This window comes from Oncorhynchus masou, chromosome 30, assembly GCF_036934945.1.
Source record: "Oncorhynchus masou masou isolate Uvic2021 chromosome 30, UVic_Omas_1.1, whole genome shotgun sequence".
NCBI classification, from domain to species: domain Eukaryota; kingdom Metazoa; phylum Chordata; class Actinopteri; order Salmoniformes; family Salmonidae; genus Oncorhynchus; species Oncorhynchus masou.
Window position 1 is genome coordinate 20,177,294 of NC_088241.1, and position 115,030 is coordinate 20,292,323.

General features: G+C 42.6%; 2 protein-coding genes across 3 annotated transcripts; one reads left to right on the forward strand and one right to left on the reverse strand.

Moving 5' to 3' along the window:
- Positions 1 to 2,956: 2,956 nt before the first annotated feature.
- LOC135522300 (raftlin-like) lies at positions 2,957 to 74,835 on the reverse strand. 2 transcript variants are annotated; one of them, XM_064948414.1, is made up of 10 exons: positions 74,300 to 74,835; positions 63,576 to 63,742; positions 42,566 to 42,743; positions 36,607 to 36,715; positions 34,481 to 34,949; positions 31,592 to 31,795; positions 25,123 to 25,241; positions 11,013 to 11,116; positions 7,723 to 7,798; positions 2,957 to 7,003 (listed from the first exon to the last, which is right to left on the reverse strand). In XM_064948414.1, exons 2-10 carry the CDS (start codon positions 63,718 to 63,720, stop codon positions 6,251 to 6,253), a joined length of 2,157 nt encoding a protein of 718 aa, XP_064804486.1. In that variant the 5' UTR covers positions 63,721 to 63,742; positions 74,300 to 74,835; the 3' UTR covers positions 2,957 to 6,250. The 2 variants fall into 2 exon arrangements, with proteins under 2 accessions (XP_064804486.1, XP_064804485.1); XM_064948413.1 differs by having other exon boundaries at positions 34,481 to 34,952.
- Positions 74,836 to 105,380: 30,545 nt separating this feature from the next.
- LOC135522301 (cysteine-rich venom protein ophanin-like) lies at positions 105,381 to 109,525 on the forward strand. Its single transcript, XM_064948415.1, has 6 exons — positions 105,381 to 105,514; positions 105,725 to 105,815; positions 106,143 to 106,285; positions 108,254 to 108,342; positions 108,466 to 108,548; positions 108,733 to 109,525. The coding sequence occupies exons 1-6, from the start codon at positions 105,416 to 105,418 to the stop codon at positions 108,858 to 108,860; spliced, it is 633 nt and encodes a 210-aa protein (XP_064804487.1). The 5' UTR covers positions 105,381 to 105,415; the 3' UTR covers positions 108,861 to 109,525.
- Positions 109,526 to 115,030: the final 5,505 nt, after the last annotated feature.

The following is a 115,030-nucleotide window of genomic DNA, read 5'->3' on the forward strand; positions in this document are numbered from 1 at the left end:
TACTTTGAAAGGAACCTTATAAGACCATGAAGTGTTTAAATGCAGACAAAATACGCATTTGTTTGCTGAGTCATAAGCAGCATCAGAGGTAGGTACATCCAACCAGATGAGCAGGTGACTGGCATGACCACTAGATGGCAGTGTTATCTTAGAGGTGAGTTGACATGGTTCAGTGGATGGATGGTATGACACAGGGGCATTCAACTCTTACCCTACGAGGTCCGGTGCCTGCTGGCTTTCTGTTCTGCAGGATAATTAATTGCATCCACCTGGTGTCCCAGGTATAAATCAGTTCCTGGTAAGAGGGGAACAATAGGGGGAAAAGCAATGGGGCTGGCCTCAAGGTCCAGAGTTCAGTTTAAGGGGTATGACAGAACCAACTAGATGAAAACCAGTAAAAATAACAGTATACACAATGTAGATGAATAGAAATGATTAAGTGATCCGTTTGAATGTCCTCTTACAGTTTGCAGTAAATCAATTAACCTTTATGGCCCTCTGGGCACAGAATGGTTTTCCTTGAATTAACCTTGGCGTATCATTATACAAATATAAATATTTAGTCTGATAAAATCAGATCTTAAAACAAGATTACCAAAATTCTCCAGACATTCAGTATGCCACATTCAGCAGTTTTATCCCAAACCAAACATCAGTTCAGGTCTTAGTGGTAAACCCCATGGGCCACAGCGCTTTAGGCCATAAGTACAGTTGTTCAATACTACAACTGCAGGGTGGAAATGAGGATTTTTGACACGCTCTAGTGGTCCACCTCGTCCCCTTGGTCATTTAAGATCTAATAATGCTTCCTGTAGTGGACAACATGGATATGATGTGGTTGTGGTTTCATAGCCCTTGTTATAATGACCCTGTCCTCCCCAGGGCTCCTAGCTCTCATGATGTATAGATCACCCCTGACCGCGAAACTCTAAGTAAATAGGTTTGTTTTCACAAGCACCATTACCATGAGTTATGAACACATGGGGCCCACGTAATGTATTTTAATACAGCAGCTTAATGCCTATACATCTGATCAACTGTGACCCCTTCATGGTACTGAAAATGTCATAAGTAGATACGACAGATTTTAAACAATTGTTATGTTAGTTTTTTTTACCCCCTTGTGCCCCCTATGAAAATGACATTGTCTGTAAGCGCATAGCTACACAGCACTCAGGTCCAGCCTGATCCAACAATGGAGAGTCCTTGTACTGTAGACTGTGAGGGACTGACGTTTTCTGCATGTACCTCTTTACATTCTTTCAGCACTCCAAGGCCAACCTACAAGAGCCCTTCATTCGGGGGCCGATTCCAACCCGAGTTAAGCGTGTGTAAATGGAACGTAATTCCCTTTTTATGCACCTTTCTCTCTACGGGTATTCTGACCTTGAACTTGAGAATAGCATGCTATTCAACCGCTATTCGTTTTGGGTGGGGATCAAATAAATGAAGGTGTGGTGGAGGTGTGTCTACAGATATGCTGTATTCTGACCTCGACTTAATTCCCTCATAATTACACCATCTTTACACATGATGAAACAATGAATAAGTTGAAATTGATAAGAGCTAGGTAAATGAGTAAGACGTTTGGATAAGGGGATTGTAAATATAAATGACAATCGTTTCCTAACCCTAAATAATACACAAGATCAGAGTATTTTAAAATCTACTAACTGGTGGTGGAAAGGAGATAAATGTGTGTATTAAGATGGCTTTTTCATAAATCCCCATTCTGAACCAATTCTCTCAATTACACTGAGTGTACAAAACATTAGGAACACCTTTTTCCATGACAGACTGACCAGGTGATTCCAGGTGAAAGCTATGATCTTTTATTGGGGATTTTTTTTAAATCCACTAAAATCAGTGTAGATGAAGGGGAGGAGACAGGTTAAATAAGTATTTTTAAGCCTTGAGACAATCGAGACATGGATTGTGTATGTGTGCCATGTAGAGGGTGAATGGGCAAGGCCAATATATTTAAGTGCCTTTGAATGTGATATGGTAGTAGGTGCCAGGTGCACCGGTTTGAGTGTGACAAGAACTGCAACGCTGCTGGGGTTTTCACGCTCAAATGTTTCTCATGTGTATCAAGAATGGTCCATCACCTAAAGGCCATCCAGCTAACTTGACACAACTGTGGGAAGCATTGGAATCAACATGGTCCAGCATCCCTGTGGAACACTTGACACCTTGTAGAGTCCATGTCCTGATGAATTGAAGCTGTTCTGAGGGTCAAAGGAGGTGCAACTCAATATTAGGAAGGGGTTCCCAATTTTTTTGTACACTCACTGTCTTTGTCAAGAAAATTTGAATTAAAAGGTACACCATATTTAATGGGATGGCTTTAGAAATATGTACTGAAAACCCTTCCGAATGAAAACTCCACAAGAAAATCTGTTGGCCAGCAAGTTGGAGTGTTTTCAGCAGTTGAATTATATTTAGTCAGTACATGCAAGGTAGCCACACCTGCAAAGCTTGTTACACACCTGCAAAGCGTGTTACACACCTGCAAAGCTTGTTACACACCTGCAAAGCTTGTTACACACCTGCAAAGCTTGTTACACACCTGCAAAGCTTGTTACACACCTGCATACGGTAAGTATGGATACCAACTACCGAGAAGTGCTTAATAAATTTAAAAAAGAATAGATTTTCTGAGAGTGAATCGGGCCCTTAGAGCTGAACCTGAACAAAACATGTCTCAGCTTGTTTTTCTCACTGGCCAATGTCATGTTTAACCACCCGTGTGATTCTAATGGTGCATTTTAGTGTTTACGGAATCTAAGACATTGAAGGTTGCACATAAAGCTTTACAAGAGACTTGAAAATTGAAAGACCACTGATGAGCGAAATGTGTAGTGCTGGGTAATGATTTGAGTTTAGGAATGACCCCAAACATGGCAAAATACATTGGTTTTCAGAATTCCCCTAGAAACATAAAACACCACAGGTGCACATTAAATATAAATACTTTTATAATATACAAATTGTACAGTCATGAACAGTAGGGATGTGGACATTTCCATGAAAAGCGAATACAAAGAATAACTTCATTTTTACAAAGACTGCAGTGCATGACGGTAGCCGATGACCAAAGACACTCAACATTCAAAATGGCAGCGCAGGTGATGAAAACAGTAACATCGGAGATGAAACCTAACAATACAATTCCAGAGGCCACGAGCAAGCTAAAGTGACAACATAAAGAGATTGCCCTCCTACTGTATCATGTTTCTGTCATTTCTAATCTGTCCATTTCACATCATAACACACAGGAAATGAACCCTGGAACACACATTTTGCACAGCATTATCAAGAACAATTGCACTGCCACTGACTGCTGAGCTTTAAACAATTATGGTTACATAAAGACAGGAAATAGTAGATGACCTTTTTTCCATGAGTGGGTTGGAGGCGCTTGTTCTAGACAAGGCTGAGGTTCGTTAGTCACAGGATGAGGGATCGTCAAGGAAGAGTAAGTAAACAACATTCAGCATCATTTAACTGATGAAGTGCCAGATCCTGCTTCACCTTCTCTCCATATCCTTGTTTTTCAGTATCAGGGAAAATGTAGCCTACCCACTCTCCCCAGAGTCTACTTATGTCAAAGCTGAGCAAATGTACAATCACAAATCATCTCTTATCACGAGAGATGAGGCCATGGAGTTCACGACCCCCCAGGTAATACAAACGGATACAGGACCTGGTGTCATTTGACCCAACTCTGTGGAGGTTACAGTTGTCCATGTTAACGGTGTCCTACCGGAATGCTGTAGGTGTTAAAATACAATGATGTAAAGGATGAGATCACCTGATAGTTCCTGGCTGTATTTTTCCACACTTTCCTACAATAATTTGATGTACATTGTACTTGAACAGGCAGTATTGTCTTCCTGTAAAATAATATACAAAGGAACAAGGATCACAGATATATAAAAAAAGACTCAAATTGATATGAACAACAGGACTGATGAACACATAATAAACAATGTATGAATAAGCAAATATGACAGTCCTACGTGATCTTATATCTGGGCAAAAAGCGATTTGTTTAAATCTAAAGAGAAAAAATGACTTGATAAGAAGCCAATGGGGAAATCTGTCTCAGGTCCAGATAATCTCTACTGTTATCACAGAGGGGTGTTTTAGATTTACATTTCTAGATGATGTGAAATTCGTCCTAGCCACACAAATATTAAAACTGACAAGTCATTTATATTCTCTCTCTCGCTGTGACCCACAAAGCTAAATAAAATATGTTGAATACAACAAGTGCTTATTAAAGCTCGTAATCGCCTAAAGCGAAGTGTCGCTGGAGAAAAACAATACCACAGATAATATCACAGATAATATCACAAAATAAAAAAAAGATGCTGACTTCATATCAAATCTGCTATTTGACATGTGGGCAAACTCCTTTCTACTTGAACAAGTAGCAGCTGTGGAAAATCCATCAAATATGGTTCAAACATGACCTCTGACCACTTGGCCATTTGTAATGACCTCACGCCTACAGCATGGACCATATGGTGGAAAAAGTTGCCAATGACGACTCCATAGCTACAAATCCCCAATATGCCTAAGGAGGTAGCTAGCTCCAGTATGAGCGTTAGAAAGCACACTTCAGCTAGCGTTAGCACGACAGAATACACCGAGCCGAACTTCAAATCAAAAACAGAAACTCACCCTTTAAATCAACAACACCTGTTAAAGCCAAATTCCTTACCTCCCGTTCAAATCTAAAACAGAGAACACTGATTGTAGCAACCCTCTCAGGCTATAACACTGAAACCACCTTGAAACTTCTGACATTTGTACTTCACGATTTAGGCCCAGTATCACAATAAGGCTATCCTGGTCACAGTTTGGAATTCTATTCTATAAAATACATCTGCCATTGAGATGAACATTTCAGAACAGTCGGTTATTCAGAAAAATACCACATCTACAAAACGGCGACAAGCCTATATTCATCTGTAAACATACAGGTTTCTACAGACTTTGCTTAGCAACTGCAGCACAAGAAAAATCAATCCCTATGAAAATCACAATCCAAATGAAGTGCTATTTGTTATTTTTCGAGGTGAGGTTTTCCACTGTCAATAGCCACATAAGTGACCCCCATTATAAATGTATGACTTGACTGACACCCCACTGACAACGTCCATTAGCCGGTTAATGATTTCTCCACACAGCATCGATGCAGCACCACTTTAAAATGAAAAGCAACATGATACCTTGAAAGACTACATTATGATTTTGGTATGGTCAGAAATGACACCGTCAAAAAGGGCTTTTAAAAGCTTGAGGTGAAATACTAAAGCAAAGTCAATGGAAAATAGCAATTCGAACACAGCTATTCCAAATTGCTCAATCATTCTTTTTTTTTTTTTATACTTCTCCTGCGCTCCGTTACTATCTTGAACACCCAGCCGTGGCACAGCCCATAACCTTTCCCTCATACTTGCCAAGTACTTTTTAATGACCATTGATTGGAAAAGCTATTAAAATCAAACGTGTGTAAACTCTCAAAGTTGACTCAACATTTTCATGTTTGGTTCTCATCACACTTCACTTCCACTCACCCACACACATTCAATGGAGATATACTCCATTATCAAACCCTTGACTTGGCTTGGATATTGACACATTCGGAATGCAAGGCGAATGCATCATACCTACTATAAGAATCAAAGCGATTATCAGCATCATCTGTAGTACTTTACATTATGTGCTAAAAGTAAATCAAGTTCCATTCACCTTGCAATGGATTGCCTGTCGCAACCACAGCCACTCCATTTCCCACAGTTCTCCTCATCTAAACCCATGTGACATACAGTAACTGTACCACTATGGTACTGTACAAATAAGGACAAGCGAGTTTGCCTGGTTAAAGTCTGTGTTTCTTCAGACCCAAGCCCCACTGGTTCCATCAATTTGTCCATTATATCCAGTGACTCTCGTACATTAGTATCCTGTGCATCATTCTCAGTTATGTACGTTCACTATGTGTAGGCATAGGATCAGTCTGAGGCTGTGAGAGAGACTGGTGTGTGTCCATCTGTGGTAGAGATGCTGCAGAGGATAGAGTGATTACATGGCAGGAGGATGTTGCAGCAATTTAGGCTGTTCCAGGGGGTAATGGTGACTTTGTGGACCCCCTATCTCAGGTTATGATGTTTTGTAGGTAAATGATTGATGGGTAGTAAAACCCTTAGGTGTGATGTCTGCTGTGGTCTGAAGAGGTTTACACATCCGACCTTTGACTTTCTTCGGGGCATTGATTGGTCAATTTGATCTGTCCATCATCCTTTACTGCCTTTTGCACCTCCTGCACTAAATGTTCATCCTGGTCAGCTGGGTCTTGTTGCAAGTTATCATTATCAGTTTCTCCATTCTCTTCCCCTCCATTTGTCTCTTCCTTAGTCTCAACCCCATTTTCCTTCACTTCCATTTCAGCTCCTCCCCCTTTCTCCTCTTTCTGCCCTTGCTCTTTGGTCTCCACCTCCACCTCTGAACCCTTGGTAGTTTCGGTTTCATCATCAACTGCCACCCCATTTTCTTTCTCTTCCACGATCTCCCTCTCTCCATCTCTTTCCTCCTCAGTCTCTGCCCCTGCTTCTTCTCCCTCCTGCACTCTCCCTTCTTTGTCGCTCTTGTCATCTGTTCCTGCAGCTCCAACTCTCTCCTCCCCAGTTTCTACCTCGCTTTCTACCCCTTCCTCAGTTTCTGCCTCAACTTTTTTCTCTTCCTCCACCTCACAGGGAGCCTCACCCTCTTTACACACAGTCTCTTCCTCTACCTCTTTCACTTTCTCCTTTTTGTTCCCCCTGTTTCCCTTCACGTTCCTCTCCTCTTTGAGCACCTTTTCCCCATCGTCAAGAATCTTGGAATCTTCCAGATCTTTCTCTGCTGCCGATTGCTTGTTTTTTTTCTTCTTCTTGTTTTTTGACGTGTCTTTAACAGAGTTCTTGTTGGACTTGCTTTTGAATATCAGTTTCTGAAAGACAGGATGTTTGTGTAAGAACGTTTCTCTAAACTGCTGTTCCATTGGCCATGTTAAGGATGGACAGACAGACTGTTGGAAATTGACATAATAGCAAACTTGGAAAGAACAAATTAAAATGATTCTCATTGTGGGGAATGAAATGGTAATTTCAAGGGAATTGATTGGTGCCTTCAGGGGTACAGACCAAACAAGAAAATATGGCTGGTAATATTTTTTTAGATTGCCTCCATTGACCCTCTTTTAGCTGAGACTTACAGTATACTGAGGCAAACAGCATGTTTCCTGCACACCAACATTCACATTATCATTCTCTGCCCCACTCTGCCAGGGTTATTGCCCATCAGTTTGGTTGCCAATGGTGACCAGAGTTTAAATTCAGGTCACAGACAATATCAACACAGATTCATTCCACAAAGGACAAAGGTCAAATCTAGAGGTTATATCAGTACAATCTAGGGTCAAATGGAAAGTTCTTTCTCAACATGCATTGCCGTGGTTACCACAGAATGGCTCATATCTCAGGAAGAAAGGGGTTCATTCACATTTGACCGGCAGTGTGCATATTTATCTCTGTGAAAACAAAAAGAAGTGTGGTATGGTGAGGGGTGATGTTGGCCTTGGAGTGCTGCTCTGGCTAGTGAACAAGCTGCGAGTCAACCCACATGTGCCAAGACAAACACTAGGAGGGGTCACAATGAGAGGTCACACACCTTGGAGTCCCCCCTCTTGCGGGGAAGGACAGGTCTCTGAAGAAAAACGACCTGCTTGGTGGCCAAACTTCCATCACTAGTGTGGAGGGAGAGATAGGGAGATGGAGAGATAACAGGTAGAGGTGAAATTAGAGAGAGGGAGGGAGAGAGAATATAATTAGAACTGAAATACAAATAACTTTGGAAACCATAGCCATTTTCTTGATTGTTACTTTATTTGTAGAGAACAACATCTGTACCATCGATAAAGAAATCCATGTCACACAAATCAGATTGCCACAAGCTCTTTTAGAAATACTTGGGGTCATTTCAAAGCAAGGAAGAGAGGAATGGAAAATGCAGTTTGTATTATGATGCTCCAGTTCCACATGGGGGAGGAATCCACACTCCAGGGTAGACCTTATAATGGTTTGTGTGACTAGTATGGTCAGCGCTGATGCTATATTAATAGCTGACATCTACCACAGATGTGAGTTACATGGCAGTGGTCAACCTCGATAATTATGCTTTCTTCCCTTTCTGTCCTTTCTTGTTAACACGAGAAACCAAAAAGGAATTTGGAGAAATGATGTATGTAAATGTGAATATGTTCTATGCTTAGGAGAGAGTTCAGACACCAAGAGAAAGAGACCATGTTTACTGGTTTCCCCAAAACATGGCTGTCCTCATAAACTTCTCCAAAATAATCCCTGTCCATGCACATGTCACACTGTGTTCATTTATGGATAATCCATACAGCACAGATGACAGACAGACTAATCCACCGAGGAGATTCTGTCATCAGAGGGCTTCCGGTCTCTCGTGCTTGCTCTCTCTCCTGTTCAACTCTCTTCGTTCCATCTCACACGCATAACCTTCTCTCTGCTTCTCTCCTTCATCTTTCCATCCGACATGCACGTATCGACTCTTATTTCTTACTTTCGCCTGCTGTTTCTAACGATCTGTCTCCTTCACTTTACTCCTCTGCTTCTTCCTCTTCTGTGAGCTTCATGTAGACTTTCTCTGGCCTTTCCCTTTTCCCTTCACTCTTTTGTATTTCCCCTGATCTCTCTCTCTGTCACTTCCTCTCTCGGACTCCCTCATCCGTTAAAATAGATGTACTCTTATACACATGGGGAAGAAGCAGCTTTGAGTTAAGCTGGATCCTTAACTTGGCATATGAAGAACAACGGAAGTGTATGATAGGGTGACAACGGTATAGCGCTGGCTGCAAATCTTCCCCACAACATCAAATGGGCTTCCAAATCTCCTGTAGAGGCTTACTATCTAAACCACCCCCATTTCCTACCCCCCTCCTTACCCTGCGTTACCAACAACCTATTTTCCAGGCTGTCATATTGCCCGACAGCTTCCTGCTGACTGAAAGCGGAAAAGCCAACCGGAGTCCTAAGAAAAAGCCCAAACCCATTAAAGTAGAACGGAGCGGATGAATTACAGGCCCCTTGTTACTACAGTCCTCTCATAGCTGTCTATGACTTGTTGCTATAGTCCTCTCATAGCTGTCTATGCCTTGTTGCTACAGTCCTCTCATAGCTGTCAGTGTCTTGTTGCTACAGTCCTCTCATAGCTGCCAGTGTCTGCAGTACTGGAACAGAAACTTCATATACCAGCAACAAGACTTTCTTTGGTACAGTGGTAGGGGAACCTGGTGCATCATGTTTAGTGGTTACCTGTGGTTGTTCAATTCAGCTTTATTCATGTTTTCTGTAGTGTAATGTTAAGCATTTGTAACGGTATAATGAAGCACTTACTTATTTACTTAAAACAGTTACGATGTCCAAACATCAGATTTACACCAAACGTAACATGTTTCATGTTGCAGAAATATGTTGCACATTACCACGTGCACCTTCACATTCATGTTACGTTGATTAAAGAAGCCTTGTCCCGGTGGATGTTCACTTTAGTTGCTAACTAGTGTGTACGTAGGTCTATGTAGATCAGAGTCCATGTAGACCCCATTGGAAGAAGTGCACTTTGCTCATCCTCAGATAGTATCCCAACGTGCATGAGCTTTAATACAGTTGTGAAAATGGAAGAGTCAACATAATACAAGTGTAATGAACAAGCTAATCTGAAATGGGTCATCAGCTAGCGTTGCTGTGCACAAAGAGGCGAGTGTTTCAGAGATGGAGAGAAATGAGCGTTGCTGTGTTGTATCTAGGCCGGCTCTCTGATTAATTAGCCATGTTGCGCTGTTGTGTTGTTGCAATTTGAGAGAGAGAGATACAAATAAAGAGTGATGAAAAAACAAGGGACGAAAATAGAGCGGTAATTAATCAGCCATGCTCCGGAACGGTCACAAACACGACCACCAGAGACAAGGTCACGCAAGGGAAACATATAACTGCAACCGTGTTGAACTCTAAGCATATACTTGGAGTCTCCATAAGCGTGACACAACACATAACTCTGACTACTAGCGGCAATCAGTCGTTGAAACAATAACAAAGTGTTCTCCCCACCACTGTTTCAGTCGAAAACGGGGGCATGGGGTTGGAGAAATGCTACCACTCAAATTCTATGGATGCAAGGACCATCCATGATATTAAAATGATAGTTTAACCATGTGTTCAGGCTATACAGTGTTTGTTTGCCTTTACTTTGTTTACAAACATTGGAGTGAAACAAGCTTCTATTTTGGGTTCGACAGTTGAACTAAGTTCACAAGATATTTATTTACAAGTTCTATTCTTCAAGGATCAAAGCAAGGGGTACATATCATTGGATTGGACGTGTTCTGACTTGTGATAATGATGAGTGATTGTGACTGTGTAAAGTGGGGTTTCAGGTGAGAGACTTGGAAGACATGTTGTGGCTGCTGATAGATGACTGAGTTGTTGACTGCTAGCGAATGTGTGCGTGCATAGTCCTCATATAAGATGAATGAGTCAGCAGAGACTGAGAAAAAGAACCGTTACATTTCTCTGAAGGGATTTTCCAGTTACACACATTTGTGGGTTTAAACTGTCTCGCACCACACGCTGTTACGAATGAACCTGCCAATTGGGGCCAGTTCGTATTTTCGTTGAACAACCTGTTGAGTTCTTTTGACTGACTTCACAATCCATTGAAGTTGAGCTGTTAATTGACCAGTGATATGGGCTGACCATGGCTTTGTCTAAATGAGATGGCTGCTCTTTGAAATCAAAGAGAAGTCAGTGCAATCTCCAGAGGTTTAATCAGGTTGACCAATCGATACCAGAGTTAGGTAACCAGGAGATATGGTGGTCATTCCGGCCCTAACTCAACATTAGTGAGAGTGTGTATTGGAAGGTGAAAGTAGTTACCTGTTGGTCTTGATGATGGGTGTAGGCAGCACACACGTGAGTCTCCAGCCGTACATGGCAAGAGACTGGAGCAGGGGAACATAGTCTGTCTTCACCTGCAAGCCCTAAAGAGAGAATACAAACACATGAATATTACATACTCCAGTTATACACAAACACTATACACACGCATGCATACACGTACGCACAAGCACAAGTACGAGTAGGGCTGGCACAATTATCGTTTAATCCTATTACTGACAATTATAGACAATAACTGTGAACTTCAAAAATAATTATCATAATAGTCATAATGCATATTCATTTTAAGAGAAGGGGGGATTCAACTTCATATTCAAGTAGATATAAATGACTCAGTAGCAGGTTTTCATTTTTACGTGAAGTGGGTAAAGTTAGTAGTCATTTTACGAGCAGAATGGCACCGTTGGGAGTAGCTTCATTTCCAAAAGTTCCAAGAGGTTTTTGAGACGGGGGTGTTACCAAAGCTGGGTTGTACTCATTAGGTTTGTCGTAGCTATTTTTCAGAGATGCATTACGATGCTCAAAACATTTTAACAAAAATGACAATTATGACAATAACTGTGCCCATTTGCATGACAAGTAATCTTTACCCAAAATTCCAACGTATGAAAGCACACACACAGGCAGACAGGCACACACACGCACAAATGTATGCATGCATAAACACATAGACCATTAAAACCCCATCAAAAGATCCACGATTACCCAAGATCTTGACAACAGATGATGAACTATGTATGATGCATAGCAAAATACATACATTTCTGTCAGATTGTTCGCTGGTATGACAGTGTAGTGCACATGAGATTTGGGTTAAAGACACACGCTCGTCACACGCACACATGCGCTAACGCCTCTGCTCACACAGGAAGTGTGTTTGTGGTGTTCCATCTCCTCTGCATCTGCCCTCACTGACAAACCACAGCATTCAGATATGAAAAGAAATACACTGCTCAAAAAATAAAGGGAACACTAAAATAGCACATCCTAGATCTGAATGAATGAAATATTCTTATTAAATACTTTTTCTTTTAGTTGAATGTGCTGACAACAAAATCACACAAAAATTATCAATGGAAATCAAATTTATCAACACATGGAGGTCTGGATTTGGAGTCGCACTCAAAATTAAGGTGGAAAACCACACTACAGGCTGATCCAACATTGATGTAATGTCCTTAAAACAAGTCAAAATGAGGCTCAGTAGTGTGTGTGGCCTCCACGTGCCTGTATGACCTCCCTACAACGCCTGGGCCTGCTCCTGATGAGGTGGTGGATGGTCTCCTGAGGGATCTCCTCCCAGACCTGGACTAAAGCATCCACCAACTCCTGGACAGTCTGTGGTGCAACATGGCGTTGGTGGATGGAGCGAGACATGATGTCCCAGATGTGCTCAATTGGATTCAGGTCTGGGGAACGGGCGGGCCAGTCCATAGCATCAATGCCTTCCTCTTGCGGGAACTGCTGACACACTCCAGCCACATGAGGTCTAGCATGGTCTTGCATTAGGAGGAACCCAGGGCCAACCTCACCAGCATATGGTCTCACATGGTCTGAGGATCTCATCTCGGTACCTAATGGCTACCTCTGGTGAGCACATGGAGGGTTGTGCAGCCCCCCAAAGAAATGCCACCCCACACCATGACTGACCCACCGCCAAACTGGTCATGCTGGAGGATGTTGCAGGCAGCAGAACGTTCTCCACGGCGTCTCCAGACTCTGTCACGTCTGTCACATGTGCTCAGTGTGAACCTGCTTTCATCTGTGAAAAGCACAGGGCGCCAGTGGTGAATTTGCCAATCTTGGTGTTCTCTGGCAAATGCCAAACGTCCTGCATGGTGTTGGGCTGTAAGCACAACCCCCACCTGTGGACGTCGGGCCCTCATACCACCCTCATGGAGTCTGTTTCTGACCGTTTGAACAGACACATGCACATTTGTGGCCTGCTGGAGGTCATTTTGCAGGGCTCTGGCAGTGCTCCTCCTGCTCCTCCTTCGTTTGAACAGACACATGCACATTTGTGGCCTGCTGGAGGTCATTTTGCAGGGCTCTGGCAGTGCTCCTCCTGCTCCTCCTTGAACAAAGGCGGAGTAGCGGTCCTGCTGCTGTGTTTTTGCCCTCCTACGGCCTCCTCCACGTCTCCTGATGTATTGGCCTGTCTCCTGGTAGCGCCTCCATGCTCTGGACACTACGCTGACAGACACAGCAAACCTTCTTGCCACAGCTCACATTGATGTGCCATCCTGGATGAGCTGCACTATCTGAGCCACTTGTGTGGGTTGTAGACTCAGTCTCATGCTACCACTAGAGTGAAAGCACCGCCAGCATTCAAAAGTGACCAAAACATCAGCCAAGAAGCATAGGAACTGCTAATTGAAGTCTATTCCGCACCAATGTGTCGGAGGAAAGACCATGGACCTGGCAACCTTGGTCAGTGGGTCCCAAACCAACAGATAATGTATTATTTATTATTATTTATTTTTACCCTGCACTGCGCCCGGCCCACCACAGGAGTGGCTGGTGCGCGATGAGACCTCCCGGTCGCGGCCGATTACGACAGAGCCTGCGCGTGAACTCAGACTCTCTGGTGGCACAGCTGGCGCTGCAGTACAGCACCCTTAACCACTGCGCCACCCGGGAGGTGCTGTGAGTGCTGTGTTTTAGGGTTTGTGTTGGAACCTCTGCCAGAAATGGACACATTTTCAAAGCCATAAAAGCAAAGTAAATTGGGAAATAAGTTTTGTTTAATGGCCCTCTTCATTCCTGAGCGTAACTGAGACTCGACTGAGTGAATCATGTTCTGGAAGTTTCCCTCCCCCTGATCTCACCGTGGTCATCTTGCTGCATCAGCACATGAGAAATGGAACCTGGGGTCTTAGCAGTAACTCTGTGTTCTGATTTGTGTGTTAAATATAATCTATATATAAAAACAAGGTAGGAAGCAAGCTAGGGTGGTAAAGGGCTACATTATCAAGAGTGGAGAACAGTGAGGTAGGGGCTAAGATTTGAAAACAGAACCGTGTTATAGAGTAAAACTAGCAGGATGGTGTTGAGTTCACAAAGAGTTGGAGGAAAGGAAACAGAGCTCTATTGTTTTGAGATAATTCTCAACCGTTTCTATTTGAGAAGAATTGACAAGACTTCGCTCCCTTTTTGCAATAAGTCTAATTGTACCTTCATGTTTTTACAGGCCGTAGTCTGGTCTATCAGCCCAGGGAAATGATCTAGGCTACTCCTCTAACCTTCTAGCTATCACTTTGTCTTTGGACCGGGCTGCACTTCTTCCACCACAATCTCATTGTATTTTTATGGGCAGCGTATCCTGAAACGAGGCTTAAAAGTCAATCATTGAGAGACTGAGAACATTTTTTGAAAACCAACAGCTGTAATGAAGACTAATCACACCATATACAGTATAATAATAAGAGTAATAATAATCAACATAGTTTCAATAGAATATGTCAACATTTTGACATTTAACCATTGCAGTTCACCTAGATGTCAACCAATTATTAGTCACATATTTCGGTGAGCAGAATTCTCTGTGAACTTCCTCATCCACAAGCCATGATCATAATTTCCACATCCCTCATCAAACTAGTCTGACCATAGGAGTGGACTCATGCAGGGAAAGTGAAAATTGGTCTCTGTATATAGGTCAGCTCATCTCACCTCGGCTTCAGAGGAAAAATAAATCATTGGCAAAGGATACACTTTAATGATCCCTTCAGTGGTCTCCCTGCCACACCTGCTGCGACATGACTATTGACATGCCTTGGTTTACTTTTGACCAGTATGTGTTAAAATAAATATTTCAGTAAAAAGCCAAATAACAAGCAATATCTATGCTTAGATAATCTTTAAAAAGTCATGCAAGTTATTACTAATTTCCCCAAGACCCATTGGTGCTGTTGAATGAAAAACTCATCTCCAAAACATAAACTTTTCAGGAAATGGAAAAAACAGCCACATTTTCTCATTAATGAACATAAAATTATGAAACTTCAGAAGCTATTTTTAATCCATGTTCTTGGTCCTGAAATGTCATGAATTGTTCAGAATTAATTGAGGGAAGTTACTGCTTTCAATACATGCAGAATTGTAGGTACGAGGTATTCATCTGACAGAGATTATAATTGAGTCTATTCTGGCTATTCAACATTTTGCAACACCCACTGCATGTTAATTGGCTACTTAAATCAGGCAGCACCAATAGGATTGATGGCATATTTCAGCTCATTACATCATATAAATCAAGCATAGCACCATGACAGACAAATGTTGAGAGAACTAGAGTCTAGACTACAAGTTAACATGAGAGGCCCTCTGACTGATGATACCTGTTAAAATGGCCAGCTTCAGTCAGCTGATTCTAGCCATCCTTTATGGTTAGCTCTAGTTGGGCAGTTGAGCCTCCTATTCAGAGGCCCCCCACTTTTGTTAGTATCTTATTAGCCAAGGTCACGCCAAGTACTTATCATCACATCTTGTTCAGCCTATCAGCAGCCTTAATTTCCGGGACTTCAGTTTCAGTTGGTCTATGTCAGAAACATGCTATCTCCATCCTGATGAGCACTTCCACAGTTTTCCCTCCTACTGAAGTTTTCCACTGTGGAATGAATCCCTGTATGACTGATGTTTAATTGTGCGTGCATCTAAACGTAAGTGCCTTGAGATCTGTGTCATGTTATGTGGAGCTAAGTTTTGTGGTTTATTGTGTACAATTACCATGTGTTGAGCTTGTTTGCTAGCACTACAGTTAGCATTTTGCATCGGAATGCATGAGCATTTTAGCATGACTGTTAGCGATTAGCGGTTTGTTAGCCTTGTTCATTTATGAACAAGGCTATCTTGTATTCTATATATATATACAGTGGGGGAAAAAAGTATTTAGTCAGCCACCAATTGTGCAAGTTCTCCCACTTAAAAAGATGAGAGAGGCCTGTAATTTTCATCATAGGTACACTTCAACTATGACAGACAAAATGAGGAAAGAAAATCCAGAAAATCACAGTGTAGGATTTTTAATGAATTTATTTGCAAATTATGGTGGAAAATAAGTATTTGGTCAATAACAAAAGTTTATCTCAATACTTTGGTGTAGCTATTATACCAGCTTATACGAACAGGAGTTCGCATTAACTTCTTGTGACTCCCCATCCCGGTTCCGGGAGCGTAATCATCGCCTGACACTAATTAGCATAACGCAATGGACATAAATATCCCTAGAAAATATTCCTATTCATGAAAATCACAAATGAAATATATTGAGACACAGCTTAGCCTTTTGTTAACCTCTTGATGCTATGGGGGCGCTATTTCATTTTTGGATGAAAAACGTTCCCGTTTTAAACAAGATATTTTGTCACAAAAAGATGCTCGACTATGCATACAATTGATAGCTTTGGAAAGCTTTCAAAAACACTCGGATTGATTTTTCTCGTGTCCAGAACTACCAAGATATTTTCAGTTTTGGAAACGTGTTTTCTCCAAAGCTGTCGTGAGCTTCAGGCAAAACCAAGATGAGACGGCATCCAGGAAATGAGCAGGATTTTTGAGGCTCTGTTTTCCATTGTCTCCTTATATGGCTGTGAATGCGAGAGATTTATTGAGATTTATTGAATGTGCACCAATCCAGTCAATCCCTTTCTGTCGTTTCATCATCCTATATGAAGAATGGTGTCTGCAGCATTGTGACGTATTTGTAGGCAGATCATTGGAAGATTGACCATAAAAAGAGACCACATTTACCAGGTGTCCGGGTTACGGGTGCACCTCGGTGTCCTGCGCCAGCCATCTTCAAATTGGCCAAGGTGCTGTCAATCACCAAAAGTCAGCTGCTAATGACAGTATTTTTCCATGGGATTCAGAGCATGTTGTCCGGTCCTCTGGAAAGTGCAAGGGCTTCGGGCCAACTCTTTTCTCTGTATATATCAATGATGTTGGTCTTGCTGCGGGCGATATATCAATGAAGAGATATGTGAAAAAACACCATTTTTGAGGATTGATTCCAAACAACGTTAATTTGCCATGTTTAAAACGGTCGAGCAGAATTATGTAGTTAATCCGGAAAAAGTTTTACGTAAAATGCCTATTTACTCTGGTGACTGATTTATAAACTTGATATCCACTTAAAACGGCATCTAGACATTATCTAACATTTAGTTTTCAACAGCGGAGATTTGTACAAACCTTCCCATTTGTAACATTGTTTCCAGACGCATAGTAATGTGGGAGTCAGGATAAAACAGACAGGCAGATTTTCTCAGCCACGAAACAGACGCATTTTTTTCAGGAAAAACTGCAGTCTTTCCATTTGGTATGTAACTGAGAGTCTCCTCATTGAAAACATCAGAAGCTCTTCAAAAGGTAAATGATTTTATTTATTTGGTTATCTGGCATCAAGTCTCTTGGGGTATGTCTCTAGTTTTTTTAGGAGATTTTTGCCCATAATGTTGCGTGCTAAATGCTACTCAAAATGCTATGCTAGCTTTGCATACTCTTACACAAATTAGTCAATTTCTATGGTTCAAAAGCATATTTTGAAAATCTGAGATGACAGTGTTGTTAAGAAAAGGCTAAGCTTATTTAGGGCCATCCATCATTCCTTTAACTGACCAGTTTCCCAGTCCCTGACAATGAAAAACATCCCCACAATACCACCACCATGCTTATTTTCATTTTAGTTTGTTTGCTTGAATGCCAAAAAACAAAATTTTCAGAAATCGTTTAATTTTTTTCCTGGACACTCTTTGCAAAGTCCAGCTCTTATGCTAATGAGCCTGAGGCTTTAGTCACGGTTAAACCCGGATCCGGGATGGGGAGTTCATATTCTTAAAACATTTTAATAATGTATTTAATGGTGATCCGTGGGCTGTTCAAAGTTTTGGATATTTTTTATAACCCAACCCTGATCTGTACTTCTCCACAACTTTGTCCCTGACCTGTTTGGAGACCTCCTTGGTCTGCTTGGTGCCGCTTGCTTGGTGGCGCCCCTTGCTTAGTGGTGTTGCAGACTCTGGGGCCTTTCAGAAGAGGTGTATACAGTGGGGAGAATAAGTATTTGATTCACTGCCGATTTTGCAGGTTTTCCTACTTACAAAGCATGTAGAGGTCTGTAATTTGTATCATAGGTACACTTCAACTGTGAGAGACAGAATCTAAAATCCAGAAAATCACATTGGATGATTTTTAAGTAATTAATTTGCATTTTGTTGCATGACATAAGTATTTGATACATCAGAAAAGCAGAACTTAATATTTGGTACAGAAACCTTTGTTTGCAATTACAGAGATCATACGTTTCCTGTACTTCTTGACCCGGATTGCACACACTACAGCAGAGATTTTGGCCCACTCCTCCATACAGACCTTCTCCAGATCCTTCAGGTTTCGAGGCTGTCGCTGGGCAATACGGACATTTTTTATTGGGTTCAGGTCTGGAGACAGGCTAGGCCACTCCAGGACCTTGAGATGCTTCTTACGGAGCCACTCCTTAGTTGCCCTGGCTGTGTGTTTCGGGTCGTTGTCATGCTGGAAGACCCAGCCACGACCCATCTTCAATGCTCTTACTGAGGGAAGAAGGTTGTTGGCCAAGATCTCGCGATAAATGGCCCCATCCATCCTCCCCTCAATACGATGCAGTCGTCCTGTCCCCTTTGCAGAAAAGCATCCCCAAAGAATGATGTTTCCACCTCCATGCTTCATGGATGGTGTTCTTGGGGTGGTACTCATTCTTCTTCTTCCTCCAGACATGGTGATTGGAGTTTAGACCAAAAAGCTCTATTTTTGTCTCATCACACCACATGACCTTTTCCCATTCCTCCTCTGGATCATCCAGATGGTCATTGGCAAACTTCAGATGGGCCTGGACATGCACTGGCTTGAGCAGGGGGACCTTGCGTGCGCTGCAGGATTTTGATCCATGACGGCGTAGTGTGTTACTAATGGTTTTCTTTGAGACTGTGGTCCCAGCTCCCAGACCAAGTCCTGCCGTGTAGTTCTGGGCTGATCCCTCACCTTCCTCCTTAGTCTGTCTGGGTGCAAGACATCCTGGTCCGCGACGGGGCTGGTTTTCTTTTCGTAATCCGTCACATACCTCGTGTCTGAGCCGTTGAATTGCGACACTACTTTGTCTCTATACTGACGCTTAGCTTGTTTGATTGCCTTGCAAAGGGAATAGCTACACTGTGTGTATTCGGTCATGTTCCCAATCCACGTGATCGAAGCAATCTTAATGGTGGAATCAGATATGTCGGACCAGCGTTGAACAGACCTGAGCGCGAGAGCTTCCTGTTTTAGTCTCTGGGAGAAATAAAATGGAGTCGTGGTCAGTTTTCCAAAAGGAGGGTGGGGGAGGGCCTTATATGCATTGCGGAAGTTAGAATAACAATGATCCAGGGTTTTACCAGCCCTGGTAGCGCAATCGATATGCTGATAGAATTTAGGGAGTCTTGTTTTCAGATTAGCCTTGTTAAAATCCCCAGCTACAATGAATGCAGCCTCAGGATATGTGGTTTCCAGTTTACATAGAGTCAAATAAAGTTTGTTCAGGGCCGTCAATGTGTCTGCCTGGGGGGGGGGGAATATATGCGGCTGTGATTATAATCGAAGAGAATTCTCTTGGTACATAATGCGGCCGACATTTGATTGGAGGAATTCTAAGTCAGGTGAACAGAAGTACTTGAGTTCCTGTATGTTGTTATGATCACACCACGTCTCGTTAATAATAAAGCATACCCCCCCGCCCCTCTTCTCACCAGAAAGATGCTTGTTTCTGTCGGCGCGATGCGTGAAGAAACCAGCTGGCTGTGCCGACTCCGATAGTGTGTCTCAAGTGAGCCATGTTTCCGTGAAACAAAGAACGTTACAGTCTCTTATGTCTCTCTGGAATGTTACCCGTGCTCAGATTTCATCAACCTTGTTGTCAAGAGACTGGACATTGGCGAGTAGTATGCTCGGGAGCGGTGCGCAATTTGCTTGTCTCCGGAGCCTGACCAGAAGACCGCTTTGTCTGCCCCTTTTACAGCGACGTTGTTTTGGTTCGCCGGCTGGGATCCAATCCATTGTCCTGGGTGGTGGGCAAAATACAGGATCCGCTTCGGGAAAGTCGTATTCCTGGTCATAATGATGGTGAGTTGACGTTGCTCTTATATTCAGTAGTGCCTCCCGACTTTATGTAATAAAACCTAAGATTACCAATGTAAGAAATAACACGTAAAAAAAACAAATACGGGACTCCCGGATGACGCAGTGGTCTAGGAAACTGCATTGCAGTGCCACCAGAGACTCTGGGTTCGAGCCCAGGCTCTGTCGCAGCCGGCCGCGACCGGGAGGTCCATGGGCGACGCACAATTGGCCTAGCGTCGTCCAGGTTAGGGAGGGTTTGGCCGGTAGGTAAATCCTTGTCTCATCGCGCACTAGCGACTCCTGTGGCGGGCCGGGCGCAGTGCAGGCTAACCAGGTGCACGGTGTTTCCTCCGACACATTGGTGCGGCTGGCTTCCGGGTTGGAGGCGCGTTGTGTTAAGAAGCAGTGTGGCTTGGTTAGGTTGTGTTTCGGGGGACGCATGGCTTTCGACCTTAGTCTCTCCTGAGCCCGTACGGGAGTTGTAGCGATGAGACAAGATAGTAACTACTAACAATTGGATACTACAAAAAGGGGGTAACAAAAAAGATACTGCATAGTTTCCTAGGAACACGAAGTGAGGCGGCCATCTCTGTCGGCGCCGGAAGAGTATTAGATCACATGACACTGAAATTGCACAAAGGTGGACTTTATTTAACTAATTATGTCACTTATGAAGGTAATTGGTTGCACCAGATCTTATTTAGGGTCTTCATAGCAAAGGGGGTGAATACATATGCACGCACCACTTTTCTGTTTTTTATTTATTATATATATATTTTTAAACGTGTTATTTTTTTTTCATTTCACTTCACCAATTTGGACTATTTTGTGTATGTCCATGACATGAAATCCATATAAAAATCCATAAATTACAGGTTGTAATGCAACAAAATAAGAAAAACGCCACGGGGTTGAATACTTTTACAAGGACCTATACACCTATAAATGTATCTAGAAATCAGCTTAAACAAGTGCAAATTCAGCTACTTTGTTGTTGTTCTGACTGCACTGTTTGACGTTACTATAAGTTAGCTGTAGTTGGCTAGCAAGCAAGCAAGGGAGGAGAATGTTGCCAGCCAGTGTGGCAATAGAACATTTAGAACGAACGACTGGGTCACGTCCATAGATACAAAACAAAAAGACTGAACAACTGGGTCGCATCTAATGACCAGCCTGCTTGGGTAGCAACTCTAGATTTGTGTCGGGACTATACCTTGTGGAAGGATGAAATAGTATTAAAAAAATCATGGAAATAATGTTTTTAATACAAATATGTAAATCATTATTTGAACGTGTTGGTAACGCCCTCGAAGTGATAATGCCCTCGAAGTCGGTGTTTGGAGGATATATTGTGGTCTCCTGAGTGGCGCAGCGGTCTAGGGCACAGCATCTCAGTGCAAAAGGCGTTACTACAGTCCCTGGTTCAAATCCAGGCTAAATCACATCTGGCTGTGATTGTGATTGGGAGTCCCATAGGGCGGCGCACAATTGGCCCAGTGTCGTCTGGGTTTGGCTGGGGAAGGCCGTCATTGTAGAATAAGAATTTGTTCTAACCTGACTTGCCTAAAAGGTTACCGTAATTGCTGGACTATTAAGCGCACCTGAATATAAACCGCATCCACTGAATTATTAAAAAATACGTAGTTTTTACATAAATAAGCCGCACATGTCTATACAGCCTTTAAACGAAACACGGCTTGTAACAAAAATAAATAGGCTTTAACGAAACACGGCTTGTAACAAAAATTAAAACAGTAGCCTACCAAGAAAGTCATTGGTCACCATCTTCCTCCTCCTGTGCACTGAAACCACTGAAGTCATCTCCTTCGGTGTCGGAGTTGAATAGCCTCAGAATTGCTTCTTCCGATGTTGGATCGTTTTCATTGTCGCTCTCGTCACTTTCATCCGGAGGCAAATACCCCGCTGAGCTCATGCTGCCCCTTCAACACGCAGCAGTCCAGCCTTTCGAAACCCGTTGATGAAAGTGGATTTTTTGACAATGCTCCACGCTGTCAGGACCCACTGGCAGACTTGACCATAAGATGCTCTTCGCCTGCGGCCAGTTTTAGTGAAGGATTTCTCCCCACTTGTCATCCAAGCCTCCCACTGTACAAGGAGCGCCACCTTAAATGCACGATTTACACTGATGTCGAGTGGCTGCAAATACTTTGGGCCATCTGCTTTTCTTCCCTCTGAAAAGCTTTTGTTGTCTTTCTGCACTGAGTCAGTTCCTCACGCTGCTGTTTCCAACGTCTTATCATCGACTCATTAAGGCCAAGCTCCCATGCAGCAGCTCTATTTCCTTTTCCAACAGCCAGATTTATCGCCTTCAACTTGAAAGCTGCATCATATGCATTTCTCCGTGTCTTTGCCATGATGAGGGTGACAAAATTACTACCGTAATTAGAATGATAGGAAGTTTGAGCGCGCTCAATTTACGTCACATCATGTGACGGTGCTCAGTTTTTTGGCGCCATGAATCTTGTGAAAGCGGGAAAAATCCATAAATTAGCCGCGTCATTGTATAAACCGCGAGGTTCAACGTGTGGGAATAAAGTAGCGGTTTATAGTCCGGAAATTACGTTACTTTTTTTAACAACACCGTGCCAATATATCCTCCAAATATTGGCTTTTTGGGCATTATCACTTAAGTATAACACTTCATAAAATCTCAAGTAATGTACAGTATAACCCAAATGTTGACCATATTGCACCACATGCATTCCAAATCCCCAAAGGACACAGTTAGGCATTAAATATTAGCAGTAGTGCTATCATAAAATAATATTCACACACATCCACTTCCTGTTGTTTTCAGTTGTCATTCATGTTATTTGTTAAATAATTTATCTAGAAATTGAGAATGTTAGTAGTACACTAACATGCCGGTAAGTATTTCATTCCCTTCCATCAATATGAACTAATAACAAGGTTGCAAAATCTATAAAGAATATTTCTCAGAGGTCTCTAGGAGAGGAACTTTTTGTTGCAGTTTTAAGAGCTCAATGAAGGGGAGGCATTGCATTATATCCAAGGCTGAACTTTCATATTGATTTTCCTTTTGATACGAGAGACGGGAGCACAGTCCTAATTTGAATTTCATTGTGTAGGAAATTATGTCTAGTTATTCATTTTGTGGGCTCCATGAACATCTACTATATGTCCTATTCAGTTCATTTAGGAATTTATTGTAGAAATAGGAAAAGGTCTTCCAGTCAGATGCAAATGTCTTTCATTGTAGCCGAGCTTTGTCAGTCGGCCTTCATCAGAGCATAGTCATTTATTGAAGAAAATGGGAAGTATGTCTCTGATTGGCTAAAGTAGAATGTCCATCCATAGACCTATGCAGAATTCTGAGCATCTGTACAGTTATTATTTAGCCCTACTTTTCTTGATGAAATGGTCTAACGTATACATTCTTATATGGCGAATACATATGGACTAATATGAATTTAAAGTACCAAATAAATTGCTGTCGAAATGACCCCATCTCCCACAAAAATGTGAAATTAGTGACAATTGAGGAAGGTCTGACTTTCTAGATTACAGACCACAAACAGTTTGGCCACAAACAGCTGTACATATCTACACTGTACCAATCATACCACATTCTACCAACGTGATTGTGAATACTGAGCATAAAAAACTGTAACTCCTCATTTGGGTTTAAAGTCAGATTTGTTTTAAAAGTTTGCTATCAATTAAAACAGAAAGTTTGACATGTTCTATGCTATACGAAAACAAAATCGCTGAGAAAAGCTGCACTTCCTGCTTCAACACAACAATATTGATTGAATTCTCAGTGAACCAGCCTGTTTTCTTGTTTTCGCGGCTCATAAATCCAACCACCTGTCAGTCTTTCAGCAAGACGGGAACGAGAGCGCTGAAGAAAAATATCCCAATCAATATTCTGCATAATTTTTCAGTGTAATTATTCTGGCACCGAAATGACAATGAGCGGTGAGGATAATTTGCATATACATTTTAAGCAGTTATCATAATGAATGTGCCAGCAATGAAGTCTGATCATCCTTTGTAAAGTAGTGTTATCAAGCTAACTTCAGGAGCGATAAGTTGAGCAAAATTGCTTTTGATAAAGTCCTGGCCAGCATATTTTGATTGGATTCATTGCAACTATAATGTGAAACATCTAAAGTTGTTACACATTGTTGTCCTTCAATGAACTTCCAAAGGTGCTTAATTAAAAAAGTATATTAAATCCATGTTATTTCTCAGTGGTTGACAAAATAATTGCTAAATCTTTAATAAAGACATTATTGCAGTATCTTTACCACAGTATTCACATAAAGATACCTACATACTCCACGATTTTCAAAATGGCGCAGTGTATAACCTTCACAAGACACAAGCGCCTAGGTTTTTGTGTTGTGTCGGACACTGACAAACATGACGTTTTAAGGCGGCAAATATTGTGTAGTCTGAATTCTTCAGTCATTTTAAAGGGTTAAGAGCATTTTGATGTCGAGGGTTAAATTCTGTCTTTGTGAGCCGACTTCCTTTCTGAGCTGGACGATGCTCCAGTCACATTTAGGGGACATAAGTATATTTTCACACTTCGACAGCCTCAAACTACAAACTCTGACAGTGATACACACACACACACACACACACACACACACACACACACACACACACACACACACACACACACACACACACACACACACACACACACACACACACACACAGAAAAACAGCCTCAAACCCTTCAGAAGTAGACAGAAATCCATTTCCAACTTGGATTTGCGCAAACTGGGGACTTAATGGCTGGCCAGATAAGGGCTTGTTTGCTGCAGATAAGACAAGCCACCATGACACATGTGCCATAGCCACCATGGTTAGAGGGAATATTTCCATATGATGACTCTCACAGTAAAATGTAAGGACAAACCGCTCCAACCTTGGAAAACACTCCGAGCCATGTAAAAAGCCCACTCACATCAATGACAGTCCACTGCTCCACAACAATGGCGTCGTACGTGGTGGTCACGCTCTGGTCGCCGCCCTCCGTCCCCTCCTGGAAGATGAAGACGCTTTCCACTGATTTAGGCTGCAAATCTGTAGAAAATGGAGAGGGAGGCCATGAAGGAGTTAGTATTTACAGAATGGAGGGTGTCTGTCTGTCTGGCTCCCAGGCCTCTAGGCTGTGCAAGAGGAGAGGGAAGTTAATGACATTACGCAGCCAACCAGCAACCCACACACACACTGGGCCATTTATTACCAGGCAGGGCTGCAGCATGGACCATTTGTATAAGCAAGGGCTATGGATTATGGATTATGTAGCTATGACAGAACAAGAGAGAGGGGGAGAAGAATGTTTCCTTCAGGGAAGAAGCTTGGAGAGATTATAGATGAACAGACAGGTATTACAGACAGATTATTGAAGCATAACACGATTCATCTGAAAACAATGATATGCTTCACATATTGTAGATATTTACATGGAAGGACTACTAGACTATTAGGGCCATGGTACCATAAACATGCTTTTCTGTACTCCATTTCATTTGAACCCCATGGATAAGGGTAACATTCCCAGTTTGGGCATTATTGGTATAGGTGAGCTTCTTCTCCATCCCGCATTTCTTTTGATTCCATTGAGCAGTGTGCTAGTACCTATTGCCCTTCAGACCAGGGCTCTCAGTTGGCCTGAGTGCTTTCTCATTACTCCTGTACCATTTACACACTAATAGAGTTGGTGCGGCCCAGGCTCCTCCATGAGACACTCCACATTTCATTACTCTGCCCTAATAATGGGGGAACGAGGGCCGGCTGGAAAGGGAGGGATGACAGGGTCCTTTATTTCCCCCCAGAGAACCCATTTAAGGCTGCTGGACGAGCTCAATTGAAGATCTCTCAGACATCTATTGGCTCCTTTCAAATACAGACATTGTCGTTGTTCATTCCCCCTCTCTCCCGCCCTCCCTCCCTCCGTCCTTCCTCCACCCTACCCCTCCTTTACATCCCCCCATCCATTGTTCATCAGACGTCTCCCTGCTTGGCGTGTAATTGGAAAGCCCTCTTTGAGATTGTGTTGGCCTGCCGATGCACTTGGATCACTCAGGTGAGATGCACACAGGGATTGAGTCCCTTTGCTTTAGGAGGAACACACTGCCTCCTGGCATGATGCTGCCAGACACTGAGGCTCCGTGGGGTTGAGAGGTTTGGGGGACATGTAGTGCCAACACAAATAACAGCATAACATTTTGAGTTGAGTCTTGACTGACAATGTAGTGAGCAAAACAGAAGCTTGGAGGGAAACACATGTTCATTTGCAATGGGACAATGTAATCTCATCGACTAGCCTATCCTCTCCAGGCACCTGAGGTTGAACATACTGAGTGAGATGTGCTCATACTATCTCCGACACATAGAGAGTGAATTGAAAGACAAAGAGTGACAGACGTACTGATAGATAGTGACAATGGCGGCGTGAGTCGTGACACCGACTGACACGGAGCATCAACCTAACTAGGGCCCAGTGACAACCAGTGACAGGGGAGTGGACTGAAGACAGGCATTAAGTGAGAAAGACTGATGCTAGGTTGACATAGACTTTGAAGGAGAGACACAGAGGAGTAAAAAACAGGGAGAGGAATCTAAAGCCTTATTGACCGCAGAAGCAACCGAATGACCCTGCCCCAAGTCCTGTCTGTTACTGACATGACTTATACATGTGTGCTTAGCACTGCCGGGGAGAACAGGAGGGCTGTGACAGCTTATCTATATTTTAAAACGGGACAGGCAGGCATCCAGAGAGAGAAGGAGAGATATAGAAAGAGTGGGGTTACTAATGTGTGTTGATTGGCCAGGGCTTTCCTCCTATGAGCCAAAGGTTTGGAGGCTGGGAGCCATGTACCTGTGGTTACCGGGCAGACTTCTGGTTGTAGCTAGGGTTTTGAGGAATATGACATGAATAATGTACCCTGCCTTACACAAAGGCATATACTTCCAAAGTCACACTCACAGTCAGTGGTGTGAAGTACTTAAGTAAAAATACTTTAAAGTTCTACTTAAGTCGTTTTTTTTAGGGGTATCTGTACTCTATTTTTGACATCTTTTACTCCACTACATTCTATTTTACTCCACTACATTCTCCATAAATTTTTCCGGACATTCAAAAGCACTCGTTACATTTGGAATTCTTAGCAAGATTCCAATTCACACACTTATCAAGAGAACATCCCTGGTCATCCCTACAGCCAGTGTTCTGGCGGACTCACTATACACAAATGCTTTGTTTGTAAATTATGAGTGTTGGAGGGTGCTGCTGCATATTTGTAAAAAACATCAAGAAAATTGTGCCGTCTGGTTTGCTTTATATAAGGAACTTGAAATCATTTACACTTTTACTATTGATATGTAAGTATATTTTAGCAATTACATTTAGTTTTGTTACTTAAGTATATTTATAACCAAATACTATTAGACTTTTTCTCAAGTAGTATTTTACTGGGTGACTTTCACTTTTACTTGAGTCATTTTCAATTAAGGTATCTTTACATTTGGGTACTTTTTCCACCACTGCTCACAGTCACGCACACGCACACACACACACACACACACACACACACACACACACACACACACACACACACACACACACACACACACACACACATACATACATACACACACACACAGGCCTTCAAGCCCTATTGCACAACCAATCTTTGGCCATAAAAATTGCCAGCACAACTTTCCTCCAAATTCTTTTCACTCTGAAGTAATACCTTATTGGAATTTCATATTCTGGGGAACTCTCTCTCTCCACCGGCTTTGCCTGAATATAGAAAGCCAAGCGCCATGCTAGCTGTCATGCATATGAATAGCTCAAATGTTTCACAGTGCCGGCTACAAATCCTCATTGTTGCGGCGGAGATAGCGTGAGCTAAGTGTAACAAAGAAAACACCTCCCATCAACACCATTAATGTCATTTCACCAGTAAACAAACTGCTCCCCTTCAGAACTCCAGCTGTGGCGTAGCCGTGTAGGGCTGCAAGGGCGCTTTGACACGCTGGGCTGGGCATAAATCTTTAATGCCCCTCTCATGACACCGCAGGGTGGCGGGGCCGTTAACGTTACACAGGAGCCGCCTGCCAGTGCAACGATCTGCAAATTCAATAACAAACTAATATCCGACCCTCCGTGCCGGAGAGGTCTCTTCCTCTCTGAACCCACTCACACCAGTCTCCCGCCTCCATCCCACCTAGCCACGCTGGGATATTAAACAGGACTTATTCCCCCCCTCCCACCGCCCCGCCTCCTCAGTGAGCTTCACCATGGAAACCCATCTCTTCAGAGGGAGGGCAGAGGAACAGGAGGAGAGACTGTATGTGTGGTATTCCCCTGGTATGGTTGTCGACAGCCGGCCACAATCGGGAGGTAGCGCCGGGTTTAGCAAAAGGCCAGCCGAGCAGGGAGAATTCATGAATATGTATTCGAAGAGGCGTTGGACTGTAGGAGTAAACAACAGCGAAACAAGTTCAGAACAATGGAGGGAAACTGATGATTCCTCTGTAACTAGAAGGTACAGGGAGATAGTATAGTTATTAGCGTTGTTAATTCTGTTTTTAAAGAGAACCTAAAAGGGGTAACTGCCTACCGCTAACCAAATTTGCTTGGCTTGTTTTAGGGTTGTTACATATATAGGATATTCCACTGGCGGTTACTTTGGTAGGCCTGTGATGTTTTGGAAAGTGGGAGAACATCGGGAAAGTAGATGCACTACCAAACAGTTCAGAGGAAGAGCTTAACAACAGGAACAACAAGACCTCTTTCAGAAAACATCAAAAGGGAAATTGAAAAAAAAAACAGGCACAAGAAGATCATGCAGAGTACTGGTACACAGTTGTATTGCACAGGGGACATGATGACAATCAGAGACACTTATTTTGCACTTCTGATGCTCTGCTGTGACTGTCATTATAATCTCCAATCAAACCAAGTGTCATCGCCACTGACACGCTACATCTTTTATTGTGCTGCTTCACGTTCCAGAATACCCTTGAGGTTTATAGAGAGGAGATGGTCTCAAGCGCCAGGGAGAAGAGTTTCTTCTCATGCTCTAATGTATTCACAAATGGATCTCAAAGAGGTGCTAAATTTGGATTTGTCTGCACGGCCATGGGTTCTCAGGCTTGTTAAAACCAGACGCTCCTCCGTTTTGATGTAATTAGCAACAAACACATGATGTTGTCTTGGCTTTGATATCCTACCGTGCACAGTTCCCAAGAGGGTCACACGAACACAACGTTCACCGAGACAAACTTGTCTGTTTTGAAAAGGGTTTGGCAGGCATGCATTGACAGGCTGTTCCCGATACAGTATACTTGACAAGCTATTTCTGATAGGGAGCTGACGTTTTCCAGATCAATACAGAACACGACCTAGCCAATATTTATTTTTAGAATACAACTCATTCTGTAATAAAAGATGCATATCTTAACCACACATAAAAATGGTAAATATATTAGAATAACTTACTAGGAAAAAGGAATTATAATAACGCGGTTCATTACCCCATTCGAAAGAGATAAAATATGCAAGGAGGCACTCATTTGCCATCAGGTTAATTATCTGTGTTTCAGAGGCGCTGATGCGTTCACTTTAGGAGATTAATGAATTATGACTCTTATTTACTCAAGCTTAGGGTTTTCGTCACCATCAGAATTAAGTGGCATGCCCCAGGGTCTAGATGCAGAGTGCAATGTGCAGTAGAGGAGTAGCACAGCACACTACCAGAGCAACAGCAGAACAGACTGGACAGTTTGAAAGGGGACAGGATATGGAGACATTTTGGCAATAGCTAAGTCATCATTTCCTTTGTCTTATTATTAATAATTGTTTACATTGTTTACTAATGTGGAACAAAATAATTGGTTTGACAGAGGGGTGAAAAAATGACTGAGTACTTTCCATAACTTAACTCAGCATAACTAAACAAAGTCCTCTCACTGTCAACTGCGTTTATTATCAGCAAACTTAACATGTGTAAATATTTGTATGTACATAACAAGATTCAACAACTGAGACATAAACTGAACAAGTTCCACAGACATGTGACTAACAGAAATTGAATAATGTGTCCCAGAACAAAGGACTGCACCAGATTTGCCAGTTCTTGTTACCCCTCTCTTCCACCAAGGCACCTGCAAGTCCCCAGACATTTCTGGGGGGAATGACCCTAGCCCTCACCCTCCGAGCCAACAGGTCCCAGACATGCTCAATGGGATTGAGATCCTGGCTCTTTGCTGGCCATGGCAGAACACTGACATTCCTGTCTTGCAGGAAATCACTCACAGAACGAGCAGTATGGCTGGTGGCATTGTCATGCTGGAGGGTCATGTCAGGATGAGCCTGCAGGAAGGGGTACCACATTAGGGAGGAGGATGTCTTCCCTGTAACGCACAGAGTTGAGATTGCCTGCAACAACAAGCTCAGTCTGATATGCTGTGACACACCGCCCCAGACCATGACGGACCCTCCACCTCCAAATCGATCCCGCTCCAGAGTACAGGCCACAGTGTAGCGCTCATTCCTTTGACGTTAAACGTGAATCCGACCATCACCCCTGGTGAGACAAAACCGTGACTTCTCAGTGAAGAGGACTTTTTGCCAGTCCTGTCTGGTCCAGCAACGGTGGGTTTGTGCTTGTAGGCGACATTATTGCTGATGATGTCAGGTGAGGACCTGCCTTTCTACAAGCCTACAAGCCCTCAGTCCAGCCTCTCTCAGCCTATTGTGGACAGTCTGAGCACTGATGGAGGGATTGTGCGTTCCTGGTGTAACTCTGGCAGTTGTTGTTGCCATCCTGTACCTGTCCCGCAGGTGTGATGTTCGGATGTACCGATCCTGTGCAGGTGTTGTTACACGTGGTCTGCCACTGCGAGGATAATCAGCTGTCCGTCCTGTCTCCCTGTAGCGCTGTCTTAAATGCCTCATAGTACGGACATTTCAATTTATTTCCCTGACCACATCTGCAGTCCTCATGCCTCCTTGCAGCATGCCTAAGGCACATTCATGCAGATGAGCAGGGACCCGGGCATATTTTTTTGGTGTTTTTCAGAGTCAGTAGAAATGCCTCTTTAGTGTCCTAAAGTTTCATAACAGTAACCTTTAATTGTCTACCGTCTGTAAGCGGGTAGTGTCTTAAAACCGTTCCACAGGTGCATGTTCATTAATTGTTTATGGTTCATTGAACATGCATGGGAAACCGTGTTTAAACCCTTTACAATGAAGATCTGTGAAGTTATTTGGATTTTTTATATTTGAAAGATATGGTCCTGAAAAAGGGACGTTTCTTTTTTTGAGTTTACTTTGCTAGTACTATACCATAGCAGAACAGATGTTACATTGAAATGTAATGTGTGTAAAAACACAAGTGGACGTTGGATAGTTTGTTTACCGTTGTCGTTGCCCAGGTGGAAGTATCCATCAACGAGTGAGGCCCCATTGTTGAAGTGCTGGGTCATGTGATCCAGCCAGTTGGCCTCCACCCCTTTGACCCCCTCGTCACGGAGTTGAACCCTCAGCGGTACCTTCACAGTGTAGTACTTCAGTTGGCCCTCACGGTCAGTTGGGTGGTTGAACAGGGCTAGCAGCTCCACCCCTGAGAACACAGAACACTCAATCTCAATCTCTTTAGATTGTGCTGACATGAAACATGTCATGCAACAGAGATTCATAACGCGACAGAGTTGATACTTTGTAACAGAGGTGATTTATAACACTTAACAGAGTTGACTCATACCCCCATAACAGACGTGATTTATGACACATAACAGAGTCGACTCATACCCCCATAACAGAGGTGATTAATAACACATAACAGAGTTGACTCATCATCATTTTCTCACAATCCCGTACCAAAGGCTTGTGCCTCAAATGAAATGGTCCTTTAATATGCCAATGCTTACAAATTTGGATGGACTGTTGTTTTGGCAGCAGCCATTTAAATGAAGTGCGGCATAATCTTCTCTTTTTAATGCTAATATCTGCCATCCCCATGTGAACCAGACGGAGGGCCAGGATGTGTTAGACTCCCACACACACGAAGACTCACAGAAGATGCACGCACGCCTCACACACACAGAGTGCATCAGAGGGGACCATGGTTCAGTTGCTCTGGTTTTCTGTCAGTCATTCAGTCAGACACCCAGGAAGAATGAATCATTTATATCCATTTCCTTTCTGCCACATCTGACTGATGTGACAGCTGGCCACCAAATTTCCAAAATCCTGTCGTTTTTTCCACTCTTCAAATCTCCAGAATGACAACTGAATGACAATAACGCATCACAACTCTCCCTGCATACGTTGGAAAAACTACAAACTTATTGAAAACCAAGCCAAGTCAATACAACAAAGTCGCTCCACTAATCTTAATTGTTCTGTTGTTTTCCCCCAAAAGAGTGAATTTAAATGAGGCTTTCACATGATATTAAAGTTGATGTTTACTCGTTCAAGGCCAGCGGTTCTGAGGAACTGCTAGCTTCACCATCCCACTAAATGCTCTGCGTCTGCAATGTGTCACAGACCGTTTATCATTTATGCATAGCTGACAGAAACCTTGCACTAATGCATCTGACTAAACCAGACAGCTCAATGGGAATGCATTTAAAGATGAAATAATCGTGGTAAATTGTACAACATACATTTTATAACAACACTTAGAACAATTTCCGGCATAGGTTATTTCCATTTGCTAGGTTAATCTGAATGACGGTAATCTGGAGATAAAGGGTCCATACCTGTCAGATCAGTTCCCACATGATGACCACTTCAAAGCGCAACTGACTCGACAATTTCAGCATCAGGGGCATCAAAGTTAAACAAATATTTTAGGATCGCCCTCGACTTGCCCTGAGAGTTGGATGGCGATAACACAAACTGTAGGGCGATATGGCTATTGAGACCTGCCAGACCACAGTCGCATGGGAAATGACAGACCTGCTATGAGACGATACCTTGTCTGGTCCAATCATTTGAGAAGATTGACGACTAAAGAGTAAACGAGCGCATGATCGCAATTGCAACATTCCAAATGGGTCTCCTTTTAAAGTTTGGTTTGATGGATGCCTGTCCAAGTGACAAGGTCAGGCCCCATAATCCTAACTGGTAATGTGTATTGTACAGAACCACTGTTGAACATGACAGCATCTGTTCTGCTAATCCACCCTCCTCAACACTGATTTAATCAGGACTAACATTTCATAATAAATACATGCTCAAACCAACATGTAGACCTGCTTTCTCTGCAACGTGATTCTTAGTTGGAGAGTGGTTAGCTTCATACTGCTTAATTTCTAAGAGGTAACGGCAATAATGTGAGTGACCATTGTGATGTTTGTCCAACCTCTGTCTTCTTTTTATACCATCACTTCCTCCTCTCACAACTGTGATCCCAAAGGAATGTTCTCAGCACTAGTTTCAATAACCTCAACCATCTTTGATGCTATTTTAGAGCACGTCGGTTTCAAGTCCCAGTTTCACTTCTGACTGTTGGCTTGTGACCCTGTTCCCTGTTCCACATTCTGCTGTTCAGGAGGATTATGGGGGCAAAGCCACCCAGAACTGAGACTTTGAGTCAATTTCAGCAGAGAGCATTAGCGAAGAGGACAAGGGTACTTGGCACATGGTCACACACAATGCTGGCTATGCCGTGGTGGTGGTGTGGACTGTGGAGGTTTGGGGAGGAGGCTGAGTGAGGTAGGGGGGGGGATTATCTCACTGGTTTGGGGAGGAGGGAGGAGGCTGAGTGAGGTGGGGGGGGATTATCTCACTGGTTTGGGGAGGAGGGAGGAGGCTGAGTGAGGTGGGGGGGGATTATCTCACTGGTTTGGGAATGAGGGAGGAGGCTGAGTGAGGTAGGGGGGGGATTATCTCACTGGTTTGGGGATGAGGGAGGAGGCTGAGTGGGGTGGGGGGGTGGGTGTTATCTCACTGCAATACACACTTGAGGGACGTCCAGATGGACCAGGGTGCTATGTCTACAGGGAGCCAAGTATGTATGGGCGCACACATGCACACACACACAGAGGGGAGCATTCAACACACATGCACATTTATGAGCATGTTTTCCAACTGGGGTTGAAAGAGAATGTGTGAGAGAAGAGAAGAGCTGTCCATCTGGTATTCTAAGATGCTGAAATATGCTAATTTAATCCAACTTTATGCTGCACCACAGTCTGAGGAAATTGAAGAACCATTTATGCGGTTTCAAGTTGAATCTTGCCTGGCATACAGTATACAAATCCAATTACATAGTAACGAATAGAAATCTGACAATACTCACCATTGGCTCGCTGAGGGTGACGGCTTGGCTTCTCCTTCAGTTCTATGACGTTTGTCTTGTTATTGTTGTGTGTCAGTGTGTCTTCCACTATAACATCCTGATCATCATCTTGCTTGCTCTCTGTGGATGGTGTTATGGGAAGAGAGGACCTCCCATCATGGTTGCTTTCCCCGACAGTGGTCTCACTCCCCCCCGTGTCCCTAGTCTGGTCCTCCCCCTCCCCACCCTTACATAAGGAGCCTTGGCCCTCATCAGCCCCAGTGTCCATCGCCTGCTCCTGGGCTCCTGTTTCTCCATTGGTCCGGGGGCTAATGGGGCTTTGGCTGCTCAGGGAGCCTAGCATGGAGCTGGGGCTGGAGTGGAGGGAGAGGGAGGGCGTCTCTGGTTCTCTGGTCTGGGTACCTCGTAACCCACACGGCTCCTGGATGAAGCCCACAAACATGACCCCCTGGTCTGCAGCATCCTGGATCTGCTGGAGAGACATAGAAAACGACCGCCTTAGAGAGATCCGTGGACGACCTGACTTTTACAAATACAATTTAATAATACCAACCTTTCATACTGTATGCTCTGTTATGATGGACTGTTATTTAAGATCATGTTGGCTAATCATGAGTAAGATCAAAGTTGTAGCTAGTGCTCAATGGACTTTCTAAAAAATGTGTGATAATCATGAAACACAATCTAGAACATAAGCACACATTGCTAAGTCATACCATTATAGAACCATACCTATTTTTTCCCCCTGAATTTCCCCCATTTACTCCCTATTTTATCAACCAAATGGATTCCAGGGGAACTGTTTACATACCTGGTATTATCATATAATTATAGAGGCACTCCCCCTCCCTCCACCCCTCTTCCCAGCATCAGCCATTCAAATTGAACTAGAGTTGATTGGATTGCAATGGCTCCAGCCCTGGCAGGACTGCATCCCAAATCAAGCATTGCTTTTCCCATTTCATTGTCATCTGGCATTCTATGTCAATATTGGGATTTTCCATCAAATTGAAATTGAAATGTTAACTGTCAAGCAGTGTTAATGATGCCATTCTCCATTCACATTCTGTCATAAGATCCAGCCAGAGGCAGTACATTCTGCTATCTACAGCCGGGGACCAGGAGAATCCAAATCAAATCAGCATGGGTGCCATATCACAGGTTATCCTCTATGAAATGAAATTGTACAACAGTCACATCGTTTCCTAGCTCCATTGTTTAATATCTATCGAACGTTCGCTCAGCACTTGCACATTTTTATTCCCAGACAAATTGCAAAATGGAATTGCCAAGATGAAAATAAAAAATATTATATCTCATTTGAGGGTAACGTTGCCAGTCAATGAGGGAGAGGGATCATTTCTACTGCGTGTGTGTGTGTGTGTGTTAATGTGGGTCGACTCGGGTGTGAAGGTAATGGATAGCCTTTGAAATGGTCCGCATTGAATGGAAAATCACACTACTGTGTATTGCACATGCTCAGGTCAGAGAAACAGGTAAACGTCATATGTTTCTGTTACATTGCTATTTATAATGACAAGTCTCTTTTGCTTTTAATAGACGCCTGTGATATCTCCTAACATGATATGGTTATGGCCATCAGCTTGCTTGAGAGTGGTTAGTGTTACCATGTCCTCACTGCAGAATGAGAGCAGCCCTTTGTGAAGACTTTCATTTTCCAGTTCTACATAGGCTACATATTTCCTATTTTTCCAGATATTAGAGAGAGTGCTCCAGGAGCCGATAGTTAGAAGGTCAGAATGAAACTCAGGCCCTCGGGCGACTGGCCGGTTGAATTGATAACCCATTTCTACTCCCCAATGTTTTATTAAAACTAAGGACCGTCTCGTCTACTGGCTGTGGAAAGCGAGTCGAGATAAAGAGGAAACCCAACAGATAGTTTTTGCCCACAGTGCGGTCAGTTGTGTCTGTGAACTGAGTCCACTATACCCTTTTCACACTATCACGCCACCTGAACAAAACTGTGCAGGCTTAATAGTTTCGTTCACATCGATGTCCTTTTCAGCACAGTTGTGGATGCCTAACCACTAACCTGACCAGCTCAGTACAGCTTGAATTGACTCAGCTCGTCTCAGTAGTGTGACAGGGCCTTATCTGAGGCTCACCTTCTTGACATAGCCCTGGATGAGCTCAGGGGTGGGCACCTGGTCGGTAGACAGACACTGCTCCAGCTGCAGACGGTAGGGAGCACAGTTTGACTGGCTCTTCTCCAACCTGCGGTAGCAGCCCACACAGCGAGAGAGAGAGGAACAACACATTTCAGCCAGAGTCATTTCAGTCTTACAAGATACAGACATACACCACATTCTGTAATACATCTCTGAAATGGTTGCACAGAGAAATCCTTGGAAATGAAGTATTTATGGATTTATGAAAATAATGTATTAATAAATCACATATGAGCCATGTTAATGTAATTGTTGGCCTGTGTGACAAAAAAAGGAGCACTTAACGTAGACACAAATCAGGATTGAAAGGGGCACATTAGGGTGGGATAGGAAACTCAATGCAATACAAATCTTGTCTTGTTTTTCCACTTATCAGTATTGTGGGTGGATGGAATCTATGTATATGGGTCTGTATTTTTCTATCTTCTCTGGAGGAAATCCCACAGCTAGCCCTGGAGGAGGCCAATGCCCCAGCTTCAATCGCTCTGCTTTACCTCTCATCCTGTTGACAACAGGGATGGGACCCTTCCACCCTCGCCACAGCATGTGTGTGTATGTACAGTACGTACATGTGTGTGTGTACAGTGTGTGTGTAAGGAGACTTTAACCATTATCCCATGCAGCCTAGGCCTAGCTCTCTCTCTGTCATACGGACTTCACAACACAGCGGGAACCGGAGTCATCTCTCACAGTCAACAACAATCCCACAGAAGTCAGACGTCACTGTCACGCCAGTACCCCATCGTTATGCAACTTATCCCAGATCAAATGTCAGTAGCAAACTGTGTCAAGGAAAATCTGCACATTGGATGCAAATGTTTTTGCAAACTTACTGTGCAATTCACAGCACCGTGACGCGCCAATGTAAAAGAAAACCTCTGAATTCTTGCTATTTGTTTCCACGTTCTGTAATTTGAAGTCATGAAAAGCAGATTGGATCTGTAAACTTGAGGAGGGTGTCACGCCCTGACCTTAGAGAGCCTTTTTATGTCTCTATTTGGTTTGGTTAGGGTGTAATTTTGGGTGGGCATTCTATGTTTTGTTTTCTATGATTTTGTGTTTCTATGTTTTGGCCGGGTATGGTTCTCAACCAGGGACAGCTGTCTAACATTGTCTCTGATTGGGAACCATACTTAGGTAGCCTTTTTCCCCTCCTTTCGTTGTGGGTAGTTATCTTTGTTTGTGGCACTAATGCCCTGTAAGCTTCACGGTTGTTTCTTTCGTTTGTTGTTTTGTTGGCGACATTTTGAATAAAAAAGCTGCACCTTGGTCCACTTCTTTTGACGGCCGTGACAGAACTACCCACCACCAAAGGACCAAGCAGCGTGGTGAAAGGGACTCCTGGACATGGGAGGAGATCCTGGACGGTAAGGGACCCTGGAGGCAGGCTGGGGAGTATCGCCGTCCAAGGGAGGAACTGGGGGCAGCTAAAGCAGAGTGGTGGCGATATGAGGAGGCAAGTCAGCGAAGCAGGCACGAGAGGCAGTCCCCCCAACATGTTTGGGGATGGCACACTGGGAGATTGGCGGAGTCAGGTTATAGACCTGAGCCAACTCGCCGTGCTTACCGTAGGGAGAGAGTGACTCGTCAGGCACCAGGTTATGCGGCTCTGCGCCATATGTCTCCAATGCACTCTCATAGCCCGGTGCGCTCTCTGCAAGCTCCCCGCAGTTGCCGTGCTAGAGTTGGCATTCAGCCAGGAGGGATTGTGCTTGCTCAGCGCTCCTAGTATCCGGTGCGTCTCTTCGGCCCGGGTTATCCTGCGACAGCTCTACGCACGGTATCCCCTGTTCGCCAGGAGAACCCAGTGCGGCCTGTTCCAACTTCCCGCACTTGCCGGGCTAAAGTGGGCATGCAGCCAAAAGGAGAGGTGCACGTGGTAAGCACCAGATCTCCAGTGCTCCCCCACAGCCCGGTTCGACCTGTGCCTGCGCTCGGGAGGTGCCGGGCTAAAGTGGGCATTCAGCCTGGAGGAGTGGTGCCAAGGGCTACGCACCAGATCTCCAGTGCTCCCCCACAGCCCGGTTCATCCTGTGCCTCCTCTAAGGACCAGTCCTCCTGTATGTCTCCCCAGCCTGGTGGGCCCTGTGGCAGCCACACGCACCAGGCTGTCTATACGCCTCCTCCCATCAGGGAGGGTCCCCAGTCCGGAGCCTCCGGTGACGGTCTCCAGTCCGGAGCCCACGGCGACGGTCCCCAGTCCGGAGCCCGCGGCGAGGGTGCCCAGTCCGGCGCCCGCGGCAAGGATGCCCAGTCCGGCGCCCGCGGCGAGGGTCCCCAGTCCGGGGTCAGCAACGAGGGTCCCCGTACACCAGAGGTGCCATCAAAGTGGGGTGAGCCAGTGGTGGAGCGGGGTCTGCGTCCCGCACCTGAGCCGCCACCGCGGATAGATGCCCACCCAGACCCTCCCCTATAGGTTCAGGTTTTGCGGCCAGAGTCTGCACCTTTTGGGGGGGAGGGGGTACTGTCACGCCCTGACCTTAGAGAGCCTTTTTATGTCTCTTTGGTTTGGTCAGGGTGTTTTGGGGTGGGCATTCTATGTTTTGTTTTCTATGATTTTGTGTTTCTATGTTTTGGCCAGGTATGGTTCTCAATCAGGGACAGCTGTCTATCGTTGTCTCTGATTGGGAACCATACTTAGGTAGTCCTTTTTCCCCCCTTTCGTTGTGGGTAGTTAACTTTGTTTGTGGCACTAATGCCCTGTAAGCTTCACGGTTGTTTCTTTCGTTTGTTGTTTTGTTGGAAACATTTTGAATAAAAAGGAAAATGTACGCTCGCTACGCTGAACCTTGGTACACATCTTTTGACGGCCGTGACAGAGGGCTCAAATCCATAATGGACAAAGTGGGAGAAAATAACTAGTCTCCCATCGCCTCTCTAGAGGTAAGGACTTCTTTAAAAATACCCCCATCACCTGCAGTCCATTTTCTTGGTGTGAAACAGGTTACTTGCATTCAACCCCATTGATCTGCTGTCTACCGCCAGGCTGCTAGAGTAAGTGTCAAACGCATGCCTGGCTCCAGCCTGCAGCTAGTCTGACTGCAGCCTCCTCCTGGGTGTACATCTACATCTGACTTCCCACTCCTTATGCAGACTGCTGCTGCTATCTATTCAGCTGCACTGTCAGTCAGGTTCAACCGTTCAAGGTTCTGTATCCCGGACCACAGGGACTATTAAAGGCACAGTCTGGGATTTGGAATCTGGGGATGGTTATTTTAATTCTTGATATGGTGGGGCGTAATGAAGTTTTTTGAAACCCAGAATGTAGCTTTAAACCCAGAAGCCCTCACATCGGGCGCCAAAATCGCAATTCCAAAAATCACAATCTCCATGACAACAGCTCGGTCAGGCTCCACCATTGAACCTGTGTTTAGCAATCTTTCATCCCTGGCCTTTAATAATATAGCACATATTTTTCTAATGTCAGCTTTTCACAGAGTCATGAATAATTTCTTTGGACGAATCCCCTCTAATGGTTTCTGGTCCATACAGCTCTCTCCCCGAGCGCATGTGAATTCTACAATTATCCAATAGATGATGAATATATCCCATCAGACACTGCCTGCTGAACTGTAACCCCTCTACGCCGCAACCAAATTGAACATTGGGAAATTTGACAGTTGACATTTGAAAATTAAAATGGTCCTATCCATTCTCTCTGATCCACAGATTTGAGCAGGTTACCACGGTCACCAGTGACAAATCACAGTCAAAGAGACAACAGGCGTTTTAAAGTTATGGCCTACTTAAAGATGCACTCCAGGACCTTAAGCACAACAAATTCGGAACGTATAGTACAAATTGGATTGAAAATGTATAATTGCAAAATCGACAACATTTGCAGGACATAACATATCATACAAAATGAATGACACACTGTAGTACCCAATCTGATGTCATAGAACACACAAAAAAGGGACCACTTTTGGCTCGTGAGTGCCACTTTCAAAACTACTGGCTGGAATTATACAAGTTTGAGCGTTTATCTTGAACTAAATAGTTGTTCCAGGTGACAGTGTTTAACATTAACAATAATGGCTCCCAGCTCTATATAAGCTACCTGCCCCTGTGTAATTCCTGGCTCTAGAAGCTTTTGCAATGTCACACTACTGTGCAGCTATACCCTTGTTCACTGAGGCTTTACAATTGAGGCTAATACTGTAGAAAATTGGTTGGGATTGTATCCAAAGAGACATTGTGTGCATACTAAACACAGCACATCCAGCTGCTGCTAAGCATAGCCTAGCTGCTGTTCTTGTTCTGGTTCTCACACACACACTATCTCTCCCCCTCTGTCTCTCTCTCCCTCTGTCTGTCTCCAGCTGACGCATAGCGCACTGCAGAGCGAAGAAGACACTTTTGGGTCTGTTTGCTTTGGGAGAGTGATGAATGGTTGCGCTGTCATCTGCAGTTTTGGCTCCCTGATTCAAGGGACTGACAAGGGAATAGGAGAGGAAGATGCTACCTGGTTGATTTTTTGTTGTTGTTCTTTCTCTTTTATCCCACCCCTCCCCCCCAGGGCTGGTGCTGATGTGAGCAGCCGTCTCCACGGTGACAGACTGAGATAAAGCAGGATGGTTTGGCCGGAGCCATCAAAGGATGGCAGCCCTTTCCCCTTTCTCTCTTTCTAACTCCCGCTCGCTCGGTCACACTCCAGCTGTGATCTTGTTTTCTCTCTCTACCGCTTTCTATTCCTCATATTCTCTTTTTTCCTTTAGAGGAAGGCAACCATGTCGGTGTGTAAAAACCATGCTGCTGCCCATTCATCCATCCCTTTTCATACAAAATCAATATTTATGTGCTCCCAGCATAGGATTAGTGTCTGGAACTTGTTTGTGAGTGGTTTTTGTGTAGAGACAGTGGGAGAGAGGTGTGATGTATTTCCCTAGACCATAGGAGCTCATTAATGGGCACAGGCTGTCTTTAGAAAGAAGGCAAGAGCCACCTGAGTGGATGGATTGTTGTGCTTTACAACTAACTAAACCCTCCACCTGTACCAGCCAAATGGTTTGATCCTATCAAGACAACACTAGGCAACCAGGAAGCACAAAACAAGAACAGGGCACGGAGCCTAAACCCCAATATACTGAGGAATGTGCAGGAATTATTTGTCCATGTTTGGAATGATTTATTTTAGGAATCTCGAGATGAATTCCTGGATGATAATTCAACGAGAGGAGAGTCCAGGGATTCATGGAGTGTGGCGTCACTGTCCGACCCCAGGGCTCTGGATCCATGAGAGAGGACAGACCAGGCCATAAAACACTGTTAAGAGGGGAGGGTGAGAGGTTCAACTGCTGCCCCTCTAACCTCTCTGTGGGGAAAGTGACTAGTGATTGTCTGGTTCTGCTTCACACAGGCAGTCATTCCCAGAGACAGAACTGCATGTGGCCTAACACGCATGAAACCGCTGTCCTTCATAACAGCCAGCTGGTAGAACACAGGGCACACGAGGCAAGCCAGACAGGGCTTCAGCCGGAAACCACCACTACCAGCAGCACCCCACCATGCCCTTCACATACACTTGGAGTAAAACCATGCCCTGATCCAAGCTGACTCTCACCCAGGGCTCGCTGACAGGTGCCCGGGTGGAGGGCAAACATGGGGGGGCAGCTGTGACTTTGGCCCATTCCACATGTTGGCCGGAGCATCAAAAGCTTGGAAAGAGATTATTTGCTTGCTAACGACCAAAACAACAGCCCTGTGACAGCTAGCCCAAAACAACCTCTGCAATACCAATGTCTACATCCATGTAGTAATATACATTTTTATTTGCTGTACATATTACGTAATGACAAAGCTTACATAAACACAAATGTATTGACCCTGGATAAGGCTTCTGCTAATTGTGTCAATGAAGGTGCTCTGAATAAGTGCAATGTGTATGTACTCGTACCCATCATCGAGTCGGATCAGCACGGCCCTGTAGAGCTGGTGCTGGGGGCTGACTGCGTCGGAACCACAGGGATGAATGAAGGGGTGAACGGCAACTAGGGAGAAGCCCTGCTGGTACAGGTCCTGGAGCTGGGCTGGGAGATCCCGCACAGACGAAAGACACAGTGTAGATGAGCCATCTGAAAGACAGGGAACGAGAAAAGGTACAGATTCTGAAGAACGTGTGTGTGGTTGGTTCGGGTGTTTTGTCATGGTAGTGGAAGTTACAGTGATAGTACTGACTATAGTAGTAGTCCAGTGAATGATACTCAAATTCAGGTAAAAGTGATAAACAGAGAGGAGATTCAGCAACCTTTGGAGGACAATGGAATTCAATAAATAAATAAAAGCTTCATTGTTAAAAGTAGAACCGAAGCGTTTCGGCTGTTGGTCTTCCTTCGGACTTTTAAACATACACAGGGAACTATCATGTACAACCAAGAAAAGTCTCACAAAAAGGTTACATTCAAATGGAATCTAGTTGAACTCATCCATGACCAGGTCAAATAGAGATACGGAGGGAGGTCAACCAAATTGCCTAACAGAAAACATCCCTATCAAATGTCATAATACTTTACTGCAGTACAACAACCCAAACGTAAGCGTAATGTCAGTGTTGATCCACGGAGCATTTTCAGTTTGTTTTGGCAATTAGCATCATGCCTTTGGCTTTGGCTCCCTGGTCTGAGAGTTGATAAGACAGGATAAAAATCCAATCAAAGCTGATTGTTTAGCTCTATGATACGAGCCGCTTTCCGAGGACAGCTTTGATGCCTTCTTGACAGGGCTTAACCTCCCAATAGCAATAGCAGTGGTGAAGACAGACGCTTGGAATTAACAAGATAGTAGACTCGCTGAGTGACCAGATATTTTGACGTGGGGGGAAGAGGGAGGGGGGGTGTATTTTAAGCCTAGTCGTCTCAGCACAATCCAAGCAGCTCGGCCAAGCCATCCACAGCTCCAGAACACGCTGTGAGGCGACATTTAAACAGGTCCAAACAGTTTGCCCGCTTGGGAGACAGTCAAGACAAAGAGCAGGATGGAGGGAGGGAGGAGGAGAGGAGGGGTGAAACAAGTTGTGGGAATGGCACTGATGTAATTGGAATCAATGCGGCATAAAGTGGGAAGAAAAATGCAAAGTCCATGGGAACGTCGGAACGGAAAGTATATGAGAGGTCACGGTCAGGGAAGGATCATTTGGTCATAGAGAAATATTCACAACTTCATGTCATCAACAAGAAAATGCTTAGGACAAAATTAGTGTAACTCTCACATTAGCATTTGTGGTTGAATAGATCCAACAGAGTGATGGTGCTACAGACATGGGTTCACTCAAGCGAAATGATGAAGTTAGTGTTTTCCCAGTCAAACCACAAATCAAAAAGACATAATGTGCCTGTTTCTATTTGCCATTTACTTTGGTTGATACATTTCACTGTGTTAACTGAGTGTCTGTGAATTAATATAACAACTCAATTGTTCTACCAGTCTATAGCACACTACTGTAACACAATAGTGTGACTAACAGTATAGTATATCGGGTTTCCTAAACTCTGTCCTGGGCCGAATAACCAAGTCATCATCAAGCTTTGATTATTTGAATCTGCTCTGTAGTGCTAGGGCAAAAAATAAAACGTGCACCCTGGGGGCCCCAGGCCCGAGTTTGGGAAACCCTGCAGTATATCACCAGAACAACAATAGAGGAAAGGGGAGCAGTGGAGCTTGTAATGCCAACCAGGAAACAGCAGCATTGTGGAGGAGATGAAAGCTGATTCAGTGAGGATCTGAAGTCTCTCCTGGGCATGGAACCAGAGGTTCATTGTGAAACAGCTACAAAAAAATCCTCTTTCCCCTCAGGCCAGTAACTGGTTGGCTAAAAATATCCCCACATTTTCTCAATCACACTCTGTCCTACTCCGACACAATACAGGAGCTTCCAGAGCTAAAAGGCATGACAGAGAAAAGAAATAGGCCACCCTCTCAAAATGTGTGGAACATCATTTCTTTTCTGCCCTACTGCCGTTGGAAATGTAATTAATCCTTCTGTGATCTGTGATTTTATTTTCTTGTTTTGGTGATCCACAAACTCTTTTCCCTTTCCCTTGAGGCTTGGTTCTGTGCTGTGTATGTATGCTGGGTCTGTGAGATGGTGTATATATAATAACGTGACTAGAATTCTCTCTGCTTACTTTCTGAACACTCCATTGAGATGAGTAAATATAGAATATGTTTTTCATTAAGAGCCAATGGAAACACACCCATAGGGGACTTCTTAAGTTGCCTCTAATCGCTATGAGAGCTGATCCTGCCGTCATACGGTGACCAACCGATATGTATATTTATCATTCAAACATCTCTTTTGAAGCCCAGTGCAGGGTAATGCGAGGTCTCACAAAAATGTGTGACGCGGTGAGAGCATTTATTTGGCAATAAGACCCTGTTATCCATACAGAAACCCATTTTTTTAAGGTAGATAAATTCAGATTAGATTCTGTGCAGTATATGTATATCTCAAGTCAATGTTTGCGTTTAATATCGTAAACGTGAGGGCCCTTGTTTGAAAAGCCCATATTCAGACCGAGGCAGTCTGGTTAACGTTATCAACAAATTGGAAGCCAATTTCTTTTCCCTTTTTTTTTGTTTACCCAGAAAATAAATTAACTTACATAAACAGAAGGGAAAAAATGAATCGTACCTTGACAAATAATGAAAGAAAAGGCTTCTGGCTGACAGCCAATAAATTAGTTTTCTGTCAAATTCTGTTAGCACAGAGTAATCAAACAAAATACTCCCATTTAACAATGAAGAGTAAACAAAATGTGGGATTTAAAAAAATATATTATCTGTTTCTCCAGGTTATGTCCACACACAGGCCATACTAGATGAAAATAAGTTTAACTGTTGGATCCTATTTTTGTAAAAATAAAAAGTTATTAGTTCAGTTGATCTTCTTTACGTGGCAACTGCCTGGCATTGACCACATGTGCACATGAATACATTTTCTTGTGTGTGAGTCATCCTCAAGAACATGATGATCCAAACAAGTTTCAAATACTTTTCAATCATCTTGGTCCTACTACATAATACATTAGTGATATACAGTGCTTTCGTAAAGTATTCAGACCCCTTGACTTATTCTAGAATGTATTACATTAAAACAATTCCTTAGCAATCTACACAAAATAACCCATAATGACAAAGTGAAAAAAATAACAGAAAAACATGATTTACATAATTATTCAGACCCTTTGCTATGAGACTCGAAATTGAGCTCAGGTGCATCCTGTTTCCATTGATCAACCTTGAGATGTTTCTACAACTTGGAGTTCACCTGTGGTAAATTGAATTGATTGGACATGATTTGTAAAGGCACACACCTGTCTATATAAGGTCCCAAGGTTGACGGTGAATGCCAGAGCAAAAACCAAGCCATGAGATCGAAGGAAATGTCCGTAGAGCTCCAAGACAGGATTGTGTCGAGGCACAGATCTGGGGAAGGGTAGCAAAACATTTCTGCAGCATTGAAGGTCTCCATGAACACAGTGGCATCCATCATTCTTAAATGAAAGACGTTTGGAACCAACAAGACTCTTCCTAGAGCTGGCCGCCGGCCAAACTGAGCAATCGGGGGAGAAGGGCCTAGGTCGGGGAGGTGACCAAAAACCCAATGGCCACTCTGACAGAGCTCCAGAGTTCTTCTGTGGAGATGGGAGAACCTCCCAGAAGGACAACCATCTCTGCATCACTCCATCAACCAGGCCTTTATGGTAGAGTGGCCAGACAGAAGCTGCTGCTCAGTAAGAGGGACATGACAGCCCGCTTGGAGTTTGCCAAAAGGCACCTAAAGTACTCTTAGACCATGAGAAACAAGATCTCTGGTCTGATGAAACCAAGATTGAACTCTTTGGCCTGAATGCCAAGCGTCGTGTCTGGAGGAAACCTGGCACCATTCCTACGGTGAAGCATGGTGGTAGCAGCATCATGCTGTGGGGATGTTTTCAGTGGCAGGGATTGGGAGACAAGTCATCATCGAGGGAAAGATGAACGGAGCAATGTACAGATAGATCCTTGATGAAAACCTGATCCAGAGCTCTCCGGACCTCAGACTGGGGCAAAGGTTCACCTTCCAACAGGACAACAACCCTCAGCACACAACCAAGACAACGCAGGAGTGGCTTCTGGACAAGTCTCTGAATGTCCTCGAGTGTCCCAGCCAGAGCTTTACGAACAATTTCTTCGACCTCATGGCTTGGTAAGTATTTCAGGGTAAGATCTGCACCTGTTGTATTCGGCAAATGTGAAAAATACAATTTTATTCAATTTTACTTGAACCCGATCGATCGAACATGGAGAGACCTGAAAATAGCTGTACAGCGATGCACCCCATCCAACCTGACAGAGCTTGAGAGGATCTGCAGAGAAGAATGGGAGAAACTCCCCAAATACAGGTGTGCCAAGCTTGTTGCATCATACCCAAAGGTGTTTCAACTAAGTACTGAGTAAAGGGTCTGAACACTTATGTAAATGTGATATTTCAGTGTTTTTTTATATTTCAATTTGCAAACATTTCCTAAAACCTGCTTTTTCCTTGTCATTATGGGGTAAAAAAAAAGAGGCTTGATGAGGAAAAATGAATGAATTCATTTTAGAATAAGGCTGTAAAGTACCAAAATGTGGAAAAAGTCAAAGGGTCTGAATACTTTCCGAATGCACTGTATATTTAATCGAGGCTATATATTTCACCTGGGTATTCACACCCCTTGACTTTTTTACATTTTGTTGTCTGTCTTACAGCCTGAAATGTAATTTAATTAAATGTAGATTTAATTATCTGGCCTACACACAATTATCTGTATGGTCCCTCAGTCGAGCAGTGAATTTCAAACACAAATTCAACCACATAGATCAGAGGTTTTCCAATGCCTGGTAAACAAGGTTGTCTATTGGTAGATCTGTGAAGAGAAAAAAACAGACATAGAATATCCATTTGAGCATGGTGAAGTTATTAATTACACTTTGGATAGTGTATCAATACCCTCAGTCTCTACAAAGATACAGGCGTCCTTCCTAACTCAGTTGCCAGAGAGGAAGGAAACCTTTCAGGGATTTCACAATGAGGCCAATGGTGACTTTAAAACAATTAGAGTTTAATGGCTGTGAAAGGAGAAAATTAAGGATGGATCAACAACATTGTAGTAACACTGTCATGACCCATATATTTACACCTGATGTGACATACAGTATATCGCTTTATTTTATGGCCGGTTATGACGCATTCATAAGTTTCAAAACCTACATTTATTCAAATGTGTCAGATGTAATCACTGCCAAAGGTGATTCTAACATGTATTGACTCTGGGGTGTGAATACGTATGTAAATGAGATATTTCTGAATTTCATTTTCAATACATTTGCAAACATTTCTAAAAACATGTTTTTACTTTGTCATTATGGGGTATTGTGTGCAGATAAATATTTAATCCATTTTGAATTCAGGTTGTAACACAACAATGTGGAATAAGTCAAGGGGTATGAGTAACGTTTTGATGGCACTGAAAATGTGACATATTATACAACGGTGGGTCTAATCCTGAATGCTGATTGGTTAAAACCGCATTCCAGACGGTGTCTATTCCACAAGTTACCACCGTGTAACGGTTTTCTTGTGGTGAAGGAGAGGCGGACCAAAACGCAGCGTGGTTATATTGATTCATGTTTAATAAGAAAAAGATAAACACGAACACTACAAAACAATAAACGTGGAAACCCAAAAACAGCCCTATCTGGTGCAAACACAGAGACAGGAACAATCACCCACAAAACCCAACACCAAACAGGCTACATAAATATGGTTCCCAATCAGAGACAATGACTAACACCTGCCTCTGATTGAGAACCATATCAGGCCAAACATAGAAATAGACAAACAAGACACGTAACATAGAATGCCCACTCAGATCACACCCTGACCAAACAAAACATAGAAACATATAAAGCAAACTATGGTCAGGGTGTGACACACCGACTAAATCTATGACGTTAAAATGCCTATTTACTCTGTTCCATCTGGCTGCGCAATCTGCTGTCTCATCAGCCCAGCCAGGCAATTTATAAACTTGATCTCCACTATAAAAAGCATCAAGACATTATCTCACATTTCTTTTAGACTAACATTTAGATTTCAACAGCAGAGATTTTCAAATATTCAAATTCGACCTCCAGCTGTCCCATAGTGAATGTTTTGGGAATATGGAAGTCTGAACGTTTTGAAGTCTTTCCAGCTTCAGTTTGAATTGATTGTATTAGCTGTGTAGTTGGCTAGCTCCTGTGAACAACAGTGTCCTGACGAGAAACCACATCTATGCCAGGTGAAATCGTGCATCATCAGCTCCTTGTTATGAATGTATCCAAATAAATGTCACAGCTTAAACAAATGCTAATGCAGCTACTTCGTTGTTATTCTGGCTACACTGTTTAACGTGACTGTAAGTTAGCCGTAATTGGCTAGCTAGCAAGCAAGGGATAAGAATGTTCCCAGCCAATATGGCAATGGAACATTTAGAATGAATTCCTGGGTCTGTAGACACTCAACAAAAAGACTGAACGACTGGGTCGCATTTCTGGCAACCGAACCGATCGAACGAACAGCTTGGGTAGCAACCCTAGATTTATGTCAGGATTATTTCTTGTGGAAGGGTGAAATTGTATGAATAAAATCATTTAAAAAAATTTTTTTTATGAAAATGTCAATCATTATTTTAATATGTTGGTAACCCGTTGTATAAAGGTGATTATGTCCTTGAAGCCAGTGTTTGATTGTCACGCCCTGACCGTATAGAGCGTTCTATGTCTCTATTTTGGTTTGGTCAGGGTGTGATTTGGGTGGGCAGTCTATGTTCTATGATTTTCTATTTCTATGTGTTTGGCCGGGTGTGGTTATCAATCAGAGGCAGCTGTCTATCGTTGTCTCTGATTGAGAACCATACTTAGGTACACTTTTCCCTCACCTGTTTTGTGGGAAGTTAACTTTGTTCAGGCACAAAGCCCAAAGCGTCACGGTTTTGTTCTTTGTTTTGTCTGCATCATTTTTAGTAAAGAGAAAATGTACGCTTACCATGCTGCACCTTGGTCCAGTCCTTCAGCCAGCCGTGACATTGACTTCGTCTCGTGCCTAACACCCGTGCCAATATATCCTCCAAACACTGGCTTCTTGGGCAGTATCACTTAATTATATAATGCAGGGCATATGTCATCAAAAGTGACATTCAACTAATGTCAGCCCAGGTGAAATATATTCTAACTACAATGGGTAGATGTCACTATTTTGACATCCTCTAATGATACAATGTTGCAGTGCCAATATGTTTACAATATAATAGCATCATACACCCCACTTGCCATACAGCATTAAGACATGTGTAGACTCTGACATCCCTTATAATGACACTGGCTCAATTGTTCATTCGCCCTCTACCATCAGTTCCATGTAAGCACCGTTGAGCTCGGCTGTTGCACTTCCATCAGTCAATGTATTAAAAATGAAATGAGTAAATAGGAAATTAATAAGCTGAGAGATTTGAGCGTGTGGGCTCCACCGACACTTGGTACTCCGCCACTGGGGGACATGGTTCAATACGATTTGCATGAAACTTGAGTGGGGAAAAATAGACCCGGAATAAATGAGCTATTAGGACTCAGCAGGAAGAAGGTTTCACTTTTCCCTATCTGCTGTTCAGCATCATTTTCCCTCATCACAATTAAAGCGCTGTATATTTTCCTACCACACTAATAACTCATTTTGCTTATGGACAATATCATATTCAAACTGATGTACAAACAACTTGAAGTTTATAGTATCATTTCATTCAATTGAAAAAGTTAGCTGCTATGAGTTCAAGGTATGGGAAGTGGTGTTTTGCATGACAAAACGATATGCATACTGTAGAGTAGAATATCCTTAAACCATACAGGAAGGGGCCTCCATATTGTAATTTGATTAGGATACTACAATATGTCATCCAAAGGACAATGACTAATGTAGCACCGTGCTCAAAATGACAATAGCCGCCACCCCTTTCCTATTTCTCCCCTAATGGGAGTACATGGTCGTAGGTTGTGGGGATACCTATGGGGTTTACGGCAGTTCATAAAGCCTTACAAATTACCACAGAAGACCATTTAAAGTCTGTGTTAACCCACCCTTGCAGTATACTGTAAGTATCCAAAGTTCTCATACCCTCATCTGTGTCCAATTAAAATACTCTCCCTGAACCCTTCTTTCCACTGAGCACAACCTCTGGACCCGTATCCCCTGTCCAAGCCCTGCCCTATGTCATTAGCTTTCATAGACCCATAATGAAAATGCCGGCAGGTCCCCTGTCCGCACCTCTCCCACATTTCTTCCCCCACCACCCTCCTTTGTGGAGGGCAGAACCTATGGACCATACTTTCCTTCCATCTCTCTCTGCTCTGGGCCTAGTATCATTAGCAGTCCTAGCTCACAGTGCTCCACTGTGGAGCCCCGGGGGCACAGCCTTGTGCCTTAATTACCTAACTAATGAGTCATTGTGAGAGGCCTGCTGGTGCCGTGCATTGGCCCGCCACTCGCTTAGAAGTAAACAAAAATGCACGCTCTCTAAGACTTAGGCACACCAACCCCGGTAAGCACACAATCTCTCAAACACACACAAAGAGACAGACACGCACACACATGTATGCTTGCTCTCTCACGCGCGCGCACACACACGGGCCTTCACACCTTGTGCTCTGGCGAAGTGGGAAATAACCTTCTCCTGTTCCCTTCGCAGATACAGTGTTGAAGATGACCACATTCTAATCATTTAAAACTGAACTACTGCCAGGGGTCATGTTCCAGAGGGAGGAAGTGTCACTGCTAACTTGCAAGATGCTGTTACAGGATATGCAAGTCTTATGACAGCTTACACAGTGGCACCGTAACAGACTGCATCATGAGAAGAGTAGGCGGTCATCGAGAGACTGGACCCATCCGAAGCAGGCATAATCGATGAGCTTTGGTTTAGTGTCGTTTGACTAGGCAGTGAGTCTCCAACAAGGACTGCTAAAATGCTCATGTAATTGTACTTTTGAAGTCTAGACAGTGCATTTAAGCGTCCATCTGTAGATCACCATGTACATATGCATCCCTTGCTACTTTCAATCTCAGCACAACCACACATAAGCTTATAAAAGAGCGGAAAAGCACAGAGTTAACTAAAAGCTCCCTCTTTAAATGTCTAAACACTGTACGTAGTGACGGCTAAATGAAAAGGCGCTCGGCGACTTGATGGAGGGAAAACTACCTGTAATTTGTTCTGCCAGTAAAAAGGTTTATAAATAGGAAAAAAGGGCTCTCTGGAATTAAGTCTCTCCCCCCATCAGATTTTCTTGACAGGAAGTCTCTGAAGCAAGTTTTCTGAGAAAGTAGATCTGTTGACAGCCCTGTTGCTCGGAGACGGGCAGCTCTTGAGAGACAAGCAGTGTTAAATAAGCAGGCGTTTATCAATGCCCATATGAGTCCATTGACGACATTCAGCAGTGCACCACAGCAGACCTGGGTTCAAATAGTATTCTGAATCTTTCAAATACTTTAGCTGTGTTTGACAGAGGCTGCCTGGCCGCAATTGAACCAATCGGGGAAAAAATCCCAAAAGTGAAAACCCTGCCCACTTGGCACTCCAGGCAGGATCAAGTAAACACTCAAGATCTCAAATACTATTTGAACCCAAGTCTGTCTCCACAACTGTACAAGAGTTTCTCCTTCCTCCCTTTCGGTTTGAGTCCATTTCCACAACATTTTCTGACATTAGGGTTCCATTGAAAGAAGCCACACTTGAATAAGAGAAGTGTTCAACGCCAATTGATTGGAAGATCCAAAATTAGAATTATAAAATATGGAGATTAGAATTTGACAAAGTAGATTGTGATTAACATAAGGATTAGACCCCTTCCACAAGGCTAGATTTCCATTCCTTATTTACAGGCACCTTGTCCCTGGCATCAAATGCATTTCTGTTTACTCTCAAGTCCATAATCTTCTTTACTTCTGTTCTTGGTTTATATAATGTATGAGAATGTTTTGGGGAGGGATACCAATGACCATAGCTCCAGCTGTGAGAATATTTCTTCTTAGGAAAACATGGGTAATATGTCTTAGTGAAAAACGAAATAGTTTTTATAATGCCTACCGTCTGTGTTTGTACTAGATGTATAAATCACCACCACTATGACTATGGGGATCATATCTTTCCATATAGAGAGATATTACAAACCACAAGGCTGTATGGTAGGTCTGTCTGGTTACCTGTGGGTGGCAGAGGTTGTGTGCGTGTCTGTTTCTGTATTGTACGTGGGTGGAAGGAAGTATCCACATTGATAATGACATGCAAACAGCCCTAGGTCCCCGGCATTCCTCTGGGATTACCAGTTTAAACATCTCATGTAGTGCCCTTGGTACGGAGAACCAACTGCAACTCAATACCTAAAGCCTAGTTAAATAAAAGGTCCAACATTTTAAATAATAACCCAATGGAGTAGAACACCTCGGTGCAGTAGTAGACAATGTAGTGGTATACCTCAGGGCTGAGTACAAGCCCCATATCAAAGGCTGTGAACTCGAATATGTTTGATGATAAAATGTGGCTGCGTAAAACTATCAATGAGGTGTTACATGTTTTCAGCTGAACACAGGCCTCTTGAGAAACCACATGCAGTGCCTTCAGAAATTATTCATACCTCTTGAATTATTCCACATTTTGTCGTGCTACAGCCTGAGTTCATAATGGATTACATGTATTTTTTCTCCCCCATTTACATACACCCTATAATGACAAAGTGGAACATGTTTTTAGAAATGTGTGTTTTGTTGGATTTTCCCCAAACATAACGATTTGTATCCAGAAATGCCCCCCATCCAAAAATAAATAAAGTTTTACTTTCATGTCTTATTGCAAACAGGATGCATGTTTTGGAATATTTTTATTCTGTACAGACTTCTTTCTTTTCACTCTGTAATTTAGGTTAGTATTGTGGAGTACTACAATGTTGTTGATCCATCCTCAGTTTTCTCCTATCACAGCAATTAAACTCTAACTGTTTTAAAGTCACCATTGGCCTCATGGTGAAATCCCTGAGCGGTTTCCTTCCTCTCCAGCAACTGAGTTAGGAATGACGCCTGTATCTTGGTGACTGGGTGTATTGATACACTATACAAAGTGTAATTAATAACTTGCTCAAAGGGATATTCAATGTCTGCTTTTTTTACCCATCTACCAATAGTTGCCTTTCTTGGCGAGGCATTGGAAAACCTACTGTTCTTTGTGGTTGAATCTGTGTTTGAAATTCACTGCTAGACTGAGGGACCTTACAGATAATTGTATGTGTGGGATACAGAGATGAGAGAGTCATTCAAAAAGCATGTTAAACACTATTATTACAGAGAGTGTGAGTCCATGCAAGTTATTATGTGACTTGTTAAGCTAATTTTACTCCTGAATTTATTTAGACTTGCCATAACAAAGGGGTTGAATACTAATTGACTCAAGACATTTCAGCTTTTAATGTTTAATTAATTTGTAAAAATGTCTAAAAACATAATTCCACTACAAAATTATGGGGTACCTCAATTTAGTCCATTTTAAATTCTGACTGGTAACACAACAAAATGTGGAAAAAGTCAAGGGATGTGAATACTTTCTGAAGGCACTAAGTGTTTTCACAACTGTATAGAGTAGATGATCCACTTCTATGTGCAGCCGGCCCTGTAAAACATGTCTGCACCTGCACACACTGTGTGAATCATCATCTCATTCTCTTACATAGCAGTAATAAATAACTATACTCTTCCTCATATTTTCCATAGAGATGCACTTAGCATTTGCAGTAACAAAAGTTAGGGAGACATATGGTAAACAAGAGGACCCCAAACTCTGATTCCCCAGACTGAGTCTGAAGGGGCCAGTGGGATACATCAAGATACACGATCCTAAATGAATAAACAGATACTCTAATCATCCACACCCTCTTCAGTAGTCATTAACTCCCATTACAGAAAGCCCTGTACTCACACCTCAGTCTCCCAGCAGATGGGAGCTCCAACAGACAACAGGTGGTAGATCGTCATGGAAACCATCCCCGGCACTATAATGATTGAACCCATGGAAACAATGCCTGGGACCTCGCTAACAACTCAAACGTATGAGTGAAATACGAGACAGATCTGCAATAATTACAGAATGTGTCTATGATCTTTATTATAATTAATTGCTTACAGTGCCTGCGAAACACCATCTTTTGTTTCTAAATTACCAGAATAGATTGCTATAGACATAGAGGATTATTATATATATAATTGACGCTGTGATACCTACATACTTCACAAGCGATGTACTGAATTCTTGAAGGACAAGACCCGTGTTCCCATGAATTATGAAACAAGTAAAATGCAGGAGAATGACTGACTGAAAAACATATGAATATATTATTAAAGAGAACAGATAGAGACGACTAGTGCTACGTACGATTGACTCCGTTTACACAGTATGAGAGACAGGCTCATGGAGAAAGCACACAGAACCAGTGTGTGTTGGTGAGGTGGGCTCAAACCTTGACATGACTATTTAGAGAAGACGTTTTGTCAATACGATACTTTTTCTCCTGTGTGGTTTTCAGAGAACCCAGATAGCCCAACGGAGTCGAATGAACACCGTTTAGCAAACATTTCCCCAAGTTTGTCGATAGCTGAGGATAAGTCATCAGTGGGTAGGCTACTCTCGTCCCTCAGGTTTATTTGAGGGTTGATGATTTCTCAGTGGAGTCTTGTGTTGGTTCTCACAGCAGAAATCTGAAGAGAAGAGAACCCCCCCCCTCTCCCATATCTACATCGATCTAATAAGTTATAACTAAAGAATATGCTTTTGAAAAGTCAGACTTTCATAACATGCCAACTCAGAGGAGTTCAAACAGCTCCAGAATGTCTGAAGCTCTACGTTAGTGGTTGATGGGAGAGCATGGCTGTAGGATAAGCAGTAAGTAGCATGGCAGTCTTGAGCTGTGCGTGTCAAGTATTCAGTGTATTCAGTGACACTTTTTGAATAACAACTGGAATTCCACTAACTGAATGAGAATGAAGATGAATGAAAAACAACTGCACATGTTCAGATCTGTCATTAAAGTGTGCACATGCATACACTCTCAGTACATTCTGTATCTTGTAATTACAATTTCAAGCTTTCACTGAAAAACAATGCCTCATGCACATTGAGATGAACCTTCAACCAAGACCTCCTTTGAAAACAGAAATGTTCAAACCTAGCTTTCAGGAAGTGAGGTCAAGATTCTCCAGAATGAGGACACTTCCTGTGAACAGTGAGCAACAACCCAGTGCTTTCTTTATAAAGTCCAAGAACAGCCATGAGAGGATACAATATATCCTCTTTTTACAGCAGACAAATATCATTGTTCCTCATTTGGGTTGTGTGAAGGCTGGGGCAGAAGTGTTTGGTTAAATTTAGCTTGTTTACTCCTCTGCTATCTTTGCCTAGATTGCATTTCAACACAATCAATACTGTCATATTGGATCAGAGCAACAGGATAATAAGACCCAATAAAGCTGTGAAGGGGCGTATAGGGGGTATTGTGTATCAGAGTAGCGGGAAGAGGATGGAAGCTAGGATCGAAAATGGGGTTGGTAAAAACAGGCATTCAAACACACACGTGCAACACATGCGCGCGCACACACACACACACACACACACACACACACACACACACACACACACACACACACACACACACACACACACACACACACACACACACACACACACACACACACACACACACACACACACACACACACACACACACACATTCTTACAGTATATTTACAAACACATAATGCACACAGACCTCACCCTCAGAAATCCCCACACACCTCTAGAGAGAGAAAGAGAACTCTCCTGAAAGCTAGATAAGACAGGTTTATATCTGGGCTGCCAGTAAAACCAAATCATGAACAGACTATTTGCCTCCAAGAAGGAGAAGGGACATATTTGTATGTACACATATTTCACATAGCAAATGAGATTCCGTTCACCACAGAAGATAGACCCTTAGACACAGGAAACAGTATTTGCAGAATAAGAAGAATTACCTCCTGTAGAATCAAGGCTAATCTCAAACATATTGCCTCAGACACAGGCTCAGATACAGGAGGGTAGAGAGAGAGGGGGAGAGGAAGGAACTGTACAGAAATCTGCGTTTCCTGTTGATGAAAACTTTGTCAGCAGTTGCTCTTGTTTGAAGCCTAATGATTAAGAACCTGCTGAGTTTTACAATGTCAGACATTTTAATGCTGCTCCAACACATTTTCTTTTAAAAACAATAGGCTGGTATTTGACTGCTTGAGTGGTCCAAAGCAATAGTAAGGAACATTCAGCACTACATAGTAGCATAGTAGCAATCATCGGTTGCTGTATGGACACCTGTAAACACATGCCTCCTGTATCGAGCAACCTCAAAGGGTATTTATATGTGACGTATTTACAGAATAGTTAAACATCCTACTTACAGTGGGTGACATACACTGAGTGTACAAAACATTATGAACACTGGCTCTTTTCATGACATAGACTGACCAGGTGAATCCAGGTGAATGATATGATCCCTTAGTGATGTCATTTGTTAAATCCACCTCCACCAGTGTAGATTAATGGGAGGTGACAGGTTAAAGAAGGATTTTTAAGCCTTGAGAAAACTGAGACATGGATTGTGTATGTGCGCCATTCAGAGAGTGAATGGGCAAGACAAAATATTCAAGTGCCTATGAACGGGGTACGGTAGTAGGTGCTGCTGGGTTTTTCAAGCTCAATTGTTTCCTGTGTGTATCAAGAATGGTCCACCTCCCAAAGGACATCCAGTCAACTTGACACAACTGTGGGATGCATTTGCATCAACATCGGCCAGCATCCCTGTGGAAGGCTTTCGACACCTTGTAGAGTCCATGCCCCAAGAAATTAAGGCTATTCAGATGGGAAAAGGGGGGTTGCAACGCAATATTAGGAAGGTGTTCTTAATGTTTTGTACACTCAGTATATTTGGTGACAAATTTAACCTAGTAGGGGCTGTCTGCTATCCAAAGCCTTCTGTGGTTTATTGATTGACAGAGTATGCTAATCCAACCAGTAACATCAGGGTTTCCATCGCTATCACAACATCTACAATTGAAGTCGGAAGTTTACATACACCTTAGCCAAATAAATTTAAACTCAGTTTTTCACAATTCCTGACATTTAATCATAGTAAAAATTTAAGAATGTGAAATGTCAGAATAATAGTAGATAGAATGATTTCTTTCAACTTTTATTTCTTTCATCACATTCCCAGTGGGTCAAAAGTTTACATACACTCAATTAGTATTTGGTAGCATTGCCTTTAAATTGATTAACTTGGGTCAAATGTTTTGGGTAGCCTTCCACAAGCTTCCCACAATAAGTTGGGTGAATTTTGGCCCATTCCTCCTGACAGAGCTGGTGTAACGGAGTCCGGTTTGTAGGCCTCCTTGCTCGCACATGCTGTTTCAGTTCTGCCAACAAATTGTCTATAGGTTTGAGGTCAGGGCTTTGTGATGGCCACTCCAATACCTTGACTTTGTTGTTCTTAAGCCATTTTTCTACAACTTTGGAAGTATTCTTGGGGTCATTGTTGATTTGGAAAACCCATGTGCGACCAAGCTTTAACTTCCTGACTGATGTCTGGAGATGTTGCTTTAATATATCCACATAATTTTCCTGCCTCATGATGCCATCTATTTTGTGAAGTGCACCACCAGTCCCTCCTGCAGCAAAGCACCTCCACAACATGATGCTGCTACCCCCGTGCTTCACGGTTGGGATGGTGTTCTTCGGCTTGCAAGCCTCCCCCTTTTTCCTCCAAACATAACGATGTTCATTATGGCCAAGCAGTTCTATTTTTGCTTCATCAGACCAGAGGACATTTCTCCAAAAAGTACGATCTTTGTCCTCATGTGCAGTTGCAAACTAAATTCTGACTTTTTTTATGGCAGTTTTGGAGCAGGGGCTTTTTCCTTGCTGAGCGACCTTTCAGGTTATGTCGATATAGGACTCGTTTTACTGTGGATATAGATACTTTGTACCTGTTTCCTCCAGAATCTTCACAAGGTCCTTTGTTGTTGTTCTGGGATTGATTTGCACTTTTCGCACCAAAGTACGTTCATCTCTCGGAGACAGAGCACGTCTCTTTCCTGAGCGGTATGACGGCTGCGTGGTCCCATGGTGTTTATACTTGCGTACTATTGTTTGTACAGATGAACGTGGTACCTTCAGGCGTTTGGAAATTGCTCCCAAGGATGAACCAATGTGGAGATGGAGGTCTACAATTTTTTTCTGAGGTCTTGGCTGATTTCTTTTGATTTCCCCATGATGTCAAGCAAAGAGGCACTGCGTTTGAAGGTAGGACTTGAAATACATGCAGAGGTACACCTCCAATTGACTCAAATGATGTCAATTAGCCTATCCGAAGCTTCTAAAGCTATGACATATTTTCTGTAATTTCCCAAGTTGTGTAAAGGCACAGTCAACTTTGTGTATGTAACTTCTGACCCACTGGAATTGTGATACAGTGAATTATAAGTTAAATAATCTGTCTGTTAACAATTGTTGGAAAAAATGACTTGTGTCCTGCACAAAGTAGATGTCCCAACCGACTTGCAAAACTATAGTTTGTTAATAACAAGAAATTTGTGGAGTGGTTGAAAAAGCGAGTTTTAATGACTCCAACCTTAGCGTATGTACATTTCCGACTTCAACTGTACATTCACACTTTAAGGCAGATGTGCATCCTACATGGGGTGGCAGGTAGCCTAGTGGTTAGAGCTTTGAACTAGTAACAGGAAGGTTGCTAGATCAAATCCCCGAGCTGACAAGGTCAAAATCTGTGGTTTTGCCCCCGAATAAGGCATTTAACCCACTGTTCCTCGGCTGTCATTGTAAATTCAGTTCTTAACTGAATTGCCTAGTTAAATAAAACAGTGTGCATGTCTTGGAATATAAAATACCCATAATCATTAGTAGTCCTACATTTGTCATCCCTCTAATGTTAGGATTAGGGGGTGTAAGGTCATGGGATCCTAGATCTGTGGTTGGGGTAAACATCTACCCTAAGTGTGTCTTTTCTGTTTAGGTCATATCTACATTATAAACAACATGTTGAATGGAATCGAGCATGTTTCATCTGTGCCATGCAAACACTTCACCCATGCAATGAGAATATAATGGAAATCTAAAGTAAAACCTGATGACCGTGAATTCACTTCAATGTCATTCCCCGAGAACCGACCGCTGTTCAATTCTCCCTCTCGGAGTGGTGAACCGGGATAAATTCTGGCTCCCCGCATCCAGGGGCTAATCTCCACTCAGAACACACTACGGTGTTCTAAGATTTCACTGACCTCTCATTTCCGTGCTCCATATTCCTGCTTCCGATCAGAGCACAGGCCGCTGCTTCTACACGTCAGTCACGCGGAGCGGTGAGGAAAGCTTATATTAACAAGAGGACTTCAGGCTCTGGGGGTTTTGCATATAAATAATGTGTCTGGAGCCAAGATGAAATCAAATGGTGTGTGCGTGCGTGTGTCTGTCAGCTGGATTTGATTTCAAGGACAAAATCTCTGTAGCTATATGCTGTCTACTGGAAACTAACATAAGTGTGTTTTCAAATTTTCATCCTCTTGACATTTTAAACATTTGAAATCACATTTTAGGAAATAAAATACGTGCCAGGCACTCCAAGAGCCTTTCTATGTGTGTACGGTGAGATAGTTTCTTTCCACACCGGTTAGCACAGCACTCAGTTTGTCCTTTCCCTATGGGGCCATGGTGTTAATATCAAATAATTCTTGCCTCTTTGTTTCAAAGCCATTTTCTGAGGTAAATTAAAGGTAGCAGCATGGCTATGTTCGTGAATGTGAGTAATATACTTCCATAAAACTTGGGGTTATAGCTTGCTAGCTAAGGCTGCCTGGTATTTACAGTGGCAGTTTATTTAAAGCTCATGACACATTGCTCTTCATACCTTGGTCCGGTCTTTATGTGGCTCAACATGGCCCCCTGTCATTTGGTCATTTAGGACGCTTTCACATATCCCCTTATGATCCGGATCCTGGAGCTTTTGGTACCCTGATCCGTGCTATAAAGCATGTGTGAAACGCAAACGAACCCTGGCTGAAATGAATCCTGGACCTGTGTGAGTAGCGGGACCAAGATCCAGGACCAGAGTACCAGATATCGTGACACAGCAAACACGAGTTGTGTGGAACTTTCTTTCCCAGTATTTTCAGGTCTTGTGAAAGCAAAACGTATTCTGTAGAATTGCTCCAGGAAACCGAACCAGGGTACCAAATTACATTTGTGAAAACACCCTAAAAGTAGCTGGCAGTACTATATAGTGCCTGTTTTAGAGATACATTGAGCTATGGACATGATTGGAAACAAATAAACTAGAATATTTGTAATCTTCCAATGTCCTAATTTTTTGCCTAAACTCTCCTAGATTTGATTAGTTGAACATGTTTGGTTAGAGCTTGTTGCTGAGACCAAAGCATTTTTTAGAACAAGAAAGTATGAACCCGGATATACAGAGGCCACATTTACATTACAAAGGCCTTATACCCAAGTAATTGTAATAAGCAGGCTAGTTAGTATATACAGCCATGAGTACATATAGTGCACTTCTGTGATCATATGAAATGTTGTGTATTTTGTAGGAAACAGCACTAAGAGTTGCAGGAACTATGAAACTCCCTGTAGCCTAGTCACATGCCTGGTACAATATAATTACATACAGTAAGTTATCCCCCAACAGTTACCCTAAAAACTGCTTAGGTAATGTAAGGATTTTCAGACAGACCCAAACACTACAGGGACACAACTACACAGACTCAGTATAGTCCTAGGAGACATAAACAGGCACAGCTTTAAAAAAGAGCGAGGCAGAGAACTGAGAAAGAGCGAGCTAGCGAGAGACAGTCAGACAGACCCAGTGGGGGTGGGGGGAAGAGGGAGAGAGAGAGAGAGAGAGAGAGAGAGAGAGAGAGATGCAAGCATACAGCCCCAGACACCCAGATGGTGTATCTTAGTGCCCATTCTCTCCCCGTCAGATTGACTAGCTAATGGAGTCTAATAAACTGTCACAGCCAACACACAGCACACTACATCTCCCAGCTTCTCCCAGCTCCAGAGGGCTGCATCTCCCACCAGCCCACCACCACTCACACTGTTTGAATTGTAACTTCTCATGGAGGGAAATAAAGCGATGGCTCTATTTATCCCCAGCTTCCATAGGTCTCTGCTGCTCGCCCCATATACCCGCCCCTGAGCCATGAGCAGAGCAGGTCTCAGGAAGCAACACCCCAGCTTCCATAGGTCTCTGCTGCTCGCCCCATATACCCGCCCCTGAGCCATGAGCAGAGCAGGTCTCAGGAAGCAACACCCCAGCTTCCATAGGTCTCTGCTGCTCACCCCATATACCCGCCCCTGAGTCATGAGCAGAGCAGGTCTCAGGAAGCAACACCCCAGCTTCCATAGGTCTCTGCTGCTCGCCCCATATACCTCAGGAAGCAACACTTCCATAGGTCCCTGAGTCATGAGCAGAGCAGGTCTCAGGAAGCAACACCCCAGCTTCCATAGGTCTCTGCTGCTCACCCCATATACCCGCCCCTGAGCCATGAGCAGAGCAGGTCTCAGGAAGCAACACCCCAGCTTCCATAGGTCTCTGCTGCTCGCCCCATATACCCGCCCCTGAGTCATGAGCAGAGCAGGTCTCAGGAAGCAACACCCCAGCTTCCATAGGTCTCTGCTGCTCACCCCATATACCCGCCCCTGAGTCATGAGCAGAGCAGGTCTCAGGAAGCAACACCCCAGCTTCCATAGATCTCTGCTGCTCACCCCATATACCCGCCCCTGAGCCATGAGCAGAGCAGGTCTCATGAAGCAACACCCCAGCTTCCATAGGTCTCTGCTGCTCGCCCCATATACCCGCCCCTGAGCCATGAGCAGAGCAGGTCTCAGGAAGCAACACCCCAGCTTCCATAGGTCTCTGCTGCTCGCCCCATATACCCGCCCCTGAGCCATGAGCAGAGCAGGTCTCAGGAAGCAACACCCCAGCTTCCATAGGTCTCTGCTGCTCACCCCATATACCCGCCCCTGAGCCATGAGCAGAGCAGGTCTCAGGAAGCAACACCCCAGCTTCCATAGGTCTCTGCTGCTCGCCCCATATACCCGCCCCTGAGCCATGAGCAGAGCAGGTCTCAGGAAGCAACACCCCAGCTTCCATAGGTCTCTGCTGCTCACCCCATATACCCGCCCCTGAGCCATGAGCAGAGCAGGTCTCAGGAAGCAACACCCCAGCTTCCATAGGTCTCTGCTGCTCACCCGCCCCCCATATACCCGCTTCCATAGGTCCCCTGAGCCATGAGCAGAGCAGGTCTCAGGAAGCAACACCCCAGCTTCCATAGGTCTCTGCTGCTCACCCCATATACCCGCCCCTGAGCCATGAGCAGAGCAGGTCTCAGGAAGCAACACCCCAGCTTGCATCTCATCAACACCTCAAATTGCAACAAGAAACGCCTCTGTTGGCTGCGGGTGTGTGAGTAGGTGGGAGAAGGAGATGGAGTCTATTATGGTGGAGGAATGTATTTCCATCTAAGTGTGAGGCGGCGGGCAGCATGTTCTGTGGTTGGAGTGCATGTCAGTTTAATTTCTGGTACTGAACTTGAACAATATGATGGACAATATGATTGTTCAGCATATCTTTGGTGTGTAAAAAGAGAGTTGGAAAACATTATAATTTGGTGTTCTTACTGTAACAGTGATTTAGTACGTTTTTCAAACGGCTTAGAAATAACCACTGAATTGTCTCTGAAACGTTGCATGTCTTACCGTCTTTCCCGACAAGGAAGTCGACGTATTGGTATCTGTAGGCCACGCCCACCTTGGTCTCCACCTGTGGTCTCTTCAGGGTGGAGTAGATCTTCCCTGGACTGCTCTCCTCTGATGGCTTCAGCTTCCTCAGTCCACAACCCATTTCCCCAGAGTGTGTGTGGACCCTACATAGGGAATAGATGGGGCAGAATGAGATTTGTGTGTGTGTGTGTGTGTGTGTGTGTGTGTGTGTGTGTGTGTGTGTGTGTGTGTGGTGTGTGTGTGTGTGTAATAAGGTGGGTTCATATATTTTTCCTATTTCACACATGTACAAGTGTTTATTAATACACTTGTGAATTTGAAATTAGTTTTTTGAAGAGTGGGGTCACGGCCAGGGTCTGCCATCACCTTGTTGGCTCTGGGATTTAAACTAGCAACCTTTTGGTTACTAGCCCAACGCTCTAACTGCTAGGCTACCTGATGCTTGTGTGTGTGTGAAACTGGACACCAGTCCCCAAAGCATAAGACATGTTCAATTTAGGGAGAGATGGATTAATCTCTCTATCACACACACCTACACACACACACACCTCACGTATGGGGCCCCAAGGGAGTCTCAGAGGGAAAACCAATAAATAAAAACATGCTGGATAAGCGGCTCCAAATAAATAAATAAATAAGGCATAAAATGAGCTTGATTTTTCATGGGTTCCGGAGCCCTCGTTCCCTGGGGGACAAATTAACAGAGACAACCGTGAAAGACTATGGAAAGGGGCCTCTAAAGAGCCTGTGCACCAGGCGTCACCCAAATGGCTTGTGACAGCGGTGCTGCATCTCCATTGGCTCAGGCTGGCACAGGTAATATCCCATTGTGCTCTGCTGATTAAACCCGGGAGGGTGTGATGGGGGTTCCAGGGGGCGCCGGCCCCCCAGCTGATGAGGAACGCACTGTATTATGTTCCCCTCTAATTATACGCCGTTCCGGGCTCCGCCAGCGGACTAATCCAAGAGGCCGTGGCGGAGACAGGAGGATGGGGGGGGGGCAGGAGTGAACCGGTGCTCTGTTAATGAGGTGAGCAGGAAGAATGAAAAGGTGAGAATCAATCAAGGGAAAAAGAGGAAATGGGTGGCTGGTTGGAGATTGTTCGCTAGAGAGACGAGTTAGGTAATGCATGGCAAGTAGAGTCTGGAGAGATAGGCCACTGTAATTAGACCCTGTTGAATAGAAGTGACGAGAAGAGGGAGATGACAGAGATTCAAAAGTATTGTCATGAGAGCCACTGTCTTCCACAACACCTACATAGATATCCGTGTTTGTATTATGAAATGTGTGTATCACCTATAATCTTTGTCTCTTTTTAATAAATGTCATATGTGTGCATAACATGTATAATTTATAACAATACAGGCAATGGCTTTCAAGTTAATACAAGCAGTGGCATACTACAGTTTTATTGACCATCTCATACTATTCTACACATTTTGCAATGAGGCTGAGAGAATTTAGCATTATTTAAGCATATTTCCTGCTATTCTACACATTTTGCCATGGCTTATGTCCTGCCTTGCAGTGGCTGCAGGGCGTGTAGTACACCAGTGAATACAAGGAATGCTTGCAGGATCTGATGTTTTGTATTTTTGTAAATATGCTTCAAAGAAGTTTTAAAATTGGTTTTTAAATGTTTAAACTAGAACTCGGTGAGTCATCTCCGGGAATTGTGTAATTTCTTCTCTGTGTCTTTAAACTGGCGCTCATGCCTCAGTTCCAAAATCAAGAGCACACATTTCAAATCCCAAAAAACAAAAAAACAGATCTTCCATTTCCCTAAAAGTGTTCAATTTCTCCAAAACAGCCCCCCAGGACTGAACTCTAAAGCAACTCGGCTCAAAGACATCAACCTTTTTTCAAGAAAACAGGCGAATACTACAGTAAAATATCCATAGTTTTTAATATCATCTCAGATGTGCTCTGTCTAAGTTCCAGTGAACTCCGGAGAGAGGCTCCGTAATGTAGTGTACAGGAAAGGCAGATGAAGTCTGAACAAAAGAAGAGAGAAAAACAAAAGGCTGAACATTTTAGAAAAACGTAGGGGCTCTTATTCGTATAGCTCCTGGAGACCAACGGGGGGGGGGAGTGAGGCGAGGCCAGGGTATTTTTAGAGTTGACAGAAGAAGTGTGAGATGTTTATGATTTTCAGAGGGACTGTTTTCCCTCTCAAACGTCTCCTCAGAATCGAGGTACATGTTCTGAGCATGCTTCTCTGAGCTCTGCCTCTATGGGCCTGCTTTGGTTAATCTCCTCTGCTTTTCAGACTGACAGCGAGGGAGTTTGGGTTACACCAACAGTCCAAATAATGGCTCGATATTGTCAGAAAAACAGAAAGGCATTGATTCTTTGCTGAATTAGTAACGATCGGTTCACTGTTTCTTTCCTTCCTTTGTTTAGAGTTAATTGCATTTGAGGTTTTACTCGATAAGACTTTGTAAGGCAAGATGTTATAGAAGTCCAAAGGGTTTGTTGTAACTGGATGTACTTAAATAGGACGGATATACACTGAACAAAATAAACGCAACATGCAACAATTTAAATGATTTTACAGTTCATATAAAAGAAATCAGTCAATTTAAATTAAAGAAAATTGACCCTAAGCTGTGGATTTCACATGACTGGGAATACATATGCATCTGTTAGTCACAGATACCTTAATAAACAAGGTAGGGGCGTGGATCAAAAAGCCAGTCAGTATCTGGTGTGACCACCATTTGCTTCATTCAACTCATCTCCTTCGCATTGAGTTGATCAGGCTGTTGAGTGTGGTCTGTGGAGTGTTGTCCCACTCCTCTTCATTGGCGGATATTGGCGGGAACTGGAACACGCTGTGGTAAATGTCGACCCAGAGCATCCCAAAACTGCTCAATGGGTGACATTTCTGGTGAGTACGCAGGCCATGGAAGAACTGGGATGATGGCGGCAGATATATGGCACGACAATAGGCTTCAGGATCTTGTCACAGTACCTCTGTGCATTCAAATTGCAATCAATAAAATGCAATTGTGTTTGTTGTCCGCAGTTTATGCCTGCCCATACCATAACCCCACCTCCATCATGGGACACTCTGATCACAACGTTGACATCAGTAAACCGCTCGCCCACACCACGCCATACACATTGTCTGCCATCTGCCAGGTACAGTTGAAACCGGGATTCATCAAGAGCACACATCTCTAGCATGCCAATGGCCATCGATGTTTAGGAGTTACCCACTGCAGTCAGGTCAAGACCCTGGTGAGGATGACGTGCATGCAGTTGAGCTTCCCTGAGATGGTTTCTGATAGTTTGAGCAGAAATGATTTGGTTATGAAAACCAACAGTTTCACCAGCTGTCTGGGGCTGATCTCAGACCATACATTGTTGGTTAAGGGCTTGTAAGTAAACATTGCACAGTAAGGTCTACACCTTTGGCGCATGTGACAAATAACATTTTATTTTATTTAAAGAAGTCGGATTTGGAGGTCCTGGGCTGGCGTGGTTACACATGGTCTGCGGTTGTAACACCGGTTGGACGTACTGCCAAATTCTATAAAACGACATTGCTTATGGTAGAAAAATCAACATGAAATTATCTGGCAGCAGCTCTGGTGGAAGTTTCTGCAGTCAGCAAGCCAATTGCACATTCCCTCAAAACTTGAGACATTTGTGACATTGTTGTCAGGACCCGGTTACGAACCTGGGTCTCCGGAGTGAGAAACAGTCACTTAACCAACTGAGCCACGAATAGTCAGCAGAACCCAGAAGATGAGGCAGACACAGCAGTACTTAAGACGGTGTATTTAATAAAGTAAAAAGGAGAAGTCCTTCAATACAAAAATGGCAAATCCAAAAGGTGGTAGGAATAGCACAAAAAAGCCTCAAGAGATACTCAAAAACAAAAACAGAATTCCACAAGAGCATCCACCGGAATCGACAAGAAAACACAGAACACTAGGGCTGGGTGCTAACATAAACACAGAGCACAGAACTGAGGGAAACTAAGGGTTTAAATACAATCAGGGGAAACGAGGCACAGGTGCAAATAATAATGGGGAACAAGGGAAAAAACATAAGGTCAAAAAGCACAATGGGGGCATCTAGTGACCAAAACCCGGGAACAACCCTGGCCAAATCCTGACAATTGTGTTGTGTGAAAAAACTGCACATTTTAGTGCCATTTTATTATTCCCAGCACAAGGTGCACCTGTGTCATGATCATGCTGTTTAATCAGCTTCTTGATATGCCACACCTGTCAGGTGGATGGATTATCTTGGCAAAGGATAAACATTCACTTAACAGGGAAATAAGCTTTTTGTGCATATGAAACATTTCTGGGATATTTTATTTCAGCTCATGAAACATGGGGCCAACACTTCACATGTTGCATTTCTATTTTTGTTCAGTGTAGAAAGTCATGTTTGTTAGCCATGAACCTGTTTGGATGGAATATAACCGTCTTAATGGTGCTGGACCCTAGGAAGAGTAGATCCTTAATAAATATAGAATTCAATGGTTAAACATCCTTCATAACCTTCCAACGTCTCCACAGTTGCTTAGCACAGAATTTAATACATGAGTTAATAATGTACGATGATTCTGTCAATATTTGGTTGGATCAGATATGGGAAACAATATAACGAGTGATGATTCATTATCTTTCCATAATGCTATCTAATCATAAAATAATTTGTCTTCTTGGAAGTGTCATGTAAAGACACAAATCCCTGAGAACAAAGCTCAACTTGTGATGAAAAGATCTATTTGGACGAGAAAGGATTAGAGAAGTGGTCACCAACCGTTTGATCGGATTCTAAGTTGATCACCAAACATTTCAGTAAAAAACTCAACGATAAAGCCTTGTGTTCCTATTTTCTTTTTTTTTTTTTCGCCGTTGCCAGTAGGTGCACAATGATTCAGCAGCCCTAGTGCCGGGAAGTCTGAAGGTAGAACTCTGCCTACCCGACATGCCCAGAGAGCAAATCAAGTGCACCTATAGGCCTACCGCTGACCAATCAGATAGCTCAGATCACTGTGGCTGCACAGTTTCCTCGAGCCATAGACTGTAAAAAGCCTCGCACACACAGCAAAGTTGCTACTCTGAGATTGGTACTCTGAGATTTCAAAACTTTCAAAATCAAAAAATACAGCATAAGAGCTGCTGTTTTTATGAGTAAGTTCATGTTTATTCAGCACTGTGTTCAACACTTTTGTCATAAATGTGCGTTTTCCCTACTTCCACTCATACTGCAGCTGCAATGAATGAGTACAATGCTAGAAAAGTGTTACGATAAGCTTGTATTGTTATTATTAGCGGCTTGTGTCGTTTTTTAATAAGGAGGAATATTTCACTTTCTCTGGTCATAGGAATAACATGAATTTGTGTATGAGGCAAAAATAATGCAGTGTGACTTGAGTTTCGCCATCAGCTGGAAGACTGTGTCCCCTTTTCTCGGTGGAGGGAGGGAGAGCGGAGGTAAATGAGTCGGGTGAGAGGCAGCCTCACCGCTGCTACTCCTCTCCCCTCAAACTGACCATCAGTCCAGTAATAAATCAATTAAAAATATAGAAACCAATTATTATGCTTACTTAGCTGTGGCTCACAAGCATTACAACAAATGATCTACTACCAGTGTGATCATATACCTCATTTTAAATGTAATTCCAAAATGGTCTGAGAACAACATTGTCAGGGTAATTCAAGCATAGCCAATATGCAGTGACAATGTTTGGCCCACTGCACAAACCTCATTGCTACAGTACTGTTTTTAATTGGGTAATGTTGCATAGGCTTACGTTATTTAAGTCATGTAAAAAAAAAAATCTGAGTGGTAGATCTCGGCTTGCATTTTGACTTAGAAAGTGATCTTGACTCAGAAAAGGTTGGTGACCGCTAGATTAGAGGAAGAGTTATCCATCTCCAAACTTAAAGGGCGGCTGAACTTCCCGATTTGGCCTTGTTTTTCGGCTTGGTCATTAAGAAATGCAGCGGACATGACAATCGAATAAACGTTTGACTCCCATCGATGCCACATAGGCAGGCTGTATTCAAAACTAAGAAGTTGCTTATCAGGGGCAGACGCTCTCTAAAACACGGCCATCTCTTACATTGCCTCCGTCTCTACCCCAGACTTCTGCCTGTGTCTACCACAGTAACCCCGATTACCCCGGTTCTTAAATGTGACAAATAAAGCAGTTGGGCAAAAGGCACAGTTTCCTGGCAGCTGCTGTGTTGTCCACCCAGGGGGGAGAGTGCTCTCAGGGGCCCGGAGCAGGGCCATTCCCTGTTTGGACTTCCTCCCTCCTTCCTTCCTTGGCTTCTCACCTGGGCGGGACAGTGGACAAGGAGGATAGGAGCAAGGGGCCCGACAGAGGAAAAACAGAGGTGGGCTGGGATTTAGGTTGCGTTGGTGACCATACTACAGCAACAAAAACAATTAGACCAGTTCTAATATTACATAGCTTGAAAGCCCTGTAGTTAGGATGAAAACAATGACCATAGCGCAATCCCAAATACTGGGCCTTCTCTGAAAACTGGAATAGCTTTTCTGAAAACCCACAGCTAGACACAGTTTATTACATTCAATATAAATCTCCAAGGACAAGACATAATGACACACATAAAGAAAGAGCCTTGCTGAAAGATGAGGGGAGATAAGTGCTGGTAAAAACAGAGCGTAGTAAACAAGCGTCTGCTTGAGCCTCTCCAGTGCTTCAAGGCTGAGTGTCCTGGCTGGCCCGGTGGTTGGTTCGATCTGGTTCCAACCAAGCCATCCCTCTATCGTCTCAAGGCCTGGGCACAGCCGGCTACATATGCTGCACCCAGACACACATGTACTGTAGGGAGCTATTGCCATGGGAACCAGCCCCTTTAGAACTACTTCCCCTCTCAGGGGAATAACAGACACCAATATCTCTATTTTCCTCTCTCCAAGGGCTAAGCTCTCATCTCTCCCTTCTCTTTCTCTCACTGCCTGTAAGGTCTTCTCTCTAATTTCCTCCCAGTCTCTGTCTTTCTGGTCTGTATTTTGCATTTGATTTGTTTGACAGTCATTATCTTGATAAAGTATGTATAATCTCTTCACTCTGGGTTTTATACAATACCCTGAACTCAACGCATTTCTAAATCTATCATGCATAAACATTGCAATGTATGAGTCCGATCATGGCTAAAGTGAATGGCACACAGCAAGAATGAAAATAACATTGCGAAAGAGGAAAACCTGGTTAATAATATTATATTTTCCAAAACATAGGCACAGAGATTTCAAGGAACGACTCATTGTTTTCATGCAAACTTGCTGGAGGCGGGCCATTTTTTTTTAATTACAGCCAACTGAAGCTAAGTTTTGCTTTTCAGATACAGTATCGACAAGTCCTTGAACATTACTTGATCAATACTGCTGCAGTTCTTGACCACCCAGTCAATTCTCCTTCGAGAAATGCAGTATCAAAGGAAAGTTTTCTTCCTCGCTTCGCGACTACAAAACAAGTGAATACTGCATACCACCATGTTTTCCTTCCTGCAAAGGGATTTTTCTTAATATCCATTCTAAGTACTTTCAGGCTATGCCAAAGGCTTGAATAAATTGGTCTCTTCAAAAGCCCATCACTAAAGAAAGAAAAAGGTAGAATCTTTGCCACAGATCATGTACCGAAGCATTTCAAAGGACATAGATGTGATGCTTATGCAAGAGTATAATCCATTTAGACTGTCATCGCTGTCAGGAGAAATGCAAAGAGTTACCCGTCATCTTTCAGCAAGTAATCAGGCTAAGCTGTTTACCCAAAAGGCCTAAAATACGGTGGGTAGGTACTTGTAGGGAGGCAAATAGGGATAAATAGAGTATGTGTGGAATTGTGTGTGTGTGTGTGTGTGTGTGTGTGTGTAGAGTCTTTCAATATGGAAATATTATTTCAGTAATTCTCAGTTTTGGTTCTTGTTTAAAATATGTTTTATTGGAAGACAGAACGATGTTCAAGTACTATCCCAGCTAGCACAGTGAATCTGGGCCAATTCCGGCTGAGAGTCAGGGCACCCGGCTGAGAGTCAGGGCACCCGGCTGAGAGTCAGACACGGCCGACGTCATGTGGCCCGGGTCTGGGCCGCCTTCGGCAGTATTACTTGTGGCTCGGATGTGGGTTTGAGCTCAGACCGATTCCGGTGTGAGTTTTCTGGCTCAAATGTATTACTTGGGCCTCAGACTGATTCCAGTGAGAGTTATCTGGCCCAAATATATTACTTGAGGCTTGGGCCGATTGGGGGCTACTCTCTGGCAGATGATTACACGGGCTGCTTTATATAATTAACATTTAATTATTGATTTTTTTTTTTTTTTTTTTAGTTCACCTTTATTTAACCAGGTAGGCTAGTTTAACCAGGTAGGCTAGCATATTTCCTCATTGTGTCTGTGATCAAAAAATACAATGAACAATTCAATGAAATTCTTTAAGTGTCCTGTGTAGTATTGATACTTTGTGCAAGGCAATTGCTAAGCATTAAAATCTTTGTGGATGGAGCCTCCCGAGTGGCGAAGGAGTCTAAGACACTGCATCGCAGTGCAAACTGCATTGCTACAGATGCTGGTTCGAGACCTGTGCCGGCTGCAACCGGGAGACCCATGAGGCGACGCACAATTGAGTTAGGGGAGGGTTTGGCCGGGCAGGATGTCCTTGTCCCATCGCGCTGTAGCGACTCCTGTGGTGGGCCAGGCACAGGCACGCTGAAACACACATTTTTTGTGGATGGGTGGGTATAATTTGTATGTATAAAATGTATAATAGTAATATTTAAAATTACTAAATCGGGTAATTTTGTATACATATATTTAAATTAGCATCAGGCCGCTTCTGGGGAGGTTCTGGTAAGATGCCGACAAAGTCGGCTGAATTCGGTTAAACGGAAACGGTTTAAAATCAAGCAAGACTTTCCAATTCTATTCAAGCCAATTCAATTCAAATTCAACTCAGGACCAGATAAATCTCTACACCCTGGTCCAATATCACACGTGTGGGAACTGGATTAAAATGGAAGTTTGAACCGTCAACGCAGCTGGACGACAGAAGTCAATGTTCAGAAAATCTGTGAACATGATCAACTTTATGAAACACACAATAGTGAGTTCCTACTATGTAGGCCTTATAGTTTATATCAGGCGAGTATTCAATTTAACACCGTAATTATGTCATGAAACTGTTTCTGCTCCGGCTCCCTCGCTTCAACTTTTGTCCCATCTATTATTCTCTGTTTCAAATGAGGCCTACAGCATGGAGCAGATACCACAATGACTTTCCCATTCAGGGCTGGCCAGTTATATTTGGGTTGTGGCTAGTCTGTGATGCAGTCATTTGGGGGTTCCTGGTGAAAAGTGTTTCCGTGTGTGTGTGTGGGGGGGGTGGGGGGTGCTTGCGTGCGTGCGTGCTAGCTCGTGACCCAGCAACAATATAGGGTTAACAGCCCAGCCCTCACAACCAACCAGCTGGAACTGATTAACAGTTCACTCAAACTCTCTCTCTTCCTCACTCACTCCCTAACACTCTCTCTCATTCCTTCTCACTCTTCCTGTCTGTGTGCATTCCTCTCTCATGCCCTCTTCTCCTTTCTCCCAACCTCTTATCCCTTCTCACATCCTTCAACTTGTTCGCTCTACTTTGTCCCTCCCTCGCTCTTGCTTTCTCTCACACTGGCAAACACACTCACACTCTCGCTCCTCTGCAGTAGAGCCTAAGGTTTAATACTGTATGTCAAGCACATCTTGAAATGCCATCAGGGTTCAGTGATTGGAGCTAGGTAGACATTTTTGGCATTCTCACCCCTCTGGTACCACACTTCTAGTTCTCTGCTGCCAATGACTGGAACGAATTGCAAGAATCACTGAAGCTGGAGTCTTATATCTCCCTCACTAACTTTAAGCATCAGCTGTCAGAGCAGCTTACCAATCATTGCACCTGTACACAGCCCATCTGTAAATAGCCCACCCACCTACCTCATCCCCATACTGTTATTATTTTTTGCTCCTTGGCACCCCAGTATCTCTTCTTGCACATTCATCTTCTGCACATCTATCACTCCAGTGTTAATGCTAAATTGTAATTATTTTGCCACTATGGCCTATTTATTGCCTTATCTCCCTAATCTTACTACATTTGCACACACTGTATAATGATTTTTATATTGTGTTATTGACTGTATGTTTGTTTATCCCATGTGTAACTCTGTGTTGTTTGTGTTGCACTGCTTTGTTTTATCTTGGCCAGGTCGCAGTTGTAAATGAAAACTTGTTCTCAACTAGCCTACCTGGTTAAATAAAGGTGAACTAAAAAAATAAAAAATGTGACCTCAAATCAACCAGCTCATTGATCAGCACGATTACTGCTCTGAACGTTTGTGTGCATGCGTGGGTGTGTATGGGAGGAGTGTGGGTTGGTGATCAGGAGTTTCTTGTAAGACATTGCACACAAGCCAAACTTGTGGCTTGCGGCATCCCTTGACTGATGCATTCATCCTCATTCATCTGCCTCTGAACGGTTGTTATGCTATAAACAACCAGAACACTAAGTTGTCTGTGACTTCTGTCCTAAGAGATGTACAGTCTGTTTTTATCAGTGTCTTTTCCTGTAGGCTACATATTTATTTTCTCAAGCCTTGAGAAATAAGGATGTAGACTAGTGGTAAACACATGCAAATTGAAGTAGGAAAAAAATGGGAGTTACCTGATCAGAAGCTGTTGACGACGGGAGTTGGAAAGTTTACTGTTGAGATCAAGAGAAAGCCACTGGAACGGCTCCTCGAACAAACACACACATTCTACTGACAGGAGAACAGCACCGCGCAACAGTCCACGCTCAGATCCTCTGCGATTCTTTACTCAGGTCCTGCAGATACAGCTCGAACAGAGGTTTTCGGGTCAAAGAGGGGAAAAAGACAGCAAGAAGACTAAAATCTGGATGGGATCAGTAGCTCTGCCAGCTTGTTCGATCCTCGCCAGAGGCTCACGGTGCGCAGCAAACACTTTGAGCGCGTGCGTTTAGGTCATGCTCAAAGTATGCCTCGGCTATGTTCTGCAAGCTCAGGGAAACCACATCCTGTCACATATCTACCTCTCTCTCTCTCTCTCTCTCTTCCTCTCTTGCGATTGTCTGAAACGATGGAGCGCTCTGACCCAACCTCTGTTCGGCGCAGCCCCTCCACCCCTCTATCTTTCTCTCTTTCACTCACTCAAGGCTTGTCCGGGAGCCGCACCAGTTCCAGTCGACTGACTGAAGAATCCATCTGAGGATGAGGCTGGGGGAAAGAGGGAGGGAAGGCGAGAGGGAAAGAGGGAGGGAAGGCGAGAGGGAAAGAGGGAGGGAAGGCGAGAGGGAAGGGTGGGGGGATGCCCGAGAGAGAGAGAGAGGGCGAAATGAGGAGAGGTGAGGAAACAAGAAAGGGTGTACAAGGAGTAAAAGTGGAGAAAGAGCTGGGGACAGAAGGATGGAAAATAAAAATAGTAATTTCAAGGAGAGATATGATGTATTATACATACTAGTGTATTCCTTGAGGATTTGGTGGGGTTGACTATGGGTAGGGTACAGGGTGTGAGGATGTTTTGGTGGGTAAGTTGTTGTGTCAGCACTTCTGTGGTGACTATACATATTTAATACGATCCTGTCGAGGCCCCCTATAGCTACATATTCATTATTCACACCAGGCTGTGAGAGGGACCACTGCTCTGGAGACAGTTGTCTGACACAGAAACCAGGGATTTTGACAGAAGCGAATATTGAAGCAAAACAACATGGGAAAGCGATTGCAACGTAACATGGAAGATATTCTTTATGCAGGTGCAGTGGTGGAAAAAAGTTCCCAATTGTCATGCTTGAGTAAAAGTAAAGCTACCTTAATAGAAAATTAAAAAGTGAAAGTCACCCAGTAAAATATTACTTGAGTAGAAGTCTATAAGTATTTGGTTTTAAATATACTTAAGTATCAAAATTAAATGTAATTGCTAAAATATCCTTAAGTATCAAAGTAAAAGTATAAATAATTTCAAATTCCTTATATTAAGCAAACCAAGATGGCACAATGTGTATTTAAATTTACAGATAGCCAGATACTCAACAACGCTCACTTTGCAAACAAAGCATTTGTGTTCAGTGAGTCCGCCAGATCAGATCAGATGACCAGGGGTGTGAATTTGACAATTGTCCTGTTCTGCTAAGCATTCAAAATGTAACTTTTAGGTGTCAGGGAATATGTATGGAGTAAAAATTATATACTTTTACTTCACTCCTAAAGAAAATTAAAAGTTGTCCAAATTATAAATAGTAAAGTACAGATACCCCAAAAAACAACTTAAAGTAGTACTTTAAAGAATTTCTTCTTAAGTATTTTACACCACTGTGCAGGTGGATGGGACAGATCATTTATGGGACATCAGCATTGGGTCTGCTGTGTACATGTGGGGCTCTTGCATCATTGAGGATACTATTCTCTCATGGAGCAGCAAAAACATTGCTGGACAGTTCAGATGTTGCCACCAGAATTGGAAACACACTGTTGTCTGAGTAATTCAGATGGAACCCAATGCTTTTTCAATGGGAGTCATCTGTTAACGAATGAGAGAGTCTGTCTTTTGATGGCGGCAAATCGTCCGAAAATAGTTCACTTGAGTTGTACTTTTGACGGGAAATGATGTACGTCATATACGATTCCATCCGTTTTGGTGCGTCTCAGTGTGTCTCTGGCTTAATCGCTGAAACGAAGGACCAGAGGCAATGCCTTGAGAAAGATGCCATTGCCTTGGAGAAGTCAGTAGACGAGGGGAGTTTACATGGAAGGCAGAAATCACAAGGAATGTCAGTTTATCGCAAGTGAGTCATCACATTTTAGCTAACAAATTGGCTGAGAAGCATTCCTTTGTCCATCTAGATGACAAATCGGAGTGCAAATCAAATTGAGTTTGGCATTCAAGATTCTGCTTTAAAATGTCCTTTGCGTTACTCATTGGAAATGTTATCAATAAACATATGCCTTTCCCTTGTGCTGCATGCTGTGCAGATGATAGCCTCATGATGCTCTTGGTCATAAGAAGCTTATGAACATGTCAGAACTCTCTGAATTGTTGTTAAAGATGGCTTGTGTTAACTTTAATCATGGCCTGACATTTGAAAATCACATGAAAAGCATATCCATGACAGCAGACTTCCATCCCAAGGAACATTTCTAGAAATACACTACATACATTTCAGCCTTTCTGGACAAAAAATTATCATACACCATCATAGTTATTCTTAGAACATTGTATGAGCTTCTGAAAGCATTATCTGGAAAGCCACTCTGCAATTGAAAGAATCCTGGCCTCAGCCCATTTCCTTGAACAATAGGGCAGTTGTATGCTCAAAACAGGGCACTTTCATCCAAGGGCATACACCTCTTCCAGTGGTGTTGGGCCTCAGTCAGAAGGCAACCATTTCTTCGGGTCACAAATTAATGATGCATCTCTGTTGAAAGCTTGAGATTCTCTCTTCTACTACACAACAGGATCCCTATTAGAGTTCAAACGTACCCCCTGAAAGCAAGAATAGGAACTGCCAACATACATTTAGTTCTGGGCTACACACATCCAATTTAATATGGCATATTTAGCATTGGAGTACATTTTACAGGCAAAGGTGACATTGGATGAAAAACTGTTCCAGGAGTACTACTCTGCCCTTGGAAAAGATTTCAAATATCACGTAAGACGCAGCACTGATGGTAAAGGATGGGTAGCTGTTTTCCCGCTTGTTATAAGTTACAACTGAAATCAAAAGCAGCCAGTCTGCCAGAATAGCTCCTTTGCTGAAGCCTGAAGAACAGTAATGATCTTCCACAGTGTAGTTGCCACCATGTTTAGTCGCGGGTAATCGGTTTGTAATCTGTCAAAAATAATCATGTTGAAAACAAAGGACATTTACATGATGTCATCAGAGTGAATGCCTGGGTGGTGTTATTAGGTTTATACTTGACCTTAACCCGAAGATGACCCTAAAGGAATACACCACTGGTTTTACTGACATTTTCCCACTGACACAAGCTCAGAAACCATTCAAATGGGATAGCAGCACCTAGCTTTAGCCGTAGCTTTGTGCATGCTGGTGTTTCATACAAGTCATACTCAAAATAAGTCTAAAGAAATTGCTTAGATGGAACTTTGTGTCATTGTAGCATAACTGTAAACACTGCCAAATCTTGAGAAATTGAGTTGAGATTAAAAAAACATGACCAAATACATTTCCAGATTCAAATGTTTAATTTTCAAATAATTGAGCTAACTTATGTGCTAAAATGTAACCATTTAATATAATAATAATAATAATAATAATATATCCCATTTAGCAGACGCTTTTGTCCAAAGCGACTTACAAGTCGGCTGGGGCCACTACTTTTACATATGGGTGGCCCCAGCGGGAATCGAACCCACGACGCTTGGCGTTGCAAGCGCCATGCTCTACCGACTGAGCCACACAGGACCAAAAACAACAGGACCATTTATTTGGTAGATTTTACACAGATAAACATAATGATGAGAACTGCAAAGAAACATTTGGAACATATTGTACATTTAGTATTCATAGGAATTCATAGGAATTTACTTTTTCTTGCACAATACAGGTTCAGTGGACCCACTTATTGTATGGGATGCCTTTAAATATTCATCCCAAAAAAACAAAAATGTTATTGGTCAATGGAGAAAAGACTTACAACAGAAATAGAACATCTAACATTACACATTAATGGTATTGGTAAATGTACTACAGAAGCACTGAATAATCTAGACACAAAACAAAATAAGTTTGAGGGACTTAATTAGGAAAAATCAGGCTTCACTTATCTTAAAAAAACTGAACAAACTGGATGGAGAATGACAAAAAATGCCTCAACCTTCAATATATAAACATAACAAAAGCATTACCTACAGAACTACTTCTCACCAAAGGAGATTTGAATGAGGAAGTAAAACATTGTAAATAAATGTTCAAGTTCCTCCAACCTCACTATACAATGAGTTGTGATATCCTTCTACCAATTTTAAAAAAACTATGTGACAAAAAACAAGATTCTTGTTACAATTATCTAATTACACAAAATTAATTATCGATGGCAATTGATTCCTTTCAGATGGGGAAAAGCCCTAGCCTGGACATTCCAATGGAGATATAAACATTTTATAAACTACTGAAAGATCCATTACTATCATGTTTTAAATTCTTTGTATATAAATGGCAAACTGTCAGACACACAAAAAGAGAATATATCAGACGGGATTCTTAAAAAAATATCTGAAACATTATTGAAAACTATTGAAAGTTTTCTTTATAGAAAATTTGGAGAAAGCTTTTGATACAGTAAGTCCAGAATTTGTTAAGTGCCTGTATTTTTTTAACTTGAGAAACTCTTATATGCAGGGTATACTTCTTGTACAACAATCCTTTGTGTAAAACTAAGTTTTTTCTCTGAGAAATTTGAATTGTCAAGAGGAGTAAAACAAGGAAGTCCTCTGTCACCATTCTTATGTATTATGGTTATTGAAATGTTAGCTCTAAAAATCGGAGGTAATGATAACATTAAGGGGCTCAAAATTAATGGATTAGGGACTACGCAATTAAATATTAAGCCATTAAACCTCTCAAAACCCCCATTATGCCGAAATGATATCTAAATCCAAACTGGTTTTCCTAGTATGCTACTCAGGCTACGTCTACACAGACAGCCCATTTCTAATATATATTTCTTGCAATCATTTGTCTTTTGACCAATCACATTGAACTTTTCCCACCAGATCTTTTTCAGAGCTGATCTGATTGGTCAAAATACCAATTAGTGAACAAAGATCAGAATTGGGCTGCCTGTGTAAACGTAGCCTAAGAGAGGCACAACCAATGTTCAAAAGGGGGCCTTTTCGCCATAATACAGATTAAAACCCACCATGTCTGTCACGTCTGCCCCCCGGCGCTTGAGGGCGCCAGGCTGCCCTGCATCACTCACTCCTATCATCTATTACCCACAATTGCCTTCCCTCGTCACACGCATCAGCGTTATTGGACTCATCTGGACTCACTCATCATCTGTTTATTTCCTCCCCTATATTTGTCAGTTACCTTGCTCTGCTCCCCACTGCTGCATTAATTGTTGTTTTTTGTCTGTGTTCCCTGTTTGCTGATGCTGTTACTGTCTCGTTCCATGTCCGTTCTATATTAAGCGTTTTACTCCCCGTACCTGCTTCGTCTCTCTAGCGTCATCCGATGTTACCATTTCAGGTGGCCTGACAATGGAACCCTATTTAAAGTGTCCTTTTTTAAATGAAGTCATACAGAGTTGGTTACAATTCTAATTTCATCCTCCAGAAGAGGCAGAACAAATATTACAGTTTAACTCCAATATACTGATAGAGCAAAGACCCATTTATTTGGAAAAATGTACATGGAAGGTATCATTATGAATGATATTGTAAATAATGATGGTAAAATTGTCACAATCACAATTAACAAAGGTGTATGGAAATGTACAGTATGTTCAATACAAAAGTATAATAACTCATCACATCTCTGCCACAAAAATGGAAGAGGCAATTACCTAAAAGAGAAAGGAATGAATTGGTTTGTCTGCCTTCAATGAAAAACCATGCATGACTTAAATTGAATAGTATAAATTGTAAAATGTATCAGTTTCACAATTGTAGAGTACTGGGAAAGATGGCTAAGCACGTGGACATTTGAGGGTTGGAATTAGAGTGTACAGTATATGTGAGTCAAAATAGCTTTAAGTAACAATATAAGTTTACTCCATTCAGGGAAGGGATGGTATGATTTAAATAAATAGGGGAAAAAAATAAACATTTGGACGTACACTCCCCTCCATATGTATTTCGATAGTGAATCATATTTTAATATTTTCATTTGTTTAACATTTGGCTCTACACTCCAGCATATTGGATTTAAAGTAAACATCTATGAAAATATCCTCAAATACAATGTGGCATTATGCATTAAAAAAAAATCTGTTTTACCCCCCCCCCCTCATTTGAAGTCAAGTACTGTATTTGGACAAATTCCCTTAGTGTATTAAAATAGTCCAAAATTATTTGGTCCCATATTCCTTACGCTCATTGACTACATCAAGCTTGTGACTTTACATTTGCAGTTTGTTTTGGTTGCATTTTGGGTCAAACTTTGCCCAAAGGAAATTGAATGGTGGATAATACACTGTCATTTTTTCACTATTATTGTCAGTAAGAATATAAGATATTTCTGAACACTTCAATATTACTGTGGATGGATAATCATTATGGACAATCAGGAATGAATCGTTAATAATTATGTGAGGATACAGAGGCACAAAGACTCCCCCCCCCCAAACACAGAGAGTGCTAAACTCCAAATATGAGAGGTTAGCATGTTTTGTTATAGCCTCTAACCTTCTCACTCACCATTATTCATTGAAAATAAATAATGGCATTATCAGGATTCATTTAGAAGTGTTCAGGGAAGAGATAAGGTGCTTTCATTTCTAAACTGTAAAACAGATTTGCATGAAAATAGCCACAAGAAGGTGACACCCTGTTCAGTTGCCTCATGAAACATTTGATCTAGTATCCAAAATGCAGAGCCACATTTTACATTTCTGCTTCACTGTCCAAATACATTTACATTTTTACATTTAAGTCATTTAGCAGACGCTCTTATCCAGAGCGACTTACAAATTGGTGAATTCACCTTCTGACATCCAGTGGAACAGCCACTTTACAATAGTGCATCTAAATCATTAAGGGGGGGGGTGAGAAGGATTACTTATCCTATCCTAGGTATTCCTTGAAGAGGTGGGGTTTCAGGTGTCTCCGGAAGGTGGTGATTGACTCCGCTGTCCTGGCGTCGTGAGGGAGTTTGTTCCACCATTGGGGGGCCAGAGCAGCGAACAGTTTTGACTGGGCTGAGCGGGAACTGTACTTCCTCAATGGTAGGGAGGCGAGCAGGCCAGAGGTGGATGAACGCAGTGCCCTTGCTTGGGTGTAGGGCCTGATCAGAGCCTGGAGGTACTGCGGTGCCGTTCCCCTCACAGCTCCGTAGGCAAGCACCATGGTCTTGTAGCGGATGCGAGCTTCAACTGGAAGCCAGTGGAGAGAGCGGAGGAGCGGGGTGACGTGAGAGAACTTGGGAAGGTTGAACACCAGACGGGCTGCGGCGTTCTGGATGAGTTGTAGGGGTTTAATGGCACAGGCAGGGAGCCCAGCCAACAGCGAGTTGCAGTAATCCAGACGGGAGATGACAAGTGCATATGGAGGAAAGTGTAGCTGCCTCATTCTTTTAATAAGTGAGAATGCCCTCTAGTGTTTATTACTGAAGGTAAGTCACCGTGCTTACCGTGGAGAGAGGGGGACCGGGCAGGCACCGTGTTAGCCCGTGAGGCGCACCGTGTCCCCATTGCGCAGGCATAGCCCGGTGCGGTACATAGCAGCGCCTCGTATCGGACGGGCTGGAGTGGTATCGAGCCAGGTGCCATAAAGCCGGCTCAGCGCATCTGGTCTCCAGTGGTACATGGCACCAGCCCGACGCATGGTGTCACCGGTTCGCCAGCACAGCCCAGTGCGGGCTATTCCACCTAGCCGCACTGGCCTGGCTACGGGGAGCATCCAGCCAGGTAGGGTTGGGCAGGCTCGGTGCTCGAGACCTCCAGTGCGCCTCCATGGTCCGGTCTATCCGGGGCCTCCTCCACGCACCAGCTCTCCGGTGGCAGCCCCCCTCACCAGGCTGTCTCTCCGTCTCCTCCCTACAGGTGCTCCCGTCTGTCCTGAGCTGCCAGAGTTTCCCATCTGTCCTGAGCTGCCAGAGCCGCCCATCTGTCCTGAGCTGCCAGTCTCCCATCTGTCCTGAGTTGCCAGAGCTGCCCGTCTGTCCTGAGCTGCCAGAGCTGCCCGTCTGTCCTGAGCTGCCAGAGTCTCCCATCTGTCCTGAGCTGCCAGAGCCGCCCGTCTGTCCAGAGCTGCCAGAGCCGCCCGTCTGTCCTGAACTGCCAGAGTCTCTCATCTGTCCTGAGCTGCCAGAGTCTCCCATCTGTCCTGAGCTGCCAGAGCCGCCCGTCTGTCCTGAGCTGCCAGAGCCGCCCGTCTGTCCTGAGCTGCCAGAGTCTCCCATCTGTCCTGAGCTGCCAGAGCCGCCCGTCTGTCCTGAGCTGTCAGAGTCTCCCGTCTGTCCTGAGCTGCCAGAGCCGCCCGTCTGTCCTGAGCTGCCAGAGCCGCCCGTCTGTCCTGAACTGCCAGAGTCTCCCCTCTGTCCTGAGCTGCCAGAGTCTCCCATCCACACACCAGCTCTCCGGTGGCAGCCCCCCTCACCAGGCTGTCTCCCCGTCTCCTCCCTACAGGTGCTCCCGTCTGTCCTGAGCTGCCAGAGCCGCCCGTCTGTCCTGAGCTCTGAGCTGCCAGAGTCTCCCATCTGTCCTGAGCTGCCAGAGTCTCCCGTCTGTCCTGAGCTGCCAGAGTCTCCCGTCTGTCCTGAGCTGCCAGAGTCTCCCATCTGTACTGAGCCACCAGAGCCGCCCGTCTGTCCTGAACCACCAGAGCCGCCCGTCTTTCATGAGCTGCCAGAGCCGCCCTTCTGTCCTGAGCTGCCAGAGCCGTCCGTCTGTCCTGAGCTGCCAGAGTCTCCAGTCTGTCCTGAGCTGCCAGAGTCACCCATCTGTCCTGAGCCACCAGAGCCGCCCGTCTGTCCTGAGCCGCCAGAGCTACCCGTCAGCCAGGAGCTGCCAGAGCCGTCCGTCAACCAGGAGCTGCCGGAGCCGTCCGTCTGTCCTGAGCTGCCAGAGCCGTCCGTCTGCCCTGAGCTGCCAGAGTCTCCCATCTGTCCTGAGCTGCCAGTCTCCCATCTGTCCTGAGCCACCAGAGCCGCCCGTCTGTCCTGAGCCGCCCGTCAGCCAGGAGCTGCTGGAGCCGTCCGTCAGATCCTCACTTCAGGTTTTGCGGCCGGAGTCTGCACCTTTGGGGGGGAGGGGTACTGTCACGTTCTGACCTTCGGTCCTTTGTTTTGTCTTTGTTTTAGTATGGTCAGGGCGTGAGTTGGAGTGGGCAGTTCCTTTTTCTATAATGTGGGATTTCTGTGTTTGGCCTGGTATGGTTCTCAATCAGAGGCAGTTGTCAATCGTTGTCCCTGATTGAGAACCATACTTAGGTAGCCTGGTTTCACTTTTGAGTTGTGGGTGATTATTTTCTGTGTCAGAGTTTTTTCAACACGGAACTGTTTCGTTTGTTTTGTTTATTCACGTTGTTATTTTGTATTTTAGTGTTCAGGCAAATAAACAAGATGAACATTTACCTCGCTGCGCATTGGTCCTCTGATCCTTCGTACTACTCCTCTTCATCAGAAAGGAGACACCCTGTTCTGTTACCTCATGAAACATTTGATCCAAAATCCAGAGCCACATTTTACATTTCTGCTTCACTGTCCAAATACATATGGAGGAGAGTGTCGCTGCCTCATCCTTTTAATAAGTGAGAATGCCCTCTAGTGTTTATTACTGAAGGTACAGCTTCACTTGGCTCAAATATTCAAGAGACACTGGACAAATGGAACTGTACAGTCTGAGGATTGTTCATTATCTATTTATTGTCAACTTTCTCCAACCTCACTTCACGATGAATTATATCCTTCTTGCAATCTTTAAAAAAACTATGTGACAAAAAACAGGATTCTTGTGAAGGTCTAATTACACAAAATGAATTATCGATGGCAATTGATTCCTTTCAGATGGGGAAAAGCCCTAGTCTGGACATTCCAATGGAGATATAAACATTTTATAAACTACTGAAAGATCCATTACTATCATGTTTTAAATTCTTTGTATATAAATGGCAAACTGTCAGACACACAAAAAGAGGGACCGATCTCTCTCCTACTGAAGCAGGAATCAGGGGGGCAGTACAAAGTACAACATTTGTGATTGCATGAGGCAATGTAGCATTCCACCATTCACATGCAATCACAAACTGGTTTGCAGCCCATCCAAGAATGGTTTCCCTTTCCTCCCCACCTACTCACCTTTTTTATTGCCTGGAGGTGGAAAGTGGATGATCATCGGCCACATGACCAAATGTCCCTCCTGGATGTAATGGATGCTGGGTGCAGAGACTTCTTAGCTGAAGACAGCCAGGGGTGGATAAGGCATGCCAAGCATTTCTATCCAAGCTGCATAGCGAGAGACGACATGTGATGTGGACGAGAACATGTGGCCAAATGCTGAAGATCATATAGATTAGAACAGGACTGTGCATTTTTGTGTTTTATTTTTACACATTTGGAACCAAAGGCCACGTATGTTGTGTTTTGTTATTGATCACTGGCAGCAATTTCATGTTGCTAATAAAGATTTTACTGCAGCAATTCTGTCACTTAATATTTTTTTCTTCTCTACGTTCTATAAAGTAAAGATGACTCATTCACTTTTAGATGGTATGTTGTCAAAAATGCACACATTCAACACTCAACCAAAAAATGTAGTGGTTTACAGTAAAAGGAAACTGAATTATGAAACACTATGGATTTCGTATTGTCTATTGTATGCAGGTAGAACTGAAACATGAAAAGTAATGCAGTTTTTATAATGCCATCAACTGTTAGTATTTTTGAAAGTCGCTGTGCTATGATTTCCTATATGTTCCTTTTGGATAGAAAACGTGTGTAAGTGTTTTGACAATGATTAGATATTGAGTCGGGTTTACCGTGTTTTGATTGAGTTAGTGTACGTAGAGAAAGTTTTTTTGTATTTTGAAATGTCGAGTTGGTGTTTAAGGAACAAAATGTGGTTTTGAGCAGAAAATGTACTATTTGGCTAATTGTGTGATGTTGCTGTTTTAAGACTTTAGAAAAAGTATCTTACGTTTAAGTAAATGCTTGTTAGTAATTGTAAAAAAACTGTAAACATTATTTAAAAGGGGCAATCAGAGATTGGTACATCCATTTTAGGACATTTCAATTAATATACTGTGTAGCCATTGAGTCTTGAAGAATATAACTTTCAAAATGGAATGTGATTTTATTTCAACTGTCTTACCACATCAGGACCAAAAATATAACATTTTCCAGAATCTGAAAATGACCCAGTTCTTCCATGGCCTGCATACTCACCAGACATGTCACCCATTGAGCATGTTTGGGATGCTCTGGATCGATGCGTACGGCAGCGTGTTCTAGTTCCCGCCAATATCCAGCAACTTCGCACAGCCATTGAAGAGGAGTGGGACAACAATCGACAGGCCACAATCAACAGCCTGACCAACTCAATGCAAAGGAGATGGCGTGCTGCATGAGGCAAATGGATGTCACAACAGATACTGACTGGTTCTGATCCACGCCCCTACTTTCTTTTCAAGGAATCTATGACCAATAGATGCATATCTGTATTCCCAGTCATGTGAAATCCATGGATTAGGGTCTAATGAATGTATTTCTATTGACTGAATTCCTTACATGAACTGTACCTCAGTAACATCTCTGAAGTTGTTGCATTTATACTTTTATTCAGTATTTTTAGGTCAGACAGCATACATTGTATTTGCTGCCAACCAAAAATGTATAGTGTGTAGAGAGGAACACCCAGTTAAATATACAAACATAAGTGTTGTTGACAGGTGAATGATGGTAAAGGTGACGTGGGTGTTTGGTTTCAGCATATTCTCTCATTGCATTTTAAGTGTTTTGCAGATTTAAAAAATTTAATAGGTTAGCATGTTTTGTTCTAGCCTCTAACCTTCTCACTGACCATTATTCACTAAAAGGAAACCATGGCATTATCAGGATTTATTTAGAAGTTTTCAGGGACGAGATAACGTGCTTTCATTTCTAAACTGTAAAACAGATTTGCATTAAAATAGCCACAAGAAGGTGACACCCTGTTATGTTGCCTCATGAAACATTTGATCTAAAATCCAAAATGCAGAGCCACATTTTACATTTCCGCGTCACTGTCCAAATACATACAGAGGAGAGTGTAGCTGCCTCATCCTTTTAATAAGTGAGAATGCCTTCTAGTGTCTATTACTGAAGGTACAGCTTCACATGGCTCAAATATTCAAGAGACACTGGACAAATGGAACTGTACAGTCTGAGGAATGTTCATCATCTATAGGTCATACAACTGTGTGTGTTGGGGGGGGGTCAGGGATTAAGTTTGAGGACCTTAATCAAGAAACATCAGGCTTCACTTTTCTTTAAAAAAAAATGAACAAACTGGATGGAGAACGTCAAAAATTGCCTCAACCTTCAATATATAAGCATAACAAAAAAACTACCTACAGAAATACTTCTCACCAAAGGAGATTTTGAATGAGGAAGTAAAATGTTGTAAATAAATGTTCTATCGTCAAGTTCCTCCAACCTGAGTTATATCCTTCTTGCAATCTTTAAAAAAACTATGTGACAAAAAACAGGATTCTTGTGAAGGTCTGATTACACAAAATGAATTATCGATGGCAATTGATTCCTTTCAGATGGGGAAAAGCCCTAGCCTGGACATTCCAATGGAGATATAAACATTTGATAAACTACTGAAAGATCCATTACTATCATGTTTTAAATTCTTTGTATATAAATGGCAAACTGTCAGACACACAAAAAGAGGGACCGATCTCTCTCCTACTGAAGCAGGAATCAGGGGGGCAGTACAAAGTACAACATTTGTGATTGCATGAGGCAATGTAGCATTCCACCATTCACATGCAATCACAAACTGGTTTGCAGCCCATCCAAGAATGGTTTCCCTTTCCTCCCCACCTACTCACCTTTTTATTGCCTGGAGGTGGAAAGTGGATGATCATCGGCCACATGACCAAATGTCCCTCCTGGATGTAATGGATGCTGGGTGCAGAGACTTCTTAGCTGAAGACAGCCAGGGGTGGATAAGGCATGCCAAGCATTTCTATCCAAGCTGCATAGCGAGAGACGACATAAGATGTGATGTGGACGAGAACATATGGCCAAATGCTGAAGATGATATAGATTAGAACAGGACTGTGCATTTTTGTGTTTTATTTTTACACATTTGGAACCAAAGGCCACGTATGTTGTGTTTTGTTATTGATCACTGGCAGCAATTTCATGTTGCTAATAAAGATTTTACTGCAGCAATTCTGTCACTTAATATTTTTTTCTACTCTACGTTCTATAAAGTAAAGAACGACTCATTCACTTTTAGATGGTATGTTGCCAAAAATGCACACATTCAACACTCAACCAAAAAATGTAGTGGTTTACAGTAAAAGGAAACTGAATTATGAAACACTATGGATTTCGTATTGTCTATTGTATGCAGGTATTACTGAAACATGAAAAGTAATGCAGTTTTTATAATGCCATCAACTGTTAGTATTTTTGAAAGTCGCTGTGCTATGATTTCCTATATGTTCCTTTTGGATAGAAAACGTGTGTAAGTGTTTTGACAATGATTAGATATTGAGTCGGGTTTACCGTGTTTTGATTGAGTTAGTGTACGTAGAGAAAGTTTTTTTGTATTTTGAAATGTCGAGTTGGTGTTTAAGGAACAAAATGTGGTTTTGAGCAGAAAATGTACTATTTGGCTAATTGTGTGATGTTGCTGTTTTAAGACTTTAGAAAAGGTATCTTACGTTTAAGTAAATGCTTGTTAGTAATTGTAAAAAAAACTGTAAACATTATTTAAAAGGGTCAATCAGAGATTGGTTCGTCCATTTTAGGACATTTCAATTAATATACTGTGTAGCCATTGAGTCTTGAAAACTTTCAAAATGGATTGTGATTTTATTTCAACAGTCTTACCACATCAGGAACAAAAATAATCTCTCTCTTTATCACTCAATACCTAGGTTTACCTCCACTGTATTCACATCCTACCATACCTTTGTCTGTACATTATACCTTGATGCTATTTTATCGCCCCCAGAAACCTCCTTTTACTCTCTGTTCCAGACGCTCTAGACGACCAATTCTTAATGCTTTTAGCCGTACCCTTATTCTACTCCTCCTCTGTTCCTCTGGCGATGTAGAGGTGAATCCAGGCACTGCAGTGCCTAGCTCCACTCCTATTCCCCAGGCGCTCTCTTTTGACGACTTCAGTAACCGTAATAGCCTTGGTTTCATGCATGTTAACTTCTTGAAACTCCCCAAACCGGATCCGGGTTTGTGACTAAGCCTCAGGCTCATTAGCGTAACGCAACGTTAACGATTTCTGAAAATCGCAAATAAAATGAAAATAATGCGTCTGCTCTCAAGCTTAGCCTTTTCTTAACAACACTGTCATCTCAGATTTTCAAAATATGCTTTTGAACCATAGAAATGGACTAATTTGTGTAAGAGTATGCAAAGCTAGCATAGCATTTTGTGTAGCATGTAGCACGCAACATTTTCACAAAAGCCAGATAACCAAATAAATAAAATCATTTACCTTTGAAGAGCTTCTGATGTTTTCAATGAGGAGACTCTCAGTCACATACCAGATGCGCAGTGTTTCCTGAAAGCGTCTGTGTGTAGGAGAAATCGTTCCGTTTTCTACATTGCGCCTGGCTACTGAAACGAACCAAAAATGCAGTCACCTACAACGTAAAACTTTTTCCGGATTAACTACATAATATCGACCGAAACATGGCAAACGTTGTTTGGAATCAGTCCTCAAGGTGTTTTTTCACATATCTCTTCATTGACATGCAGTTCGTGGAAGCTTGCTTTCCTCTCTGTATCCCTTGGAAAAATACTGGCAGGTGACTTTTGCGCACCAATTTCGGCGCAGGACACCGGGCGGACACGTGGTAAATGTGGTCTCTTATGGTCAATCTTCCAATGATCTGCCTACAAATACGTCACAATGCTGCAGACACCTTGGGGAAACGACAGAAAGGGTTGATTCATTCCTCTTGCGTTCACAGCCATATAAGGAGATCATGAAAGACAGAGCCTCAAAAATCCTTGTCATTTCCTGGATGCCATCTCATCTTGGTTTTGCCTGAAGCTCACGTTAAAGGGCACGCACAGAGAAGATCTTTGTATTTCTGGACACGTCAGAGTGTTTTCTTTCGAACAGTAGCAATTATATGCATAGTCGAGCATCTTTTTGTGACAAAATATCTTGTTTAAAACGGGAACGTTTTTCATCCAAAAATGAAATAGCGCCACCATAGATGTAAGAGGTTAACATTAGAAGCCTCCTCCCTAAGTTTGTTCTATTCACTGCTTTAGCACACTCTGCCAACCCGGATGTTCTAGCTGTGTCTGAATCCTGGCTTAGGAAGACCACCAAAAATTCTGACATTTTAATCCCAAACTACAACATTTTCAGACAAGATAGAACTGCCAAAGGGGGTGTGTGTGGGGGCTGTGCTTTGGCAAAGTGGGTGGGGTTATATCCTTCCTGTTTGGCCCTGTCCGGGGGTGTCCTCAGATGGGGCCACAGTGTCTCCTGACCCCTCCTGTCTCAGCCTCCAGTATTTATGCTGCAGTAGTTTACGTGTCGGGGGGCTGGGTCAGTTTGCTATATCTGGAGTACTTCTCCTGTCCAATTCGGTGTCCTGTGTGAATCTAAGTGTACGTTCTCTAATTCTCTCCTTCTCTCTCTCTTTCTCTCTCTCGGAGGACCTGAGCCCTAGAACCATGCCCCAGGACTACCTGACATGATGACTCCTTGCTGTCCCCAGTCCACCTGGCCGTGCTGCTGCTCCAGTTTCAACTGTTCTGCCTTATTATTATTCCACCATGCTGGTCATTTATGAACATTTGAACATCTTGGCCATGTTCTGTTATAATCTCCATCCGGCACAGCCAGAAGAGGACTGGCCACCCCACATATGCTCTCTCTAATTCTCTTTCTTTCTCTCTCTCGGAGGACATGAGCCCTAGGACCATGCCCCAGGATTACCTGACATGATGACTCCTTGCTGTCCCCAGTCCACCTGGCCGTGCTGCTGCTCCAGTTTCAACTGTTCTGCCTTATTATTATTCGACCATGCTGGACATTTATGAACATTTGAACATCTTGGCCATGTTCTGTTATAATCTCCATCCGGCACAGCCAGAAGAGGACTGGCCACCCCACATAGCCTGGTTCCTCTCTAGGTTTCTTCCTAGGTTTTGGCCTTTCTAGGGAGTTTTTCCTAACCACCGTGCTTCTACACCTGCATTGCTTGCTGTTTGGGGTTTTAGGCTGGGTTTCTGTACAGCACTTTGAGATATCAGCTGATGTACGAAGGGCCTGCTCGCCTCCCTACCACTGAGGAAGTACAGTTCCCGCTCAGCCCAGTCAAAACTGTTCGCTGCTCTGGCCCCCCAATGGTGGAACAAACTCCCTCACGACGCCAGGACAGCGGAGTCAATCACCACCTTCCGGAGACACCTGAAACCCCACCTCTTTAAGGAATACCTAGGATAGGATAAAGTAATCATTCTCACCCCCCCCCTTAAATGATTTAGATGCACTATTGTAAAGTGGCTGTTCCACTGGATGTCATAAGGTGAATTCACCAATTTGTAAGTCGCTCTGGATAAGAGCGTCTGCCAAATGACTTAAATGTAAATGTAAATGGCTATATAAATACATTTGATTTGATTTGTTGCAATCTACTGCAAAGATAGCCTGCAGAGTTCTGTCCTACTATCCAGGTCTGTACCCAAACAATTTGAACTTCTACTTTTAAAAATCCACCTCTCTAAAAACAAGTCTCTCACCGTTGCCACCTGCTATAGACCACCCTCTGCCCCCAGCTGTGCTCTGGACACCATATGTGAACTGATTGTCCCCCATCTATCTTCAGAGCTCGTGCTGCTAGGTGACCTAAACTGGAACATGCTTAACACCCCAGCCATCCTACAATCTAAACTTGATGCCCTCAATCTCACACAAATTATCAATGAACCTACCAGGTACCTCCCAAAAGCCTTAAACACGGGCACCCTCATAGATATCATCCTAACCAACTTGCCCTCTAAATACACCTCTGCTGTCTTCAACCAAGATCTCAGCAATCACTGCCTCATTGCCTGCATCCGTAATGGGTCAGCGGTCAAACGACCTCCACTCATCACTGTCAAACGCTCCCTGAAACACTTCAGCGAGCAGGCCTTTCTAATCGACCTGGCCGGGGTATCCTGGAAGGATATTGATCTCATCCCGTCAGTAGAGGATGCCTGGATATTTTTTTTAAATGCCTTCCTAACCATCTTAAATAAACATGCCCCATTCAAGAAATTTAGAACAAGAAACAGATGTAGCCCTTGGTTCTCCCCAGACCTGACTGCCCTTAACCAACACAAAAACATCCTATGGCGTTCTGCATTAGCATCGAACAGCCCCCGTGATATGCAGCTGTTCAGGGAAGCTAGAAACCATTATACACAGGCAGTTAGAAAAGCCAAGGCTAGCTTTTTCAAGCAGAAATTTGCTTCCTGCAACACTAACTCAAAAATGTTCTGGGACACTGTAAAGTCCATGGAGAATAAGAACACCTCCTCCCAGCTGCCCAATGCACTGAAGATAGGAAACACTGTCACCACTGATAAATCCACCATAATTGAGAATTTCAACAAGCATTTTTCTATGGCTGGCCATGCTTTCCACCTGGCTACTCCTACCCCGGTCACCAACACTGCACCCCCCACAGCAACTCGCCCAAGCCTTCCCCATTTCTCCTTCTCCCAAATCCGTTCAGCCGATGTTCTGAAAGAGCTGCAAAATCTGGACCCCTACAAATCAGCCGGGCTAGACTATCTGGACCCTTTCTTTCTAAAATTGTCTGCCGAAATTGTTGCCACCCCTATTACTAGCCTGTTTAACCTCTCTTTTGTGTTGTCTGGGATTCCCAAAGATTGGAAAGCAGCTGCGGTCATCCCCCTCTTCAAAGGGGGGGGGACACTCTTGACCCAAACTGCTACAGACCTATATCTATCCTACCATGCCTTTCTAAGGTCTTCGAAAGCCAAGTCAACAAACAGATTACCAACCATTTCGAATCTCACCATACCTTCTCTGCTATGCAATCTAGTTTCAGAGCTGGTCATGGGTGCACCTCAGCCACGCTCAAGGTCCTAAACGATATCTTAACCGCCATCGATAAGAAACATTACTGTGCAGCCGTATTCATTGATCTGGCCAAGGCTTTCGACTCTGTCAATCACCACATCCTCATCGGCAGACCCGACAGCTTTGGTTTCTCAAATGATTGCCTCACCTGGTTCACCAACTACTTCTCTGATAGAGTTCAGTGTGTCAAATCAGAGGGTCTGCTGTCCGGACCTCTGGCAGTCTCTATGGGGGTGCCACAGGGTTCAATTCTTGGACCGACTCTATTCTCTGTATACATCAATGAGGTCGCTCTTGCTGCTGGTGAGTCTCTGATCCACCTCTACGCAGACGACACCATTCTGTATACTTCTGGCCCTTCTTTGGACACTGTGTTAACAAACCTCCAAACGAGGTTCAACACCATACAACACTCCTTCCATGGCCTCCAACTGCTTTTAAATGCTCGTAAAACTAAGTGCATGCTCTTCAACCGATTGCTGCCTGCTTCTTCCCGCCCGACTAGCATCACTACTGTCAGGGTTTACCAGAATTGGACCCAGAAGCAGACCAGGACAAGGTGAGTATAAAGATGGTGAGTATTTATTCATCAATGAGAACGTGGAGGTAGATAGTTCCGGGTGGAGGAGCGGGCAGCGGAGGTGGGTTGATGGGAGTGGATAGGCAGATCTAATGGATAACAACACACTGGCGACGAGCAGACAGGGATGGGGTATGGGTTCCGGGTGAATGGCTGTAGACAAAACAAACGGCGGTAAGTTAAAGGCAAGCAAGTCGTACAAAACAATAAAACAAAACAAACTCTATAAACTGGAGGCTGGTTCGTGGGCACAACATACTGTTCATGGCTAACGATCCGGCAGGGAATGGATGTCAGGTCAAAGCTTTTGAAGGGGAGAGGTGATGATCAGGACAGGTGTGCAGATTACTGATGGGATACAGGTGCGGGTGAACATCGATCTCTCAACAAGCTAATTCGCCCGGCAACCAGACAGGGTGCGTTCCAGGACACCGGAAACACACTCCAGGACAGAAACACAGGCAGACACAGACTCAGGAAGCGGGATTCGTGACAACTATTCTGGACGGTTCTGACTTGGAATACGTGGACAACTACAAATACTTAGGTGTCTGGTTAGACTGTAAACTCTCCTTCCAGACCCATATCAAACATCTCCAATCCAAAGTTAAATCTAGAATTGGCTTCCTATTTCGCAACAAAGCATCCTTCACTCATGCTGCCAAACATACCCTTGTAAAACTGACCATCCTACCAATCCTCGACTTTGGAGATGTCATTTACAAAATAGCCTCCAATACCCTACTCAACAAATTGGATGCAGTCTATCACAGTGCAATCCATTTTGTCACCAAAGCCCCATATACTACCCACCATTGCAACCTGTACGCTCTCGTTGGCTGGCCCTCGCTTCATACTCATCGCCAAACCCACTGGCTCCATGTCATCTACAAGACCCTGCTCGGTAAAGTCCCCCTTTAGCTCAGCTCGCTGGTCACCATAGCATCTCCCACCTGTAGCACACGCTCCAGCAGGTATATCTCTCTAGTCACCCTCAAAACCAATTCTTTCTTTGGCCGCCTCTCCTTCCAGTTCTCTGCTGCCCACCTATAATTTTAGCCCAAACAACTACCTCTTTCCCTACCGCATTTAATGTATTTATTTATTTTGCCCCTTTGCACCCCATTATTTTTATTTCGACTTAGCACATTCTTCCATTGCAAATCTACCATTCCAGTGTTTTACTTGCTATATTGTATTTACTTTGCCACCATGGCCTTTTTTTGCCTTTACCTCCCTTATCTCACCGCATTTGCTCACACCGTATATAGCCTTGTTTATACTGTATTATTGACTGTATGTTTGTTTTACTCCATGTGTAACTCTGTGTCGTTGTATGTGTCGTACTGCTTTGCTTTATCTTGGCCAGGTCGCAATTGTAAATGAGAACTTGTTCTCAACTTGCCTAACTGGTTAAATAAAGGTGAACTAAATAAAAATAAATAAAAATGACCAAATGTCCCTCCTGGATGTAATGGATGCTGGGTGCAGAGACTTCTTAGCTGAAGACTGCCAGTGGTGGATAAGGCATGCCAAGCATTTCTTTCCAAGCTGCATAGCGAGAGACGACATAAGATGTGATGTGGACGAGAACATGTGGCCAAATGCTGAAGATCATATAGATTGGAACAGGACTGTGCATTTTTGTGTTTTTTTTCCTCTCTGTGCCTTTTGTACTGTAATTGTGTTTTATTTTTACACATTTGGAACCAAAGGCCATGTATGTTGTATTTTGTTATTGTTATTCATGTTGCTAATAAAGATTTTACTGCAGCAATTCTGTCACTTAATATTTTTTTCTACTGTTTTTCTGTACTGTCGCCTCATTTGAAAATATCTGTTTTCCCGTTTAGAAATGAAAGCACTTTATGCATCTATCCCCCCGCCCCTCATTTGATGCCAAGTACTGTATTTGGACAAATTCCATTAGTGTATTAAAATACTCCAAATTTATTTGGTCCCATATCCTTGCACTCAATGACTACATCAAGCTTGTGACTTTACATTTGCAGTTTGTTTTGGTTGCATTTCGGGTCAAACTTTGCACAAAAGAACTGAATGGTGAATAATGTATTGTCATTTTGGAGTTACTTTTATTGTAAGTAAGAATATAAGATATTTCTGAACACATCTACATTACTGTGGATGCTGCCATGATCATGGGTAATCATGAATGAATTGTTAATAATTATGTGAGGATACAGAGGCACAAAGATGTGCACCCTGCAAAAAAACCCTGCAAAAAAACACATACAATGCTAAACTCACATTATTTGCAATATGAGAGGTTGGAATGTTTTGTTCTAGCCTCTAACCTTCTCACTAACCACTATACTATACACTAAAAAGAAACCATGGCATTATCAGGATTCATTTAGAAGTGTTTAGGAACGAGATAAGGTGCTTTCATTTCTAAACTGTAAAAAAGATTTGCATGAAAATAGCCACAAAAAGGTGACACCCTGTTCTGTTGCCTCATGAAACATTTGATCTAAAATCCAAAATGCAGAGCCACATTTAAAATGTCTGCTTCACTGTCCAACTACATGTGCCTCATCCTTTTAATAAGTGAGAATGCCCTCTAGTGTTTATTACTGAAGGTACAGCTTCACTTGGCTCAAATATTCAAGAGACACTGGACAAATGGAACTGTACAGTCTGAGGATTGTTCATTATCTATAGGTCATACAACTGAGTGTGTGTGTATGTGTGTGTATGTGGTGTGTGTGTGTGTGTGTGTGTGTGTGTGTGTGTGGGGGGGGGGTTCAGGGTTGAAATATATTATTTTAAAAGGGCAATCGGGGATTGGTGCATCCATTTTAGGACAGTTCAATTAATATACTGTATAGCCATTGAGTCTTGAAGAATATAACTTACAAAATGGATTGTGATTTTATTTAAACTGTCTTAACACATCAGGACCAAAAATATAACAATTTCCAGAAGCTGAAAATGACCCAGTTCTTCCATGGCCTGCATACTCACCAGACATGTCACCCATTGAGCATGTTTGGGATGCTCTGGATCGATGCGTACGGCAGCGTGTTCTAGTTCCCGCCAATATCCAGCAACTTCGCACCGCCATTGAAGAGGAGTGGGACAACAATCGACAGGCCACAATCAACAGCCTGACCAACTCAATGCAAAGGAGATGGCGTGCTGCATGAGGCAAATGGTTGTCACAACAGATACTGAGTGGTTCTGATCCACGCCCCTACTTTCTTTTCAAGGAATCTATGACCAATAGATGCATATCTGTATTCCCAGTCATGTGAAATCCATGGATTAGGGTCTAATGAATGTATTTCAATTGACTGAATTCCTTATATGAACTGTACCTCAGTAAAATCTCTGAAGTTGTTGCATTTATACTTTTATTCAGTATTTTTAGGTCAGACAGCATACATTGTATTTGCTGCCAAACAAAAATGTATAGTGTGTAGAGAGGAACACCCAGTTAAATATACAAACATAAGTGTTGTTGACAGGTGAATGATGATAAAGGTGACGTGGGTGTTTGGTTTCAGCATATTCTCTCATTGCATTTTAAGTGTTTTGCAGATTTAAAAAATGTAAGAGGTTAGCATGTTCTGTTCTAGCCTCTAACCTTCTCACTGACCATTATTCACTAAAAGGAAACCATGGCATTATCAGGATTTATTTAGAAGTTTTCAGGGACGAGATAACGTGCTTTCATTTCTAAACTGTAAAACAGATTTGCATTAAAATAGCCACAAGAAGGTGACACCCTATTCTGTTGCCTCATGAAACATTTGATCTAAAATCCAAAATGCAGAGCCACATTTTACATTTCTGCTTCACTGTCCAAATACATACGGAGGAGAGTGTAGCTGCCTCATCCTTTTAATAAGTGAGAATGCCCTCTAGTGTCTATTACTGAAGGTACAGCTTCACATGGCTCAAATATTCAAGAGACACTGGACAAATGGAACTGTACAGTCTGAGGAATGTTCATCATCTATAGGTCATACAACTGTGTGTGTTGGGGGGGGGGGGGGGGGTCAGGGATTAAGTTTGAGGACCTTAATCAAGAAACATCAGGCTTCACTTTTCTTTAAAAAAAATGAACAAACTGGATGGAGAACGTCAAAAATTGCCTCAACCTTCAATATATAAACATAACAAAAAAACTACCTACAGAAATACTTCTCACCAAAGGAGATTTTGAATGAGGGAGTAAAATGTTGTAAATAAATGTTCTATCGTCAAGTTCCTCCAACCTGAGTTATATCCTTCTTGCAATCTTTAAAAAAACTATGTGACAAAAAACAGGATTCTTGTGAAGGTCAAATTACACAAAATGAATTATCGATGGCAATTGATTTCTTTCAGATGGGGAAAAGCCCTAGCCTGGACATTCCAATGGAGATATAAACATTTTATAAACTACTGAAAGATCCATTACTATCATGTTTTAAATTCTTTGTATATAAATGGCAAACTGTCAGACACACAAAAAGAGGGACCGATCTCTCTCCTACTGAAGCAGGAATCAGGGGGGCAGTACAAAGTACAACATTTGTGATTGCATGAGGCAATGTAGCATTCCACCATTCACATGCAATCACAAACTGGTTTGCAGCCCATCCAAGAATGGTTTCCCTTTCCTCCCCACCTACTCACCTTTTTTATTGCCTGGAGGTGGAAAGTGGATGATCATCGGCCACATGACCAAATGTCCCTCCTGGATGTAATGGATGCTGGGTGCAGAGACTTCTTAGCTGAAGACAGCCAGGGGTGGATAAGGCATGCCAAGCATTTTTATCCAAGCTGCATAGCGAGAGACAACATAAGATGTGATGTGGACGAGAACATATGGCCAAATGCTGAAGATGATATAGATTAGAACAGGACTGTGCATTTTTGTGTTTTATTTTTACACATTTGGAACCAAAGGCCACGTATGTTGTGTTTTGTTATTGATCACTGGCAGCAATTTCATGTTGCTAATAAAGATTTTACTGCAGCAATTCTGTCACTTAATATTTTTTTCTACTCTACGTTCTATAAAGTAAAGATGACTCATTCACTTTTAGATGGTATGTTGCCAAAAATGCACACATTCAACACTCAACCAAAAAATGTAGTGGTTTACAGTAAAAGGAAACTGAATTATGAAACACTATGGATTTCGTATTGTCTATTGTATGCAGGTAGAACTGAAACATGAAAAGTAATGCAGTTTTTATAATGCCATCAACTGTTAGTATTTTTGAAAGTCGCTGTGCTATGATTTCCTATATGTTCCTTTTGGATAGAAAACGTGTGTAAGTGTTTTGACAATGATTAGATATTGAGTCGGGTTTGCCGTGTTTTGATTGAGTTAGTGTACGTAGAGAAAGTTTTTTTGTATTTTGAAATGTCGAGTTGGTGTTTAAGGAACAAAATGTGGTTTTGAGCAGAAAATGTACTATTTGGCTAATTGTGTGATGTTGCTGTTTTAAGACTTTAGAAAAAGTATCTTACGTTTAAGTAAATGCTTGTTAGTAATTGTAAAAAAACTGTAAACATTATTTAAAAGGGGCAATCAGAGATTGGTACATCCATTTTAGGACATTTCAATTAATATACTGTGTAGCCATTGAGTCTTGAAGAATATAACTTTCAAAATGGAATGTGATTTTATTTCAACTGTCTTACCACATCAGGACCAAAAATATAACATTTTCCAGAATCTGAAAATGACCCAGTTCTTCCATGGCCTGCATACTCACCAGACATGTCACCCATTGAGCATGTTTGGGATGCTCTGGATCGATGCGTACGGCAGCGTGTTCTAGTTCCCGCCAATATCCAGCAACTTCGCACAGCCATTGAAGAGGAGTGGGACAACAATCGACAGGCCACAATCAACAGCCTGACCAACTCAATGCAAAGGAGATGGCGTGCTGCATGAGGCAAATGGATGTCACAACAGATACTGACTGGTTCTGATCCACGCCCCTACTTTCTTTTCAAGGAATCTATGACCAATAGATGCATATCTGTATTCCCAGTCATGTGAAATCCATGGATTAGGGTCTAATGAATGTATTTCTATTGACTGAATTCCTTATATGAACTGTACCTCAGTAACATCTCTGAAGTTGTTGCATTTATACTTTTATTCAGTATTTTTAGGTCAGACAGCATACATTGTATTTGCTGCCAACCAAAAATGTATAGTGTGTAGAGAGGAACACCCAGTTAAATATACAAACATAAGTGTTGTTGACAGGTGAATGATGGTAAAGGTGACGTGGGTGTTTGGTTTCAGCATATTCTCTCATTGCATTTTAAGTGTTTTGCAGATTTAAAAAATGTAAGAGGTTAGCATGTTTTGTTCTAGCCTCTAACCTTCTCACTGACCATTATTCACTAAAAGGAAACCATGGCATTATCAGGATTTATTTAGAAGTTTTCAGGGACGAGATAACGTGCTTTCATTTCTAAACTGTAAAACAGATTTGCATTAAAATAGCCACAAGAAGGTGACACCCTGTTATGTTGCCTCATGAAACATTTGATCTAAAATCCAAAATGCAGAGCCACATTTTACATTTCCGCGTCACTGTCCAAATACATACAGAGGAGAGTGTAGCTGCCTCATCCTTTTAATAAGTGAGAATGCCTTCTAGTGTCTATTACTGAAGGTACAGCTTCACATGGCTCAAATATTCAAGAGACACTGGACAAATGGAACTGTACAGTCTGAGGAATGTTCATCATCTATAGGTCATACAACTGTGTGTGTTGGGGGGGGGTCAGGGATTAAGTTTGAGGACCTTAATCAAGAAACATCAGGCTTCACTTTTCTTTAAAAAAAAATGAACAAACTGGATGGAGAACGTCAAAAATTGCCTCAACCTTCAATATATAAACATAACAAAAAAACTACCTACAGAAATACTTCTCACCAAAGGAGATTTTGAATGAGGGAGTAAAATGTTGTAAATAAATGTTCTATCGTCAAGTTCCTCCAACCTGAGTTATATCCTTCTTGCAATCTTTAAAAAAACTATGTGACAAAAAACAGGATTCTTGTGAAGGTCTAATTACACAAAATGAATTATCGATGGCAATTGATTCCTTTCAGATGGGGAAAAGCCCTAGTCTGGACATTCCAATGGAGATATAAACATTTTATAAACTACTGAAAGATCCATTACTATCATGTTTTAAATTCTTTGTATATAAATGGCAAACTGTCAGACACACAAAAAGAGGGACCGATCTCTCTCCTACTGAAGCAGGAATCAGGGGGGCAGTACAAAGTACAACATTTGTGATTGCATGAGGCAATGTAGCATTCCACCATTCACATGCAATCACAAACTGGTTTGCAGCCCATCCAAGAATGGTTTCCCTTTCCTCCCCACCTACTCACCTTTTTTATTGCCTGGAGGTGGAAAGTGGATGATCATCGGCCACATGACCAAATGTCCCTCCTGGATGTAATGGATGCTGGGTGCAGAGACTTCTTAGCTGAAGACAGCCAGGGGTGGATAAGGCATGCCAAGCATTTCTATCCAAGCTGCATAGCGAGAGACGACATAAGATGTGATGTGGACGAGAACATGTGGCCAAATGCTGAAGATCATATAGATTAGAACAGGACTGTGCATTTTTGTGTTTTATTTTTACACATTTGGAACCAAAGGCCACGTATGTTGTGTTTCGTTATTGATCACTGGCAGCAATTTCATGTTGCTAATAAAGATTTTACTGCAGCAATTCTGTCACTTAATATTTTTTTCTTCTCTACGTTCTATAAAGTAAGTGTTTAAGGAACCAAATGTGGTTTTGAGCAGAAAATGTACTATTTGGCTAATTGTGTGATGTTGCTGTTTTAAGACTTTAGAAAAGGTATCTTACGTTTAAGTAAATGCTTGTTAGTAATTGTAAAAAAAACTGTAAACATTATTTAAAAGGGTCAATCAGGGATTGGTACATCCATTTCAGGACATTTCAATTAATATACTGTGTAGCCATTGAGTCTTGAAGAATATAACTTTCAAAATGGATTGTGATTTTATTTCAACTGTCTTAACACATCAGGACCAAAAATATAACAATTTCCAGAAGCTGAAAATGACCCAGTTCTTCCATGGCCTGCATACTCACCAGACATGTCAACATTTGAGCATATTTGGGATGCTCTGAATCGACACATAGGACAGCATGTTCCAGTACCCGCCAATATCCAGTAACCTCGCACAGCCATTGAAGAGGAGTTGGACAACATTCCACAGGCCACAATCAACAGCCTGATCAACTCAATGCGAAGGAGATGCCGTGCTACATGAGGCAAATGGTTGTCACAACAGATACTGACTGGTTCTGATCCACGCCCCTACTTAAAAAAAAGGAATCTATGACCAACAGATGCATATCTGTATTCCCAGTCATGTGAAATCCATAGACTAGGATCTAATGAATTTCTTTCAATTGACTGATTTCCCTATATTAACTGTTACTCAGTAAAATCTTTGTAATTGTTGAATGTTGCATTTGTACTTTATTTGGTATTTTTAGGTCAGAGAGCCTGTATTGTATTTGCTGCACCCAAAAATGTATAGTATGTAGAGAGCAACACCCAGTTAAATATACAAACATCACAAACGTTCTTGACAGGTGAATGATGGTAATGGTGATATGTCATTGAAAGACATGACCTGGGTGTTTGGTTTCAGCATTTTCTCTCATTGCATTTTAAGTGTGTTGCAGATTTAAAAAATACTACTCTCATAAATGTACCTATCCACTTTCTATGTGCCCTCTAGACATACTGTATTTCAGCCTTTTAGGGATAGAGGGAAAAAACTAATTACACCTTGATTATGACAGACATTTGTTTATTAGCAATGTTACACAGTCAATTCAGTGATTTATTGGTTTATTAATAAAAGTTAACGAGATCTTGATATAAAGTCAAGTCATAAGCATAATCAAATAATGTTATTGAGGGTGACAGGTAGCCTAGTGGTTAGAGCATTAGGCCAGTAACAGGTAGCCTAGTGGTTAGAGCATTAGGCCAGTAACCAGTGGTTAACATTAGGCCAGTAGGTAGCCTAGTGGTTGGAGCATTAGGCCAGTAACAGGTAGCCTAGTGGTTAGAGCATTAGGCCAGTAACAGGTAGCCTAGTGGTTGGAGCATTAGGCCAGTAACAGGTAGCCTAGTGGTTAGAGCATTAGGCCAGTAACAGGTAGCCTAGTGGTTAGAGCATTAGGCCAGTAACAGGTAGCCTAGTGGTTGGAGCATTAGGCCAGTAACAGGTAGCCTAGTGGTTGGAGCATTAGGCCAGTAACAAGTAGCCTAGTGGTTGGAGCATTAGGCCAGTAACTGAAAGGTTTCTGAAAGTCCCCGAGTTGATAAGCTAAACATCTGTCGTCCTGAGCAAGGCAGTTAACCCACTGTTCCCTGGGTGCCGTGGATGTTGATTAAGGCAGCCCCCCACACCTCTCTGATGCAGATTTCAATGCGGAAGGCATTCAGTTGTGCAACTGACTAGGTATCCACTTTATTTGTTAGGGACCTTTCTGAACACCCAAAGTCACCTTGCATCATGATAAGGTGTACAAAATGATGTCAGTTGCCAACAAGTCATGCATTCCATTTTTAAAGAAATGCCTCTGACCTCAGAGCAGATAGTTATAAAGGATAAATCCTTCTTTGTTAACTGAATTTATACAACAGGATTTGGTCATACACACTAAACAGTCATTATTGTGGCCCAGACACATTGGCTAGACAGAACCCACAGGCAAAGTCTTCAAAGGCTAATTAATCTTACTGACAAAAGTGCAAGCTAGAACAAACTCAAGGAAGACTATTTGCCATTGTGAGCTCCCTAATTGGTGTATCATTCCAAACAAAGAAATGCATCCACTCATATGCAGTCAACCGCATCCATAATTGTTCCTTTATTTACACTAGTATTTACAGAGCGCTTCTCCTTTCTTTGTGGAGGGCTGCAAAGTGGAGAAACTACACCCCATGCGCTTACAAATTCATATTTACCTGTCAGCTTCTCAATGCTGGTTTCTGGATGCATTGTTGTTCTGTATCTATTGTGTAATATTGACAGCCTCTGCATCATTAGTAGTGAAAGAAAAGGTGAGCCTACCACAGTCACGAATGTAGCCCGGCGTTGGCCCTATAAAAGGAAATAGAACAGCACCAAGCGCCACTCAACCTCTTGAAGACCCATGAGCAGGTAAGCCTCTTCGCTCTGCAAGAATTACAGATCTTTGCAGCATTAACTATTTGAGAACATGCAAGTTAAAATATGAATTCATCAGTCTCCGTGATATGCAAAGGCTAGTCTCTTGATTCTCAAAGGATTGCCTATTTTCATTGTTTAGTACATTTTTCGCTTATGGATATCAATGTGAATATGTTAGTGAGAAAAGACAAAAGTTGGTGTTAAAATACAGTAACAAAAATGCAATAGATACTTTCATACAGTTGTGCAAAGGTTTTGACAACAGGTCAACTAAGGCAAGGTACTCCATTCTGATCATGTGGATTCTTATTCTTGATAAGTGCAGTGTCTCTCTCCCAGATTTCAGACACAATGTTAGCGTTATTGGTTTGCATCCTGACACTGCATGATGTGTACTCTGCGTGCAATGTGGTAAGTACTCCTACTAATTACTGAAAAGAAAACCACATATTTAATATGGAACAGTACATTAGATATGAGGCCAATTACATGTTAAAGTATTTATGAAAGATCTGACTCTGAAAGCTTTTCATTCTTTCCCTTGGGCCATCTCCTACTGCTGTGCCCACAGTCACGTAAGTACAATGCTTTGCGGACATTCTAACACAGTGTCCAGTGAAAGTCTACACACCCCTTGCTGCCATAACATTTAAAAAGCGATTCATTTTCATATGTTCCACAACAGAGCAACACGACCGACTCCAGATTTTAAAAGTGAAAGACAGTTGTAGAACATTCTCCAAATCAATTCTAAATGAAAATGTCTTGATTGCATATGTCTTGACATCCCAGAGTTCATACTTGGTTGAAGCACCTTTGGCAGCCCTTAAAAGCATTGAATCATTTTGAATAAGATTCGACCAACTTCGCACAACTCTTAGGGCAACATGTATTCATTGTTTTGTCAAAATTGCTAAAGCTCAGTAATTTTGGCTGGGAATCATTGATGGACAGCAATATTCAAACCTTTTTAAGGAGATTTAATTCAGGATTGAGACTGGACCATTCAGGAACAAGTCAACACCTCTTGGAAAGCCATGCAGGTGTGTCTTTGGCATTAAAATAGTTATAATTTTCCTGAAGAACAAAAAAAACGACCTCAGGGTTAGTATTATGGTGGCAGATTCATGTTTTGGTAAAGCTTGTCATCGGCAGGGACTGGGGAGTTTGTCAATTTCAAAATAAATATGAAAGCCGCAAAGCCCAGGTAAATATTGACCAAAAAATACCCTCCTCAGTCTTCTGAAAACCCTGGGATAGAGTTGTATTTTTCAGTGAGACAATTATACCTAACCTTATGTCAAAGACATTGGATTTCCAAAAGGTGTTGTGTTGCCGAGTGGTCTGGACTCAGTCCTGACATAAATTTGCTTTGAAAAGAGGTTTAAATATGCTTTCCATCAATGATACCCAACCATTTACTGCGCTTGAGCAATTCTAACAAAAATAATTGGCATATGCTGCACAGTCGGTAGAATGTTATTCTAAATGATTTACATATGTAATGGCTGCTCCACCAAGTATTAACTCTGGGGTGTGAAGACATATGTAGTGTGTTTACATTTTCTATAACTTCATTTTACTTCAGAAAGGTGGAGTAGGTTGAGTAGATCTGTACTGTAGAACACCCCCCCCCTTTCAATTTCATGCAGCAAAACGTGAAGACTTTGCAAACGGTGTGCACTTTCACTATCCTCTATCAACATGATTCTAAACTCTTTAAACTGGATTTAGTCATTACACACAATGTTTAATTCATCACGTGCAAGATGTTGGAAAATACATTAGGAGTAAATAGTTGCTTTGTATTATGGTTTAGTGAAGAATTTACCTGTGGGGTAAGTAATGTGCATATAATCCCACAATATAATATGTGTGTGTGTGTGTGTGTGTGTGTGTGTGTGTGTGTGTGTGTGTGTGTGTGTGTGTGTGTGTGTGTGTGTGTGTGTGTGTGTGTGTGTGTGTGTGTGTGTGTAGAAATGTGCCCAGACAGCACAGTAGTTCAGGCTGAGATCCTTAACCAGCACAACGCCTTCCGGAGAGCGGTTACGCCAACTGCTAGAGACATGCTCAAGATGGTACGCTTTCATGATTCATATACTTTCCATCAGTAACAACCTCAGAATCAATGTTTCAAAACATAGTATCCCCCAAAATCCATCGTAAAGAGTATAATCCCTGATATGTAATTCATAGAGCAGCCCTATGGTATACTCCTTGGACACTAGTATGTGGATGTCAGTCTTGTGGATGGCATTATTCTAGAGTTTTTTGTATCTGATCTGCAGAACTGGAGCGAGGAGGCAGCGGCCAGTGCTCAGGCTTGGGTTGACACCTGCTCCATGACTCATGGCCCACCCAGCAGTCGCATGCTTGGCGGTACGTTTTCCCTTTGTCTCTCCTTGACATCTCCTGTTCGTCCCCTGCTGTAGAGCAAACTAAGACAAATATATTTGATTGATTCATGCAACTCAAGACTTTCGCTGCAATGGTATCAATGTGAGCACAATCTTAAGCTCAAATATATTTGGAATGTCATGATTTCTTATCACCAGTGACTATGGTCGCTTACCTGGTATCTTATATTTGTTGACATCTTATATCCTGCATTCAAATACATTTTCGTCAACTGTTCCAGTTTGATTTCATTGTTACCCACCGACAGTATGTAGCAAACTTTTCCATGCATGCTTTACTTATGAACAGACTACGAAATGGGTGAGAACCTGTTCATGTCCTCCGCTTCGAGGAATTGGACTCAAGTCGTTACAGCCTGGCACAGTGAGGTCAGAGATTACTCCTATCCCAATGGATCTATCAATGGTAAACCCATCGGCCACTACACACAGGTAACATTCATCTTATGTGCAGATACATTATGACATGAAGTGCTTTCAGAAAGTATTCAGACCCCTTGACATTTTTCATATTTTGTTAGCCTTATTCTAAAAGGGATTAAATAAAACAACTTCCTCCACACACAATACCTCATCATGACTAAGCGAAAACAGTATTATTTTATTTTTTATTTTGCACATTTATTAAAAACAAAAAAACAGAAATACTTTATTTGAATAAGTATTCAGACCCTTTGCTATGAGACTTGAAAACAGGATGCACCTGAGCTCAATTTTCATTGATCATCCTTGAGATGGGCCTCCCGGGTGGCGCAGTGGTTAAGGGCACTGTACTGCAGTGCCAGCTGTGCCATCAGAGACTCTGGGTTCGCGCCCAGACTCTGTCCCACAGTTGACAGTGCATGTCAGAGCTAAAACCAAGCCATCAGGTCGAAGGAATTGTCTGAGAGCCCCGAGACAGGATTGTGTCAAGGCACAGATCTGGGGAAGGGTACCAAAAAATGTCTGCAGGTCCCCAAGAACACAGTGGCCTCCATCATTCTTAAATGGAAGAAGTTCGGAACCACCAAGACTCCTCCTAGATCTCTCCACCCGGCCAAACTGAGCAATCAGGGGAGAAGGGCCATGGTCAGAGAGGTGACCAAGAACCTGATGGTCACTCTGACAGAGCTCCAGAGTTCTTCTGTGGAGATGGGAGAACCTTCCAGAAGGACAACTATCTCTGCAGCACTCCACCAATAAGGCCTTTATGGTAGAGTGGCCAGACAGAGGCCACTCTTCAATAAAAAGACACATGAAAGCCCGCTATGAGTTTGCCAAAAGGCACCTAAAGGACTCTCAGACCATGAGAAACAAGATTCTCTGGTCTGATGAAACCAAGATTGAACTATTTGGCCTGAATGCCTAGCGTCACATCTGGAGGAAAACTGGCACCATCCATACGGTGAAGCATGGTGGTGGTGTCAGCATCATGCTGTGATAATGTTTTTCAGCGGCAGGGACTGGGAGACTAGTCAGGATCGAGGAAAGATGAACGGAGCAAAGTACAATGGGATCCTTGATGAAAGCCTGCTCCAGAGCGCTCAGGACCTCAGACTGGAGCAAAGGTTCACCTTCCAACAGGACAACGACCCTAAGCACACCGATAGAGAAATAAACATACCTTATGAACAGATTCGACCACACCCAAAACAGAGTGCACAGCAACAACACTATGCAGTCTTAACACTGGACCTTTAGGTGCAAAAGGACCCGCAATGGACTATATTGTATTTTTATACATTTTACATGTCCACCACTAATTAGGGTCAGATAGGAAACACACACCAAAACTACAGTTCATATTCTGTCACATACATTTTCAGGGATATTTAATTGCATATACTTGTTGACACCAAAGGAGTATACTTACAAAATAGACTACTAACTCATTGACATTTCTTTGAGTAGCAATTTCAGTCATTGTATTGTACATACACTGAGTATACCAAACATCAAACATTCCTAATATTGAGTTGCCCCCCCCCCCCACACAAACTGGTGCATCTGGCACCTACTACCATAGCCCATTCAAATACACTTTCCCATTCACCCTCTGAATGGCACACATACACAATCCATGTCTCAATTGTCTCAGGGCTTAAAAATATTTCTTTAACCGGTCTCCTTCCCTTCATCTACGCTGATTGAAGTGGATTTAACAAGTGACCTGAATAAGGGATCATAGCTTTCACCTGGATTCACCTGGTCAGTCTATGTCATGGAAAGAGCAGGTGTTCTTCGTTCTTAACATTTTGTATACCGGTACTGTATATTGTTATGGACCATTATGCTACACCTGCAATAACATCTGCTAAATATGTTAATGCGACCAAGAGGTGCGTAGTTACCGACAAGTGTCATTATGGTTATTTGCCAATGAAACTCTGATAACACTAAACTGCGTTTCCTTTCATATAGGTGGTTTGGAACAGTTCGTACAAGGTTGGCTGTGGTGTGGCCTTGTGTCCTGGCTCAGTCTACTTCTATGGATGCCAATACTACAGAGCGTATGTTGCATCAATCACACCCAAAAAGCACCTAACACCCGTGTACAATTTCAGCCTATTTACTGTAACTGGTAGTGGAAGGCAGGCATCATCCAGGAATCATTTCAATACTTTGGTTAACAGGGGAAACTACAAAGGAGTGGCTCCATACAAGGAAGGAGCTACATGTGCTGACTGCCCCAACTCCTGCGAAAATAAGCTTTGCAGTAAGTACCAGACAGGATGAAAACACATGCCTGCCGTCTAAAATCTTACCAATATGACTCAGCAATGTTAGTGATGCCTTTTAAAAACATGTTCACACGGGTTCAATGTGCAATAATCACCAAATGTAAACTGTCAATATCCAATGAATCGACTGCCAATGTTTCTTCTTATGTGTCATTTCAGCCAATCCCTGTCCTTACATAAACAAGTATGCCAACTGTGCCGCCATGAAAAAGCAGGCCGGGTGCAGCAACTCTTTGGTGTACGCCTGGTGTCCCGCCCTCTGCCTGTGCACCTCCAAAATAACATGAAACCACCAGGCCTCTTCAAAATGGTCCACTGAAAGATAACTTTGAATGATTCCTCTGTTGTTTCCTTGTCTATGAGAAGAAAAAACAAACATATACACCTGGTTGATCTGTCTACTGTACTTCTGGTGAAGTCAGTTCATTTGAAAAATACTAACTGTCACTAATAATATCTTAATTATCACTGTAGGTCTAAGGTACAGTTAAAACCTTAAAACATTGTTCTTATTCTGGGGGTAACATAGGGTGTCTAACCTATAGTAACTAATGATAGTTGGAAGCAGAGCCATTTATTTTGTTTCCTTTCATTGATTTCAATGTCTTCATACCAATTTGACCTCCCAAAAAATACGTATTTGATTTGCATGCAAGTTGAATAAGAATATCTTCTACATTTTGAGAAGGCAATATTTCCATCAGTTACTGTAACAGTGAACATTTTGACACTTAAATTTCTGCTAATAAACTACACAGTAATGTGGTTATACAGGACAGTAATACCTCAACACATTTAACATTTAACTTGAATCAGGGCATTATTTGATGTTTGATGAAATGCAAGGAATGCTGCTCGTAATTTTCTCTATCAAAATTAAATGTTTTCACGTGACAGAATTATATAACCCTTATGATTTTCCTCAATCACATTAAACGATCATGAAGATTAATTCATGGACTCTGTGTTAATGGTTTTACAACTCCCAAAGTGCAACATGTTCTTATGATTTTAAATGGGAAACTGAGGTGATGGAAATAGATCCAAAGGCCTCAGTAACAGGTCACTATCAGATAGTCAGTGTCACCACCAGATGCCTCTGTTGTCCAACACAAGGTTGAACTGGCACACTGATATAGAGGTAAGGTATTCCGCAGTATATTTAAGGTCTGGAAATTGATGCAAAAAGGTTACATTTAACCGTTTATAGTCATGTCTCATGTGTAGGCTACATAAACTTCAGCAATGCATACCCTCCTGCACATAAACTCATACATGGTTAACTTTGACTCAAATATTAGAATGTAAACTGTAAGGATCCTTTTTAAATAGCTAAAGAGAATAAGAGCTGCTACAAGCAAAACAATGAATTATACTGTTATCTGTTTCAATAACTCTATAGGCTATGCTATTGAAGGAACATATAGTCTTCTGTTGATAATTTACATAAATACAGTATATTGATAACGTCTCAGATTGACATTTTTCAGACTGTAAAATGCTATATTTTTTACCCAGGAAATCATTTGGATTGACACAATCTAGCATCTTGAATTAAATCCAAGATCTTAACATTTGCTGATTAAAATCCCATGTGAAAAATGTGCAATATTTTAATATATTACAAGTATACTTAAATATACAAAAGATTATAATAATATACATCAAATACGAGATTTTTCTCTTGTATATCCTAAGTATACTATAAATATAATATCATTACACTTATCATTACACCTTTATTAAAAGTGTACTTTAAATTAATTGTTTTTAAGCTTTTAGTATACTATAAATATACTATTGTCAACCTTCAATACACTTATTCAAAATATAGTTGAAATTAATTGTTTTTCAGTCTTTTAGTATACTATATGTTCACTATCTTTAAACTTAAACACACTCATTAAAACTGTACTTCAATTTGAAATGCTTGAATTGTAACTTTAGTATATTAATTCAAAATACACTTGGTTGTTTTTAAATTGAAGCATTGATTTGACTTAAAAGACACACCCTCGTCCACTTATCCTCGCCTTATGCCCTTGATAATCCCCATCACCATCTTGGCGAGTGGTCCAAATGATAAGCCAAGCAAGGGAAGTTTTCAACGTAAGGCCCTCAGCCCTCGTTTTTTGTTGGCTTTGCGAGTGTGTAATTATGTTCAATCCGGGGCCTATAACTTCCCTAAAACTCTAATTGTCATGTGTGTTATCAAAATACTCTAATGTCAAAGTGGAAGATAAATAAATAATAAGATGAATACAAATTTGATAACTAAAATAGTCATTCAGCCTTTTTGTTTAGGCAAGCATAAATTAGTTCAGGCTTAACAAATCACAGAATATGTTACATGGAGGGGTTGATATGATTTTTTTATGACAAACCCTTCCTCATACCACATATGTAAGGTCCCTCAGTCAAGTATTGAATTTCAAGCACAGATTCAACTACAAAGACCAGGGAGCCATTCAAGAGCCTCATAAAAGCGCAGTGATTGCTAGATCGGTAACAATATCAAACCAGACATTGAATATCTCTTTAAGCATGGTGAAGATATTAATTATGCTGTGGAATATGTATTAAACCACCCAGATACATTAAACATACAGTCATCCTTCTGAACTGAGCTGCAGGACAGGAATGAAACTCTTCATTAATGTTACCATCAGGCCATAGGTGATTTGTAAAATACTTACTGAGTTTAATGGCTGTGATGGGAAAAAATGATATTGTCGTGAAACAATAATTATTTAAATGACAGAGTGAAAATATTAATACAAATATACAGAATATTCCCAAAAATACATTGTATGCAGGCACTAAAGTAATACTGCAAAAACACTAAACGCAAAGCGTTATATTTGGGGCAAATCCAACACAAACATCACTGAGTAACTTTCTGATTGTCAAGCACGGTGGTGACTGCATCATGGTGTGGGTATGCTTGATATCGGCAAATACTGGGGAGTTTTTCCCGGATAAAAAGAAACGGGTTGGAGCTAAGCACAGCCAAAATCATAGAGGAAAACCTGCTTCAGACTGCTTTACAATAGACACTGGGAGAGGAATTCACCTTTCAGCAGAACATGAACCTACAATACAAGGCCAAATCTACACTGGAGTTGCTTACCAAGAAGACAATGAATGTTCCTTAGTGGCCAAGTTACAGTTTTGACTTAAATCTGCTTAAAAATCTATGGCAAGATTTGAAAATGGCTGTTTAGCCATGAGCACCAACATCATGACAAAGCTTGAAGGATTCTGAAAAGAATAAAGGGCTAATATTGCACAATCCAGGTGTGTAAAGTTCTTAGAGACTTAAGCAAGAAGACTCACTGCTATAATCACTGCCAACAGTGTCATTACATACTATAAACTCAGCGAGCTGAATACTTATGCAACGACTATATTTTAGTAATTTAATTTAAATCAATCTTTCAAAAAAAGAAGATAAATCTTGCACTTTAACATTAGAGTACTTTGAGTAGATTGTTGACCTCTGGCCTGCTCGCCTCCCTACCACTGAGGAAGTACAGTTCCCGCTCAGCCCAGTCAAAACTGTTCGCTGCTCTGGCCCCCCAATGGTGGAACAAACTCCCTCACGACGCCAGGACAGCGGAGTCAATCACCACCTTCCGGAGACACCTGAAACCCCACCTCTTCAAGGAATACCTAGGATAGGATAAAGTAATCCTTCTCACCCCCCTTAAATGATTTAGATGCACTATTGTAAAGTGGCTGTTCCACTGGATGTCAGAAGGTGAATTCACCAATTTGTAAGTCGCTCTGGATAAGAGCGTCTGCTAAATGACTTAAATGTAAATGTAAATGTTGACAATTAAATCCATTTGAATCCCACTTTGTAACAACAAAATGTGAATAAATCCAAGGGGTATGAATACTTTTGCAAGTGCCAATAATTAGTTTTGAAGTACTTTCTGAATTCCTGTTCAACTGCTTTATAAGGGCTCCTGAGTGGCGCAGTGGTCTTGGGCACTGCATCTCAGTGCAAGAGGCGTCACTACAGACCCTGGTTTAATTCCAGGCTGTATCACATCCGGGCGTAATTGGGAGTCCCATAGGGCGACGCACAATGGGCCCAGTGTCGTCCGGGTTTGGCCGTGGTAGACCGTCATTGTAAATAAGAATTTGTTCTTAACCTAGTTAAATATATATATTTTTTTAAATCTGAGAAGCTGCCATGGTCAATCAAGGTAACCTTTATATAGCTTATGTGATTAATAAGCAGAAGTGTATTGAAAAACTATACTTGAAACATTGTAAAAAAATGTTTTGTAAAGAAAACACAGGAATTCTAATTCAAATACCTTTTTAGTATATTTCTAATTGTCAGAAATACTGTATACATAAAATGTACTTAAGGTGTATTCAAAGTATATTTGTTAAGCTCTTTATCTAATATACAAAGAATATACTTAAGCACAGGTTTCCCAATTTAGATCATTTGAAATTTAGTTAATATATTAAACGCTAATAAAATTGACATTACATGCAATAAATATTTAATATTTATCCAATTTAAATATACATAAAATATGTTAACGAAGTATGATTTAAGTATATATTGTTTTTTAAATTCCCACTTGAGATGTCTAGCATCCCTGGTTTTCCTTGTATAATTCAAACATTCCTTTTTAATGTATAACATTCTACAACATATTTGATGATTTATAATTGATAGGAGATGCAGAGAAAACCTAGATCGTAACCTATATTGATTTGTATGGTTAAATGTGTGCCAATGGAGCTGTTACTTAGTGATGTTTCAGGTTCACCATGTGTTTTGATTAAATCAAATCAAATGTATTTATAAAGCCCTTCTTACATCAGCTGATGTCACAAAGTGCTGTACAGAAACCCAGCCTAAAACCCCAAACAGCAAGCAATGCAGGTGTAGAAGCACGGGGCTAGGAAAAACTCCCTAGAAAGCCCAGAACCTAGGAACAAACCTAGAGAGGAATCAGGCTATGAGGGGTGGCCAGTCCTCTTCTGGCTGTGCCGGGTGGAGATTATAACAGAACATGGCCAAGAGGTTCAAATGTTCATAGATGACCAACAGGGTGAAATAATAATAATCACAGTGGTTGTCGAGGGTGCAACAGGTCAGCACCTCAGGAGTAAATGTCAGTTGGCTTTTCATAGCCGATCATTCAGAGTATCTCTACCACTCCTTCTGTCTCTAGAGAGTTGAAAACAACAGGTCTGGGACAGCACGCACGTTGAACAGGTCAGGGTTCCATAGCAGCAGGCAGAACAGTTGAAACTGGAGCAGCAGCACGGCCAGGTGGACTGGGGACAGCAAGAAGTCATCAGGCCAGGTAGTCCTGAGATATGGTCCGAGGGCTCAGGTCCTCCGAGAGAGAGAAAGAAAGAGAAAATTAGAGACAGAATACTTTTTTTTACATTTTCCTTTATTTAACTAGGCAAGTCAGTTAAGAACAAATTCTTATTTTCAATGACGGCCTCGGAACAGTGGGTTAGCTGCCTGTTCAGGGGCAGAATGACAGATTTGTACCTTGTCAGCTCGTGGATTTGAACTTGCAACCTTCCGGTTACTAGTCCAACGCTCTAACCACCTAGGATACCCTGTCGCCCCCACTTAAATTCACACAGGACACAGGATAAGACAGGCGAAATACTCCAGATATAACAGACTGACCCTAGCCCCCCGACACAAACTACTGCAGCATAAATACTGGAGGCTGAGACAGGGGGGGGTCGGGAGACTCTGTGGCCCATCCGACGATACCCCCGGACAGGGCCAAACAGGAAGGATATAACCCCACCCACAGCCCCTACACCGCTAGAGGGATATCTTCAAACACTAATTTACCATCCTGGGACAAGGCCGAAGTATAGCGCACAAAGATCTTTCCCACAGCACAACCCAAGGGGGGGGGGGGCAACCCGGCCAGGAAGATCACATCAGTGACTCAACCCACTCTAGTGAAGCACCCCTCCTGGGGATGGATTGGAAGAGCACCAGTAAGCCAGTCACTCAGTCCCTGTAATAGGGTTAGAGGCAGAGAATCCCTGTGGAGAGAGGGGAACCTTCCAGGCAGAGACAGCTAGGGCGGTTCGTTGCTCCAGTGCCTTTCCGTTCACCTTCACACTCCTGGGCCAAACTACACTCAATCATAGGAGCTACTGAAGTGATGAGTCTTCAATAAAGACTTAAAGGTTGAGACTGAGTGAAAGCCCTGCCTCCAGCTGTTTGCTTAGAAATTCTAGGGACAGTAAGGAGGCCTGTGTCTTGTGACCGTAGCATAGACGTATGGCAGGACCAAATCGAAAAGATAGGTAGGAGCAAGCCCATGTAATGCTTTGTAGGTTAGCAGTAAAACCTTGAAATCAGCCCTTGCCTTAACAGGAAGCCAGTGTAGAGAGGCTAGCACTGGAGTAATATGATCAAATATTTTGGTTCTAGTCAAGATTC

Excerpts from the sequence above, each read along its gene's own strand:
- LOC135522300 (XM_064948413.1), bottom strand. The coding sequence starts at position 63,720 with ATGGGTTGTGGACTGAGGAAGCTGAAGCCATCAGAGGAGAGCAGTCCA. Across the intron at positions 42,744-63,575 it reads CTTCCTTGTCGGGAAAGACG|ATGGCTCATCTACACTGTGT; the intron begins GTAAGACATGCA and ends CCTGTCTTTCAG. Across the intron at positions 11,117-25,122 it reads AGCAGTGGACTGTCATTGAT|GGCTTGCAGGTGAAGACAGA; the intron begins GTGAGTGGGCTT and ends TTCTCTCTTTAG.
- LOC135522301 (XM_064948415.1), top strand. The coding sequence starts at position 105,416 with ATGTGCCCAGACAGCACAGTAGTTCAGGCTGAGATCCTTAACCAGCAC. Across the intron at positions 105,816-106,142 it reads CAGCAGTCGCATGCTTGGCG|ACTACGAAATGGGTGAGAAC; the intron begins GTACGTTTTCCC and ends ACTTATGAACAG. Across the intron at positions 108,343-108,465 it reads GGATGCCAATACTACAGAGC|GGGAAACTACAAAGGAGTGG; the intron begins GTATGTTGCATC and ends TTTGGTTAACAG.